This window comes from Molothrus ater, chromosome 32, assembly GCF_012460135.2.
Source record: "Molothrus ater isolate BHLD 08-10-18 breed brown headed cowbird chromosome 32, BPBGC_Mater_1.1, whole genome shotgun sequence".
Taxonomy (NCBI): domain Eukaryota; kingdom Metazoa; phylum Chordata; class Aves; order Passeriformes; family Icteridae; genus Molothrus; species Molothrus ater.
Window position 1 is genome coordinate 523305 of NC_071659.1, and position 134600 is coordinate 657904.

Below are 134600 nucleotides of genomic sequence, written 5' to 3' on the forward strand. Positions count from 1 at the left end.
TATAATAATATATAAATATTATGTATAATATTTATATATTATATAATTTATTATATCTAATATTTGTAAAATATATCATATATAAATATTATCTATTTAATTTATTTTATTTAATTAATTCCCCTGCAAATTTAATTAATGCAGGGGAAAATCAATGTTTAGTTGAAGATGCTACTCCCTATAACAGTAAATTCAAAAATCAGACTTCATGGTGCAACCATACTTCTTTAGTTCAGCCTACATTTGATATTCCCCTCCAGTTACCACATAGAATATGTGGTAATAACAAAATAAATAAAATCGCAGAATGTTTTTAATTAGTGGAGATGAGGTTTGGCCTGCTCTCCCAGCACACATCACAGCTGTGCCTTTCACTGGGGGCTCTCCCTGCCCTTGCAGCAGTGACTCCACCCTCAGGATAGCCACCAGCTGTTTGCACAGGTCCCAGGGAAGTGCTGGAATGAGATAAGAGCCACCACCTGCAGGAGAATGTCACCTTCTGCTCCCACTCTGCTGTGTCAAAACAGCAAAAACCAGTCAAAAACCAGTCAAAAACCAGTCAAAAACCAGTCAAAACCCCTGAAGGGGCTTAAGGGCCCTGTGGATGTGGCACTGGGGACTTGGGGCACTGGTGGCCTTGGCAATTGGGGGAACAAGTGGACTCGATGGTCTGAGGGATTTCCCAACCCCAACAATTCCAGGATTGCCTCTCTCCTCTCACCCCCCTGTCTCATGTCTGCTTTTCCTCTTTGTGTTTTCCCCTGAAGCAGAGGAAGAAGACGAAGAAGAAACAGAGAAGCTGCAGAACGGGAAGGACCGAGGTGAGGGGACAAACGTGTCTCAGAGCTCTGCAGCGTTTTCTGATCACTCCTCTGGGGCTTCACTGACTCCCTTTGCACCCCACGGGGGCCTCTGGGTGCAGGTGGATGGCCCTGGGTGCAGGTGGCTCTGGATGCAGGTGGCTCTGGGTGCAGGTGGATGTCCCCAGGTGCAGGTGGATGGACCCAGGTGCAGGTGGATGGCCCTGGGTGCAGGGGGATGGCCCCGGGTGCAGGTGGATGGACCCAGGTGCAGGTGGATGGCCCTGGGTGCAGGGGGATGGCCCTGGGTGCAGGTGGATGGAACCAGGTGCAGGTGGATGGCTCTGGGTGCAGGGGGATGGCCCCGGGTGCAGGTGGATGGACCCAGGTGCAGGTGGATGGCCCTGGGTGCAGGGGGATGGCCCTGGGTGCAGGTGGATGGAACCAGGTGCAGGTGGATGGCTCTGGGTGCAGGGGGATGGCCCCGGGTGCAGGTGGATGGACCCAGGTACAGGTGGATGGCCCTGGGTGCAGGGGGATGGCCCTGGGTGCAGGTGGATGGAACCAGGTGCAGGTGGATGGAACCAGGTGCAGGTGGATGGCCCTGGGTGCAGGTGGATGTTCCCAGGTGCAGGTGGGTGGCCCTGGGTGCAGGTGGATGGACCGAGGTGCAGGTGGATGGCCCTGGGTGCAGGTGGATGGCTCTGGGTGCAGGTGGATGGACCGAGGTGCAGGTGGATGGCCCTGGGTGCAGGTGGATGGCTCTGGGTGCAGGTGGATGGACCCAGGTGCAGGTGGATGGCTCTGGGTGCAGGTGGCTCTGGGTGCAGGTGGATGGCTCTGGATGCAGGTGGATGTTCCCAGGTGCAGGTGGATGGCCCTGGGTGCAGGTGGATGGCCCTGGGTGCAGGTGGATGGCTCTGGGTGCAGGTGGATGGCCCTGGGTGCAGGTGGCTCTGGATCAGGTGGGTGGCTCTGGGTGCAGGTGGGTGGCTCTGGGTGCAGGTGGATGTCCCTGGATCAGGTGGATGTCCCCAGGTGCAGGTGGGTGGCTCTGGTGGAGCAGGTGGATGGTTCTGGGGGCAGGTGGATGTCCCTGGATCAGGTGGGTGGCTCTGGGTGCAGGTGGGTGGCTCTGGGTGCAGGTGGATGTCCCTGGATCAGGTGGATGTCCCCAGGTGCAGGTGGGTGGCTCTGGTGGAGCAGGTGGCTCCCGGTGCAGGTGGCTCTGGGTGCAGGTGGCTCTGGGTGCAGGTGGCTCTGCGTGCAGGTGGGTGGCTCTGGATCAGGTGGATGGCTCTGGGTGCAGGTGGCTCTGGCAGAGCAGCCCCCTGGCAGGTGCTGTGGCACCTGTCACATGTCACCTCCCAGCCCCAGTCCCTGTGCCCAGCAGCTGCCATGGGCCAGTGTTACACAGAAATGTGAGAGAGGAGGAGGAGGAGGAGGAGCTGCTCCAGAGGCTGCGAGAAATCACAGGGCTGGCTCAGACAGAGTGTGGCACTCACCAGGACAGACCCTGAGCACTGGCACTGTCACCTGCCCAGTCCCTGCCCATGGTGACTTTGGCTGGACAAGTGTCCCTGTGCCAGTGGGGATCCATCCCATGGTGACCTTGGCTGGACAAGTGTCCCTGTGCCAGTGGGGATCCATCCCATGGTGGCCTTGGCTGGACAAGTGTCCCTGTGCCAGTGGGGATCCATCCCAGAGTGACCTTGGCTGGACAAGTGTCCCTGTGCCAGTGGGGATCCATCCCATGGTGACCTTGGCTGGACAAGTGTCCCTGTGCTGATGGAGATCCCATGGTGACCTTGGCTGGACAAGTGTCCCTGTGCTGATGGGGATCCATCCCAGAGTGACCTTGGCTGGACAAGTGTCCCTGTGCCAGTGGGGATCCATCCCATGGTGACCTTGGCTGGACAAGTGTCCCTGTGCCAGTGGGGATCATCCCACGGTGACCTTGGCTGGACAAGTGTCCCTGTGCCAATGGGGATCCATCCCACGGTGACCTTGGCTGGACAAGTGTCCCTGTGCCAATGGGGATCCCATGGTGACCTTGGCTGGACAAGTGTCCCTGTGCCAGTGGGGATCCATCCCAGAGTGACCTTGGCTGGACAAGTGTCCCTGTGCCAATGGGGATCCCATGGTGACCTTGGCTGGACAAGTGTCCCTGTGCCAATGGATCCATCCCACGGTGACCTTGGCTGGACAAGTGTCCCTGTGCCAATGGGGATCCCATGGTGGCCTTGGCTGGACAAGTGTCCCTGTGCCAGTGGGGATCCATCCCAGAGTGACCTTGGCTGGACAAGTGTCCCTGTGCCAATGGGGATCCCATGGTGACCTTGGCTGGACAAGTGTCCCTGTGCCAGTGGGGATCCATCCCATGGTGGCCTTGGCTGGACAAGTGTCCCTGTGCCAATGGGGATCCATCCCATGGTGACCTTGGCTGGACAAGTGTCCCTGTGCCAGTGGGGATCCATCCCATGGTGGCCTTGGCTGGACAAGTGTCCCTGTGCCAGTGGGGATCCCACAGTGACCTTGGCTGGACAAGTGTCCCTGTGCTGATGGGGATCCCATGGTGACCTTGGCTGGACAAGTGTCCCTGTGCCAGTGGGGATCCCACAGTGACCTTGGCTGGACAAGTGTCCCTGTGCCAGTGGGGATCCCACGGTGACCTTGGCTGGACAAGTGTCCCTGTGCCAGTGGGGATCCCACGGTGACCTTGGCTGGACAAGTGTCCCTGTGCCAGTGGGGATCCATCCCAGAGTGACCTTGGCTGGACAAGTGTCCCTGTGCCAGTGGGGATCCATCCCATGGTGGCCTTGGCTGGACAAGTGTCCCTGTGCCAATGGGGATCCATCCCATGGTGACCTTGGCTGGACAAGTGTCCCTGTGCCAGTGGGGATCCATCCCATGGTGGCCTTGGCTGGACAAGTGTCCCTGTGCCAGTGGGGATCCCATGGTGACCTTGGCTGGACAAGTGTCCCTGTGCCAGTGGGGATCCCACGGTGACCTTGGCTGGACAAGTGTCCCTGTGCCAGTGGGGATCCCACGGTGACCTTGGCTGGACAAGTGTCCCTGTGCCAGTGGGGATCCCACAGTGACCTTGGCTGGACAAGTGTCCCTGTGCCAATGGGGATCGATCCATCCCATGGTGACCTTGGCTGGACAAGTGTCCCTGTGCCAATGGGGATCCCACAGTGACCTTGGCTGGACAAGTGTCCCTGTGCCAGTGGGGATCCCACAGGCAGTGCCACCCCTGTCACAGGAGGTCCCTGCCTTTCAGCCCTGTGTCCCTGGTGTCCCAGGCTTTCCCCCTGTGCTGAGGAACCCGTGGCCCATCCCAGGCGTTATCCCAGAGCTGGGAGGGATCCTCGTGGCCTCAGGGTTTTCAGGGCAGCCCGAGGGAGGGAAGGCCGGGATCTGCTCCTCTCCTCGCACTCCAGGAGCCACCAGGAAGCTCCTCCCAGGGACAGGACCTCCCTCAGGGCTCTCTTGGCTTCTGCTCTGGATGTTCCAAACCCAAACAGAGGAACAGCCTTGGCCGGGTCTGAATCAGCCCCGGCATTTGTCTCGCTTGAGCCAAAGCCCAGTCCAGCATCAACAAAGCAGCACTTTGGAGCCTGCTTTTGTTACACACACATTTCCTGCTGGCTCAGCTGCTGCAGCACTTCTCCCAGAAGAGCTCATTGCCCTGAGCTTTCCCATCCCCTGCCTTGTGCAGAGCACCCAGGTGTTTGGAACCGCTCTGTTCCTCTGCCCACCCGCGGCTGAGCGCGGTGGGGAGCTCGATTTTGGCTGAAACAGGAGATTTTCAGAGCAGAACCGAGTCTCAGGACCCTCTCTGCCCCAGAACATTCCTCATCACTGGAATATTTGAGATGCTTAGCAGATGATCCGCGCGGCTTTTTCCAAATATGCATTGTGTCTGGCATGGGAAACGGGACAGGGGGAGGCTGAGGCATGGCAGATGGTGGATGGAGCAGAGATGGAACACTAACTCTCCCCAATTACTCCAGCCCAGACGTGTCCAAGGGCAGAGCTGGGTCCAAGAGCCTCGGTGTGGAATGTAAATACTGTCCCTGCCAGGGAAAAAAGCACTTTATTGCAGTCCCAGAGCTGGTGAGGTCAGCCTCTGGCAGGGAGATCGAGGAATGATCAATACGGAGCTGCAGGGGCTGGGGGAGCTGCTGCAGACCCTGTGGCGAGGGGACAGCAGGGAGGGGTGACACCACAGCCAGGGAGCTGTGGCCAGGGTGCTGCAGGGGGGGAGCCCAGGTTCAGCTCTGGCAGCAGCCCTGGCCCAGCAGCATTCTCCTTTTGGGATGAACCAGAGGAAAAAGCAGCTCAGGGGGTCCCCAGCCCCTGCACCCCACCCAGGCCAAGGGAGGGGTTGGTCCTCACGGCCACGGATTTAGAGAATCATCCCAGAGTGGGTGGCTTGGGAAAGGGAGCTCAGAGCCCCTCCAGTGCCACCCCTGCCATGCCAGGGACACCTTCCCCTGTCCCAGCTGCTCCCAGCCCTGCCCAGCCTGGCCTTGGGCACTGCCAGGGATCCAGGGGCACTTCTCTGGGCACCCGGGGCCTGCCCACCCTCCCAGGGAACAATTCCTGCCCAATATCCATTCCTAATCCACCTTCTTTTCATTGAATGCCACTCTGAGGGACAGCATCATCCTTGGGCTTCCTCACAAGTTTCTTCCTGTGGTTATTTCCTATTTCCCTGCTGTGTTTTTATCTTATTCCCAGTGAATGAACCCCAGCCCTCCCTCCCTGCTGGAGAGGCTGACCTTCGATGGAGCAGGGCTGGATTTGGGGGATGAAATCTCGGGGATTTGTTACACACACATTTCCTGCTTTGATTCCTGTAACAAATGCCACTCAGCTTCATCCCCCGTGGCTGGGACTGCAGAGCAGTGTCCCCAGAGGTGTCCCCGCGGTCTCCAGGCTCTGGGGGCACAGCTGGGAGCTGGCAGAGCCTCCTCCATCCCATCCTGGGGTGACACACCCAGCTCAGCCTTGCTGCTGCTCCCTGTGCTCCCCCTGTGGATGCTGGCTCTGTGCATCCACACCTTCCCCCTGCCAGGGCTCACCAGGGGTGGGAGCAGCTCTGCCAGGAGCTGGCCAAGTGCTGCTGCTTCTCCCCCAGGCTCTGTGCTCCTCTTTGGGCCAAGACATGGACCCATGACAGTGTCACCTCAGACTCACCACGTCCTTGTCCCTTCCTTACTGCCCATTTGGGTTCTGTAACCCTGCAACCACTGCAAGGGGGACCAAACACCTGGGATCTGCTGGGTGGGAACTGGTGGGAACAGCAGAGTTTTCTGGCCCATTACATTTCCTGGACAAAAATATCCCAGTTTGAAATTCCAGCACTGGCACAGGGTGCCCAGCCTGGATCCCTGGCAGTGCCCAAGGCCAGGCTGGACACTGGCACACCCTGGCACAGGGGGAGGTGTCCCTGCCATGGCAGGGCTGGCACTGGGGGGGCTCTGAGCTCCCACCCAAACCAGTCTGGGATTCCCTGGAATGCCCCTGCCCATCTGGGCAAAGCTGAGCTCCTGCATCCCCCTGTCCCCAGAGGACACTCCAGGTTTGGGGTGACACCGAGCTGGCAGCTCAGCAGGGACAGGGCCAAGCCCTGGGAAGGTGCCCAGGTGCCAGGACAGGCTGGGGCCACCCCCACACAGAGCAGGGACAGCCTGGCACGGGGACACCGAGGTGACCCCGCAGCAGTGACGTGTCCTTGTCGGGGTCTGTGGCTCCTGTGGCATCCCTGGCAAGGAGGGGACAGCCCTGCCCCTGTGCCTGGCACCAGAGAGGCCACCCTGGGCCCAGCTGAGCTGCCCAGGACAGCAGGGACAGGGAGGGACCATGGCAGCCAGGGAGGTGACACCTGGAAGGGCAGAGGGCACTGGGATCAAAGCCCAGCGTGGGAATAACTGCTGGGGGGGACTCAGGGAAACTGAGGCAGGGTCTTCTCTGGGGTGCCTGGGTGTGGTGGTGTTCCCAGGGGTCCCAGGATGAGGGAAGAGAATCTGACTCCATGTTTCAGAAGGCTGATTTATTATTTTATGATATATATTATATTAAAACCATACTAAAAGAATAGAAGAAAGGATTTCATCAGAAGGCCGGCTGAGAATAGAAAAGGAATGGAATGATAACAAAGGCTTGTGACTGACCAGAGAGTCTGAGACAGCTGGGCTGTGATTGGCCATTAATTACAAACAACCACATGGGACCAATCCCAGACCCACCTGCTGCATCCCACAGCAGCAGATAACCATTGGTTGCATTTTGTTCCTGTTGCATCCCACAGCAGCAGATAACCATTGGTTATTTACATTTTGTTCCTGAGGCCTCTCAGCTTCTCAGGAGGAAAAATCCTAAGGAAAGGATTTCTGATAAAACGTGTCTGTGACACAGGGGGGGAAGAAAAGGCACAGGAACAAAGGGAATTCTGTCCCCCTGCAGCAGTAAGAGCTGGGGGCAGATCCTCATTTCGTGGGACAGGAAATGCTCCCCGTGCTAACCTGCTCTTCCCTCTTTGCAGGTTAGGAGGGACCACAGGCTGGACAGCAGCTCAGGTAAGGATGGACACCTGTCCCACCTCCAGCAGCTCCTGGGGCTCCTGTCACCTCCTGAGCTCCTGTCACCTCCTGCTCTTGTCCTGTTTCTGCACCAGGAAGGTCCCACCTGCCCATCCCTCCCCTCAAAAGGATGTTTTCCTCAGAATTATGGAATGGGTTGGGTGGGAAGGGATCCTAAAACTCACCCTACCCCATCCAGTGCCATGGCAGGGACACCTCCCAGTGTGCCAGGGTGTGCCAGTGTCCAGCCTGGCCTTGGGCACTGCCAGGGATCCAGGCTGGGCACCCTGTGCCAGGGCACAATTCCCAATTCCCAAGATCCCATCCAGCCCTGCCCTGTGGCACTGGGAGCCATTCCCTGGCTCCTGTCCCTCCAGGCCTTGTCCCCAGTCCCTCTGCAGCTCTCCTGGAGCCCCTTCAGGGGCTCTGAGCTCTCCCCAGGGTGGGCAAACACCATCACCCCAGCCCTGCCAGCCTTGTCTCCCATTTTATTGTCCCTTCTCCCCTTTTATGGTCCCTTCAGTAAGGAGAGGAAACAGGAGCCCGTGGTGATGGACCCTGTCCAGACAGACCAAAAATACATTGTCTGCCCCTGAGAAAGGCAGGGCTCCGAGTTAATAAGCAGGCACAACAGATGGACAGACAGACAGGTGCAGGGAGAGCAGGAGGGGCAGGGCTGGAGCCTGCAGTGTCTCCGGGGAGATCCTTATCTCCCCCACCTGAAAAGCTGCGAGGAGCAGGCTCGGGTTTCCACAGCCTCTGGAAGTTTGCCACAATGCCCATCAGCACTCCCCGCGGGCAGGAGGCAGAAACTCCAGCCATGGGTGCAGCAGAGGGGACAGCAGGGCATGGGGACAGCAGGGACCTTCCTCTGGGACCTCCTCCCTCTCCCTGCTGATGGCAGGCACCGGGCAGGGGAAAGCCTTGGAGACCTTTCCCTGATCCCCCAGGGCCAGGAGGATCCAGAGCAGGATTTTGTGGGATGATCCCAGCACCAGCTCCCACCAAACATCCTCTGCAAAGTGCAAAAAGGGGATTTGCCCTTTTCCCCACCTCCCAGCAGTGCAAGGAGAGAGCCCCAGAGAGGCTCAGGAGCCTTTCTGGCAGTTTTTGCATTAGAAATTCAAGTCCTGCCTGATCTGGGAAACAATCTGGTAACTCAAGAAGGAGTGAAATTGCAGCGTTGGAGGGGGAGGCACCACGGGCAGCCACAGAGTGAGGCTTTCCCTCACCCCCTGAAAGGCTTTGGAGACAGGGACATGAGTGACCCTGCCACCCCCAGGGCTGGGGGGGACAGGAGGAGCCCCAATTTCCCCTTCCCCAGAGCCCAGAGGGGCCTCCAGCACACGAGAGAATGAGGGTGAATGAGAGACCCCTGAGAAATGAGGGAGAGGAACCAGCCAGGCTCCTGGATCCTACATTAAAAATGGGAAAGGACAAAAGAAAAGCAAAAATAACCCTTTACACCGTGGTGGCTCTGCCAGCAGGGAGAATTTCCCCATGGAAAGGGGGTCAGGCCTTGGCAGGGGCTGCCCAGGGAGGTTTGGAGGCGTCACTCAGGGGACAAGGTGGGGACAAGGTGGGGATTGCACTTGCTGACCCCAGAGGTCTTTCCTAACCTCAGGGGTTCTGAGTTCCTCCTGTGTGTGGTGCCAGGACCAGAGGGTGCTCCTGAGCCTGCTGCTGGAGGGGCTGTCCCCAGCCCTGACCTCACCTGGGCCGGCAGAGTCACCCTGGGGACCTGCCCTGGCCTCAGGAGCTGGAGGTTCCTGGCCCCTGCCCCGAGGGCAGCAGTTCTGGGCCCAGCTGGACGCTCTGGTGGTGCCACACTCGGGTTTGGCCAGGGGGCTCAGGGGTCACTGGGGCTGGAAAAGCTGGAAAAGCTCTCTGGGACACTGAGCCCAGCCACCCCCAGCACTGCCCAGGCCACCACTGTCCCCTGTCCCCAGGTGCCACAGCCACAGGGCTCTGAAACCCTCCAGGGATGGGCACTGCAAACCTCCAGGAGCAGTTCCAAGGCCTGAGCACCCTTTCCATGGGGAAAGTCCTCCTGGTGTCCAACAGCTTCCCTGAGCTTCCACAGGGATGCAGAACAGTTCCAGCCACTCAAAGCTTTAACCAGCAAGGAAAGGAGAATGATCAGAGCTTGGTCTCCTTGTCCAGAGCCATCCCTGCCTCAGCCTTGGGTATGGGAAAGCCAAAGCCAGGCCCTGGCAGAGGTGAAACCAAGGCCCTGAGAGCTCAGCCCAGCACAAACCATGAACAAGGATTTTACATTCAATACCCACACAGAAAGTGCCCAAGTGCCACATCCACACAGCTGCTAAAGCCCTGCAGGGATGGGCACCCCAAACCTCCCTGGGCAGCCCCTGCCAAGGCCTGAGCCCCCTTTCCATGCAGAAATTCCTGCTGGTGTCCACCCTGAGCCTGCCCTGGCCCAGCCTGAGGCCATTTCCCCTTGTCCTGTCCCTGTTCCCTGGGAGCAGAGCCCGACCCCCCCTGGCTGTGCCCTCCTGGCAGGGACTTGTGCAGAGCCACAAGGGCCCCCTGAGCCTCCTTTGCTCCAGGCTGAGCCCCTGCCCAGCTCCCTCAGCCCCTGCTGGGGCTCCATTCCCTGCCCAGCTCCCAGCACTGGTGGTTCCAGGGCCAGGCGGGATCTCTGTGGGATTTCTATGGGATTTCTGCAGGATTTCTGCAGGATCTCTGTGGGATTTCTTCAGGATTTCTGCGGGATGGAGTCTCTGTGGGATCTCTGTGGAATCTCTGTGGTATCACTGCGGGATCTCTGTGGGGTTTCTGTGGGATCTCTACAGGGTCTCTGTGAGATCACTGTGGGGCCTCTGCAGGATTTTTGTGGGATCTCTGTGGGGTTTCTGTGGGATCTCTGCAGGATTTCTGCAGGGTCTCTGGGATCCCTGCAGGGTCTCAGCAGGATTTGTGTGGGGTCTCTGCAGGGTCTCAGCGGGATTTCTGTGGGATCTCAGTGGGATTTCTGTGGGATCTCTGCAGGATTTCTGTGGGGTCTCTGCAGGATTTCTGTGGGGTCTCTGCAGGATTTCTGTGGGATCGCTGCAGGATTTCTGCAGGGTCTCTGGGATCCCTGCAGGGTCTCAGCGGGATTTCTGTGGGATCTCTGCAGGATTTCTGTGGGGTCTCTGCAGGGTCTCTGTGGGGTCTCTGCAGGATTTCTGTGGGATCTCAGTGGGATTTCTGTGGGATCTCTGCAGGATTTCTGTGGGGTCTCTGCAGGATTTCTGTGGGGTCTCTGCAGGATCCCTGCAGACCCTGACGGGTTTCCCGGTGCCACAGGCTCGGAGGTTGCTCCTGCGATCGAGGGACGTCTTCCCCCCTCAGAAGAGGCGGTTCCAGCCCATCCATCACCATCGTGCAACTGTGACCGATCTCCACCACCTGCAGCCGCCGGGAGCCAGCACCGGGAGCTGTCCCGAGGCCTCTCCTGCCCCTCAGGCATTGCATGCACCCTCGGTGTGTTCCCACCCGGCTCAGCCGCTCAGGCAGGCTTAAAAAACAAAAATAACACCTGAAAGGACACTGCTGCTGCCTCCGTGTGCTGCTCCCTTCCCGGCTCCCCCAAGAGCGCCACTGTCACCCCCACGGGGTCACTGCTCCTGCCTCTGTCCCTCCCTGGGCATGGAACACAGGGGAGCAGCCCCCAGGGTCACCCCTGCACAGAACCCGGGGGGTTCAGCCTTTAAAACACACCTGGAGCTCCTGTAATGGAGATTCAGCCTTTACAAACACACCTGGAGCTCCTGCAATGGGGATTCAGCCTTTAAAACACACCTGGAGCTCCTGCAGTGGGGATTCAGCCTTTAAAACACACCTGGAGCTCCTGTAATGGAGATTCAGCCTTTAAAACACACCTGGAGCTCCTGCAGTGGGGATTCAGCCTTTAAAACACACCTGGAGCTCCTGTAATGGAGATTCAGCCTTTAAAACACACCTGGAGCTCCTGCAGTGGGGATTCAGCCTTTAAAACACACCTGGAGCTCCTGCAGTGGGGATTCAGCCTTTAAAACACACCTGGAGCTCCTGCAGTGGGGATTCAGCCTTTAAAACACACCTGGAGCTCCTGCAATGGGGATTCAGCCTTTACAAACACACCTGGAGCTCCTGCAGTGGGGATTCAGCCTTTAAAACACACCTGGAGCTCCTGCAATGGGGATTCAGCCTTTAAAACACACCTGGAGCTCCTGCAGTGGGGATTCAGCCTTTACAAACACACCTGGAGCTCCTGCAGTGGGGATTCAGCCTTTAAAACACACCTGGAGCTCCTGTAATGGAGATTCAGCCTTTAAAACACACCTGGAGCTCCTGTAATGGAGAGTCAGCCTTTACAAACACACCTGGAGCTCCTGCAGTGGGGATTCAGCCTTTAAAACACACCTGGAGCTCCTGTAATGGAGAGTCAGCCTTTAAAACACACCTGGAGCTCCTGCAGTGGGGATTCAGCCTTTACAAACACACCTGGAGCTCCTGCAGTGGGGATTCAGGATTTGGCCTTTACAAACACACCTGGAGCTCCTGCAGGCACCTGGGGGTTCAGCCTTTAAAACACACCTGGAGCTCCTGCAGTGGGGATTCAGCCTTTAAAACACACCTGGAGCTCCTGCAGTGGGGATTCAGGATTCGGCCTTTACAAACCCACCTGGAGCTCCTGCAGGCACCTGGGGGGGTTCAGCCTTTACCTGGAGCCAGGTGTGAGGCCACAGCCTCCCAGGTGGGTGGTGGGATGCAGGGCTGGGGCTGTCACCGACCTCTGGTGGTCCCATCCCAAGCAGGGATGGAGGGAGGAGCAGGGCCAGGCCTAGAGGAGCAGCAGCATCAGGAGCTGGGCTCAGTTTGGGTGGAATTCAGGGAAATAAGGGAGCAGGGATGGCAGAGACCCCCAGCACCCCCAGCTCTGCCCCCTCCCTGCAGCAGGGACAGGGACAGGGGCAATGAACACCCTGGTGGCCAGGGACAGGGAGAGGGACAATGAACACCCTGGTGGCCAGGGACAGGGACAATGAACACCCTGGTGGCCAGGGATAGGGATAGGGACAGGGACAATGAACACCCTGGTGGCCAGGGACAGGGAGAGGGACAGGGACAATGAACACCCTGGTGACTAGGGACAGGGATAGGGACAATGAACACCCTGGGGGACAGGGACAGGGAGAGGGAGAGGGGCAATGAACACCCTGGTGACCAGGGACAGGGACAGGGACAATGAACACCCTGGTGGCCAGGGATAGGGATAGGGACAGGGACAATGAACACCCTGGTGGCCAGGGACAGGGAGAGGGACAATGAACACCCTGGTGACCAGGGACAGGGAGAGGGACAGGGACAATGAACACCCTGGGGGACAGGGAGAGGGACAGGGACAATGAACACCCTGGGGGACAGGGACAGGGACAGGGATAGGGACAATGAACACCCTGGGGGACAGGGACAGGGACAAGGACAGGGACAATGAACACCCTGGTGGCCAGGGACAGGGGCAAGGACAGGGAGAGGGACAATGAACACCCTGGTGGCCAGGGACAGGGACAGGGACAATGAACACCCTGGTGGCCGCAGCCTGGCCTGGTGTAAGTGTTGGGAAGGAGCTGCAAGGGCAGCCAGGAGAACCTGGAGGGAAGAGCAGCTCCAGCTGGGAAAGGGGACAGGGATGGGGACAGGAATGGGGACAAGGACAGAGATAGGGAGAGGAATGGGGAATGGGAGTGAGACAGGAATGGGGATAAGGACAGGGATGGGAATGGGAGCCAGGACAGGGATGGGGAGAAGGATGGGAAATGGAGATGGGAATGGGGATAAAGACAAGGATGGGAATGGGGACAAGGAGAGGGATGGGAGAGAGACAGAGATGGAGAGAGGGATGGGAATGGGGATAAGAACAGGGATGGGGACAGGGACAAGGAGAGGGATGGGAGAGAGACAGGGATGGGGAGAAGGATGGGAATGGGGATAAGAACAGGGATGGGGACAGGGACAAGGAGAGGGATGGGGATGGGAGCGAGGATAGGGATGGGGAGAGAGATGGGAGATGGAGATGGGAATGGGGATGCAGACAGGAATGGGGATGCAGACAGGAATGGGGATGCAGACAGGAATGGGGATGGAGATGGGGATGAGAATGGAGAGATGGGGAGCAGGACAGAGGCAGGGACCACTTCCCGTGGGTTTTCAGCTGAATTTGCTGCAGTTGGGCGTGCGGCGCCTTTGGCTGTGCTGTGGGCCCAACACACAAAGTGGGGATGTTTTCCTGATGGCCCGGCTGGGGTGGGGACAGCACCAGGAGCTGCATGGGGGTCAGGGTCTGTGCCCTGGGGCTGGGAGGGGCTGGGGGGTCTCCCATCACCTCCTGTGGGCAGGAGGCTGGGGCTGCCCACCCGGGGCACTGCAGGGCGGGGATGGTGGCACAGCAGAGCTGGGGCACCTGGGCTCGTGGGGAAAGCCCGGTGGGATCCATCAGGACTGGGGAGATGGGAGGGGGAGGCTGCAGGGCCTCCCCAGCACCCCTGACACCGAGGAGAGCAGGACTGGGGTGCCCCGGGCCCTGTTGTGAGATGTCACCCTAGGGTGTCACTGAGGGAGGTAATTAAACCCTTTTTAATTGACCCCTGGGCTGGGGCAGGGACATGGGGCTCACAGCAGCTGCACCCTCCTGATCAGGATTGCCATTTGCAGTTCCCTGGGGCAAAAACAACCCAAGGAAAATGCACCTGAAAAAAAAACAAACCAATCCAAGGAAAATGCTCCTGAATAAAAACAACCCAATCCAAGGAAAATGCACCTGACAAAAAAACAACCCAAGGAAAATGCACCTGACAAAAACCAACCCAAGGAAAATGCACCTGAATAAAAACCAACCCAAGGAAAATGCTCCTGAATAAAAACAAACCAACCCAAAGAAAATGCTCCTGAATAAAACCAAACCAACCCAAGGAAAATGCACCTGACAAAAACCAAGCAACCCAAGGAAAATGCTCCTGAATAAAACCAAACCAACCCAAGGAAAATGCACCTGACAAAAACCAACCTGACTCAAGGAAAATGTACCTGGAAAAAACCAAACCAACCCAAGGAAAATGCCCCTGGAAGTGTTTACCCATGGGCAGCCCCGGGGCAGAGCTGTGTCCCTGTCCCTGTGCTGGCACCCCTGGGTCAATGCCAGGACAGGGACATCCCAAATGCCATGGGGACAGGAATGGGGACAGGTCAATGCCAGGTCAGGGACATCCCCATTGCCATGGGGACAGGAATGGGGACAGGTCAATGCCAGGACAGGACAGGGACATCCCAAATGCCACGGGGACAGGAATGGGGACAGGTTAATGCCAGGACAGGGACATGCCAATTGCCATGGGGACAGGAATGGGGACAGGTTAATGCCAGGTCGGGGACATCCCCATTGCCACAGGGACAGGAATGGGGACAGGTCAATGCCAGGACAGGACAGGGACATCCCAAATGCCACGGGGACAGGAATGGGGACAGGTTAATGCCAGGACAGTGACATCCCCATTGCCATGGGGACAGGGAATGGGGACAGGTCAATGCCAGGTCGGGAACATCCCCATTGCCACGGGGCACAGAATGGGGACAGGAGCCATGTCCCACCCGGCTGCTCTGTGGGTGACACACACAAGGACAGGGGTGGCCGTGGCCACTCCTGGCTCCCCAAGCCTTGGCAGTGCCCACACAGCCGGGGTGTCCCTGGGGGTGACACCAAGCTCCGCTGCCATTCCCTATTCCTGCAGGCACAGGGAGTGTGGGACTGTCCCCAAAGCAGGGCTGTACCCATGAGCAGGGCTGTCCCCAGAGCAGGGCTGTCCCCAAAGCAGGGCTGTACCCACAAGCAGGGCTGTCCCCAAAGCAGGGCTGTCCCCAGAGTAGGGCTGTACCCACGAGCAGGGCTGTCCCCAGAGCAGGATTGTCCCCGGGAGCCCCAGGAGTAGGATTGTCCCCAGGATTGGGACTGTCCCCAAGATCGGGACTGTCCCCGGGATCAAGACTGTCCCCAGGATCAGCATTGTCCCCAGGATCAAGACTGTCCCCAGGATCAGGACTGTCCCCAGCATCGGCACTGTCCCCAGCATCAGGACTGTCCCCAGCATCAGGACTGTCCCCGGGACCAGGACTGTCCCCAGCATCAGGACTGTCCCCGGGACCAGGATTGTCCCCATGAGCGGCTGGCGAGCCGCAGCCGATGCCGTAATCGCGGGGAACGATTCCAGCAGCAGCAGCAGCAGCAGCCCGTGAGCAGGGAGCCGCGTTCTGTCATCCGCCAAATATTCAATAACTCCATCTCCTCCCTGCGGGGTGCCTTGTCCCCTGGCCATGTGGCAGAGGCGGGGATTTGATGGCGAAAGGGCAGCGAGGTTTCCCTGGGAAGCGCTGCTCGGGGCCGGCAGCAGCTGCGGGAGCCGGAGATCCCGCATTGGTCATGGCCGCGGTCACCGCACAGAGCGCGCAGTGTTCGGGCCCGGCACAGCTGCCAGATGTGCTCCCCCCTCCCCCCGCACAGCCGCACATCTGGCCGGGGAGAGCGGCCTCGGGGACATCAAGGGGGTGACAGAACCGCCAGCACAGCCCGGGCCTGGGGACATCAGGGTGGTGACAGAATCCCCAGTGCCTGCGGGGACACCCTGGCCTCGGGGACATCAGGATGGTGACAGAGCCTCCAGCACTCCTCCCGGGCTCGGTGTCACCGCCGCCGCCCCGGACACGGAGCCGCTGCTGAGCCCCACCCGGCCCGGCCCGGGCCGCAGACGGGTCCCAGCCGGTACCGGCTCCACGGGTGATGCCCGGCACCCCCCGGCAGCCCCAGCCGGTACCGGCTCCACGGGTGATGCCGGGCACCCCCCGGCAGCCCCAGCCGGTACCGGCTCCACGGGTGATGCCCGGCACCCCCCGCAGCCCCAGCCGGTACCGGCTCCACGGGTGATGCCGGGCACCCCCCGGCAGCCCCAGCCGGTACCGGCTCCACGGGTGATGCCCGGCACCCCCCGCAGCCCCAGCCGGTACCGGCTCCACGGGTGATGCCCGGCACCCCCCGGCAGTCCCAGCCGGTACCGCTCCACGGGTGATGCCCGGCACCCCCCGGCAGCCCCACCGGTACCGGCTCCACGGGTGATGCCCGGCACCCCCCGCAGCCCCAGCAGCCGTGCCCGACACCGGAGCCTCCCCCAGCGCTCCCGCATCCCGGCAGGAGCCGCATCCCTGGGAACCCGCGGGGGCACGGGGGCGTCCCCTGGTTTGGCACGGCCCTGCGCCCTGCCCGGAGCTCCTTTGGTTTTTTGGGTTAAACATCCTGGGGGGAAGATCCCGAGCCCTCCCGGGCCGGGCCGGGCCGGGCAGTGCCCGCGGGCTGAGCGCTGTCTGTACCCGGCTCTGCCGCCGTGGCAGCCCCGGGACACCGCCACGCCTCCCACCCGTGCCCACCCGTGCCAGCACCGCGCTGGGGGCCGCCTGCCCTGTCCCCTCTGTCCCCAGCCCAGCCGGCTCCCTGCCAGGCTCCCTTTGGGGACACGAAGCCACCGCGATGCCGGAGGGGTCCGGGTGGGCACGGCCCCAGCCCGGGGCCCCCTCGCACGGTCAGGGTCTCGCACGGGGCCGGGGGGGCTGTGCAGGCTCGGCCAGGCCCGGTGTCCCCGCCCGGTGTCCCTGCCCGCTGCTCATCCCGCAGGCCGTAACCCTTTCACACCTCATTAGAGCCGTAATTAATCCCGATTATTCCCAGCTGCAGGGGGAGGGGCGGCTCCTGCTCAGCCCCGCGGAGACCCCAGGAGCCCCACGGAGACCCCAGGAACCCCATGGAGACCCCAGGAGCCCCGCGGAGACCCCAGGAGCCCCACGGAGACCCCAGGAACCCCATGGAGACCCCAGGAGCCCCACGGAGACCCCAGGAACCCCATGGAGACCCCTGGAGCCCCATGGACACCCCAGGGTCTGATGCACCCCTAGGAGGCTGCAGGAACCCCACAGAGACCCTGAAGACCCCAAGTGCCCCATGGAGAGCCCCAAAAGCTCAAGCACTCCAGGGAGACCACGGGCACCCCAAACACCCCATGGAGACCCCAGGATCTCTGTGCACCCCGAAGCGTCCTCAGGGACCCCCTGTGCACCCGGTGTCCCCCTACACGGGGCCGGGGGCTCGGGCCAGCGCCAGATCCCGGGGCTGCTCCCTGCGCCCCCCGGATCGATCCCTTCATTGCTGACCCCCCTGCCCTTCATCCCAGCCCCCTCCTCCTCCTCCTCCTCCTCCTCCTGCCCACGGGTGTGGCGGGTGAGGCCGCAGGTGCGGGAGCCCCAGGCTGTGCCCGCCCCTGCCCGCACCGCAGCTCCGAGTGACACTCGCCGTGTCCCCAAGGACAGGGCACCGCCCGCCACCTGCCCCCGGTGCCGCCAGCAGCGCTCCCACAGCCAGGGGTGGCACCAGCCCCGGTGGCACCTGGGGACACTGAGCCCCTTCGGGATGCCCGCGGTGCCCGGGATGGCCGCGGCCATCTCTGCCGGGAGGAACCGGCCGCGGTTGCATAACCGGGAGCGCTCGGAGCTGGAAACCAGGTCAGGCGGGGGGGACAGCGGGGACAGCGGGGACAGCGGGGACAGCGGGGACAGCGGGCACCGCCGCAGCTGCTCAGCCTCCCCGGGCACAGGCAGCGGCAGCAGCACGCCGGGAGTGGCACCGGGACAGGGCACCGGGAGTGGGACCGGGACAGGGCACCGGGACAGGGAACCGGGACAGGGCACCGGGAGTGGGACCGGGACAGGGCACTGGGACATGGAACCGGGAATGGTAGCGGGACAGGGCACTGGGACATGGAACCGGGAGTGGCACCGGGACAGGGAACCGGGACAGGGCACCAGGACATGGAATCAGGAGTGGCACCGGGACACAGCACCAGGACATGGAACCGGGAGTGGCACTGGGATTGGCACTGGGACATGGCACCAGGACACGGCACCAGGAGTGGCACCAGGACAGGGCAGTGGGACAGGGCACCGTGACCTCACCCAGCAGTGGCAGTGCCAGCAGCTCGGGGGCCCTGTGGCCACGATGCCACCACAGCTGCGTCTCTCGGGATCCCTCTGGCCATGGGACCGTCACAGCCGTGTCCCTTGGTCACCGGAGCCATGGTGGCACCAAGCCTGTGTCCCTGTGGGGTCCCTCGGGCCGTGGTGGCACCACTCCTGCATCCCTCGGGGTCACTGTCCCTTGGCCACCAGCACTGCCACCCTCACTGCCCCATGGCACTGCTCAGCTTGGCAGCCGTGTCCCCACAGCCGTGACCTCAGCGCCTGGCACAGGTGGCCAGGTCACCCCCACCCTGGCACAGAAGTGCCGCCCTGGCACACAGTGGCACTGCCTGGCACACGGTGCCACCCTGGCACACAGTGGCACTGCCTGGCACACGGTGACATCCTGGCACACAGTGACACTGCCCAGCACACAGTGACACTGCCTGGCACACGGTGCCACCCTGGCACACAGTGGCACTGCCAGCACATGGTGCCACCTTGGCACACAGTGACATTGCCAGCACACGGTGACACTGCCTGGCACACAGTGACACTGCCCAGCACATGGTGCCACCTTGGCACACAGTGACACTGCCCAGCACACGGTGACATCCTGGCACACAGTGACATTGCCAGCACACGGTGACACTGCCTGGCACACAGTGACATTGCCAGCACACGGTGACACCCTGGCACACGGTGCCACCCTGGCACACAGTGACACTGCCCAGCACACGGTGCCACCCTGGCACACGGTGACACTGCCTGGCACACGGTGACACCCTGGCACACGGTGACACTGCCAGCACATGGTGCCACCCTGGCACACAGTGACACTGCCCAGCACATGGTGCCACCTTGGCACACAGTGACACTGCCCAGCACACGGTGCCACCCTGGCAAACAGTGACACTGCCAGCACACGGTGACATCCTGGCACACAGTGACACTGCCTGGCACACAGTGACACTGCCCAGCACACGGTGACATCCTGGCACACAGTGGCACTGCCAGCACATGGTGCCACCTTGGCACACAGTGACACTGCCAGCACACGGTGACACCCTGGCACACGGTGCCACCCTGGCACACAGTGACACTGCCCAGCACACTGTGCCACCCTGGCACACAGTGACACTGCCCAGCACATGGTGCCACCTTGGCACACAGTGGCACTGCCAGCACATGGTGCCACCTTGGCACACAGTGACACTGCCCAGCACACGGTGACATCCTGGCACACAGTGACACTGCCTGGCACACGGTGACACCCTGGCACAAGGTGCCACCCTGGCACACAGTGACACTGCCAGCACACGGTGACACCCTGGCACACAGTGACACTGCCCAGCACACAGTGACATCCTGGCACACAGTGACACTGCCAGCACATGGTGCCACCTGGCACACAGTGACATTGCCAACACACGGTGACACTGCCTGGCACACAGTGACACTGCCCAGCACACGGTGCCACCCTGGCACACAGTGACATTGCCAGCACACGGTGACACCCTGGCACACGGTGACACTGCCTGGCACACAGTGACACTGCCCAGCACACGGTGACACTGCCCAGCACACGGTGCCACCCTGGCACACAGTGACACTGCCAGCACACGGTGACACTGCCTGGCACACAGTGACACTGCCTGGCACACAGTGACACTGCCAGCACACAGTGACACCCTGGCACACGGTGACACTGCCCAGCACACGGTGACACCCTGGCACACAGTGACATTGCCAGCACACAGTGACACTGCCAGCACACGGTGACACTGCCCAGCACACGGTGCCACCCTGGCACACGGTGCCACCCTGGCACACAGTGACACCCTGGCACACGGTGACACCCTGGCACACAGTGACACTGCCAGCACACAGTGACACTGCCTGGCACACGGTGCCACTGCCCAGCACACAGTGACACTGCCAGCACACAGTGACACTGCCTGGCACACGGTGCCACTGCCCAGCACACGGTGCCACCCTGGCACACGGTGCCACCCTGGCACACAGTGACACCCTGGCACACAGTGACAGCACCACACGGTGCCCCCAGCTCTCCCCAGCTGCTCCCAGGCCGTGTCACCAGCCCGGTTTAATTTGGAGCCGCCCTCCAGCCATGATTAATTAATCCTTAATTAATCCCATCCCGCCCCAGGGCCCCGCCCTGCAGCTGTCACCGTGTCACCGTGGTGCAGTGACAGGGCTGGGCTGGGGGCGTCCCAGTGAGGGGGACCCCAGGGACACCCCGGGGTGGGGGTGGCAGCAGCGGTGGCAGGGGACACTGCCTGGGGACAGCAGGGGACACGTCCTGCACGGGCAGGGTGACAGCGCTGGGGCTGAGCTGCTCAGGGGGCACGGTGGCTCTGGGGACATGGGGACACCATGGGGACACAATGGGGACACCTTGGGGACACCATGGGGACACCTTGGGGACACCATGGGGACACAATGGGGACACCTTGGGGACACCATGGGGACACCACGGGGACACCATGGGGACACCATGGGGACACCTTGGGGACACCCTGGGGACACCATGGGGACACCATGGGGACACCTTGGGGACACCTTGGGGACACCATGGGGACACCTTGGGGACACCATGGGGACATCATGGGGACACCTTGGGGACACCATGGGGACACCATGGGGACACCTTGGGGACACCTTGGGGACACAATGGGGACACCATGGGGACACCATGGGGACACCATGGGGACACCTTGGGGACACAATGGGGACACAATGGGGACACCCTGGGGACACCATGGGGACACAATGGGGACACCATGGGGACACCACGGGGACACCATGGGGACACCATGGGGACACCCTGGGGACACAATGGGGACACCATGGGGACACAATGGGGACACCTTGGGGACACCACGGGGGCACCTTGGGGACACAATGGGGACACAATAGGGACACCACGGGGACACCACGGGGACACCTTGGGGACACAATGGGGACACCTTGGGGACACCTTGGGGACACCATGGGGACACAATGGGGACACCTTGGGGACACCTTGGGGACACAATGGGGACACCTTGGGGACACCTTGGGGACACCATGGGGCTCCTCAGCCTGCAGGGGATGGAGCTGCCACCCCTATGGGGCAGGGTGGCTCTGGGGACATGGGGACACTGTGGGGACACCGTGGGGACAGCAGGGCCTGCTGGGGAAGGTGGATGAGCCATGGGCATCCTCCTCCCCCTCCTCCTCCTCCTCTTCCTCCTCCTCCTCCTCCTCCTCTGCCCAGCCCAGCCCAGTGTGGGGCTGTTCCCCAGCCCATGGGATTTGGGGTAAATCCCAATCCCTGCCCATGGGATTTGAGGGCTCAATCCCAATCCCAGCACACCAGGACTCATCCATGGGATCTGGGGGTAAATCCCAATCCCTGCCCATGGGATTTGAGGGCTCAGTGCTAACCCCAGCCCACCAGGACTCGCCCATGGGCTCCGGGGGTCAATCCCAGTCCCTGCCCAGCAGGACCCAGCCTGTGTGACTGGGGATCAATGCCAGGGCTCTGCCCCTTCCCAGCCGGGATCCCCAGCAGGGCCCGTCCCGGCAGGGACCCGCTGCCGTTAATTAGCATTGTTAATTAATGCGCTATTCCGCAGTGCCCCCCTGTGCCCCAGGAGCCTTCCAGCACGGAGGGAGGGCCAGGGCAGCCCTGCCCAGGGGCCCCTCTCGGGGCTGCACTCGCTCCTGGCACAGCCCAGCCCCTGCCAGGCTCTGTGGCACAGCCTGGCAGCCCCAGCGGTGCCCAGGGGGTGCCCAGGGGGTGCTGGGCGCTCTGAGAGTCCCCCCAAAGTCCCCCCATCCTCAGCACCTGCCGGGCCTGGATCAAACCCAGGCTTTTGGGGACTGAAACAACACCTGTGCCAGGTGCTGGGAGCGGCAGCAGCAGCTGCCCACGGCTCCTCTGGGGCCTCTGGAGCTCCCCAGGCCCAGCCCTGAGCCCCCTGAGCCCCCACAGTCTGCAGAGCTCCCCAAGGCCAACCCTGAGCCCCCTGAGCTGCCTGAGCTCCCCAAGCCCAGCCCTGAACCCCCCCTCCTCCAAAGCTCCCCAAGCCCAGCCCTGACCTCCATGAGCCCCCTGAGCCCCCCCGGCTCCTCTGGGCTCCCTGGAGTTCCCCAGGCCCAGCCCTGAGCCCCCTGAGCCCCCAGTCCTATCCCTGAGCTCCCCAATCCCAGTAATCCCAGTCTTTAGCCCTCTGAGCCCCCCGAGCCCCCCACTCCTCCAGAGCTCCCCAAGTCCAGCCCTGAGTCCCCTGCTCCGAGCCCAGCTGGGCTCTCCAGGCAGTGCCCAGCTGGGTTCCCCTGGCAGTGCCCAGCTCTCCTGGCAGTGCCCAGCTGGGTTCCCTGGCAATGCCCAGCTGGGTTCCCCTGGCAGTGCCCATTTGGGCTCTCCTGGCAGTGCCAGCTCTCCAGGCAGTGCCCAGCTGGGTTCCCTGGCAGTGCCCAGCTGGGTTCCCTGGCAGTGCCCAGTTAGGCTCTCCTGGCAGTGCCCATTTGGGCTCTCCTGGCAGTGCCAGCTCTCCAGGCAGTGCCCAGCTGGGTTCCCTGGCAGTGCCCATCTCTCGGAGCCCAGCCCTGCTCCTGCTGCTCCCCAGCCCCCCCAGGCCCATCAGAGGGAACTGAAACCCCTCCCCAGAGAGCCCCTGTGCCCCCCCAGCTCTGGGTGCTGCTGTGGATCCCTGTGGATCCCTGTGGATCCCTGTGGATCTGGAATCCCGGGGTCTCTGTGGATCTGGAATCCGGGGGTCTCTGTGGATCTGGAATCCCGGGGTCTCTGTGGATCTGGAATCCCGGGGTCTCTGTGCCCCCCAGCCCTGGGTGCTGCTGTGGGTCTGTGCCCACTGGAACCCCCAGGGCTCTGTGCCCCCCACCCACCCCTGAGGGCCCCCAGGGTCACTCTGGGGTCCCCCCCAGCCTCCCCTGCCCGGGCAGGACCCAGGGGTCCCTGCAGCCCCCGGGGTGGGGCAGAGCCCCCAGGATGTCCTGGCAGTGCCAGGGGTGCTGCTGGCACCGGGGACACGGCTGGCACCGCTGTGGGGACAAGGGACTGGCGAGAAGGGATGGCCTGGCTTGGCCTGGCCTGGCCTGGCCTGGCTTGGCTTGGATTGGATTGGATTCAATTAGATTCAATTGGATTGGTTTGGCATGGCACGGCCCGGCTTGGCCTGGCTCGGCTTGGCTTGGCCTGGCTTGGCTTGGCTTGGCCTGGCTTGGCATGCCTTGGTACTGAACAGCTCTTGACCACACTTGGCTTGGCACAGTACAGCTTGGCTTGGCTTGGCACTGCACAGCCCTTGACTCTGCTTGGCTTGGCTCAGACCAGCCGGGCCTGGCCTGGCACAGCTCAGCTTGGCACAGCTTGGCTTGACCCGGCACAGCCCTTGGCCCCACTTGGCTCGGCCCGGCCTGGCCTGGCACAGCACGGAATGCCTTGGCATGGCCTGGCCCAGCAAGGCTCGGTTTGGCACAGCACAGCTTGGCACGGCACGCCTTGTGTTAGCACCGGGCTCTGTCCCTGCCCCGGTGCAGCAGCTCAGCTCTGTGCCGTGCTAAGGCATTCCATGCTGTGCCAAGCCAGGCCGTGCTGTGCTGTGCCATGCCAAGGCATTCTGTGCTGTGCCAGGCCGAGCCAAGTGGGACCAAGGGCTGTGCTGGGTCAAGCCAAGCTGTGCCATGCCATGCCATGCCATGCCATGCCATGCCATGCCATGCCATGCCATGCCATGCCATGCCATGCCATGCCATGCCATCCCCCGAGCTGTGCCCGTGCCGTGCCGTGCCCGTGCTGTTCCCGTTCCAAGCCGTGCCGTGCTGTGCCATGTCCAGAGCCGTGCCCGTGCCGTGCCGTTCCCGTTCCGAGCCGTGCCATGCCCTGAGCCATGCCCGTGCCGTGCCCGTTCCCGTGTCCGTGCCGTGCCGAGCCGCTCCGAGCCGTGCCCGTGCCCGTGCCCGTGCCGGTGCGCGCTGCCGGCGGGCTCTAGGACCGCGCGGCGGGCTCGGTGCTGCAGTGGAGGCGGCGGCGCTGCGGGAGGAGGCCTGGCCGGGCAGCGCAGCGGCGGCGGCGGCTCGGCGGGGCTCGGCACGGCTCGGCGGGGCTCGGCGGGGCTCTGCGCCGGGCCCGCAGCGGCCCAGGTAACCGGGACAGCGGGACAGCGGGACAGCGGGACAGCGGCACCGGCACCGCCGGCCCGGCCCGGCTCCGCTCGGGCGCGCTCGCGTCCGCTCGGCTGCGTTCGGTTCAGTTCGGCTGATGCGTTCGGCGCGGTTCGGCTCCGCTCGGCTCGGTCCAGCCCCGTCCGGTTCTGTTCGGGTGGTGCCTTCGGAAGGGCTCGGGCCCGTCCGGAGGGGGTTCGGCTTCCTCCGCGGGGGTTCGGGTCCCTGCGGCTGAGGTTCGGGTCCCCACGGCCGAGGTTCGGCTCCCCCCGGCGCACTTCGGCTCCCTCCGGCAGGGCTCGGCGGGGCTCGGCCCGGCCCGGCGCGGCCCCGGTGTGACCGCCGTCCCGGGCCCGCGGCAGGAAAACGCGGCAGGGCCGGGCCCGCCGGGCCCCCCCGGCCCCGCGCCGCCCCCGCCCGGCCCGGCCCCGCTCGGCCCGGCCGTGCGAGCGGGGGTGGCCGCGCGGCCCGGCCGGCCCGGCCCCCGCGGCGCCGCCGTGTCCTTGAGCGCGGCGCGGGCGGCTGAAGGGCAGCGGGGCCCGGTGGCACCGCCGGCTGTCCCCCCGGTCCCCTCCCGGCCCGCGGTGTCACCGCCGTGTGCCCCCCGGGGGGACGCGGGGCCGCGGCCGCCCGTGCCCTGCCCGCGGCGGGGCCCCCGGGGGAGCGGCCGAGCCGGGCCGGCCTTGCCCTAACTTGGGGGATTTTGCACCAAAATTCCCCCCCGGGGGAGGCGCAGCGCCGCGGGGCCCGCGGGCGGGGGCGGCCGGGCCGGGCCTGCCGGGGCTGGGGGTGCTCGGCCTGCCCGCTCTGCTCCCCGCGCTGGGCCCGGCTCCTTCCCCTTCCCTCTCCCTGCACCCTCTCCCCTTCCCTGTTCCTTCTCCCCCTTCCCTCTCCCTTTCCCTCTCCCTTTCCCTCTCCCTCTGCCCTTCCCACTCACTGCCCACTTCCTCATCACTTCCCCCTCCCTGCTCATTTTCCATCTCTCGCTTTCCCCTTCCTGTTCATTTTCCCCTTCCCTTTCCCTCTCACTTCCCCCTTCCTGTTCATTTTCCCTCTCACTTACCCCTTCCTGTTAGTTTTCCCCTTCCCTCTCCCTCTCACTTCCCCCTTCCTGCTCATTTTCTCTTTCACTTCCCCCTTCCTGCTCACTTCCCACTCCCCTCTCCCTCTCACTTCCCCCTTCCTCCTTATTTTCCCCTTCCCTTTCCCTCTCACTTCCCCCTTCCTGCTCACTTCCCACTCCCCTCTCACTCCCCTGCCCCTCTGGCTTCCCATCTCTCTCTTCCTTCCCCCTTCCCCATCATTTCCCTTTCCTTTCTGCTTTTCCCTTCCCTTTTTGCTTTTCCCTTCCTTCTTGCTCCTCGCCCATCCCACTCACTTCCCCCTCCCCACTTCCCTTCCCACTCCCTCCCCACTTCCCTTCCCACTTCCCCGCTGTCTCCCTTCCCCCTCACTTCCCCTCTCTCTCCCTCCTCCTTCCCCCTCTCCCTTTCCCTCCCACCGCCGTTTCCTCCCCCCGCTTTGCTTTCCGGGGTGTTTCGCCTGCGCAAACCTGCGGCCAAATGAGATTTTCCTCCTCCCCCGGTTCCTCTTTCTGCCCTTTGTGTGACGTCGCCGGTGTCACCGCGGGACCGGCCGAGTTCCGTGCTGGCTGCCACACCAGCGGCCACATCCCGTGGTGGCAGTGACCCCCGGGAGCCCCCCGGGAGCCCCGGGTTGGGGTGGGACCGGCCCCGCTGCTCCGGCAGCTCTGGCAGCTCCGGCCCCCTGTGCTGAGTCAGCTCCAAACTTCCCAGGGGAGCAGTTCTGTGACATGGAGCAGCTTTGGTGACACCGAGCTGCTTTGGTGACAAGGAGCAGCTTCTGCTCCCTTGAGGAACAGCACCATGCTGGTGCCTGCTGGCAGGCCTGGTGTGTCCCAGTGCATTCTGGTGCATCCTGGTGTGTCCCAGTGCATCCCAGTGTGTCCCAGTGGATCCCACTGTGTCCCGATGTGTCCTGGTGCATCCCGGTGGGTCCCGGTGGGTCCCAGTGCATCCCGGTGTGTCCTGGTGTGTCCCAGTGCATCCCAGTGTGTCCTGGTGTCTCCTGGTTCATCCTGGTGGGTCCCAGTGCAGTGCGGTGTGTCCCGGAGTGTCCCAGTGCCTCCTGGTGTGTCCTGGTGTGTCCCCAGTGCATCCCAGTGAGTCCCGGTGCATCCCGGTGCATCCTAGTGTGTCCTGGTGCATCCCGGTGTGTCCTGGTGTGTCCCATTGTGTCCCAGTGCATCCCGGTGCATCCTGTTGTGTCCTGGTGTGTCCCAGTGTGTTCTGGTGTCTCCTGGTGCATCCCGGTGCATCCTGGTGTGTCCCGGTGCATCCCAGTGTGTCCCAGTGTGTCCTGGTGTGTTCCAGTGCATCCAGTGTGTCCTGGTGTGTCCTGGTGAGTCCTGGTGCATCCCGGTGCATCTTGGTGTGTCCTGGTGCATCCCAGTGTGTGCCCTGGTGCATCCTGGTGTGCCCTGGTGTGTCCCAGTGCATCCCAGTGTGTGCCCTGGTGCATCCTGGTGTGTCCTGGTGTATCAGTGTATCCCAGTGTGTGCCCTGGTGCATCCTGGTGTGTCCCAGTGTATCAGTGTATCCCAGTGTGTGTCCTGGTGTGTCCCGGTGTGTCCTGGTGCATCCTGGTGTCCCCCGATGACCCTGGCTATCCATGTCCCTGCAATCCGGTGGCAGCCACGGCTGTGCCCCCAGCCCCGTGCCATGCTGTGCCATGCTGTGCCACTCTGCACTGTGCTACGCCGCGCCGTGCCAGGCCAGCCACTCGCAGACCCTCAGGCAGTGGATTTTGTGCAGGAAGTTTTATTTTGGCCCATCCCAGTTTTATTTTGGCCCATCCCAGTTTTCTTTTGGCACATCCCAGTTTTCTCTTGGCGCACCCCTTCCCACAGCAGGGCGCGGTGCCCCGGGGCAGCGCGTGGGCTGGCAGGTGCCACGGGAGCGTGCCAGGCACGCGTGTGCCACGGCATGGCACGGCACGGCTTGGGTGTGCTGGGGTGGCTCCGGGGCATGGGATGGGTTTGAGTTTGGGTTTAGTGGGATGGCTCCAGGGCCTGCAATGGGTTTGGGTTTAGTGGGATGGCTCCAGGGCTTGCAATGGGTTTGGGTTTAGGTTTGGGTTTGCTGGGATGTCTCCAGGCCCTGTGATGGGTTTGGTGGGATGGCTCCAGGCCTTAGATTGAGTTTGAGTTTGGCTTTGGGTTTGCTGGAATGGCTCCAGGCCCTGTGATGGGTTTGAGTTTAGTGGGACGGCTCCAGGCCCTGTGATGGGTTTGGGTTTGCTGGGATGGCTCCAGGCCCTGCAATGGGTTTGGGTTTGCTGGGATGGCTCCAGGCCCTGCGATGGGTTTGGGGTTGGTGGGATGGCTCCAGGCCCTGGCAGGGTTTGGGTTTGGGTTTGGTGGGATGGCTCCAGGGTTTGCTGGGATAGGTTTGGTGGGATGGCTCCAGGCCCTGGCAGGGTTTGAGTTTGGGTTTGTGTTTGGTGGGATGGCTCCAGGGCCTAGTTTGGGTTTGGTGGGATGGCTCCACGCCTTGGAATGGGTTTGGGTTTGCTGGGATGGCTCCAGGCCCCGCTTAGTTTCCCTCCCAGCCCAGGAGGAACCCTTGGCAGGCTCCACTCCCCCAGCACTGCCCCATCCCTCTGCCCCGGTGCTGGGCTGGGCCGGTCCTTGCAGTGTCAGGCCTGTCCCCGCGGTGTCGGGCCGGTCCGCACAGTGTCAGGCCTGTCCCCTCGGTGTCGGGCCTGTACCCGCAGTGTCAGGCCTGTCCCCGCGGTGTCGGGCCGGTCCTTGCAGTGTCAGGCCTGTCCCCTCGGTGTCGGGCCGGTCCTTGCAGTGTCAGGCCTGTCCCCGCGGTGTCGGGCCGGTCCGCACAGTGTCAGGCCTGTCCCCTCGGTGTCGGGCCTGTACCCGCAGTGTCAGGCCTGTCCCCACGGTGTCGGGCCTGTACCTGCAGTGTCAGGCCTGTCCCCGCGGTGTCGGGCCTGTCCCCACAGTGTCAGGCCTGTCCCCACGGTGTCGGGCTGGTCCTTGCAGTGTCAGGCCTGTCCCCGCGGTGTCGGGCCGGTCCTTGCAGTGTCAGGCCTGTCCCCTCGGTGTCGGGCCGGTCCTTGCTGTGTCAGGCCTGTCCCCGCGGTGTCGGGCCTGTCCCCGCGGTGTCGGGCCGGTCCTTGCAGTGTCAGGCCTGTCCCCACGGTGTCGGGCCGGTCCGCACAGTGTCAGGCCTGTCCCCGCGGTGTCGGGCCGGTCCTTGCAGTGTCGGGCCTGTCCCCACAGTGTCGGGCCTGTCCCCGCGGTGTCGGGCCTGTACCTGCGGTGTCGGGCCTGTACCCACGGTGTCAGACCTGTCCCCGCGGTGTCGGGCCTGTCCCCACGGTGTCGGGCCTGTACCCACGGTGTCGGGCCTGTCCCCACAGTGTCAGACCTGTCCCTGCAGTGTCGGACCTGTCCCCGCGGTGTCGGGCCTGTCCTTGCAGTGTCGGGCCTGTCCCCTCGGTGTCGGGCCGGTCCTTGCAGTGTCGGGCCTGTCCCCACGGTGTCAGACCTGTACCCACGGTGTCGGGCCTGTCCCCACGGTGTCGGGCCTGTCCCTGCGGTGTTGGGGCTGTACCCACGGTGTCGGGCCTGTCCCCACAGTGTCAGACCTGTCCCTGCAGTGTCGGACCTGTCCCCGCGGTGTCGGGCCTGTCCCCACGGTGTCGGGCCTGTACCCACGGTGTCGGGCCTGTCCCCTCGGTGTCGGGCCTGTCCCCATGGTGTCAGGCCTGTCCCCGCGGTGTCGGGCCTGTCCCCGCGGTGTCGGGCCTGTCCCCACGGTGTCGGGCCTGTCCCTGAAGTGTCGGGCCTGTCCCCGCGGTGTCGGGCCTGTCCCCACGGTGTCAGACCTGTCCCTGCGGTGTCGGGCCTGTCCTGCTGAGCACGGCTCCAGCTCAGCTCCAGCCCTGCCCCAGGCTCTGCCCACCGGGATCAGGTCATCTCCCGGGTTTTCTCCCTGGTAACAGAGGGTAACAGAGCACGGGGCGTTCCCGGTGCTGCAGCAGCCCCTGCGGGATCCCCTGGCCCCATCCACCCTGTCCCACCTGCAGGGCTGGCCACAGCCTGCCACGGGGGTGCCACACACCTCACTGTCCCATCCCACCCCAGAACACCCCAGAACACCCCAGAACACTGCATAACACCCTATAACAACCCATAACACCCCATAACACTGTATAAAACCCCATAACAACCCATCCCACCCCATAACACCCTATAACAACCCATAACACTCTATAACACCACATAACAACCCATAACACCCCAGAACACCCTATAACAACCCATCCCACCCCATAACACCCTATAACACCCCATAACACCCTATAACAACCCATAACACTCTATAACACCACATAACAACCCAGAACACCCCAGAACACCCTATAACAACCCATAACACCCTATAACACCCTATAACACCCCATAACAACCCATTCCACCCCATAACACCCTATAACAACCCATAACACCCTATAACACCACATAACAACCCATAACACCCCATAACACCCCATAATACCCCATAACACCACATAACACCCCAGAACATCCCATCCCATCCCATCCCACCTCATAACAACCCATCCCACCACATCCCACCCCATAACACCGCATAAAATCCCCTCCCACCACATAATATCCCACCCCATCCCACCCCATCCCATTATCCCCGCCCATGCCCTGGGCAGGTTGGTGCTGCTCTGGCTGTGGGGCTGTGCCTGCCCTCGGCTGTGATGTGGAGCAGGGCAGGGCCTGGTCCTGGGGTGCCATGGGGTGCTGGGATTGTTCATGGGGTGCTGGGATTGACTCTGTGGGGTGCTGGGATTGTCCATGGGGTGCTGGGATTGTTCCTGGGGTGCTGGGATTGACTCTGTGGGGTGCTGGGATTGACTCTGTGGGGTGCTGGGATTGTTCATGGGGTGCTGGGATTGACTCTGTGGGTGCTGGGATTGTTCATGGGGTGCTGGGATTGACTCTTTGGAGTGCTGGCATTGACTCTTTGGAGTGCTGTGGTGCCCTGGAGTGCAGGAGATCACTCCCTGGGGTGCCATGGGGTGCAGTGAATCACACCCTGGGGTGCCATGGGATGCAGTGAATCACACCCTGGGGTGCTTTGGGGTGCAGTGAATCACACCCTGGGGTGCTTTGAGGTGCTGGAATCACTCCCTGGGGTGCTATAGGGTGCAGGGGTGCCATGGGGCGCACTGAATCACTCCCAGGGGTGCTATGGGTGCAGTGACTCCATCCTTGGGGTGCCATGGGGTGCAGTGAATCACTCCCTGGGGTGCTGTGGGGTGCAGGAATCACACCCTGAGGTGTCAGGGGGTGCCATGGGGTACAGTGACTCCATCCCTGGGGTGCCATGGGGTGCAGTGACTCCATCCTTGGGGTGCCATGGGGTGCAGGAATCACTCCCTGGGGTGCTGTGGGATGTAGGGGTGCCATGGGTGCAGTGACTCCATCCTTGGGGTGCTGTGGGGTGCAGTGACTCCATCCTTGGGGTGCCCTGGGTGCAGTGACTCCATCCTTGGGGTGCTGTGGGGTGCAGTGACTCCATCCTTAGGGTGCCCTGCGTGCAGTGACTCCATCCTTGGGGTGCTGTGGGGTGCAGTGACTCCATCCTTGGGGTGCCCTGGGTGCAGTGACTCCATCCTTGGGGTGCTGTGGGGTGCAGTGACTCCATCCTTGGGGTGCACCACAGGGTTTGCTCAGTGCTGCTGAGCGCCCCAGGGGTCCCCTCCAGGCCAGGTGTATTTTTAGTATTTTTAGGATCACCCCAGCTCTCACTGGCACTTCACCCCACGAGTCCCCCGGGTACCGGCGGCTCCCAGAGCTGTGGCACGCGTGTCCAGGCCCCCCTCCCGCAGGGGCCAAATATTTCACCCCTAAATTTAAGCCCCGGAGACGAGGTCAAGGCCACGGCGCTTTGGGCACAGCCATCTGTCGGAGGCCAAATTGCGTAGCCCGGGGACGCCCACCCTGATCCTGCCCGCCCCGGCAGCAGCACCCACGCCGAGGGGGGCTCGGGGGTGACTCAGGGGTTTGGGGGGCGCAGAGGCTGGGGGTGACTCACGGCCGCCGCTCCTGTCCCCTCTCTGAGTCAATCCCGGAGCCGTTCCGTGCTGCTGGCAAGGGGGAGGAGGAGGAGGAGGAGGAGGAGGAGGAGGAGGAGGAGGAGGAGGAGGAGGAGCGCGGCGGTGGCAGTGACTCAAAGTGACAACAACAATAATAATACGCTGCGGCACTTGTCACGGGAGAGGCGCTTGGCCGGGGTCCCTCGTGCGTCCCCACGGCCGCCGGCGCACGGGGGACCCCGGCCAAGGCGGGGGTGTCACCGCGGCTCGCGGGGTCACCTCGGGACGGGGCGGGCCGGGGGGGGGACACTGCGGTGACGGTGTCCCACCGGCACGGGGGGCTGCGGGGGGGACCCCGCTCGCCGTCACCTAAAATGGCCGGTTAGGTCCCTGCAGGCTCCCGGCTGCGGCACGGCACCGCCGAGGTCCCGAAATATATATTAAAAAAAAAAAAAAAAAAAAAGAAAAGAAAAAAAGGGGAAAAAAAAAAAAGAAAAGAAAAAAGGCGGGATTTCGGGTGGGTTTTCCATTTTCGTGCCGGTGGCTGCCGCGTGTCTCGCCCAGCCGGCGCAGGTAACCTACTTCGGAACGCCTCTGCCGCCGCGCCGAGCGTGACTCGCCGCTCCTGCCGTGCGGCAGCGGCACCGCCGGGGCCCCCGGGCAGCGCCGCCGCCACCGGGGACACACCGGCCGCCCACGGGGGCCGCCGGCCGCTGCCGGAGCACCGGAGCACCGGGCGGGCTCCGTGACCGCGGCCGGGGGATGCCGCCGAGGCCGGTGCCGGCGGCCTGAGCCGAGGGCACGGTGCCGCCGAGCCCCCCGGGCCATCCCGTGCCGTCCCGTGCCGTCCCGGGCGAGCGCAGCCGGTAAGAGCGCGGGGAGCGGGGCCGGGTCCCGCCGGGCCCCTCCGGGATGGGGCGGGCAGCGGGAGGCGGCCGGGCCGCGGCGGTTCCCGGCTTTGTTCGGCGGCCGGGGCTCGCTGCCTGCCGCGGGGTTTGTGCGCACAACAACTATTTTTAGAGCGTTCGGAGACCATGTTGGCTGGAAGCGAATCAAAGCCGCCAGCAGCGCCGAGCGGGCTCGGCCGGGGAGGGGGGGCTCGGCCGGTCCCCGGGGCTGCCGGAGGGTCCGCGCTGCTCTGGGGGACCGGGGGCTGCACGGCGGAGACCCCCGGCTCGGGACCCCCCCCGAGCGCGGCCGGGGATCCCCCGAGGTGCCCGGTGCAGCCGCGGTGTCCCCGGTGCTTCCCGCTGCACGTGTCCGGCCGTGCCGTGCCGTGCCGTGCCGTGCCGTGCCGTGCCGTGCCGTGCCGTGCCGTGCCGTGCCGTGCCGCTGGCTGGTGGCACCGCCGCTGACAGGGGGCAGTAGCGGTGGTCTGGGGGTGCGGGGGGTGCCAGCCCCGGCCCCTCACCGGGGGGCGGCATCCCGGTGCCCAGGGGCAAATTCCGGGCCGAGCGTGCCCGCGGGGCGCTGGCGTGGGCTGGCAGCGCTGTGTCACCAAGGGGACCGCGGCTTCCCCGGGGGCTCCCCGGGCTGAGGAGGGAAGGGGCCGGGGAGTCCCCGCAGCGCCCGCCGGGCTTGGGGAGCAGCGTGCACCCCGCAGCCTCAACCCTGCACCCCCAGGTCCCGCACCCCAACCCTCCACCCCCAGCCTGCGCCCACCACCCACTCCCCCTGCCCTCCTCCTCCTCCTCCTCCCCCCAGCCCAGCCCAGCCCAGCCCGCGGGAGGGGCCGTTCAGGGGGCACTGGGGCAGGGGGGATGAGCTCCCCCATCTATCCCCCAGCGCCCCAAATCCCGGAGGGCTGTCTCGGGGGGCGGCTGCAGCCCCCCGGCCCCCCCTGCAGCCCCCCAGCAGCTCCGGCCGCGGGCCGGGGGGATGCCCTGGGCTGGGAGCGGTGCCGAGAGCGGCGCCCTGCCCGCCCCGGCCCCCCCGAGCCCCCGCCCGAGCCCCCCGCCCGCCGCTGGGAACGGCTGCGGCTGGAAAGCTCTAGAAACAAATTGCAGCTCCGGTGCCAAAGGCAACAGCAGCCCCGGCCATGGCGAATGCAGCGTTTGCCATAGCAACAGGTGCCGGCTGGCGCCTCCCCCCCGGCCCCCCGCATGCGGCCCCCGGACCCCGCAGGCAGCACCGCGCACCCGGGACCCCGCACCCCGCACCCCGCACCCCGTCCCGCACAGCCGGCACCCCCCGGAGCCCGCAGCCAGCGTCCGTCCCCCTGCAGCCGGCACCCACACCCTGCATCCCCCCTGCGCCCCCAGGCAGCGCTGGGCCCCCCGTCCGCACCCTTGGCACCCCAGAACCCTGCAGGTGATGGCACCGCCAGCACCCCGCACATCCTGCACCGTGCAGACCCTGTGCCTGGTACCCCACAGTGTGCACCCTGCACCCCAAACCCTGCCCTGTGCCCCTGCAGTGTGTCCTGCACCCCACACACCCTGCACCCCAAACCCTGCCCTGTGCCCCTGCAGTGTGTCCTGCACCCCACAGTGTGCACCCTGCACCCCAAACCCTGCCCTGTGCCCCTGCAGTGTGTCCTGCACCCCACACACCCTGCACCCCAAACCCTGCCCTGTGCCCCCACAGCGTGTCCTGCACCCCACACACCCTGCACCCCAAACCCTGCCCTGTGCCCCCACAGCGCGTCCTGCACCCCACAGTGTGCACCCTGCACCCCAAACCCTGCCCTGTGCCCCCACAGCGTGTCCTGCACCCCACAGTGTGCACCCTGCACCCCAAACCCTGCCCTGTGCCCCCACAGCGCGTCCTGCACCCCACACACCCTGCACCCCAAACCCTGCCCTGTGCCCCTGCAGTGTGTCCTGCACCCCACACACCCTGCACCCCAAACCCTGCCCTGTGCCCCTGCAGTGTGTCCTGCACCCCACACACCCTGCACCCCAAACCCTGCCCTGTGCCCCCACAGCGCGTCCTGCACCCCACACACCCTGCACCCCAAACTCTGCCCTGTGCCCCTGCAGTGTGTCCTGCACCCCACACACCCTGCACCCCAAACCCTGCCCTGTGCCCCTGCAGTGTGTCCTGCACCCCACAGTGTGCACCCTGCACCCCAAACCCTGCCCTGTGCCCCTGCAGTGTGTCCTGCACCCCACACACCCTGCACCCCAAACCCTGCCCTGTGCCCCTGCAGTGTGTCCTGCACCCCACACACCCTGCACCCCAAACCCTGCCCTGTGCCTCTGCAGTGTGTCCTGCACCCCACACACCCTGCACCCCAAACCCTGCCCTGTGCCCCCACAGCGCGTCCTGCACCCCACACACCCTGCACCCCTTGTACCCCACACTGCTCACAAGGTGCACAATGCACTCCAAAACATGCACTGGGCACCCCATGCTGTGCAAAGGGCACCCCACACTGAGCATCGGGTGCTGGGTGCCCTGCACCACACACTATGCACCCTGTGCCCTGCACCCCGGACCCACAGCTGCACCCCACACCATGGGCCCTGTGCCCCAGAACTGCGCCCCATACCCTGCACCCCACACCATGGGCCCTGTGCCCTAGAGCTGCACCCCACACCATGGGCACTGTGCCCCACACCATGGGCACTGTGCTCCACATACTGCACCCCATGCCATGGGCACTGTGCCCCAGAGCTGCACCCCACACCCTGTGCCCCACACTGTGTACACTGTGCCCCACAGCTGTACCCCATGCCATGGGCCCAGCACTCCACACCATGGGCACTGTGCCCCAGAGCTGCACCCCACACCATGGACACTGTGCCCCACAGCTGCATCCCTGTGTGCTCCCCACACCTCACACCGTGCCCCCTGTGCCACACGCTGCACCCCATGCTGTGCACCCCTCACCCCACACTCCTCACCCCGCACCCACATTGTGCATCCCGCATCCTTGACCCTCACCCTGCACCCCCTGTTCCCCCCTGACCCTCACCCTGCACCCCTGACCCACACTGTGCACCCCTGACCCTAACCCTCACCCTGCACCCCCTGTTCCCCCCCTGACCCACACTGTGCACCCCTCACCCTGACCCTCACCCTGCACCCCCTGTTCCCCCCCTGACCCACACTGTGCACCCCTCACCCTGACCCTCACCCCACACCCTCTGTGCCCCTCTCACCCAGCACCCCTGACCCTCACCCTGCATCCCCTGTTCCCCCTGTACCCCTGACCCTCACCCCGCAGCCCTGGCCGGGCCGGGCTGTTCTCGGGCACCGTGCGGGGCACTGGCGGGGCAGGAGCCCAGCCCGGCCGAGTCAAGGCTGTGGCACGTTAATAATTGCCGGGGCTGGGGCCGGGCCGGGGGCGGCGGGGCGGGAGCAGCCCCTGACCCGCGTCCCTCCGCTCTCCCCGCAGGGCCAGCAGCATCCAGGCAGCGGCGGGGGACGGCTGCGGGACCGTCCGAGCGCAGCGGGCTCCGCTCCGGTGCTGACAGGCGGCGGCCCCCGGCCCCACCATGCCGTCCAGCGGGAGCCTGGACACCGGCAGCCCCGCGCCCAGCCGCGAGGCGCTCGACACGCACAAGGTACGGCCCGGTCCCGCTCGCTACGGCCCGGTCCCGCTCCGGGGCTGCGGGGGCTCGGCACATCCCGGGGGAGCGCGGCCCGGGGGCTCCGGGGCTGGGCTGCTTCCCGGCCCGGGGGCTCCGGGGCTCGGCTCCTTCCCGGCCCGGGGGCTCCGGGGCTGGGCTCCTTCCCGGCCCGGGGGCTCCGCGGCTCGGCTCCTTCCCGGCTCGGGGGCTCCGGGGCTGGGCTCCTTCCCGGCCCGGGGGCTCCGGGGCTGGGCTCCTTCCCGGCCCTGGGGTTCCGGGGCTCGGCTCCTTCCCGGCCCAGGGGCTCCGGGGCTGGGCTCCTTCCCGGCCCTGGGGTTCCGGGGCTCGGCTCCTTCCCGGCCCAGGGGCTCCGGGGCTCGGCTCCATCCCGGTCCGGGGGCTCCGGGGCTCGGCTCCTTCCCGGCCCTGGGGTTCCGGGGCTCGGCTCCTTCCCGGTCCGGGGGCTCCGGGGCTCGGCTCCTTCCCGGTCCGGGGGCTCCGGGGCTGGGCTGCTTCCCGGCCCGGGGGCTTCGGGGCTGGGCTCCATCCTGGCCGGGGGCTCCGGGGCTGGGCTGCTTCCCGGCCCGGGGGCTCCGGGGCTGGGCTCCTTCCCGGCCCGGGGGCTCCGGGGCTCGGCTCCTTCCCGGTCCGGGGTCTCCGGGGCTGGGCTGCTTCCCGGCCCGGGGGCTCCCGGGCTCGGCTCCTTCCCGGCCGGCAGGAGAAGGGGGCGCGGGGCCCCCGGTGCCGCAGGGCGGAGGGGAACGGGGGAAGCGGGAGAGGCCTGAGCCACGGGCGGGCGGGATTAGCGCGGATTGAGCTATTCCTGGCGCTGGCAGCGCGGGGAGGGGATGGGGACACAGACCTGCTGTCACCTCCCGGCTGTGGGGAGAGCTGGGGCAAGGCGGCTGGCAGGGCGGGGGTGTCCCCAGGATGGGGGTGTCCCCAGGATGGGGGTGTCCCCAGGATGGAGGGTGTCCCCAGCAGGGCTGTGTCCCCAGGATGGAGGTGTCCCCAGGATTGGGGGTGTCCCCAGCAGGGCTGTGTCCCCAGGATGGGGGTGTCCCCAGGATGGGGGTGTCCCCAGGATGGAGGTGTCCCCAGCAGGGCTGTGTCCCCAGCAGGGCTGTGTCCCCAGGATGGGGGGTGTCCCCAGCAGGGCTGTGTCCCCAGCAGGGCTGTGTCCCCAGGATGGGGGATGTCCCCAGGATGGGGGGTGTCCCCAGCAGGGCTGTGTCCCCAGCAGGGCTGTGTCCTCAGGATGGAGGTGTCCCCAGGATGGGGGTGTCCCCAGCAGGGCTGTGTCCCCAGGATGGGGGGTGTCCTGGCCCCGGAGTGTGTGCTGGGTTCATGCCCTGTGCCAGGCAGGATGCATGGTGGCCTGTAAGCCTGGTGCCAGCCCTGCTCCCCCCTCGGGGGGTCCCGCCTGTTCCGGGGGTCCCTGCACCTCCTCCATGTGTGACACCAGGCTCAGGAGGGACACCAAGTACGTGCTGGGCCTGGCTGGCCACTCCCAGTGCCAGGGCTGGCAAGGCCGTGGCTCTTCCTGTGGGGCAGTGTCCAGCAGAGCAGGGCAGGGCTGGGCAGGGCGTGGGCACCGGGGCTGCGGCCAGCTGGACACCTGGACACCATCCCACTGAGGGCACGGCCAGGTCAGGGTCACATCCCGGTTCCTGTGACCGTCCCACTGAGGGCACGGCCAGGCCAGGGTCACATCCCGGTTCCTGTGACCGTCCCACTGAGGGCACGGCCAGGCCAGGGTCACATCCCGGTTCCTGTGACCGTCCCACTGTGGGCACGGCCAGGCCAGGGTCACATCCCGGTTCCTGTGACCGTCCCACTGAGGGCACGGCCAGGCCAGGGTCACATCCCGGTTCCTGTGACCGTCCCACTGAGGGCACGGCCAGGCCAGGGTCACATCCCGGTTCCTGTGACCGTCCCACTGAGGGCACGGCCAGGCCAGGGTCACATCCCAGTTCCTGTGACCACCTGGGTCACGCTGTGTCACACAGTGCTGCTCCCCATCCTGCAGTCATTGGTCCCGGTGGCCCGAGGGGCTGGGCCATGTGTGACCCATGGGATGTGGCTGTGTGTCCGTGTGTCCCCTGGGGTGTGTCCGTGTGTCTGCTGGGATGTGTCTGTGTGTTCCCTGGGATGCGTCCATGAGTCCCCTGGGACGTGCCCGTGTGTCCCCTGGGATGTGTCTGTGTGCCCCTGGGATGTCCCCGTGTGTCCCTGGGATGTGCCCAACCTGTTCTTGGCACAGCTGTGGGCAGGGGTACCCCAGGGTCAGTCGTGCCCTGCAGTGCTGCTGGCAGGAGCTGGGAGCGGGGTGGATGCGCAGCCCCTGTGCTTTGGGGTGGTTCTGGGGGCACGGGGGGCACAGGGCAGAGCTGGGACAGTGCCCGCTGCAGCCCGGTACCCATGGGCACAGGGCAGAGCTGGGGCAGTGCCCACTGCAGCCTGGTACCCATGGGCACAGGGGAGAGCCAGGGCAGTGCCCGCTGCAGCCCAGTGCACCTGGGAGCAGGGCAGAGCTGGTGCAGTGCCTGCTGCAGCCCGGTGCCCCCGGGATCAGGGCAGTGCCCGCTGCAGCCCGGTGCCCCCGGGATCAGGGCCGTGCCTGCTGCAGCCCGGTGCCCCCGGGATCAGGGCCGTGCCCGCTGCAGCCCGGTGCCCCCGGTCCATGGCAGTGCCCGCTGCAGCCCGGTGCCCCCGGTCCATGGCAGTGCCCGCTGCAGCCCGGTGCCCCCGGTCCATGGCAGTGCCCGGCGCTGGCAGCAGCGCTCGGCCGGGCGCTGTCCCGGGCTGACCCCGCGGGATGCGGCGCCGCCTCCCCCGCGGGCACACGCCGAGGTCACGGTGCCGAGGCCATCGCTGCCCGCGGGGCCGGCGCGGCCGAGCCTCCCCCGGCGCCTCCGGTCGGGCCCGTGCCGGTGGCTCCCGGCGGGGCCCAGCCCCGCTCCCGGCCGGGGCAGCTCTGCACAGCCGGGTCCGCCCGGGGCCGCGGGCCGGGCTGTGCTCCGGTACCGGGGAGGGGGGCTGTGCTCCGGTACTGGGGAACGGGGCTGTGCTGGCGGTACCGGGGAGCAGGGCTGGTACCGCAGATTGGGGCTGTGCTCGTGCTGCCCGGATCGGGGCTGTGCTGGCGGTACCGGGGGGCAGGGCCGGTACCGGAGAGCGGGGCCGGTACCGCGGGCCAGGCTGTGCTCTGGTACCGGGGGGCAGGGCCAGTACCGCGGATCGGGGCTGTGCTGGCGGTACCGGGGAGCGGGGCCGGTACCACAGATTGGAGCTGTGCTGTCGGTACCGGGGGGCAGGGCCGGTACCGGAGAGCGGGGCCGGTACCACGGATTGGGGCTGTGCTGTCGGTACCGGGGAGCGGGGCCAGTACCGGAGAGCGGGGCCGGTACCGGGGAGCAGAGCTGGAAGCTCACTCAGCACTGCGTCATGCCGCAGCCCGGCCGCCGTTCCCCCCGGGCTGTTGCTTGGCAGCGGAGCAGGAGCGGCACCGGGACGTGCCCGGAGCCCCGCGCCCCGGGGACGGGCACGGTGATGGATGGGCCGGGATGACTCAGCTGCCGCCGGCATGAGGCGGGCACCGAGGGGCTGCGGCGCCGGCCCCGCTGCCAGCCTGGGGGACAGAGCCCCCTGTGCCAGCCCTGGGCTGCACCCCCACTCCTGCCCTGCTTTTGGGGTCCCTGCTGTGCCCCCAGGAGGGTTCCTGGTTCTGACAGGTGCTGGGGGCATCTCCCTGGTTCCACAGCAGGGACCCTGCTGTCCCCACACCACGGCAGCCCTCGAGCCAGCTCTGCCCCTGCAGCTTTTCACCCTGGAGCCCCCCTGGCCTCTCTGGGTGCCCCCCAGCTGCATCCTCTCCTGGCCACGGGAGCCCTGGCACCCCCAAATCTTTCATGTACATCCACTAAATGCTGCCAGGACCTGGATGAGGCCAGGGAGGGACAGCTGGCTGGGGCAGTGCCAGCAGCCAGGGTAGCACTGGGGCACAGGGACAGGTGCCAGGGGCTCCCCAGGGCTGCCCTGCACCCCTGGGTGCTGCCCTGCACCCCTGGGTGCTGCCCTGGCCTCGCAGCACAATGAGGCAAAGAGGGGACGGTGGGGCAGGGACCCCCAGAATCCCCTCAGGCACTTCTGCACCGGATGCTGCTGGATCTGGGATCCTGACACGGTCCTTGGAGCCGTCCCAAAACCTTCCAGCAGGATGCCATGTGCAGTGGGGCCCGGCCCTGGCTGAGGTTCTGCGTGCTGCGGTGTCTCCTGTCCTCATTCAGTGCTGGCAGTGCCAGCAGGTGCCAGGGCTGGGGGGTCCCTGCACAGGGCTGGGGGTCCCTGCACAGGGCTGGGGGGTCCCTGCACAGGGCTGGGGGTCCCTGCAGGGCTGGGGGGTCCCTGCACAGGGCTGGGGGTCCCTGCACAGGGCTGGGTGTCCCTGCAGGGCTGGGTGTCCCTGCAGGGCTGGGGGGTCCCTGTGCAGGGCTGGGGGGTCCCTGCAGGGCTGGGGGTCCCTGCACAGGGCTGGGGGGTTCCTGCACAGGGCTGGGGATCCCTGCAGGGCTGGGTGTCCCTGCAGGGCTGGGGGGGTCCCTGTGCAGGGCTGGGGGTCCCTGCAGGGCTGGGGGTCCCTGCACAGGGCTGGGGGGTCCCTGCACAGGCCTGGGGGTCCCTGCACAGGGCTGGGGGTCCCTGCAGGGCTGGGGGTCCCTGCAGGGCTGGGGGGTCCCTGCGCAGGGCTGGGGGTCCCTGCAGGGCTGGGGGTCCCTGCACAGGGCTGGGGGGTCCCTGCACAGGCCTGGGGGTCCCTGCACAGGGCTGGGGGTCCCTGCAGGGCTGGGGGTCCCTGCAGGGCTGGGGGTCCCTGCACAGGGCTGGGTGTCCCTGCAGGGCTGGGGATCCCTGCAGGGCTGGGGGGTCCCTGTGCAGGGCTGGGGGTCCCTGCGCAGGGCTGGGGATCCCTGCAGGGCTGGGGGTCCCTGCAGGGCTGGGGGATCCCTGCGCAGGGCTGGGGGTCCCTGCAGGGCTGCAGGAGGGGTCTGTGCAGGGCTGGGGGTCCCTGCAGGGCTGCAGGAGGGGTCTGTGCAGGGCCTGGAGGCTGCTCAGCCCCACAGGCAGGTGAGCAGGGCTGGGACAAGCACGGTTCTGGAGGGACACCGTGGGCCTGGGACAGAGCTGCACGTGGCTCCCGTGCATCCCACAGGCACCAGGACCAGGCAGGGCAGCAATGGGCACGGGGCGGGCAGCTGAGTGTGGGGAGGGTGGCACAGAGGAGGCTGGTTTGGGGACCATGGCTGGGGGCACCAGAGCCACGGGGCACCAGAGCCATGGGGCACCATGGCCGTGGGGCACAGTGTGTCCCAGTGCCCTGGGATTTTTGTGCAGGACCCCCAGGGATGTTCCAGCTGCATCCCAAGGGCACAGCTGCCCAGCACTGGGGGCACAGGGCAGGAATGTGGCAGTGCTAGGGGCACAGGGCAGCACTGGGGGCACAGGGCAGTGTTGGGGGCACACAGCAGGAATGGGGCAGTATTAGGGTCACACAGCAGCGCTGTGGCAGTGTTGGGGTCACACAGCAGCAGTATGGCAGTGTTGGGGTCACACAGCAGGGATGGGGCAGTATTAGGGTCACACAGCAGCACTGTGGCAGTGTTGGGGTCACACAGCAGGGATGGGGCAGTATTAGGGTCACACAGCAGGGATGGGGCAGTGTTGGGGTCACACAGCAGCGCTGTGGCAGTGTTGGGGTCACACAGCAGCGCTGTGGCAGTATTAGGGTCACACAGCAGCACTGTGGCACTATTGGGGTCACACAGCAGCACTGTGGCAGTATTAGGGTCACACAGCAGCGCTGTGGCAGTATTAGGGTCACACAGCAGCACTATGGCAGTATTAGGGTCACACAGCAGCACTGTGGCAGTATTAGGGTCACACAGCAGCACTGTGGCAGTGTTGGGGTCACACAGCAGCGCTGTGGCAGTATTAGGGTCACACAGCAGCGCTGTGGCAGTATTAGGGTCACACAGCAGCACTATGGCAGTATTAGGGTCACACAGCAGCACTGGGGCAGTGTTGGGGTCACACAGCAGCAGTATGGCAGTATTAGGGTCACACAGCAGCACTGTGGCAGTGTTGGGGTCACACAGCAGCGCTGTGGCAGTATTAGGGTCACACAGCAGCACTATGGCAGTATTAGGGTCACACAGCAGCACTGGGGCAGTGTTGGGGTCACACAGCAGCACTATGGCAGTGTTGGGGTCACACAGCAGCACTATGGCAGTATTAGGGTCACTCAGCAGCGCTGTGGCAGTGTTGGGGTCACACAGCAGCACTGTGGCAGTATTAGGGTCACACAGCAGCACTATGGCAGTATTAGGGTCACACAGCAGCACTGGGGCAGTGTTGGGGTCACACAGCAGCGCTGTGGCAGTATTAGGGTCACACAGCAGCACTATGGCAGTATTAGGGTCACACAGCAGCACTGGGGCAGTGTTGGGGTCACACAGCAGCACTATGGCAGTGTTGGGGTCACACAGCAGCACTATGGCAGTATTAGGGTCACTCAGCAGCACTGTGGCAGTACTAGGGTCACACAGCAGCAGTATGGCAGTATTAGGGTCACACAGCAGCGCTGTGGCAGTGTTGGGGTCACACAGCAGCACTATGGCAGTGTTGGGGTCACACAGCAGCACTGTGGCAGTATTAGGGTCACACAGCAGTGCTGTGGCAGTATTAGGGTCACACAGCAGCACTGTGGCACTATTAGGGTCACACAGCAGCGCTGGGGCAGTGTTGGGGTCACACAGCAGCACTGTGGCAGTATTAGGGTCACACAGCAGCACTGTGGCAGTGTTGGGGTCACACAGCAGCACTGTGGCAGTATTAGGGTCACACAGCAGCACTGTGGCAGTGTTGGGGTCACACAGCAGCGCTGTGGCAGTGTTGGGGTCACACAGCAGCACTGTGGCAGTGTTGGGGTCACACAGCAGCAGTATGGCAGTATTAGGGTCACACAGCAGTGCTGTGGCAGTATTAGGGTCACACAGCAGCACTGTGGCAGTGTTGGGGTCACACAGCAGCAGTATGGCAGTATTAGGGTCACACAGCAGCACTGTGGCAGTGTTGGGGTCACACAGCAGCACTGTGGCAGTGTTGGGGTCACACAGCAGCGCTGTGGCAGTGTTGGGGTCACACAGCAGCGCTGTGGCAGTGTTGGGGTCACACAGCAGCACTGTGGCAGTGTTGGGGTCACACAGCAGCGCTGTGGCAGTATTAGGGTCACACAGCAGCACTGTGGCAGTGTTGGGGTCACACAGCAGCGCTGTGGCAGTATTAGGGTCACACAGCAGCGCTGTGGCAGTATTAGGGTCACACAGCAGTGCTGTGGCAGTATTAGGGTCACACAGCAGTGCTGTGGCAGTATTAGGGTCACACAGCAGTGCTGTGGCAGTATTAGGGTCACACAGCAGCACTGTGGCAGTGTTGGGGTCACACAGCAGCGCTGTGGCAGTATTAGGGTCACACAGCAGCACTGTGGCAGTGTTGGGGTCACACAGCAGCGCTGTGGCAGTGTTGGGGTCACACAGCAGCACTGTGGCAGTATTAGGGTCACACAGCAGCACTGTGGCAGTTTTAGGGTCACACAGCAGCGCTGTGGCAGCCCCAGCATGCTGGGCCGTGCTCCTGCCGGCGCTCTCTGCCTGCCAGCCCCATCCCCTCCCTGGCCTCTCCCTCAGCAGCCCCTGCCGGCCTCTCCTCCTTCCCCCGCTCCCCCTCCGCGGCCTCTTCCTGCTCGGCTGCTGCCGCCGCCGGGATCCGCTGGGGCTCAGGTGAATCCCAGCCCGTGCCGGGGCCTGGCCCCCCGTGCCCGCCGTGTGCCCGCGGTGCCCAGAGCGGGTACAGGCCCCGGTGCTGGTGGCTGTGGGGGCACAGGGGCAGGGTCACTTCCCAGGCCCGTTCCTGCCGCGCCGCCATGCTGGCACATGCGTGCTGCCGGCACCAGGCTGGGCCACGGTGCCAGGGACAGGGCATGGGGCCCTGCCAGCTGCTCCTCTGGGGCACGGCAGGGTCCCCAAGGCAGGCACTGCCCGCTCCAGGCGTGCCCAGCTCCTGCTGCTGGGCCTGGTCCCCGGGGAGACTCATGGCTGCCCTCAGGCCCGTGCTGTGGGGTGCCCACAGGGCCCTGCTGCGTTCCGTGGTGCAGGGTTTGGTGGGTGGCAGCAGTGGCACGTGTCCCGAGCCAGCCGTGGCATGGTGGCACAGGGCAGGAGGGTCACCTGCTGGGGCTGTGCCACAGCCCAAGCATGGCAGGAGCCACTGTCACCCTCCCGAGTGCCCTGGTGCTGCTGGATCAGCCACTGTCACCCTCCTGAATGCCCTGGTGCTGCAGGATGAGCCACTGTCACCCTCCTGAGTGCCCTGGTGCTGCAGGATGAGCCACTGTCACCCTCCCGAGTGCCCTGGTGCTGCTGGATCAGCCACTGTCACCCTCCCGAGTGCCCTGGTGCTGCAGGATGAGCCACTGTCACCTTCCTGAATGCCCTGGTGCTGCTGGATCAGCCACTGTCACCCTCCTGAATGCCCTGGTGCTGCTGGTGCAGCCACTGTCACCCTCCCGAGTGCCCTGGTGCCGCCAGCCTGGCAATGCCACGATGCTCCCACCTGGGCAGGTGCCCATCCCCAGCTGTGCCCGCGGTGCCCCCGTGCCCTGCCCAGGGGTGTGACCATCCTGTCTGTGTCTGGCCCACAGGGGGAAGAGGAGCCCGAGGAGAACCCGAGCAAGGAGGAGAAGCAGGAGCCAGGCACGCCCATGAGGAAGGCCGGGCGGCCCGGGAGGAAGCGCAAGCATGCCCAGGTGAGCCATGGGCACGGTGCCAGCTGGGGGCACTGGGTGTCCCCAGAGGGCTGCATTGGTGACGGACAGCTCCTGCCATGCCATGGGCTGCCCCGTGTGCCAGGGTGCCGAGGCTGGGGAGGAGCCCCCAGGGCTGTCCCTCCCCTCCTGTGCCCTCCTGTGCCCTCCTGTGCCCGGGGGCACCGTCCTGCCCCGTGTGGCTCTGCTCCACCGGGCATTCACTCCCTGCCCGGGTGGCTCTGACCCTGGCCCCCCACCCTGGCAGCAGAGCCCCCCGAGGGTCTCCCCGGCTCCTGCCCATGGGTGATGCCCACCCAGCCCTCCAGGCTCGCTCAGCCCTCGCTGGGCCACGGGCACCGTGCCCCCTGGGGTCAGCTGGGAGCCACAGGGTGTGCTGGGACAGGCCCCAGGGCTGAGGACACTCGTGGCTCGTCCCTGCCAGGCCATGGTGTGTCCCAGTGGCACTGGGGAGCCGCCTCCCTGCAGGATGCCCGGGTGGCACCTGGCTGCTGCCACGATGAATTCAGCGTGAGAGGAGGAGCAGCTCCTCTGCTGCTGAGGGCTCAGAGGGAAGGAGCCCTTGGTCTCCAGGCCTAGACAGTGTCCCCAGTCCTCATTCCCACAGGAGGGGACAGGGGGGTGACAAACAGGCCCAGGGTGATGAGTGGGCAAGGGGAACGAGCAGGGCCTGGGGGACAAACAGAGCTGAGGCACCTCCATCCTTAGAAGGCTGCAAATCCTTTTTGGAGAAGTTTCTGGCAGCTGAAAGGGTTCATCCTGTGCTGGGACATTTCAGGTCTGAGCTGCCTGTCCCGATGGTCCCTGATCCCTGATCCCTGGTCCCTGATCCCTGCCATGCCTGATCCCTGATCCCTGATCCCTGGTCCCTGATCCCTGCCATGCCTGTCCCTGATCCCTGATCCCTGACCCCTGTTCCCTGATCCCTGACCCCTGATCCCTGACCCCTGATCCCTGATCCCTGACCCCTGACCCCGGACCCCTGACCCCTGATCCCTGATCCCTGCCATGCCTGTCCCTGATCCCTGATCCCTGATCCCTGGTCCCTGATCCCTGACCCCTGATCCCTGATCCCTGATCCCTGATCCCTGATCCCTGATCCCTGCCATGCCTGATCCCTGACCCCTGATCCCTGGTCCCTGATCCCTGATCCCTGGTCCCTGGTCCCTGGTCCCTGATCCCTGCCATGCCGGTGCCAGGGTCACAGCCATGTGTCACAGTGTCACCCAGGGCAGTGTCAGTGTCAGTGTCAGTGTCACCGGGGCAGTGTCAGTGTCCCCAGGGCAGTGTCAGTGTCACCGGGGCAGTGTCAGTGTCACACCTGGGGCAGGGGCAGTGTCCGTGTCACCGGGGCAGTGTCAGTGTCACTGGGGCAGTGTCAGTGTCAATGTCACCGGGGCAGTGTCAGTGTCAATGTCAGTGTCACACCCAGGGCAGTGTCAGTGTCACCGGGGCAGTGTCAGGGTCCCCCGGGGCAGTGTCAGTGTCACTGGGGCAGTGTCAGTGTCAATGTCAGTGTCACCGGGGCAGTGTCAGTGTCACCGGGGCAGTGTCAGGGGCAGTGTCAGTGTCAGTGTCCCCCGGGGCAGTGTCAGTGTCACACCCGGGGCAGTGTCAGTGTCACCGGGGCAGTGTCAGTGTCAGTGTCAGTGTCACCGGGGCAGTGTCAGGGGCAGTGTCAGGGGCAGTGTCAGTGTCACACCCGGGGCAGTGTCAGTGTCACCGGGGCAGTGTCAGTGTCAGTGTCAGTGTCACCGGGGCAGTGTCAGGGGCAGTGTCAGTGTCAGTGTCACCAGGGCAGTGTCAGTGTCACCGGGGCAGTGTCAGGGGCAGTGTCAGGGGCAGTGTCACCCGGGGCAGTGTCAGGGGCAGTGTCAGTGTCACCGGGGCAGTGTCAGTGTCACACCCGGGGCAGTGTCAGTGTCAGTGTCAGTGTCACCGGGGCAGTGTCAGTGTCACACCCGGGGCAGTGTCAGTGTCACTGGGGCAGTGTCAGTGTCAATGTCAGTGTCACCGGGGCAGTGTCAGTGTCACCGGGGCAGTGTCAGGGGCAGTGTCAGTGTCAGTGTCCCCCGGGGCAGTGTCAGTGTCAGTGTCACACCCGGGGCAGTGTCAGTGTCACCGGGGCAGTGTCAGTGTCAGTGTCAGTGTCAGTGTCAGTGTCAGTGTCACCGGGGCAGTGTCAGTGTCACACCCGGGGCAGTGTCAGTGTCACCGGGGCAGTGTCAGTGTCAGTGTCAGGGGCAGTGTCAGTGTCACCGGGGCAGTGTCAGTGTCAGTGTCACACCCGGGGCAGTGTCAGTGTCACCCGGGGCAGTGTCAGGGGCAGTGTCACACCCGGGGCAGTGTCAGTGTCACCGGGGCAGTGTCAATGTCAGTGTCAGGGGCAGTGTCAGTGTCACCGGGGCAGTGTCAGTGTCAGTGTCACACCCGGGGCAGTGTCAGTGTCACCCGGGGCAGTGTCAGGGGCAGTGTCACACCCGGGGCAGTGTCAGTGTCACCGGGGCAGTGTCAATGTCAGTGTCAGGGGCAGTGTCAGTGTCACCGGGGCAGTGTCAGTGTCAGTGTCACCGGGGCAGTGTCAGGGGCAGTGTCAGTGTCAGTGTCACACCCGGGGCAGTGTCAGTGTCTCCCGGGGCAGTGTCAGGGGCAGTGTCACCGGAGCAGTGTCAGTGTCAGTGTCCCCGGGGCAGTGTCAGTGTCACCGGGGCAGTGTCAGTGTCACCGGGGCAGTGTCAGGGCAGTGTCAGTGTCACCGGGGCAGTGTCAGTGTCAGTGTCACCGGGGCAGTGTCAGGGGCAGTGTCAGTGTCAGTGTCACACCCGGGGCAGTGTCAGTGTCCCCGGGGCAGTGTCAGTGTCACCGGGGCAGTGTCAGTGTCACCGGGGCAGTGTCAGGGCAGTGTCAGTGTCACCGGGGCAGTGTCAGTGTCACACCCGGGGCAGTGTCAGTGTCAGTGTCAGTGTCACCGGGGCAGTGTCAGTGTCACACCCGGGGCAGTGTCAGTGTCACCGGGGCAGTGTCAGGGGCAGTGTCAGTGTCACCGGGGCAGTGTCAGTGTCACCGGGGCAGTGTCAGGGGCAGTGTCAGTGTCACACCCGGGGCAGTGTCAGTGTCACACCCGGGGCAGTGTCAGGGGCAGTGTCAGTGTCAGTGTCACACCCGGGGCAGTGTCAGTGTCAGTGTCACCGGGGCGGGGCTGTGCTGGCCGGGTCACCGCGGGCCGGGAGGAGCGTGCGGGGCGGGGCAGCCGCTGCTGGGAGAACAAGGCTGGCCCGGGAGCTGCGGGCTCCGGTGTGACACCTGCAGGGAGGGCCCGGCACCCCGGCACCGTGGGGGGACGGCAGCAGTGCCAGGGCAGCGGGCACATCCTGCCCAGAGCCAGGCTGAGTGCCCGTCCCTGTGTGCTCTGACAGTGCCCAGCTGTGCCAGGGCTGGGGCTGGGGCTGGTGCCAGGGCTGGGGCTGGTGCCAGGGCTGGGGCTGGTGCCAGAGCTGTGCCAGTGCTGGGGCTGGTGCCAGGGCTGGGGCTGGTGCCAGAGCTGTGCCAGGGCTGGGGCTGGTGCTGGGGCTGGTGCCAGAGCTGTGCCAGAGCTGGGGCTGGTGCTGGGGCTGGTGCCAGAGCTGTGCCAGAGCTGGTGCCAACATTGACCTTTTGTCCAGCAGCTCCCAGTGCCAGCAGAGCAGAGCTGGTGCTGGTGCCAGTGCTGGTGCCAGACCTGTGCCAGAGCTGGTGCCCTTTGTCCAGCAGCTCCTGGTGCCAGCAGAGCAGAGCTGGCATGGCCAGCCCCAGGCAGTGCCAGGGCAGCCCCTGCGGACGTGAGCCACTAAAAATCTCCTTCCTGAGGAGAGCCCGCTGTGCCAGGGGCACCGGGGCAGGCTGAGGGCAGCTGGCACTGCCATGGGCACAGCCAGGCCCTGGGGGTGCCCAGCACCCATACCCAGGTGGGCAGGCAGTGCCCGCTGTGCCAGGGGCACCGGGACAGGCCGGGGGCAGCTGGCACTGCCATGGGCACAGCCTGGCCCTGGGGGTGCCCAGCACCCATACCCAGGTGGGCAGGCAGTGCCCGCTGTGCAGGGGCACCGGGACAGGCTGGGGGCAGCTGGCACTGCCATGGGCACAGCCAGGCCCTGGGGGTGCCCAGCACCCATACCCAGGTGGGCAGGCAGTGCCTGAGGGGCCTTGCCCTGGTCAGTGCTGTGAGAGGGCACTGGGGGCTGGCAGGGGGCTGGCTGGGCACAGCCCCGTGGGGATGGGTGTCACAGTGTGGGTGAGCTGTGCCAGGCCGTGCTGGGCTGTGCCAGGCTGTGCCAGGCTGTCCTGTGCTGCGCCGAGCCATGCAGTGCCATGCTGTGCCATGCTGTGCCATGCTGTGCCATGCAGTGCCATGCAGTGCCATGCTGTGCCATGCTGTGCCATGCTGTGCCATGCTGTGCCATGCAGTGCCATGCTGTGCCATGCTCAGCCATGCAGTGCCATGCTTTGCCATGCAGTGCCATGCTCAGCCATGCAGTGCCATGCAGTGCCATGCTGTGCCATGCTGTGCCATGCTGTGCCATGCAGTGCCATGCTGTGCCATGCTGTGCCATGCTCAGCCATGCTGTGCCATGCTGTGCCATGCAGTGCCATGCAGTGCCATGCTGTGCCATGCAGTGCCATGCTGTGCCATGATCAGCCATGCTGTGCCATGTTGTGCCACGCAGTGCCATGCTGTGCCATGCTGTGCCATGCTGTGCCATGCAGTGCCATGCTGTGCCATGATCAGCCATGCTGTGCCATGTTGTGCCATGCAGTACCAAGCCATGCCATGGCTCCTGGACCAGCATCCCCAGTGCCAGCTGTGCCTGGCAGAGGGACACCCCTGTGGGTGACAGGGGCACCTTCCTTGGGCTGGGATGGGCACGAGAGTCCCCAACCCCAAGTGCCACCCCCGTCATGGCCTTGGGGAGTGTCCCCAGTGTCACTTGGTGTCCCCAGGGCAGCGGGCAGGGCTCAGGGAGTGTCCCCAGTGTCACTTGGTGTCCCCAGGGCAGCGGGCAGGGCTCAGGCCGTGCAGAGCAGCCTCCTTGGCAGGGGCCCAGCCCAGGGGAGGGAGCAGCAGAAAGGCAGAGCTGGTTCCCAGGGCCTGGAGCTGCAGGAAGCTCCGGCTGGGTGGGCAGGAAGGGACAGCAGGGCCGGGAGGGGGACAGGGACAGGGACAGGGACAGGGACAGGGACAGGGACAGGGACAGGGACAGGGACAGCAGGGCCAGGAGGGGGACAGGGGCAGGGATAGGGACAGGGGCAGGGACAGGGACAGGGATAGGGACAGCAGGGCCAGGAAGGGGACAGGGACAGGGACAGGGATAGGGACAGCAGGGCCAGGAAGGGGACGGGGACAGGGACAGGGATAGGGACAGCAGGGCCAGGAAGGGGACAGGGACAGGGACAGCAGGGCCAGGAGGGGAACAGGCCACCACGGGTGGCTCCTGGTGAGCTGGGCTCCGGTCCTGGCACAGACAGGGTGCTGAGGTGCCAGGGCAGCCAGGGCAGCTGTGCAGGGCTGGCAGTGGTGTTGGCAGCGTGGCACGGATGGGGCCGTGCAGGGTGGGACATGTGTCCCTGTCCTGGCAGGGGACACGGTGACTGTCCTGCCCCAGCGCGCCAGGACCCCCTGCCCAGCACGGCTCCTATTGTCCACCCAGTGCCGGTGCCCAACGCCTGGCAGCACCCGGGGGAGCCTGTGCCAGGTGTGCCCAGCACCGCACAGAGCCTGAGACCCCGGGCCTGTGCCAGCGAGGGGCTGGGCTGAGCTCCCACAGCCCCCCTGAGCCCCACAGCATCCCTGAGCCCCACAGCATCCCCAAACCCCACAGCTCCCTGAGCCCCACAGCCTCCCCAAACCCCACAGCACCCCAAACCCCACAGCCTCCCCAAACCCCACAGCATCCCCAAACCCCACAGCCTCCCCAAACCCCACAGCATCCCCAAACCCCACAGCATCCCAAACCCCACAGCATCCCCAAACCCCACAGCCTCCCCAAACCCCCCAGCTCCCCCAGAGCCCAGAGCCACCCCGCGTGTCCCAAACTCCACTCCTGCCCTGGAGCACAGCTCCGGCGTTCCCGTTCCCGTTTCCTGCCGTTTCCTCCCCACGGCCCCTGCGATTGTTCTCGGCACGGATGCGGCCCCGGCAGAGGCGGGAGCGGGGCCAGGGCTGCCGGGTCCCCTCAGCTGCACGGGGAGTGACACCCGGGACCCCTCAGCTGCACCCAGAGTGACACCAGGGACCCCTCAGCTGCACGGGGAGTGGCACCGGGACCCCTCAGCTGCACCCAGAGTGACACCGGGGACCCCTCAGCTGCACGGGGAGTGACACCCGGGACCCCTCAGCTGCAGGGGAATGACACCCGGGGACCCCTCAGCTGCACGGGGAGTGACACCGGGTCCCCTCAGCTGCACCCAGAGTGACACCCGGGACCCCTCAGCTGCACCCAGAGTGACACCAGGGACCCCTCAGCTGCACGGGGAGTGGCACCGGGACCCCTCAGCTGCACCCAGAGTGACACCGGGGACCCCTCAGCTGCACGGGGAGTGACACCGGGGACCCCTCAGCTGCACGGGGAGTGACACCGGGGACCCTTCAGCTGCACGGGGAGTGTCACCCGGACCCCTCAGCTGTACCCAGAGTGACACCCGGACCCCTCAGCTGTACCCAGAGTGACACCCGGACCCCTCAGGGACAAGGGGTGCAGCAGTGTCCAGGTTTGGGACTTGTCCTGGTTTGGGACCTGTCCTGGTCTGGGATCCATCCTGGTCTGGGACCCATCCTGGTTTGGGACCCGTCCTGGTTTGGGACCCGTCCTGGTTTAGGACCCATTCTGTCTGGGACCCATCCTGGTTTGGGACCTGTCCTGGTTTAGGACCCATTCTGTCTGGGACCCATCCTGGTTTGGGACCCATCCTGGTTTAGGACCCATTCTGTCTGGGACCCATCCTGGTTTGGGACCTGTCCTGGTTTAGGACCCATTCTGTCTGGGACCCATCCTGGTTTGGGACCTGTTGTGGTTGAGGACCCATCCTGGTCTGAGACCCAACCCAGTTTAGGACCCATCCTGGTTTAGGACCTGTCCTGGTTTGGGGCCCATCCTGGTCTGGGACCTGTCCTGGGACCCATCCTGGTCTGGGACCCATCCCAGGCAGTGCACAGAGGGACAGGGCAGGGGGACAGGGCAGGGGGACAGGGCAGGGGGGACAGGGCAGGGGGACAGGCCAGGGGGACAGGGCAGGGGGGGACAGGGCAGGGGGGGACAGGCCAGGGGGGGACAGGGCAGGGGGACAGGCCAGGGGGACAGGGCAGGGGGACAGGGCAGGGGGACAGGGCAGGGGGGGACAGGGCAGGGGGACAGGGCAGGGGGACAGGGCAGGGAGTCCCGTGCCCTGTGGCACCAGTCAGGGCCCTCAGGGAGGAAGCAGTGCCTGTCACCTGCCATCCCCCTGCAGCTCGTGCCCCAGTGCCAGCGGCCCCTGGCAGTGGGCAGCACTGTGGGCTCACACCAAGGCCCCCAGCTGGACCCTGTCCCCCCCTGGGCTGTCACCAAACGGGACACCATGGCACCTGTACTTCACTGGGGACAGGCAGGAAGGGTTCCCTGCCCACCGTGCCACCCTGGCATCACCCTGTGCCGCCCTGGCATCACCCTGTGCTGTGGGACAGCACCAGGGCCACCAGGAGGGAGTGGCAGCAGCTCCAGGGTCTGTCTGGGGTGCTCAGGGCTGGGCTGGGCTGGGCTGGGCTGTGCCTGTCACACGCACACACACTTGTCCTATATACCTGGCACACACACACCTGGCACACACACACACCTGTCACACACACACACCTGGCACACACACACCTGTCACACACACACACCTGGCACACACACACACCTCTGTTACACACACACACACCTGTCACACACATCCCTGTCACACACACACCTGTCACACACACACACCTGTCACACACACACCTGGCACACACACACACACACCTGGCACACACACACACCTGGCACACACACACACACACACCTGTCACACACACACACACACACACACACACACACCTGGCACACACACACACCTGTCACACACACACACACCTGTCACACACACACACACACACACACACACACACCTGTCACACACACACACACACACACACACACACACCTGTCACACACACACACCTGGCACACACACACACACACACCTGTCACACACACACACACACCTGGCACACACACACACCTGTCACACACACACACACCTGTCTCACACACATCTGTCACACACACACACCTGTCACACACACACACACCTGTCACACACACACCTGTCACACACACACACACACACCTGTCACACACACACACACACACACACACACCTGGCACACACACACCTGGCACACACACACACACACACCTGTCACACACACACACACACACACACACACCTGGCACACACACACCTGGCACACACACACACACACACACACACACCTGTCACACACACACACACCTGTCACACACACACACACCTGGCACACACACACACACCTGGCACACACACACCTGGCACACACCTGTCAAACACACAGGGATGTGTGTGAGAGATGTGACAGGTGTGTGTGTGTGACAGGGGTGTGTGTGAGAGAGACAGGTGTGTGTGACAGGTGTGTGACACACGTGTGTATGTGACAGGTGTGTATGTGACAGAGGTGTATGTGAGAAATGTGTGTGTGTTTGACAGGTGTGTGTGTGCCAGGTGTGTGTGTGTGCCAGGTGTGTGTGTGTGCCAGGTGTGTGTGTGCCAGGTGTGTGTATGTGACAGATGTGTGTGAGTGACAGGTGTGTGTGTGTGTGACAGGTGTGTGTGTGTGTGTGTGCCAGGTGTGTGTGAGTGACAGGTGTGTGTTTGACAGGTGTGTGTGTGTGTGACAGGTGTGTGTGTGTGTGTGTGTGTGTGTGTGTGTGTGCCAGGTGTGTGTGTGTGCCAGGTGTGTGTGTGCCAGGTGTGTGTGTGTGCCAGGTGTGTGTGTGTGCCAGGTGTGTGTGTGTGTGTGACAGGTGTGTGTGTGACAGGTGTGTGTGTGTGTGCCAGGTGTGTGTGTGTGTGTGCCAGGTGTGTGTGTGACAGGTGTGTGTGTGTGCCAGGTGTGTGTGTGTGTGTGCCAGGTGTGTGTGTGTGTGCCAGGTGTGTGTGTGTGACAGGTGTGTGTGTGCCAGGTGTGTGTGTGTGACAGGTGTGTGTGTGCCAGGTGTGTGTGTGTGTGACAGGTGTGTGTGTGTGACAGATGTGTGTGTGTGTGCCAGGTGTGTGTGTGTGAGAGGCCCTCCTGAGAGTGCCATGGTGGGATGTGCTGGTCCTCAGGGTGGCACAGCAGCATGAGGCTGTCACACCCAGGTGTCCTGGCCCTGGGGCTGCTGTCCTGCTCATGAGGACATGGTCATGACACACCCACGTGTCCTGGCTGCTGTGACACCGTGTCCTGGTCCAGGGTCGCTTTGGCAGGCAGCACCTGGCACACCTGGCATGGAGGAGGTGGGGCTGGGTGTCCCGGTGCCAGCAGCAGCACCTGGCACACCTGGCACACCCGAGGTGGGGCTGGGTGTCCTGGTGCCAGCAGCAGCACCTGGCACACCTGGCACACCCGAGGTGGGGCTGGGTGTCCTGGTGCCAGCAGCAGCACCTGGCACACCTGGCATGGAGGAGGTGGGGCTGGGTGTCCCGGTGCCAGCAGCAGCACCTGGCACACCTGGCACACCCGAGGTGGGGCTGGGTGTCCTGGTGCCAGCAGCAGCACCTGGCACACCTGGCATGGAGGAGGTGGGACTGGGTGTCCCGGTGCCAGCAGCAGCACCTGGCACACCTGGCACACCCGAGGTGGGGCTGGGTGTCCTGGTGCCAGCAGCAGCACCTGGCACACCTGGCATGGAGGAGGTGGGACTGGGTGTCCCGGTGCCAGCAGCAGCACCTGGCACACCTGGCACACCCGAGGTGGGGCTGGGTGTCCTGGTGCCAGCAGCAGCACCTGGCACACCTGGCATGGAGGAGGTGGGGCTGGGTGTCCCGGTGCCAGCAGCAGCACTTGGCACACCTGGCACACCCGAGGTGGGGCTGGGTGTCCTGGTGCCAGCAGCAGCACCTGGCACACCTGGCACACCCGAGGTGGGGCTGGGTGTCCCGGTGCCAGCAGCAGCACCTGGCACACCTGGCACACCCGAGGTGGGGCTGGGTGTCCCGGTGCCAGCAGCAGCACCTGTCACACCTGGCACGGAGGAGGTGGGGCTGGGTGTCCCGGTGCCAGCAGCAGCACCTGGCACACCTGGCACACAGGAGGTGGGGCTGGGTGTCCCGGTGCCAGCAGCAGCACCTGGCACACCTGGCATGGAGGAGGTGGGGCTGGGTGTCCCGGTGCCAGCAGCAGCACCTGGCACACCTGGCACACAGGAGGTGGGGCTGGGTGTCCCGGTGCCAGCAGCAGCACCTGGCACACCTGGCACACCCGAGGTGGGGCTGGGTGTCCCGGTGCCAGCAGCAGCACCTGGCACACCTGGCACACCCGAGGTGGGGCTGGGTGTCCCGGTGCCAGCAGCAGCACCTGGCACACCTGGCACACCCGAGCTGGGGCTGGCCCTTTTCAGCCCCATGTGCTGCTGTCCCGCCCCGTGCCATCACCAAGCGCAGCTCTTCCCCCCTCCCAGCAGGCGGAGAGCAGTGACACCCCCAAGGACACGGCGGCCGTCCCCAAGTGCCCCCCGGCGTGCCCCGAGGCCAGCCCCGCCGAGCCGCTGCCCAACGGGGACGTGGAGGGCGATGCCGAGGAGGCCGGGGGCAGCCCCAAGGGCGGCCGGCCCGAGGAGGACGAGGCGGAGAGCCCGGCGGACGGGGAGGCGGGGCGGGCGCTGGAGAACGGCCGCTGCACGCCCAAGGAGGGGCTGGACGCGCCCGCCGACGAGGGCGACATGGCCCCCTCCGACCCCCAGAAGAAACGCGGCAGGAGGAAACTCCTGGAGGGAGCGGAGAAAGGTGAGAGCGACGCCCCGGGGGCTCCCTGCTCTCCAGGGTGCGGCCCCCGGGGACACCAGAGACCCCCAGAGACCCCCAGAGATCCCCAGAGACCCCCAGAGACCCCCAGAGACCCCCAGAGATCCCCAGCTCCACAGGGACCCCAGGGACCCCCAGAGACCCCCAGAGATCCCCAGAGACCCCCAGAGATCCCCAGAGACCCCCAGCTCCACAGGGACCCCAGAGACCCCCAGAGATCCCCAGAGATCCCCAGAGAACCCCAGAGATCCCCAGAGATCCCCAGAGACCCCCAGCTCCACAGGGACCCCCAGAGATTCCCAGAGATTCCCAGCTCCACAGGGACCCCCAGAGACCCTCAGGGCCCTCCAGGGACCCGAGGGACCCTCAACCCCTCAGGGACCCCCAGCCCCACAGAGACCCCCAGCCCCCAGGGACCTCCAGCCTCTCAGGTACCCCCAGCCCCACAGAGACCCCCAGCCCTTAGGGACTCCCGGCCCCACAGGAACCCTCAGCCCCCCAAGGACCCCCAGAGCCCCCCAGCCCCTCAGGGACCCCCAGCCCTGGTGTGACACCTGCAGGGAGGGCCGTGCAGGTGAGTCCCAGTGTGACACCTGCAGGGAGGGCTCTGACACCTGCAGGGAGGGCTGTGCAGGTGAGTCCCAGTGTGACACCTGCAGGGAGGGCCGTGCAGGTGAGCCCGGGGACAGGAGCACAGGTCAAAGCACAGGCTGGACCCAGGTGGTCCCTCTGGACCCCAGGACAGCCTTCTCAGCATTCCCAGCTCTGGCACTGGGGCCTTCCTGACTGGAATCATCACAGACTGACCGGCCATGCTGAGCCAGGGAGGGCCCGGATGGACAGGGAGCTGGGATGGAGCTGGAAGAGGCTGGGATGGAGCTGGAAGAGGCTGGGATGGAGCTGGGACATCCCAGGATGGAGCTCAAGAGGCTGGCATGGCTGGGGCGGGCAGGGATGGGGCTGGAAGAGTCAGGGATGGAGCTGAAATAGGCTGGGACGGAACTGGGGCAGGCAGGGATGGCTGAGCCCAGCTGGGATGGAGCTGGAAGAGGCAGGGATGGAGCTGGGACAGGCAGGGATGGAGCTGGGACAGGCTGGGATGGAGCTGGGACAGGCTGGGATGGAGCTGGAAGAGGCAGAGATGGCTGGAACACACTGGGATGGCCGGGACAGGCAGGGATGGAGCCGGCAGAGGCAGGGATGGCTGGGACAGGCAGGGATGGAGCTGGAACAGGCTGGGATGGCTGGGACAGGCTGGGATGGCCGGGATAGGCTGGGATGGCTGGGACAGGCAGGGATGGAGCTGGGACAGGCAGGGATGGCCGGGACAGGCTGGGATGGCTGGGACAGGCTGGGATGCAGCCGGGACAGGCTGGGATGGCTGGGACAGGCAGGGATGGAGCTGGGACAGGCAGGGATGGCCGGGACAGGCTGGGATGGCTGGGACAGGCAGGGATGGAGCTGGGACAGGCAGGGATGGCCGAGACAGGCTGGGATGGCCGGGATAGGCTGGGATGGCCGGGACAGGGATGCAGCCGGGACAGGCTGGGATGGCCGGGACAGGCTGGGATGGAGCCGGCAGAGGCTGGGATGGCTGGGACAGGCTGGGATGGCTGGGACAGGCTGGGATGGCTGGGACAGGCAGGGATGCAGCCGGCAGAGGCAGGGATGGCCGGGACAGGCTGGGATGCAGCCGGCAGAGGCTGGGATGGCTGGGACAGGCTGGGATGGCCGGGACAGGCTGGGATGGCCGGGACAGGCTGGGATGCAGCCGGCAGAGGCAGGGATGGCCGGGACAGGCTGGGATGGCCGGGACAGGCTGGGATGGCCGGGACAGGCTGGGATGCAGCCGGCAGAGGCAGGGATGGCCGGGACAGGCTGGGATGGCTGGGACAGGCTGGGATGGCCGGGATAGGCTGGGATGGCTGGGACAGGCAGGGATGGAGCTGGGACAGGCAGGGATGGCCGGGACAGGCTGGGATGGCTGGGACAGGCTGGGATGCAGCCGGGACAGGCTGGGATGGCTGGGACAGGCAGGGATGGAGCTGGGACAGGCAGGGATGGCCGGGACAGGCTGGGATGGCTGGGACAGGCAGGGATGGAGCTGGGACAGGCAGGGATGGCCGGGACAGGCTGGGATGGCCGGGACAGGCTGGGATGGCCGGGACAGGCTGGGATGGCTGGGACAGGCAGGGATGGCTGGGACAGGCTGGGATGGCCAGGACAGGCTGGGATGCAGCCGGCAGAGGCAGGGATGGCTGGGACAGGCTGGGATGGCTGGGACAGGCAGGGATGGCCGGGACAGGCTGGGATGGCCGGGACAGGCAGGGATGCAGCCGGCAGAGGCAGGGCTGGCTGGATGCATGCACGGATGAGCCGCACGCTGCAGATGCTGCCGCAGTCACGAGGCGCAGCCGCAGCCGCACTCGGGGGGAGCGGGGGCGGCCCCGGGCAGCCCCGGGGCAAACGGACCCGGCCGAGGCTGCGGGAACGGGGGTGGGTGTGCGAGCGATGCCGGGACCCGGGCAGAGCTTGAGGCTGCCGGGAGAGAGCTCCATCCATCCCTCCATCCGTCCCTCCATCCCTCCCTGCCTCCATCCCTCCCTGCCTCCGTCCCTCCATCCCTGCCTCCATCCATCCCTGCCTCCATCCATCCCTCCATCCCTCCCTGCCTCCCTCCATCCATCCCTCCATCCCTCCCTGCCTCCCTGCCTCCCTCCATCCCTCCATCCCTGCCTCCATCCCTCCCTCCATCCCTGCCTCCATTCCTCCCTGCCTCCCTCCATCCATCCCTGCCTCCCTCCCTCCCTCCCTCCCTCCCTCCCTCCCTCCCTCCCTCCCTCCCTCCCTCCCTCCCTCCCTCCCTCCCTCCCTCCCTCCCTCCCTCCCTCCCTCCCTCCCTCCATCCCTGCCTCCCTCCCTCCCTCCATCCCTGCCTCCCTCCCTGCCTCCATCCCTCCCTCCATCCATCCCAGTGTCACACTGTGCCACCCCAGGGTCTGTGCCAGCTGCAGGGCACCATCCCAATGTCACACAGGGCCACCCCAAGGGTCTGCAGGGCACCATCCCAATGTCACACAGGGTCTGTGCCAGCTGCAGGGCACCATCCCAGTGTCACCCTGTGCCACCCCAGTGCCCGTTCCAGCTGCAGGGCACCATCCCAGTGTCACCCTGTGCCACCCCAGTGCCCATGCCCACTGTAGGGCACCATCCCAGTGTCACCCTGTGCCACCCCAGTGCCTGTTCCAGCTGCAGGGCACCATCCCAGTGTCACCCTGTGCCACCCCAGTGCCCGTTCCAGCTGCAGGGCACCATCCCAGTGTCACCCTGTGCCACCCCAGTGCCCATGCCAGCCTGTGGGGCACCATCCCAGTGTCACCCTGTGCCACCCCAGTGCCCGTTCCAGCCTATGGGGCACCATCCCAGTGTCACCCTGTGCCACCCCAGTGCCCGTGCCAGCCTATGGGGCACCATCCCAGTGTCACCCTGTGCCACCCCCGTGCCCGTGCCAGCCTATGGGGCACCATCCCAGTGTCACCCTGTGCCACCCCCGTGCCCGTGCCAGCCTATGGGGCACCATCCCAGTGTCACCCTGTGCCACCCCCGTGCCCGTGCCAGCCTATGGGGCACCATCCCAGTGTCACCCTGTGCCACCCCCGTGCCCGTGCCAGCCTATGGGGCACCATCCCAGTGTCACCCTGTGCCACCCCCGTGCCCGTGCCAGCCTATGGGGCACCATCCCAGTGTCACCCTGTGCCACCCCCGTGCCCGTGCCAGCCTATAGGGCACCATCCCAGTGTCACCCTGTGCCACCCCAGTGCCCATGCCAGCCTATGGGGCACCATCCCAGTGTCACCCTGTGCCACCCCAGTGCCCATGCCCACTGTAGGGCACCATCCCAGTGTCACCCTGTGCCACCCCAGTGCCCATGCCAGCCTATGGGGCACCATCCCAGTGTCACACTGTGCCACCCCCGTGCCCATGCCAGCCTATGGGGCACCATCCCAGTGTCACCCTGTGCCACCCCCGTGCCCGTGCCAGCCTGTGGGGTGCCAGCAGTGGGTGTGAGCCCCCCTGTCGCCGCCGCCCCCGCTCCCCGGCGGTTCTCAGCCCCGGAAGCCTCGGGGTTTGTTTGTAGCCGCTTTCCTGGCAGCGCTCTCTCGCTCTCTCGGCGGAGCCGCGGCGCGGATGTGCCGAGCACAGGAAGCAGCAGCGGGGCTGCGCCGCTTCCCCTTCCCGCGGGGGGGGTCCCTGCCCCGGACCCCCAAACCCGCCGGGGCAGCGGCTGCACCCACCCGGGAGCGACCCCCGCCCGGCCTGGGGGGATCTGGGGGGCTCTGGGCGGGCTGGGGGGACCCCTCTCCCCCCCTGGAGTCCCGGGTGGGGGTCCCATCTGCCCCTGGAGTCCCGGGTGGGGGTCCCATCGCCCCGTGTGGGTCCCGGGTGGGGGTCCCAGCCCCACACCGACACTGACGGTCGCTCTCTGTTCCGTGGGCAGGCAAGGACGAGAAGGAGGAAAACAACAACTTCGACAGCCTGAAAATGGAGGCAAGTACGGCCTGGGGCTGCTCCCTGCAAGGATGGGCACAGGAGATGGGCACAGCACATCCCAGATGGGCACAGCACACCCAGGAGATGGGCACAGGGACCCAGGGGCTGGGCACAGCCCCACAGCCATCCCAGGAGCTGGGCACAGCCCCACAGCCACCCCAGGAGCTGGGCACAGCCCCACAGCCCATCCCTGGAGGTGGCACAGCCCCACAGCCCATCCCTGGAGGTGGGCACAGCCCCACAGCCCAGCAGGCAGTGTGGGGCTCCTCTGCCCACGGGCACCATCTCCCCCTGCTCCCTCAGCCCCAGGCAGATTCGTGCCTGGATGGTGCCAGTGGTGCCCACCGAGGTGCAGCTGTGATGCCATGGCCTCCAGGTCATGTGCTGTGCCCCCTGTGCCATGTCCCCTGTGCTGTCCCATGTACTGTGTCCCCTGTGCTGTCCCCAAGCTCAGCCCCTGTCAGGTCCCAGCAGTGCCCTCACCCCTCTCTCTCTGCCCTGGCAGCGCCCTCAGCCCTGGCAGTGCCCTGGCAGTGCCCTCAGCCCTGGCGGTGCCCTGGCAGTGCCCTCACCCCTCTCTCTCTGCCCTGGCAGTGCCCTCAGCCCTGGCGGTGCCCTGGCAGTGCCCTCACCCCTCTCTCTCTCTCTGCCCTGGCAGTGCCCTCAGCCCTGGCGGTGCCCTGGCAGTGCCCTCACCCCTCTCTCTCTCTCTGCCCTGGCAGTGCCCTCACCCCTAGCAGTGCCCTCACCCCTCTCTCTCTCTCTGCCCTGGCAGTGCCCTCAGCCCTGGCAGTGCCCTGGCAGTGCCCTCAGCCCTCTCTCTCCCCCTGGCAGTGCCCTGGCAGTGCCCTCACCCCTCTCTCTCTGCCCTGGCAGCGCCCTCAGCCCTGGCAGTGCCCTGGCAGTGCCCTGGCGGTGCCCTGGCAGTGCCCTCAGCCCTCTCTCTCCCCCTGGCAGTGCCCTCAGCCCTGGCAGTGCCCTGGCAGTGCCCTCACCCCTCTCTCTCCCCCTGGCAGTGCCCTCAGCCCTGGCAGTGCCCTGGCAGTGCCCTCACCCCTCTCTCTCCCCCTGGCAGTGCCCTCAGCCCTGGCAGTGCCCTGGCAGTGCCCTCACCCCTCTCTCTCTCTCTGCCCTGGCAGTGCCCTCAGCCCTGGCGGTGCCCTGGCAGTGCCCTCAGCCCTGGCAGTGCCCTGGCAGTGCCCTCAGCCCCGTCTCTCCCGCAGGGCTCTCGGGGGCGGCTCCGGGGCGGGCTGGGCTGGGAGTCGAGCCTGCGGCAGCGGCCGATGCAGCGGCACACCTTCCAGGCAGGGGACCCCTACTACATCAGCAAGAGGAAACGCGACGAGTGGCTGGCACGCTGGAAGAGGGAGGTGAGGGCTGGCACCGCCAGGGTGGGCACCGCGGGCTCACTGAGCCCTGGGGCTGCCGCGGCGCCACCGGGGTGGGCACCGAGCCCCAAGGGTCCCATGGCACCAGAGGAGGGGGCACTGAGCCTCGGGGCTGCCATGGCACCACATGGGTGGGCACCAAGCTCCGAGGGTCCCACGGGACCAGCGGGGTGGCACACGGGGACACCGAGCCCAGAGGGTCTCTCAGCACCAGCGGGGTGGGCACTGAGCCCTGGGGCTGCCATGGCACCACATGGGTGGGCACACAGGGCCACCGAGCCCTGAGGCTGCCACGGGACCAGCGGGGTGGGCACATGGAGCCATCGAGCCCTGAGGGTCTCTCAGCAACAGTGGGGTGGGCACTGAGCCCTGGGGCTGCCATGGCACCACCAGGGTGGGCACACGGGGCCACCAAGCCCTGAGGGTCCCATGGCATCAGCGGGGTGGGTACATGGGCACAGTGAGCCCCCAGGGTCCTTTGATGTCGGTGGCACAGAGCCTGGGCCAGGACTGGGGATGGTGGCACAGAGCCCAGGCCGGAGCTGGCCGGGCACACAGGGGACAGCGGGCACACACAGGAAGCTCAGGTGGGCACACGGGGCTGGTGGAAGGGGTGCTCCGTGCTGCCGGTGGTGTTGCTGCCCCACTGGCACCTGAGCCTGGCCCCCGGCTCTGTTCCTCACCCCTGTGCCCCTGGGGCTGCCCTCTCTTGGCAGCCGTGGGCAGCGGACCCGTCCTGCTCCCAGGGAATGTGCCAGCCGTCCCTTTCCTGCCCGTGGGATGTGCCCCCTGTTCCTGCCCCCAGGATGTGCCCCCAGGATGTGCCCCCCGTTCCTGCCCCGGGATGTGCCCCCCATTCCTGCCCCCGGGATGTGCCCCCCATTCCTGCCCCCGGGATGTGCCCCCTGTTCCTGCCCGCAGGGTGGGATGTGCCCCCCATTCCTGCCCGCAGGATGTGCCCCCCGTTCCTGCCCCGGGATGTGCCCCCTGTTCCTGCCCCCGGGATGTGCCCCCCGTTCCTGCCCCGGGATGTGCCCCCCGTTCCTGCCCCCAGGATGTGCCCCCTGTTTCTGCCCCCGGGATGTGCCCCCTGTTCCTGCCCCGGGATGTGCCCCCCGTTGCTGCCCGCAGGGTGGGATGTGCCCCCCGTTGCTGCCCCCGGGATGTGCCCCCCGTTCCTGCCCATGGGATGTGCCCCCCGTTGCTGCCCGCAGGGTGGGATGTGCCCCCCGTTCCTGCCCCCGGGATGTGCCCCCCGTTGCTGCCCGCAGGGTGGGATGTGCCCCCCGTTCCTGCCCCCGGGATGTGCCCCCCGTTGCTGCCCGCAGGGTGGGATGTGCCCCCTGTTCCTGCCCCGGGATGTGCCCCCCGTTGCTGCCCGCAGGGTGGGATGTGCCCCCCGTTGCTGCCCCCGGGATGTGCCCCCCGTTCCTGCCCCCGGGATGTGCCCCCCGTTGCTGCCCGCAGGGTGGGATGTGCCCCCCGTTCCTGCCCGTTTCCTGGGGAAGCGGCGTGTGCCACAGCCAGGCTCGTGGCAGGAGCCTGGCACAGGCAGGGGGCAGCCATGGTGCTGGCAGCTGCTCGTGGGCAGCAGGGACAGGGGCTCTGCAGGTGCCCCGGGGTCCCCATCACACCCCTCAGCCCGTTCTCAGCATTGTCCCCACTGCCACCGGGTCTCCCTGGCAGTGTGTCTGTGCCCTTGTGCCACCTCCTTGGCACTGTTTGTAGCCCTGCTGCCAAGCACCCTCCTGTTGGCACCCACAGGGATGGTGGCACAGCCACGGTGTCCCACTGGGCATGGCTGACATGGCCAGGCCATGCCATGGGCACAGGGCATGGCTGACACAGCCACGGTGTCCCTACGGGACACGGCACAGCTGGCATGGCCACAGTGTCCCCACGGGACACAGGGCACAGCTGGTACATTCACAGTGTCCCCATGGGGCACAGGGCACAGCTGGCACGGCCACGGTGTCCCCACGGGGCACAGGGCACAGCTGGTACATTCACAGTGTCCCCATGGGGCACAGGGCATGGCTGACACAGCCATGGTGTCCCCACGGGACACAGGGCACAGCTGGTACATTCACAGTGTCCCCATGGGGCACAGGGCACAGCTGGCATGGCCACACACAGGATGTGCCCCCTTCCCTCCTCCTGCAGGGGTCCCAGGACAGCCCCCCTGCCCTGCCCCATCTGTGAGTTCCTCTCCATGGAGCCCCCAAACCACGAGGGCCTCCAGAGCTGCCACTGGTCACTCCTGGACCCTGATTTTGGGGAGCAGAGCTGGCTGGTGGCCCAGTGACAATTCACAGCTGCTGGGGTCACCCCCTCTGTGCCACCACCGCCCGTGTCCCACTTTGGGGACAGTCCCCACTCTCTGTCTCAGCTGGGGTCACCGACCCTGCTACCGTGGGCACAGGGACAACCCAGCCCCCTCCAGCCTGGCCTCCTCTTCCTCACCCCTCAGCCCCTGAGGGTGCAGCTGGCATGGGGACAGGGACACCCAGGGTCAGTGCAGGTACAGGGACACGGGGACAGGGACACCCAGGGTCAGTGCAGTGACACCGACACCTCACCTGGGCACAGTGTGGGGACAGGGTCAGTGCAGGGACACAGACACAGGGACAGGGACACAGGGACAGCCAGGGCAGGCGCTGTCCCTCTCGTGTCCATGCTGGACCCCTCAGGCTGGGACCCCCCCACCCCGTGCCCGCTGTGGAGATGGGGACAGAGGTGGGACCGTGGGGTTGGGATGAAGGGGGTGGGGCAAGGGATGAAGGTGGGGATGGAATGGAATGGAATGGAATGGAATGGAATGGAGAGGGGATGGGAATGGGAGAAAGAGGGGGATGAGAATGGGGCTGGGGCAAGGACAGGGAATGGGGTGAGATGGGGATAGGGGTGGAAGGGGGATGGGAATTGGGGCAGGGAATGGAATGGAATGGAGAGGGGATGGGGATGGGGATGAGGGTGACAATGCAGGTGGAATGAAGGTGGAGATTAGGGTGGGGGTGAAGCAAGGACAGGGATTGGGGATGGAGATGAGGATGAGGATGAGGATGGGGGTGGACAGGGCTGCCAGCGCTGCCGGTGGCCCCAGGGCAGAGATCGCTTGGGACAATTGTCCAGCGGGGATATGCAGACGATGTCCCTTAACGACCGGCGATGGGACATTTCCTGTCCCCCCCGGGCAGAGCGGGGCCCGGTGGGATCGGCACTGAGGGGAGGACACCAGGTCCTGCTGTGACCCTGCCCCGGGACACTCCGGGTGGCACCCACCCCGTGTCCTTTGACCCAGGGCCACTCGTGTCCCCAAACATGCCAGGTCCCCAAAGCCCGAGCTGGGGGTGGCAGGGCAGGGGTCCCGCTGCCACCCCGGGGTGACACCACCCCCCCTTGGCACACAGAGGGGTCCCGGGGACGCCGGGGCTGGCAGGGCATGTCCTGGGCTGCAGGGACCCGAGCGTGGCCCGTCCATACCGGGCCGAACCGGGACAGTGGGGCGGTGCCAGCCCCGTGCCAGTGACTGTACTGGGCTGAACTGGGCAGTGTGACCGCAGACCAGTGACTGTACTGGGCTGAACTGGGACGAACTGGGCTGAACTGGGCAGTGTGACCGCAGACCACTGACTGTACTGGGCTGAACTGGGCTGAACTGGGCAGTGTGACCACAGACTGCACTGGGCCGAACTGGGCAGTGTGACCCCAGACCAGTGACTACACTGGGCTGAACTGGGACGAACTGGGCTGAACCGGGCAGAGTGACCCCAGACCGGTGTCCATCCCGGGCTGAACCGGGCTGACCGGTGTCCATCCCGGGCTGAACCGGGCAGAGTGAACCCAGACCGGTGTCCATCCCGGGCTGAACCGGGCAGTGACCGGTGTCCATCCCGGGCTGAACCGGGCAGAGTGACCGGTGTCCATCCTGCCGGTGCAGCCAGACCGGTGCCGCCCCCCCCCCCCCAGTCCCGAACTGGTGCCACTGGTGCGGGGGGCGGGGGCGGCTCCCGCCGTGCGGGGCGAGGCCCCCGGGGCGCCGCCGCCCCCGCCCCGTCCCGGCGCTCCGCACAAAGGCCGGGGGGCCGCGGCCCCGGGACAAAAGGCGGCGGGAGCGGCCCCGCGGCGTGCGGCGCAGCCAGCCCGGAGCGGAGCACGGCCCGTGAGTACCGGGAGGGACGGGCCGGCACCGGGGCACCGGCGGGACAGCGGGGCCGGGGCGAGGAGTACCGCCACGGGGACTGGGGTCAGCCCGGGAGGACACCGGGACAGCGGGACCGGGACCGGAGAGCTCGCGGCCGTTCGGCTCCGTCCGGTTCCGTGCCGGGACTCCTCTCGGCTTCGTTCGGTTCTGCTCGGAACCGTTCGGTTCTGCTCGGGACCGTTCGGATCCGTCCCGGAGACCGCTCGGCTGTCTCCGTTCTGCTCGGCTTCGCTCGGCTCCGCTCGGTTCGTCCCGAACCTTTCGGTTCTGCCCGGTCCCTTCGGTTTCGCTCGGTTCCCTTCGGGTCCGGCCCGAGCGCCGTTCGGGTCTCTTCGGCTCCTCTCGGTCACTCCGGTTCCGCTCGGCTCTTTTCGGTTCCGCTCGGTTCCACTCGGGCCCTTTCGGTTCCCCTTCGGTTCCGGTCCGGCCCGTGCCCCCCGCGCGCCCCCCCCCCGCCCCCCAGCGCAGCCAACCAGCCGGGCCGGGAGGCACCACGTGACCCGGAGCCCAGACAAAGGGCCGCCGGGCTGACCCGCACCGGCCCGGCCGGCTCCGCGCGTTCCGGCTCCGCGCGTTCCGCCCCGGCCCGGGCCCGGCCGTTCCCGCGGGTACGTGAGCGGCACCGGCACCGGCACTGGCAGCACCGCGGGCCGGGCCGCACGGGGAGATCCCGCCGGGGCCGGGGAGCTCGAGGGGGAGCACCCGGAGAGGGTGAAATAGACCGGGATGCGCTGCGAGGGTGCCGGGATAAGCACAGAGGGTACCGGGATGGGCCCAGGGGTCACGGGATGGGCTCGGGGGTACCGGAATAAGAACAGACGGTACCGGGACGGGCTCCGGGGCTCCCGGGACAAACACAGAAGGTACCGGGATAAGCACAGAGGGTACCGGGATGGGCTCGGGGGGTCGCGGGATGAGCATAGAGGGTACCGGGATGCGTGTGGGAGTCACGGGAGAAGCACAGAGGGTACCGGGATGGGTTCGGGGGGTACCGGGATAATCACCGAGGGTACCGGGATGGCCCCGGGGGTACCGGGATATGCACAGAGGGTACCAGGATGGGCCCCGGGGCTCCCAGGATAAGCTCCAACGGTACCGGGATGGGCTCGGGGGTACCGGGATAAGAACAGAGGGTACCGGGATGGGCTCGGGGATCCTGGCATGGGCCCCGGGGTAAGTTCTGGGGGTCCCGGGGGTCAGCGGGGGAAACTGAGGCACGGGCGCTGGCCGCCATCCCCGCGGCGGGCTCCCCGGGGCCCCGGTGCCGTGCCGTGCCGAGCCATGCCGTGCCATGCCGTCCCCCAGGCCGAGAAGAAGGCCAAGGTGATCGCCGTGATGAACGTGGTGGAGGAGCCGGCGCGGGCCGAGGCGCAGAAGGAGGAGGAGGCCAGCCCCCCGCCCGGGCCGCAGCAGCCCACCGACCCCGCCTCGCCCAGCGTGGCCACCACGCCCGAGCCCGCCGTGGCCGAGGCCGGCGACAAGAACGCCTCCAAGTCGGCCGACGACGAGCCCGAGTACGAGGTGAGGGCCGGGCCGGGCCATGGGGACACTGCCGAGCTGTGGGGGGACACTGCCGAGCCAGGACTGACACTGCCAGGACAGCAGGGACACTGCCGAGCCATGGGGAACACTGCCGAGCCAGGGTGACACCACCGAGGCAGCAGCGACACTGCCAAGCCACAGGGGGACACCGCTGAGCCATGGGGACACTGCCGGGCCATGGGGACACTGCCGAGCCATGGGTGGACACTGCCAGGACAGCAGGGACACTGCCAAGCTGTGGGGTGACGCTGCCAAGGCAGGGGGGGGACACTGCTGAGCCATGGGGACACTGCAGAGACAGCAGGAACACTGCCGAACCATGGGGGGGGACACTGCCGGGCCATGGGGACACTGCCGAGCCATGGGGACATCCCAGGACACTCCTCCACCTCTAGCAGCAGCAGCTGCCTCTCCAGCCTGCCAGGACCCGGCCCTGCCTCCCCTCCCGCCCCACCTGGAGGCACCAGCCGGGCCGGGTGGCACCGTGCTGACCCTGCCCTGTCCCCTGCCCTGTCCCCTGTCCTGTCCCCTGTCCCCGCCCGCAGGACGGGCGTGGTTTCGGCATCGGCGAGCTGGTGTGGGGCAAGCTGCGCGGCTTCTCCTGGTGGCCCGGGCGCATCGTGTCCTGGTGGATGACCGGCCGCTCCCGCGCCGCCGAGGGCACCCGCTGGGTCATGTGGTTCGGGGACGGCAAGTTCTCCGTGGTAAGTGACACCCCGTGGGGTGGGTGACACCCTGCGGGGGTAGGTGACACCCCTCAGGGGCAAGTGGCACCCCTCGGGGGTAAGGGGCACCCCAGGGTGACAGTGGGTGACGCTGGTGTCCCCACGGCTGTCTCCTGTCCCTCCCCAGGTGTGTGTGGAGAAGCTGCTGCCCCTGAGCTCCTTCGCCAGCGCCTTCCACCAGGCCACCTACAACAAGCAGCCCATGTACCGCAAGGCCATCTACGAGGTGCTGCAGGTGAGGGGACACTGCCGAGCCCTGGAGACACTGCCAAGGCAGCAGGGACACTGCTGAGCCATGGGGGGACACTTGCTGAGCCATGGGGGGACACTGCCAAGGCAGCAGGGACACTGCTGAGCCATGGGGGGACACTTGCTGAGCCATGGGGGGACACTGCCAAGCTTGGGGTGGGGACACTGCCAAGGCAGCAGGGACACTGCTGAGCCTGGGGGGTGACACTGCCAAGCCATGGGGACATGCCAGGGCACCAGCTCCACCTGTAGAAGCAGCAGCTGCCTCTCCACCCTGCCAGGACCCGGCCCTGCCTCCCCTCCTGCCCCACCTGGAGTCTCTTAGGGGGTGTGGAGACCCCCTAAGGACATGTGTGCTCCCTAAGGGGGCTTTGGGGTGTCTGGGAGTCAGACAGGCAGACAGAATCAGCTGTCCCACACTGGGGGGACCCTGGCTTTGGGGCTCCTGTGCGAGAGCAGCCTGGGGGACCCCCAAGGATGGGCTGGTGACACCTGCACACCCCACAGGTGGCCAGCAGCCGGGCCGGGAAGATCTTCCCAGCCTGCCCCGAGAACGACGAGAGCGACACGTCCAAGGTGGTGGAGATCCAGAACAAGCAGATGATCGAGTGGGCCCTGGGTGGCTTCCAGCCCTCGGGCCCCAAGGGGCTGGAGCCCCCCGAAGGTCAGCACGGACTGGGGACACTCCCAGGGTGGCACTGGCCTGGGCTGGGAGGTACCAGGGGGCTGGGGGACACACCTGGTGATGTGACCCGATGGGGGGCCACCACTGATGGCCCCACTGGTGACCCACAGAGGAGAGGAACCCCTACAAAGAAGTTTACACGGAGATGTGGGTGGAGCCCGAAGCAGCCGCCTACGCACCGCCCCCGCCCGCCAAAAAACCCCGCAAAAGCACAACCCAGGAGAAGCCCAAGGTCAAGGAGATCATCGACGAGCGCACCCGAGGTACCCCCGTGCCCACCCTCCTCCTCTCTGGGGGCTGCTCCCCCTTGTCCCCCCTGGCCGGGGCAGCCCCTGAGTGTCCCCTGTTCCCCCAGAGCGGCTGGTGTACGAGGTGCGGCAGAAATGCAGGAACATCGAGGGTGAGTGTGGGGCTGGGCACGCCCTGCACCAGGGGATGGCCTGGGGGCTGTCCCTGCCTCTCTGGCTGAGGGGGCTGTCCCTGCCTCTCTGGGCTGGGGGGGCTGTCCCTGCCTCTCTGGGCTGGGGAGGGGCTGTCCCTGCCTGCCTGGGCATGTCCTGCACCAGGGGATGGGCTTGGGGGACTGTCCCTGCCTCTCTGGCTGAGGGGGCTGTCCCTGCCTCTCTGGGCTGGGGGGGCTGTCCCTGCCTCTCTGGGCTGGGGAGGGGCTGTCCCTGCCTGCCTGGGCACGCCCTGCACCAGGGGATGGCCTGAGGGCTGTCCCTGCCTCTCTGGGCTGGGGGGGCTGTCCCTGCCTGCCTGGGCACGCCCTGCACCAGGGGATGGCCTGGGGGCTGTCCCTGTCTCTCTGGGCTGGGAGGCTGGGGGTTGGAGGGGTCTGTCCCTGCCTGGGCACGTCCTGCACACAGGGATGGGCTGGCGGGTCTGTCCCTGCCTGCCTGGGCACCTCAGGGCACAGGGGATGGGCTGGGGGTGTCTGTCCTTGCCAGCCTGGGCTAGAGGGGCTGTCCCTGCCAGCCCGGGCACCTCAGGGCACAGGGGGCACGCAGGGGTGTGGGGCAGCTCAGGGGAGGAAGGCCGGGCTTGTCCCACCCTCAGCCTGACTGGCAGAGGGACAGCAGCTGTGAGGTGGCAGTGGCCAGCCCTGGGTGGTGGCAGGGACCCCCAGGATGGTGGCAGGGACCCCCAGGATGGTGGCAGGGACCCCCCCGGGGCTGTTGGGGTCTGGGGTGGCACTGGAGGGCACTGGGGGTCCTGCCAGCTGCTGCCAGGGCTGGTCCCCAGCTCTGCTGTGACGCCAGCATGGGGTGAGCGTGTCCTGGGGACTGCAGGACAAGGGATGAGGGTGTCCCCAAGCTGGGGTGGGGTGCCAGGGCAATAGCTCGGAGTGTCCCCATGCCAGTCTGGGGTGCCAGGGTGGTGGCTCAGGGTGTCCCCATGCTGGGGTTGGGATGTCCCCACCATGCTGGGGTGGGGTGCCAGGGTGATGGCTCAGGGTGTCCCCATTCTGGGGTGGGGTGCCAGGCAATGGCTCAGGGTGTCCCCACCATGCTGGCATGGGTTGCCAGGGCAATGGCTTAGGATGTCCCCATGCCAATGTTGGGTGCCAGGGCAATGGCTCGGGGTGTCCTCATGCTGGGTTGGGTGCCAGGGTGATCAGTCAGGGTGTCCCCATGCCAATTTGGGGTGCCAGGGTGATGGGTCAGGGTGTCCCCACACTGGGTGAGGTGCTCGGGGTGTCCCCACGCTGGTGTGGGGTGCCAGGGCGATGGTTTGGGGTGTCCCCATGCTGGTGTGGGGTGCCAGGGCAATGGTTTGGGGTGTCCCCATGCCAGTCTGCGGTGCCAGGGCGATGGTTTGGGGTGTCCCCACGCTGGTGTGGGGTGCCAGGGCGATGGTTTGGGGTGTCCCCATGCTGGTGTGGGGTTCCAGGGCGATGGTTTGGGGTGTCCCCACCACGCTGGTGTGGGGTGCCAGGGCGATGGTTTGGGGTGTCCCCATTCTGGTGTGTGGTGCCAGGGCGATGGTTTGGGGTGTCCCCACCATGCTGGTGTGGGGTGCCAGGGCGATGGTTTGGAGTGTCCCCATACTGGTGTGGGGTGCCAGGGCGATGGTTTGGGGTGTCTCCACCACGCTGGTGTGGGGTGCCAGGGCGATGGTTTGGGGTGTCCCCATTCTGGTGTGGGGTGCCAGGGCGATGGTTTGGGGTGTCCCCATGCCAGTCTGCGGTGCCAGGGCGATGGTTTGGGGTGTCCCCATACTGGTGTGGGGTGCCAGGGCGATGGTTTGGGGTGTCCCCATGCCAGTCTGCGGTGCCAGGGCGATGTTTTGGGGTGTCCCCACCATGCTGGTGTGGGGTGCCAGGGCGATGTTTTGGGGTGTCCCCACCACGCTGGTGTGGGGTGCCAGGGCGATGGTTTGGGGTGTCCCCACCATGCTGGTGTGGGGTGCCAGGGCAGTGTCTCCCCTTCTCCCCCAGATATCTGCATCTCCTGCGGGAGCCTCAACGTGACCCTGGAGCACCCTCTGTTCATCGGGGGGATGTGCCAAAACTGCAAGGTACGCTGTGGGGCACGGCCTGGGGGGCTCACGGGGTGTACCCCACCCCGAGGGGGGGCCCCAGTGTCCCCAGGCCCACGGTGACACCCCGGCTGTCCCCAGAACTGCTTCCTGGAGTGTGCGTACCAGTACGACGACGACGGCTACCAGTCCTACTGCACCATCTGCTGCGGTGGCCGTGAGGTCCTCATGTGTGGCAACAACAACTGCTGCAGGTGCCAGGGGCTGCCTGGGGGTGCCAGGGGCTGCCTGGGGGTGCCACGGGGCTGGGCTGGAACCAGGCAGCTCCCACTGGGGCCCCACTCCTGTCTGCCGTGAGGCTGGGCCAGTTTGGTGTTGCCACATTCCTGCCACGTGCCTTTGGTGGTGCCAGTCCTGGTGTGGCACTGGGGGGGTTTGGTGATGTCCCAAACCCTGGGAAGGTTTGGTGGTGCCAGAGTCTTGGCATAGTTTGGGGCTGGGATGTTTTGGCAGTGCTGCGGTCTGTGGCACAGGAGCAGGTGGGTGTGGTGGTGCCAGGGAGGTCCTGGTGGTGCCACTGTCCCCGTGGACATCAGGCTTTGGTGTCCCAGTCTGGGTAGGATATGGTGATGCCACAGTCCCACCATGGTCAGTGATGCCAGTCCTGGGGGAGGTTCTGGTGATGCCAAGTCCTGGTGTGGGAATTCAGTGATGTCATTAGGAAATGTGTGGGAATTCAGTGATGTCATTAGGAAATGTGTGGGAATTCAGTGATGTCATGAAGGAAATGTGTAGAAATTCAGTGATGTCATTAGGAAATGTGTGGGAATTCAGTGATGTCAATATGGAAATATGTGGGAATTCGGTGAAGTCAATAAGGAAATGAGTGGAAATTGGGTGATGTCATGAAGGAAATGAGTGGAAATTGGGTGATGTCATGAAGGAAATGAGTGGAAATTGGGTGATGTCAATAAGGAAATGTGTGGAAATTGGGTGATGTCATGAAGGAAATGTGTGGAAAGTTGGTGATGTCAATAAGGAAATGTGTGGGAATTCGGTGATGTCATGAGGGAAATGTGTGGAAAGTTGGTGATGTCAATAAGGAAATGTGTGGGAATTCGGTGATGCCATGAGGGAAATGTCCCAGTCTGAGCATTCCTGAGCCTCCTGGGCTGTCACACTGCCAGTGCCAGGGACTGTCCTGCTGTGGCCAGAGCCCTGTGGCTGCAGATGGCACCACCCCACACACAGACCCTGTTTCCCCCCTGGCTCCAGCCCACTTTGCCAATGGCAGTCTCAGACGTCTCATTCCCTAAAGCCATTTATTTGTGGCACAGAAACACAAACACAGCTGAGCTGATGCCTCTGAGGAGGGATCCCCACTGAAGGACCCCTGGCTTTTGTCCCCTCAGTGCCCCCCTCTCCAAGTCCCTCCAGAGTCCTCAGCTCTGTGCACCCACCTGGCTGGCAGGCAGCTCTTTATCTCCTTGCTTGTGTTACCTGGACTCCTGCTGGGCCTCTGTGTCCATCCACAGGCTGGGTCACCCTTCCTCATCCTCTTTGTTATTCCAAAGCTCAGCAGCTCAAGCTGGGGCTCCACCCAGAGCTCAACCTCTGCAGCTCAATCTGCATTTCAGACCCATACCTGGACCGGATTTATTCACCTCAGCACCAAAGCTGGGATATTTTGTGATAGGCATTATAAAATATCCTAATATCCAGTCCTGATGTGGAGCTAGAGAGGTTCTGGTAGTGCCACAGACCTGGCATGGAAATCAGGTGCTGCCAGTCAGTCCTGCTCTGGGGCTTGGCAGGGTTTTGGTGATGCCACAGCCCCAGCACGAGAAATTCTGGTGATGCTTCAGTGCTGCTGTAGGATTTCAGTGGTGCCAGTCCTGCTCTGGGGCTGGGATGTTTTAATCATGCCACAGTCCCCCTGTGTAGGGTCCTGCTGTAGGATTTCAGTGGTGCCAGTCCTGCTCTGGGGCTGGGAGGATTTCTGATGTCCCAGTGCAAGAATGGAAGGATTTTCATGGTGCCACATTCCTGCCCTGGGCTGTTGATGATGCCAGTCCTGCTTTGGGATGTTTAAATGCTGCCACACTCCCCCTGTGTAGGGTTGGGAGGTTTTGGCAATGTCCTGGTCCAGGTGTGGGACTGTGGGAGTTTTGGCAATGCCCTGGTCCTGCCTGGGTAGAGCTGGGGAGGTTCTGGTGATGCCACAGCCCTGCTTGTGGGGTTTTGGGTGATGCCAGTTCTGGTTTGGGGCTGAGGAGGTTCTGATGATGCCACAGCCCTGCCATGGGGTTCTGGGTGATGCCACTTCTGGTTTGGGGCTGAGGAGGTTCTGGTGATGCCGCAGCCCTGCCATGGGGTTTTGGGTGGTGCCGGGTCTGGTTTGGGGCTGAGGAGGTTCTGGTGATGCTGCAGCCCTGCCATGGGGTTCTGGGTGATGCCAGGTCTGGTTTGGGGCTGAGGAGGTTCTGATGCCACAGCCCTGCTTGTGGGGTTTTGGGTGGTGCCAGGTCTGGTTTGGGGCTGAGGAGGTTCTGATGCCACAGCCCTGCTTGTGGGGTTTTGGGTGGTGCCAGTTCTGGTTTGGGGCTGAGGAGGTTCTGGTGATGCCACAGCCCTGCTTGTGGGGTTTTGGGTGGTGCCAGGTCTGGTTTGGGGTTGAGGTTTTTGGTGATGCCCCAGTCCTGCTGTGGGGTTCTGGGTGATGCCAGTCCAGCTGTGGGGCTTTGGAGGTTTTGGCAATGATGAGATCCTGCAGGGCTGGGGAAGGTTCTGGCCAGGCTCCAGTGCTGCTGTGGAGCTCAGGAGCTCCACTGATGGCCCAGGTCTGGGGTGGGGCTGGGGCTTTTGGTGATGCCACGGTCCTGCCATGGGGTTTTGGGTGATGCCAGTTCTGGTTTGGGACTGGGGAGGTTTTTGGTGATGCCACAGCCCTGCCATGGGGTTTTGGGTGATGCCAGGTCTGATTTGGGACTGGGGAGGTTTTTGGTGATGCCACAGCCCTGCCATGGGGTTTTGGGTGGTGCCAGGTCTGGTTTGGGGCTGGGCCAGGCTTTGGCAATGCCCGGTCCCAGCGTGGAGCTGGGTCTCACACCAGGGCTGGCAGTGGGCAGCTCTGAGGGACCCCAGCGGGCATTGCCCAGTCGTGCCCTGGAGCTGCCCAGCTCCCGGTGGTGCCCGCCCTGGCAGGAGCCGACCCTGGGTGCCCCCCGTGCCAGGTGCTTCTGCGTGGAGTGCGTGGACCTGCTGGTGGGCCCGGGGGCGGCGCAGGCGGCCATCAAGGAGGACCCCTGGAACTGCTACATGTGCGGCCACAAGGGCGTCTACGGGCTGCTGCGGCGGCGCGAGGACTGGCCCTCCCGCCTGCAGATGTTCTTCGCCAACAACCACGACCAGGAGTTTGTGAGTGCCCCTCCCCAGCGACCCCCGGACCCTCCCTGCTGACCCCCAGCCCCTCCTCTCCCCACTGACCCCCCCAGCCCCTCCCTTCCCTGCTGACCCCCAGCCCAGCCCCTCCCCTTCCTACTGACCCCCCAGCACTGCCCTGCTGACCCCCAAGCTCCTCCCCTCTGACCCCCAGGTCCCTCCCCTCTGACGCCCCCTCCCCTCCCCGCTGACCCCCAGGTCCCCCTCACTGACTCTCCAGCCCCTCTCCACTGACCCTCAGGTCCCCACCCGCTGACCCCGCAGCCCCTCCCCGCTGACACCCAAGCTCTTCCCTGCTGACCCCCCCCAGCCCCTCCCCACTGACCTCTGCCCCACTGACCCCCAGCCCCTCCCCTCCCTGCTGAACCCCCCCAAGCCCCTTCCTGCTGACCCCCAATCCCTGACCTCCCAGCCCCTCCCTGCCCTACTGACCCCCATCCCCTGCCCCACTGACCCCCCAGCCCCTCCCTGCCCTACTGACCCCCAGCCCTGCCCCACTGACCCCCCAGCCCCTCCCCTCCCTGCTGACCCCCAGCCCTGCCCCACTGACCCCCCAGCCCCTCCCAGCCATGCTGACCCCCATCCCCTGCCCCACTGACCCCCCCAGCCCCTCCCTGCCCTACTGACCCCCATCCCCTGCCCCACTGACCCCCCAGCCCCTCCCTGCCCTACTGACCCCCAGCCCTGCCCCACTGACCCCCCAGCCCCTCCCTGCCCTACTGACCCCCATCCCCTGCCCCACTGACCCCCCCCAGCCCCTCCCAGCCATGCTGACCCTCCCAGGCTCTCCCTTCTGACCCCCAGCCCCTCTGCATCAGCCCCCCCAGCCAGTGACCCCCTGCCCCTCCCCACTGACCCCCCCAAGCCCTGCCCCACTGACCCCCCCATCCCCTGGTGCAGGACCCCCCCAAGGTGTACCCGCCGGTGCCCGCTGAGAAGAGGAAGCCCATCCGGGTGCTCTCGCTCTTCGATGGCATCGCCACAGGTGGGTGCGGGTCCCTGCCCCCATGGCCCGTGCAGGGCCCCCCCAGGGCATGTGGGGGGTTGGAGCAGCTGGGGTGGGAGCAGCTGGTGGTCTCAGGCCACGGGGTGTGGAGAGGTCTGTGGGTGTTCCCATGGACAGGTGTGTGGGTGTTCCTGTGGATGTTCTGGGGACAGGTGTGTGGGTGTTCTGGGGACAGGTGTGTGGGTGTGCCCATGGACAGGTGTGTGGATGTTCTGGGGACAGGTGTGTGGGTGTGCCCATGGACAGGTGTGTGGCTGTTCCTGTGGATGTTCTGGGGACAGGTGTGTGGGTGTTCCCATGGACAGGTGTGTGGCTGTTCCTGAGGACACATCTGTGGGTGTTCCCATGGACAGGTGTGTGGCTGTTCCCATGGACAGGTGTGTGGGTGTTCCTGTGGGTGTTCTGGGGACAGGTGTGTGGGTGTTCTGGGGACAGGTGTGTGGGTGTTCCCATGGACAGGTGTGTGGGTGTTCTGGGGACAGGTGTGTGGGTGTTCCCATGGACAGGTGTGTGGGTGTTCCTGTGGGTGTTCCCATGGACAGGTGTGTGGATGTTCTGGGGACAGGTGTGTGGCTGTTCCCATGGACAGGTGTGTGGGTGTTCTGGGGACAGGTGTGTGGGTGTTCCCATGGACAGGTGTGTGGGTGTTCCTGTGGGTGTTCCCATGGACAGGTGTGTGGATGTTCTGGGGACAGGTGTGTGGCTGTTCCCATGGACAGGTGTGTGGGTGTTCCCATGGGCAGCCTGCCCTGTCTGCTCCACCCCAGGGCTCACACCAGAGGGGAGAGCAGGAAGGGCTCAGCCCTGGGTTGTGGGACAGCTGGGGACGGGCCTGTGGACCCTCAAACCGTGCATGGCCCACTCCCCATGGCTCCCCACAGGGCTGCTGGTGCTGAAGGACCTGGGCATCCAGGTGGACAGGTACATCGCCTCCGAGGTGTGCGAGGACTCCATCACCGTGGGCATGGTGAGGCACCAGGGCAAGATCATGTACGTCGGGGACGTCCGCAATGTCACCCAGAAACACGTAGGTGCCTTCCTGACCCCCTCCCTGCCAGCACCAGGACACCCCAGAGCCTTGGGGCAGCCCTCAATGTCACCCAGAAACACGTAGGTGCCTTCCTGACCCCCTCCCTGCCAGCACCAGGACACCCCAGAGCCTTGGGGCAGCCCTCGGGCCCAGGGTGGGGGTGTCAGGGTGTCCTGAGTGGGACCCCATGGTCCTGGTGGGTCCCTTCCCACTGGGGAGCTCAGCCACTGTAGCTGCTCTGTGAGGGCCCCAAGGAAGGAGGAATATGAGGAGAGCTCCATCTTATCACAAGGCTAATTAATTAATTTATACTGTTACTACTACTATTACTATACTATTACTTTATTACTATATTATTCTATATATCTAAAACTGAACCTGCTAAGCACTCAACCCTGCACAGAACTGCTCTGAATCACACACACACCTGGCCCTGAGAGGCCAAGGAAACCAAACCCCATCACTCTGGGCAAACAATCCCCATATTGCTTTCCACTTTTGCACAACACAGGCACAGCAAATGAAATAAGAATATTCTTGGGAAGAATTGTGCCTTGCTTTTCCCTGTGAAGAGAGATATGGGGCTACACACTTGGCCCTGATAGGCCAAGGAACCCAAACACCATCACTTTGGGTAAACAATCTCCATATTGTTCATCATGGGTAGACAGGGAAGCAGACCTGGGATTTTTTTATTGGCTTTTTTTTCTTCTTTTTTAAACACCTTGATGGATCTTGGGAAATTTTGCTTTGTTTGGGGCACCATGCCTGCAGGAGTATAGCAGTGCTGTAAGGGCCCCAACAAGGGGAGAGGAATGATGCATCTGATTCCATGGATATCAGAAGGCTAATTAATGACTTTATTATACTGTATTGTTCTATACATCTAAAACTGAACCTGCCAAGCACTCCACCCTGCTCACACCGCTCTGAATCTCGTGTCTGTGCCGTGACAGTCTGACACACACACACACACACCTGGCCCTGACAGGCCAAGGAACCAAAACACCATCACTGTGGGTAAACAATCTCCACGTTGCATTCTGCTTCTGCACAAACACAGGCACAGCAAGTGATAAGGATTGTTTCCTTTCTCTGGGGTTCAGGCAATGTGAATCCCAGAAATATTCTTGGGAAGAATTGTGCCTGGCTTTTCTCTGTGAGAAGAGGACGGTGGGGCGCAGGCCCCCATCGTGGCTGCGGCAGCACCTGGCTCACCTGGGCTCTCCTTGCTTTCCCTCTTGCAGATACAGGAGTGGGGCCCCTTTGATCTGGTCATTGGGGGCAGCCCCTGCAACGACCTGTCCATCGTCAACCCGGCCAGGAAGGGTCTCTATGGTAGGAGAGGGCTGGGGCTGCACAGGGCTGACAGAGGGCTGGCAGAGACCCCCAGCCCTTAGCCCAGCCCCTCCTCTCTTCTCCCCGCAGAGGGCACGGGGCGCCTCTTCTTCGAGTTCTACCGCCTGCTGCACGAAGCCCGGCCCAAGGAGGGCGACGACCGGCCCTTCTTCTGGCTCTTTGAGAACGTGGTGGCCATGGGAGTGAGTGACAAGAGGGACATCTCGCGCTTCCTGGAGGTCAGTGCCCGCCTGAGGCCACCCCCCTGCAGCCCTGGGACCCGCAGGTCCCAGCCCCACGGTGTTTGGAAAGACGGGAGGCTGCCGAGGAAGGCAGGAGCCTCCCCTGAAATGGAGAATGTAAACCCTCCCCACCCCTCTGAATTGCTGTAAATTTTAAATTAAAGGGGCTCTCAGGTAAAAAATATGGGAGCAGGAAATAACAGTTCTTTAATAGGGAAAAGAAAAAAAAATCTTCCTGTTTCTGGCACTCATTTGTTGTCTTTTCCCTTTCGGGATACCAGCAAGATCGTGTCACAAATGCTACAGAAAGCATGGAAAGAAACCAAAGTTCCTCTTTTATTACACACACCTATGTCAACAGCCACTGGTATAACCCATCCAAATTAAGAACCTGTAGGCAAAACAGAGAAAATTCTTGGATTACAAGAAACTTGGGAAAAAGTGGTGATAGATTTGGAATTGAATGTCCAAAAGGAGAAAGATGGACTTGTTTTACATTTAATCTTAAAGATACAGTTCAGGATTCGATAAAAAAAACAAATAGTAAACAAAAAGGTGTAAAACCAGCACAGCAATCTAACTCTGTATTGACCCCAAGTTAAAGGATAAAATCAACAATGCAGTGCACTAGAACAGCACTGCCAGAGTCAGAACCCAGCCTGACACTCTGTGGGTCAGGCTGTTGGCACAGTCCCATTGGAATTGTGGCTCAGCCCTCCTGCAGTGCCAGGGCTGGCTCTGCTGGAGCAAGGGGGATCTGTAGAGAAGGATGGATTCTGCCTCTGAGGATCCAGTGGGAGGAGAGGCAGCTGCTGTTCCTCTGGGGAATCCCGTGGGGAAAGCCGTGCTGGTGTCTCCAAACCCCTGGATTATATCCAGGTAGGAATGCTTGGCTCCTCCCTCTGGGCTCACATCTCCCAATGGGATGTTATAGTTCTTATCAGCCATGCAGGGACATTCCATAGCTGTTATCAGCAGTGTCCCCTCCCTAGGGAGGTGTGATTGTGGTCACTCAGAGAGAGAGATAAAGCAAACTAATAGGTAATAGAAAACATCTTGCATTGCCATGTGGAACACACAGCTACCCAGCCCCACTGGCCTACCCCCAGGACAGGTCTGACCCTTCTCCCTGCCTCCCTCCCTCAGTCCAACCCCGTCATGATCGATGCCAAAGAAGTGTCTGCAGCACACCGGGCACGCTACTTCTGGGGGAACCTGCCCGGCATGAACAGGTGAGCAGGCAGAGCTGAGCCCTGGCTGGCCCTGGCAGGGTGGGCTGTGCTCCTGGACAGCGCTGGGAGGGTGGGCTGTGCTCCTGGGTGGTGCCTCTGGGAGGGTGGGCTGCGCTCCTGGACAGCTCTGGCAGGGTGGGCTGCACTCCTGGACAGCTCTGGGAGGGTGGGCTATGCTCCTGGACAGCTCTGGCAGGGTGGGCTGCGCTCCTGGACAGCTCTGGCAGGGTGGGCTGCACTCCTGGACAGCTCTGGGAAGGTGGGCTGTGCTCCTGGACAGCTCTGGCAGGGTGGGCTGTGCTCCTGGGTGGTGCCTCTGGCAGGGTGGGCTGCACTCCTGGACAGCTCTGGCAGGGTGGGCTGTGCTCCTGGACAGCTCTGGGAGGGTGGGCTGTGCTCCTGGACAGCTCTGGCAGGGTGGGCTGCACTCCTGGACAGCTCTGGGAGGGTGGGCTGTGCTCCTGGACAGCTCTGGCAGGGTGGGCTGCACTCCTGGACAGCTCTGGCAGGGTGGGCTGTGCTCCTGGACAGCTCTGGGAGGGTGGGCTGTGCTCCTGGACAGCTCTGGGAGGGTGGGCTGTGCTCCTGGACAGCTCTGGCAGGGTGGGCTGCACTCCTGGGTGGTGCCTCTGGCAGGGTGGGCTGCACTCCTGGACAGCTCTGGCAGGGTGGGCTGTGCTCCTGGACAGCTCTGGGAGGGTGGGCTGCACTCCTGGACAGCTCTGGGAGGGTGGGCTGTGCTCCTGGACAGCTCTGGGAGGGTGGGCTGCACTCCTGGACAGCTCTGGCAGGGTGGGCTGTGCTCCTGGGTGGTGCCTCTGGGAGGGTGGGCTGTGCTCCTGGACAGCTCTGGGAGGGTGGGCTGTGCTCCTGGGCCCTCCCTCAGCTCAGGTGTGGCTCTGGGGGTCCCCTGACCCTAGTCAGGGCTGGGCAAGAGCAGGAGTCTGACAAAGGTGATGGCACAGCCTAAAAACCTACAGTGGTTCTCCCATGGGGGTGGCTGGTCCTGTCCCAGCTCTCTTGTGCTGCAGGGGTGGCACTAGGCTGTCCTTTGTGTCCTTTGTGTCCCTCTTGGATGTTGGCTGTGTAGTGGCCACAGATGGGCTCCCACAGGAATTGCCTCTTGCCCATTACTGCCACACACCCCCAAAACGGCCATGGCCACCTTGTGACCCCCACAAACCCCAGCTGGAGACCTGCCCTGTGGCCACGGTGGGGAGGGGACAGCATGGGGACACAGTGCTGCCACCCCCTGCCCACCATCTCTCCCCCAGGCCGCTCGCATCCACCGTCAATGATAAGCTGGAGCTGCAGGAGTGCCTGGAGCACGGCAGGATAGCAAAGGTCAGCCTGGGCTGGGGGTGAGGGGGGCCTCAGGGGGCAGGGTGGGGTCCCAGTGCTGTCAGCAGCAGTCCCAGGGTCATTGGGGCACAGGGTGGGGGTCCCAGTGCTGTCAGCAGCAGTCCCAGGCCCATGGGGTGTAGGATGGGGGTCCCAGTGCTGTCAGCAGCAGTCCCAGGATCTCTGGGGTGCAGGATGGGGGTCCCAGTGCTGTCAGCAGCAGTCCCAGGATCTCTGGGGTGCAGGATGGGGGTCCCAGTGCTGTCAGCAGCAGTCCCAGGATCTCTGGGGTGCAGGATGGGGGTCCCAGTGCTGTCAGCAGCAGTCCCAGGATCTCTGGGGTGCAGGATGGGGGTCCCAGTGCTGTCAGCAGCAGTCCCAGGCCCATGGGGTGCAGGATGGGGGTCCCAGTGCTGTCAGCAGCAGTGCCAGGATCTCTGGGGTGCAGGATGGGGGTCCCAGTGCTGTCAGCAGCAGTCCCAGGGTGTCTGGGGTGCAGGAGGGGGACACAGTGCTGTCAGCAGCAGTCCCAGGGTCATTGGGGCACAGGATGGGGGTCCCAGTGCTGTCAGCAGCAGTCCCAGGATCTCTGGGGTGCAGGAGGGGGTCCCAGTGCTGTCAGCAGCAGTCCCAGGCCCATGGGGTGCAGGATGGGGGTCCCAGTGCTGTCAGCAGCAGTGCCAGGATCTCTGGGGTGCAGGATGGGGGTCCCAGTGCTGTCAGCAGCAGTCCCAGGATCTCTGGGGTGCAGGATGGGGGTCCCAGTGCTGTCAGCAGCAGTGCCAGGGTCATTGGGGCACAGGGTGGGGGTCCCAGTGCTGTCAGCAGCAGTGCCAGGCCCATGGGGCACAGGATGGGGGTTCCAGGAGGGATCAGTGGTGGCTCCCAGGGTGGGATTTGCTCCATCCCAGCCCAGCCTGACCAGCCCGTGCCTCTTGCAGTTCAGCAAAGTGAGAACCATCACCACCCGCTCCAACTCCATCAAGCAGGGCAAGGACCAGCACTTCCCCGTGTTCATGAACGAGAAGGAGGACATCCTGTGGTGCACGGAGATGGAGAGGTAGGGGACAAGGACATCCTGTGGTGCATGGAGATGGAGAGGTAGGGGACAAGGACATCCTGTGGTGCACGGAGATGGAGAGGTAGGGGACAAGGACATCCTGTGGTGCATGGAGATGGAGAGGTAGGGGACAAGGAATGAGGACAGCCTGTGGTGCACGGAGATGGAGAGGTAGGGGACAAGGAATGAGGACATCCTGTGGTGCATGGAGATGGAGAGGTAGGGGACAAGGACAGCCTGTGGTGCACAGAGATGGAGAGGTAGGGGACAAGGAATGAGGACATCCTGTGGTGCACAGAGATGGAGAGGTAGGGGACAAGGACATCCTGTGGTGCACAGAGATGGAAAGGTAGGGTGGGTTGGCCCTGGGGCACACACCCCGACCCTGATTTAATGTGACCTTCTGCTGGGTTCAGGGTGTCCCCAGCAGGCTGCAGGGGTCCCAGATAGTGCAGTCCTGTTTGGGACAGACTGTCCAAGCTCCCAAGCAGTTCTTAGCCACAGGCCACCTTAGCAAGCTTAAGTGATATCAGCTCTTTAGTGATTATCAGCTCGTTGTGATTTCAGCCCTTCAGCTTGCTAGGTGCCTTGGGCAGACGCTGGGAGAGAGAGGAGAAGGCTGTGTGGGGTTCCACAGCGATGTCTGTATTGATTCTTCCTTGAAGGGTCCCAGTGACAGCTCTTCTGTGAGAGCTGGGCAGCACCAGCTCTTTATATAGGGTACAGGGGTTTCAGAAATTGTCCAATAGCAAGGGTTGAAGGAAAGTGACCTACAGGGTTACAGAGAGATAAACAGGGGTTAAGGAAAGGGATCTATAGGGTTACAGAGAGATAAACCCTTTAAGGAAAGGGATCTATAGGGTTACAGAGAGATAAACCGGGGTTAAGGAAAGGGATCTATAGGGTTACAGAGAGATAAACCCTTTAAGGAAAGGGATCTATAGGGTTACAGAGAGATAAATAAGGGTTAAGGAAAGGGATCTATAGGGTTACAGAGAGATAAACAGGGGTTAAGGAAAGGGATCTATAGGATTACAGAGAGATAAACCCTTTAAGGAAAGGGATCTACAGGGTTACAGAGAGATAAACAAGGGTTAAAGGAAAGGGATCTATAGGGTTACAGAGAGATAAGGGTTAAGGAAAGGGATCTATAGGGTTACAGAGAGATAAACCCTTTGAGGAAAGGGATCTACAGGGTTACAGAGAGATAAGCAGGCGTTAAAGGAAGGGGATCTATAGGGTTACAGAGAGATAAACAAGGGTTAAAGGAAGGGGATCTATAGGGTTACAAAGAGATAAACAGGGGTTAAGGAAAGTGATCTATAGGGTTACAGAGAGATAAACCCTTTAAGGAAAGGGATCTATAGGGTTACAGAGAGATAAACAGGGGTTAAAGGAAAGGGATCTATAGGGTTACAGAGAGATAAACCCTTTAAGGAAAGGGATCTACAGGGTTACAGAGAGATAAGCAGGGGTTAAAGGAAGGGGATCTATAGGGTTACAGAGAGATAAACAGGGGTTAAAGGAAGGGGATCTATAGGGTTACAGAGAGATAAACAGGGGTTAAAGGAAAGGGATCTATAGGGTTACAGAGAGATAAACAGGGGTTAAAGGAAGGGGATCTATAGGGTTACAGAGAGATAAGCAGGGGTTAAAGGAAGGGGATCTATAGGGTTACAGAGATAAATAAGGGTTAAGGAAAGGGATCTATAGGGTTACAGAGAGATAAACAGGGGTTAAAGGAAGAGGATCTATAGGGTTACAGAGAGATAAGCAGGGCTCCAAGAGGGGCTTCTAGCCCCTTCACCATGACTTGGCATTCCCTGCCTTGGGCTGCTAAGGCCAGGGAGGCGCTGCAGGAGCTGTGCCTGCCACGCTGACCCCTCCCTGTCCCCGTGTCCCGCAGGGTGTTTGGCTTCCCCGTGCACTACACGGACGTGTCCAACATGAGCCGCCTGGCCCGGCAGAGACTGCTCGGCAGGTCCTGGAGCGTGCCGGTGATCCGCCACCTCTTCGCGCCCCTGAAGGAATACTTTGCCTGCGTTTAGAGATGGGCAGGGACTGGCCACACTCACGGAGCGAGTCGGTAACAAACCCATCCACGCCAAGAGAAGTGAACACACGGAATGAGAGAAGAGTCAGCACCCAGAAGAGAGACGGGATTTCGCAGCCCGACGGGAACCCAGCACACGTCTCCCCGAGCGAAAGGGGTCGGTGTCCTCTCCGGAATTTCCCAGGATCAGCTTTAGCTATTTAAAAACAAAAAGAACCACAAGAAGCAAACAAAAGAAAAAAAAAAAACGAAGATGGCGAAAGCAAACAAACGACGACGAAACGGAAGAAAAAAAAAAAAAAAGAAGAAGAAAAGAAACCAAAACCTTTTTTTTTTTTTTTTGGGGTAACCTTTTAATTTTCCGCTCTTTTCTGGCTGGGTTTTCCTGTCGGTTTGGTTTCCACTTCTCGGAGCAGCGGGCGAGACGAGACGCCAGCGCCGCTCTCGGAGAGGGGGAAACGGCAGCGGGAAAGCCCAGCGGGGAGGGAGGCGGAGGAGGCAAAGGAGACCCTGCTCTGCTCCGAGACCGCTCCGAGACCGCTCCGAGACCGCTCCGCTCCGTCCGCGCCAGCAGCGCCCGGCCGGCCCGGCCCCGGCCCCGGCGGCTGAGCCTCGCTCTGTTCCACCAGCACCGCTCTCCGGTGACATGGAGCCAACCCGGCGGGGAGGCCGGGAACACACACACCACACACACACCTTTTCTACAGTATTTTGGGTGCCTACCACACGGGAAACCTTGAAGAGAGCAGATCCTAGAAGCCGCTGTTACCTCTTGTTTACAGTTTATATATATATGATAGATATGAGATATAGATATATATATATATAAAAGGTACTGTTACTACTGTACAACCTGACTTCATAATGGTGCTTTACACAGCGGGGTGAGTCGAGACATCAGCTTCCACGTTGCCTTACGTGCCGGGCCTTTCCGAGCGAGCGGCAGGGCCGGGGCGGCCGGGCGGAAGCGTCTCCATCCCGAGTCATGCAATAACCTTTTTCTGTCCCGAACGGAAGCGTCTCGGCGGTGCCCCCCTGCCCCGCCGGCGCCACCCCACAGCGTACTGGTGCTCTTCTGCGTACGTGGTGTCCGCCAGGGCCCGTGCCGGCCGTGCCCCGCCGCTGCACGGGGTGGCACCGGGGCGCGGCGCCGCGCACGGGCTCCGGCCGAGGGCGGCGGCGGGGACGCCGGCGGGGCAGGGGGGACGCAGCGGCGCCCGTGCCGGAGCGCGGCCGGGGCGCTTCGGGCATGGCGCGGGGATGGCCGCGGCTCCCGGACCCTGGTGCTACATCCGCGGGGCCGGGCTGGCGGCAGGAGGGCGATGCCCCGGCGAGCCGGGAACGGGACCCCGGCGGCGTCGCCGCGGCCGCCGGGCCATCGCTCCCCTGCCCGCGCGCGGTTCGGAGCGAGCGCGTCCCCTCGGTGCCCGCCGGGGTGACGGGGCGCGGCGGCAGCGTCGGTGCTGGCGGCCGGGAGCCGCGGTGTGAGCGGAGCAGGTGCTGGCAGTGCTGCGGTGGATGGTGCTATGCTCCGGCGGGCAGGGACTGGTGCTAGGGCGCGGGGAGGCTCCCGGGGGCCCGGGCCCGCCGCCGTCTCTTCTCTAACTGTGAAAGGTGCGGGCCCGGGGCCGCGCTCGCTGCGGGGTGCTGGCTAATGGCAGCGAGCCGCGGCCCGAGCGCCCCGAGGTGCTGGGACCGATGGCGGCGAGGGGCCCCCAGCTCCCCTCCCTCCTGGTGCTACCGGGGGCTCGGGGGCCCCTCTGGGTGCGGGGGGCACGGGGAGCTGAGCTGGCACAGGCGGCCGCGGTGGGGGCACCGCGGGGCCTGGCTGTGCCGGGGAGTGAGGGTGGCAGGCGGGGGGCACCGGCCCCGGGCTCTGGGCTCCTGCTCGCTCCCGGGGCCGGGTGGCACAGGGTGGCACAGGGTGGCACAGCATGGCACAGGACCGCTGCACCGGGCACAGGTCCTGCCTGCCTGCTGCTGTCCGAGCCCTTGAGCCCGTCTGTGGGGCTGGCATGGCCACGGGTGTCCTGTGTGGGGCACGGTGGGCACTGCGGGTCCTGCATGGCCCTGCAGCACTGCTGCAGGTCCTGCATGGATCCATGCCCCTGGCTGCGGGTCCTGCATGGATCCACTGCACTGCCTGTGGGTCCTGCATGGATCCATGCCCCTGGCTGCAGGTCCTGCATGGATCCATGCCCCTGGCTGCGGGTCCTGCATGGATCCATGCCCCTGGCTGCGGGTCCTGCATGGATCCACTGCACTGCCTGTGGGTCCTGCATGGATCCACTGCACTGCCTGTGGGTCCTGCACAGTCCCACAGGCCTGGGTGCTAGTGCTGCATGGCCCTGCAGCACTGATTGCAGGCCCTGCGTGGCCTCGCCATGGCAAATGCAGGGCCTGCACGGCCCTGTGTCACTGGGTGCTGATCCTGCATGGCCTTGAGGTGCTGGGTGCTGGTCCTGTACGGCCCTGCGACGTTGTTGGCAGGTCCTGCACGGCTCTGTGGCACTGGGTGCTGACCCTGCGTGGCCCTGCAGCTCCGGGTGCCGGTGCTGCCCGGTGCTGCGGCGCTGCCGGTGGGTTCTGCACGGCCACGCGCTGGGTTTGGGGGTCCCGGCGGACCCCCGGGGCCGCCCCAGCTCAGCCCAACCCTGCAGCTCTTCCTGGGACCCCCCTGGCCCTGCTGCACCTTTGAGGGCTGGGTCCCAGCAGGTGCTGCGGCGCGGCGTTGGCGCGGCCGGTGCCGGTTCCGGTGCCAGTTCTGGTGCTGGTTCCGGTGCCGGTTCCGGTGCCGTGGGAAGCAGGTTCCTGCTGGGAGCAGGTGCCGGCGGCGGTGGGGACTGTGGGGATGCCTGGGGCAAGAGTTCAGTTTTTAACGTACCCGACTCACGTCTTTTTTTAAACAAAAACAACCAGACAAATTCTGTTGCACAGCCCTAGATGAAAACTCAAAACAACACAGCAAGGCCTGAATTCCTTAAGATCCGCCGAGGGAGTGGGGACAAACACGGTGCTAAAACATTTTATTAAAAATATATATTGTTAAATTAAGTCTGCTGTCTGGACAATGACTGTTTTGTTTCTCGTAGTGGAGTTTCAAAGAGCACTATTATTTTACTCTTATATATTATTATTAAAAAAAAAAAACAAAAAAAGAAAAAGGCATTTTAACTTTGTACTTGAAAACTAAATGAGAGATTTCATGTGTTTTAGCCTAGACATTGAAGTAGCTGACGCTTAACTATTTGTGGGAATCATGTACTCATCATCCCGAGGAATACGCTGTAGAGCTGGTACCCTCCTTCCTCCCTCCCTCCCTCCTTCCTCCCTTTTCCCTCCCTTTGATTTGGCTCCGCCGCCACATTCCCGGCGCCGCCGCGGCCGCCCCGGCTGCTCTGCCTCCCCTTCTCCCACCCCCCAGGTTTATTTTCTACTTCTCTCTCGGTTCGTTGCCCCTGTTTTTTTGTTGGTTTGTTTTTTTAGGGTCGCTTCTCTATTTATTGCCGCTGAACTGTGCATTTCACGGCCGGAGGTGCCGCGGGCGCCCGGCGCTGTTGTATCTGTGTGAGTATTGCTCGTGACATAGCTGTTCTGAACTAATAAAGGTCAATGCGTGCAGCAGATGTAGAAAGTCTGTCCGTCCCGCTTCCATCCCATCCTCCTTTTCTTTTTTCTTTGGTGCCCAGAAGAGTATAATACAGACGAGCTCCTTTCTAATGTACTTGTGCTGGAGAACACTTGAATAAATGTCCTGTTTTGTGCAAAAAAAAAAAAAAAAAGAGAAAAAAAGAGGAAAAAAAAAAAAGAGAGGAAAAAAAAAAACACCTGTGTGGTTGTGTGGTCTGTCTGTCGTGGCATGGGTCGTGGTGGGTGGGGAGATCCAGGTGCTGAAGGGGTCCTGGTGCCTTTGGGGTCTGGGGGGACAGTGGGGTCCTGGCAGGTCCTGGTGCCTTTGGGGTCTGGGGGGACAGTGGGGTCCTGGCAGGTCCTGGTGCCTTTGGGGTCTGGGGGGACAGTGGGGTCCTGGCAGGTGCTGGTGCCTTTGGGGTCTGGGGGGACAGTGGGGTCCTGGCAGGTCCTGGTGCCTTTGGGGTCTGGGGGGACAGTGGGGTCCCAGTGCAGGTGCTGAGATGCAAAGGTGTGGTGGAGTCACGGGGTGTGGGGAGTCCCAGCAGCAGTGGTGGTGGAGCTCTGGGAGGAGGTGGGATTGGTGTGATTGTGGAGCCCTGGGGAGCCCTCGTCCCTGGGAGGAGGTGGGATTTGGGGTGATTGTGGAGCCCCAGAGAGCCCTGGCAGGGGATGGGATTGGGGTGATTGTGGAGCCCTGGAGGGCCCTGGCAGGAGGTGGGAATTCTGGAGGGCCCTGGCAGGAGGTGGGAATTGGGTGACTGTGGAGTCCTGGAGGGCCCTGGCAGGGGATGGGATTGAGGTGATTGTGGAGTCCTGGAGGGCCCTGGCAGGGGATGGGATTGGGGTGATTGTGGAGCCCTGGAGGGCCCTGGCAGGGGATGGGATTGGGGTGATTGTGGAGTCCTGGAGGGCCCTGGCAGGAGGTGGGAATTGGGTGACTGTGGAGCCCTGGAGGGCCCTGGCAGGAGGTGGGAATTGGGTGATTGTGGAGTCCTGGAGGGCCCTGGCAGGAGGTGGGAATTGGGTGATTGTGGAGTCCTGGAGGGCCCTGGCAGGGGCCCTGTGGGTGGGTGGGGGTCCCAGAGCAGTGGGGTCCCAGCCCTGAGGTGGTTGTGTTGTGTTCCCAATGAGTAAAGGTCTCCCAGGGGGTCTCAGTGCCCAGTGAGGGGCTCTGGGTTGTGCCCAGCTCCCCTGGGCACTGGGGGCATTGGCTGGCGCAGCCCTGGGGTGCAGAGCCCCCAGCAGAGTGGGAACCCCCATTTCTGCCCGTGAGCTGTGGGTCTGGAAACTGCCCCGTGCAGCTCCTGCCTCAGTTTCCCCTCCAGCTGAGGCTCCTGGGGCCTGCCCCAGTGCCAGCCCCAAGGTGGTGGGGCCTGGAGCAGGGTCCAGGCGGTGAAGGACGTGGGGTGGGCAAGCAGTGGCTGTGACAGGAGTGACGGGAGTGACAGCCTGGGGACCTGTGCTGCGCCAGGGGTGCTGGCACGGGGCACTGCCAGGCTCTCCAGGGCTGTGGCAAAGCACAAAAGCACAAAAAGACCCAGTGCTGGTGCTGGGCTGGGGCGTGGAGGGATTCAAGAGCAGCCCTGGGAGAAGATGTGGGAAGTGGATTTACAGAAAACGTTCAAAATTTGATGGAAGGTTCACATAGTGTGTATTTGGATGTAAACTTTGAGATCCAAAATGTTAACTTAAAAATGTTATGGAATAAGACAGACATTGTTGAGAGAGAAATTGAGCTAGAAATGAGTTTTAAAGGATGGTCTTGTAAATAAGATTAGATACTTTAGAGAAATAGAACCATGAAAGATGCATTGTAGTAAGATCCATGAGGGGTAATTTTAGATTTCTAGTTTTAAGGTGTTTACAGTGTGGTGTGGGCTAAAGCTGATAGACCAAGAAATGCTTACAGTTTAATTAGGAAATTGTTGCTGCACTGCCAGGGCCACAGAAGGGAGGGAATTATGTCAGGAAGGTTCCAGGCCTGGGAGAGGCAAGGTCTGCTGGGCCCACCCTGGTTCAATGTGTGTGGGCAGCGTTTCCCCACTGCGGGGAGCAGCAGCTGCTCCTGCACGAGGCACAGACACCAGCCCAGGGACTGCAGGCAGCTGTGGCTGCCCCAAATGGGCCTTGGGGTACCTGAACTGGGGCTGGGCACACTGGGTGCTGCTGCTGCCCAGCCGTGAGGAAGGTAAATTCAGTAGTGTCTCACCTGGGGTGGGCTAACAAAGCCTGGGAGGAGAGATGTGACACTGGCAGAAGCCCCAAAATGAGGAAGAAATTGATAAAAGCAGCTGGAGAACTGTGCAGAATCAGCTCCTGCAGGGGCAGGTTGCCACCACTGACCCCTGGCCCAGAGACCCGAGAAGATCCAAAGGAAGAGTAGCACTGAGCATGGCACTAATTAGCACAAGAAGCAAAGGACAAATTTAACCAATGGAAGGTAGATTGCTAATTAATAAGAGAACTGTGCAACTCACATTTATTGTTAAGTAAAATCCACGTTGTTGGCTTTGGTCTCATTTGCAGCTTCATTCAGGCAGAGGCTTCTCTCACTAATTGGATTTTAACAGAGCCAAACATCAGCAGCACGTGGAGCTGCTGGAGAGCCCAGAGGAGCCCTGGAGCCAGGCTGGGAGAGCTGGGGGTGCTCACCTGGAGAGGAGAAGGATCCAGGGAGAGCTCAGAGCCCCTGGCAGGGCCTGAAGGGGCTCCAGGAGAGCTGCAGAGGGACTGGGGACAAGGCCTGGAGGGACAGGAGCCAGGGAATGGCTCCCAGTGCCACAGGGCAGGGCTGGATGGGAAATTGGGAATGGGGAATTGTGCCCTGGCAGGGTGGGCAGGCCCTGGCACAGGGTGCCCATGATGCCTCAGGTTTGGCTTTTCTATTTTTCACATTCTGTGCTGCTTTAGTGTGGGGTCTGGATTTCATATCAGGGGATCCTCAGCTCTGTGCACAGAGCAGGGAGACAAAACAATTCCTGCTCCAGCTGGGCACCAAGGACAAATGATCCAAATCTCAGCCCAGGAGCACAAACAGAAGAGAGAAAAACGAGCAGGGTGGGACTGCAGGGGCTAAAGCTGGAACTGGACCATGAACTGCAAGATGCAAATGGAGCAGAACTGATCCCAGTGACAGAGCCCGGGACTGGGTGTCCATTTTGGGACCATTTGGGTTCATCTTGGGCTCATTTTGGGACCATTTTGGTTCATTTTGGGACCATTTTGGTTCATCTTGGGTTCATTTTGGGACCATTTGGGTTCATCTTGGGTTCATTTTGGGGCCATTTTGGTTCATCTTGGGTGCAGCCCTGGCTGGGCTCTTGTGCTGCCCAAGGTGGATCCATGCAGGAGATCCTTTCAATAAATTCCTGCTTTATTCTGTAGCTCTGGCCAGCCTCTGCTCCAGCTCAGCCTGCCCAAGGCATCACCCAGAGCAGCTGGGGCTGCCCCTGGATCCCTGGCAGTGCCCAGGCCAGGCTGGACATTGGGACACCTTGGCACAGTGGGAGGTGTCGCTGCCATGGCAAGGGTGGCACTGGGTGGCATTTGGGGTCCCTTCCCACCCAGATCTGTGCCTGTGGTCACCAGACCTGTGCAGACCTGTCCCTGTGCCCAAGGGCAGCAGGACCCAGCCTGGCTGGAGGAGGCACCAACAGGGACAAATGACAGGGACAGGGACAAATGCCACCCGCTGCCCTGGGGAGGGAGAGCTCCTGGCAGTGACAGGGGCTGGGGTGGCTCTGGAAGGACCTGGGGGTCCTGGCAGGGACAGAATGGACGTTTGTCCCTGGTGTCCCTAATATAGGGGTGACAGCAAAGGCCCAGAGACACCAACGGGCTCAGGGGGTGCCCAGGACAGGACTGGCAGAGCCAGGCAGTGCCCGAGGACAGGGTGGCACAACTGGGGTGGGATAATGGGATAATGGGATGGGATGGGATGGGATGGGATGGGATCAATGGGATGGGATCAATGGGATGGGATGGGATGGGGTGATGAGATGGGATGGGATGGGATGGGATGGGATGGGATGGGATCAATGGGGTGGGATGGGATGGGATCAATGGGATGGGATGGGATGGGATGGGATCAATGGGATGGGATGGGATGGGGTGATGGGATGGGATGGGATGGGGTGATGGGATGGGATGGGATGGGATGGGATGGGATGGGATGGGATCAATGGGATGGGATGGGATCAATGGGATGGGATGGGATGGGGTGATGGGATGGGATGGGATGGGATCAATGGGATGGGATGGGATCAATGGGATGGGATGGGATGGGGTGCTGGTATGGGATGGGATGACATGGGATAATGGGATGGGATATTGGGATAATGGGATGGGACAGGAAGTGGACATTAGGATGGGGATGAAGCAGGAGGTCCCCCCAGCCCCATGACCCAGCCCCGTGTCCCCACTGCTGCCCTACAAGCCAAGGGCCACATTTGTCACTCCGGGTGTCCAGTGCCACCAGCAGTGTCCCAGGCTGCTCACAGGGCGGGATGGGGACAGCACCACTGTCCTGTCACCACACCTCAGAACCTGAGGCCACTGAGATGGGCCGTGCCAGGAGCTCCTGGGCACCACCAGGATGGCCCAGGACTGGCAGCTGATGGGGTGTACTGGGCTGGGCTGGGCTGGACTGGGCACCACTGGGTATTTCCGGGCACTGCTGGGGGTCCAGGGGTGTCACGGGGGGGTCCAGGGATGTGCCGGGGGTGTCACGGGGGATCCAGGGGTGTCCTGGGGATGTCCCAGGGATGTCCCGGGGGTGTCCAGAGGGACTCCCAGGGGTGTCCAGGGGATGTCATGGGGGTGTCCCGGGGGATCCAGGGGTGTCCTGGGGGTGTCCCGGGGGTGTCCCGGGGGTGTCCCGGGGGTGTCCCGGGGGTGTCCCAGGGGTTCGCAGGGGTGTCCCGGGGGTGTCTCGGGGATGTCCCGGGGGTGTCCCGGGAATGTCCCAGGGGTGCCCTGGGGGTGTCCCAGGATTGTCCCGGGGGTGCCCCGGGGGTGTCCCGGGGGTGTCACGGGGGTGTCCCGGGGGTGTCCCAGGGGTGCCCTGGGGGTGTCCCAGGATTGTCCCGGGGGTGCCCTGGGGTTGTCCCGGGGGTGTCACGGGGGGCGCCGGGGTCACCGGGGGTCTCCGCGCGCGCTCCGTCACCACGGCAACAGCGCGTGCCAGTGGTGGGGGGGCGGGGCCCCGCGCCCTGGCCCCGCCCCCTCCGCCTGTCAGTCAGGCCGCGCGCAGCCCACCCTGCTGGGGGCTCGGCCCCGCCCCCCGGCGCCAGAGCGGGCGGTGATTGGTGCAGGCGCGGCCAGGCCCCGCCCCCGCGGCGCAGGTTCGGGTGAGAGGCGATCGCGGCCGGAGCGGCACCGGGAGCGGCACCGGAGCGGGAGGTACCGGCGGGGCCGGGCGGGGCTCAGCGGGGCCGGATCCGACAGAACCGGATCGGACCGGGCCGGACCGGGCTGGGTTGGGTTGGGCTGGGCTGGGTTGGGTTGAGGTGAGCCGAGCCGAGCCGAGCCGGGCTGGGCTGAGCCGGGCCGGGCCGGGCCGCGCCGGACCGTGCTTGGCTTTTCCTTTCCCGCTCCTGCGGACCTGGCTCGTTATCGCGACGGGCTGGACAATCGCGACAGGTGCGTGTGTCTCGACAGGCGCGAGTGAATGGACCGGCGAGGATGGAGGGGAGCGCCCCGCCATCCCCGCCCGGGGCGCTTCGCGGGCTATCGCCGCGCAGAAAAGCTGTGTGCGGCCGCCGCCCACCCATGGCGACACACCTGTCGCGACAGGCGATGGTGTCGCGACAGCGCGAGGGGTTCGCCTCGGCACGGTGTAATGCCGGAGACGGCTGCTGCTGCTCCATCCAGGGCCCGGCTCCCTCTCGGCGCCCTGTCGCGATCGGCGGCGGAGCGGCAGGTGCGCGGGGCGCGGCGGAGCGGGGACCCCGGGCGGCGGGGGGCGAGGGGCGGCGGGGGTCCCGCCGGGCCCGGCTCATTGTTCCGCCGGGTCTCCCGGGCGGCCCCGCCCCGGCTCCGAGCATCCTTTGTGCTGGGCGGCCCCGGGCTTTGTCTGCGGAGCCGCTCCGGGCCGGCGAGACCGGGACCCCCCGCGCCTCCGGACCCCGCACGGGGACCCCCCGCCAGCCCCGCATCGCGCTCCGGGCACCCACGGCAGCGGCACCGCCCCCGAGCCTCGCCCGGGCCCGGCCCAGCCCAGCGCCCCGCACCGGGGCCGGCCCGGCTCTCGGGGGGACCCCCGGCCCGCCCCCCCGTCCGGCCGCGGCCCGGTTTCGGTGCCCGCCGCTCCGGCCTCCTGCCGCAGTGCCCTGGGGGTCAGCGCCGGGGGGTGACGGGGCCCCGGGAGCGGCAATGGGACCCCCCCGTGTCCCCGCAGCCTGCACCGGGACCTTCCGCAGCGCCCCGCGCCCGGTCGGGCGTGGCCGCGCAGCGCCCGTTCCGTTCCGTGCCCGTTCCGTGCCCGTTCCGTGCCCGGGCCGGGCCAAGGTGCCCGCGGGGACGAGGAGCGCCCGCAGCATCCCGGCTTGGCGGCGGCAGCTCTGACGGAGCATCCTCCTCCTCCTCCTCCTCCCGCCATGCCCGCTCCTTGCCGGGGCGGTGGCTCGGTGACACCGCAGCTCCTCCTGGCCGGGGGGACCCCGCACCGGGACAGCGACACCGGCCCGGCCGTGGCCGGATCGGAGCGGGGCAGGGCTGGGGCCGTGCGGAGTGACCCCCCCGCCGGGGCAGCGCTCCGGAGCGGTGCCCACCCAGCCGCCGCCTCTGGCCAGCCACGAGCAGCGGTCGCGGCCGGTGCCAGCGGTGCGGCGGTCACCGGGGCCAGCCTGACAAAGGGGAGCCCCCGGTGGGCGCAGGGTGGGGTCGGGCACGGTGGGTGCCGCGGTCTCGGCGGCGCAGACAAAAGCGGGGGGCGGCGAGGGCCCCCCGGGCTCGGCGCGCCGCACAATGCGGCAGCCCCGGCACAAAGGCCGGGCCCGGCGGCCGCCCCGACCCCAACAGGTGCCCCCGGCAGCCCCGCCGGGCCCGGGGTCCCTTTGTCCTGCCGGGGTCACAGCTGTCCTGGCGGCAGCCGGCGGGGCCGGGGGGGCTGCGAGCCCCCGCTTTGTGCGCCACCCCCGCCGGGCCGGGGGCTGCGCCCGGGCTGGGCGGGGGTCCCCGGGCTGCCCCCGGTGCCCCCCCGGCGCTGACGCTGCGGTTCTGCCCCGCTCGGAGCCCGCTGTGCCACCGCCGCAGCGCTGGCTGGAACGCGGGACGCGGCCCCGCTGCCACCAGGGCCGGTGCCGTGCTGGCACTGCGGCCCGGGCCGGAGGACAGAGGGACAGGGACCCTGGGCATGCTCGGTCTGAGCTTGGGGGTCACTGCTGTGAGCTGGGGGGACTGACTGGGAGCACTGGGTGTGACCCGGGGACGGTGAGGGTGAAACGGGAGCCCTGGTGTGCCAGACGGGCCGCTGTGGGCACGGGCCTGGCGGCGTGGGGACATCAGGGCAGCGCCGGCGTGGCTGGGACAGGGTGGCAAAGGTGCCCGGAGCAGCGGCACGAGGGCAGCGGGGCGGCAGCAGCGTGGGTGGCTCCGCGCCGGCCGCGGGCAGCGTGTGCGGCTGCCAGCTCCGCTCTGTGCACCGTGTTCAGCCCACGCTCGTGCCCCGGCCGTGCCCTGTCCCCTCGGCAGCCCCGCACCGCCCGTGCCGTGCCCACGCCGCTCGTGCCCTCCCCGTGCCGGGGGTGTCACGGTGCCCGGTGCTGCAGCACCGCTGGCAGTCGCTCTCTGTGCTCCAGATCCGTCAGCACAGCTCTGCTTTCATCTCGGGCTGCCACGTGCTGCCTCCTCCATCCCCCTCTGCACCGTGCCACCCCTCCCTGCACCCTCCCTGCACCCCCTGCCCTGCCCTGGGCTCCCAGGGGCTCGCAGTGCCAGCGTGCCCTGCGGTGCCACCCTGGGCACGGCTCGTCCCCTCTGCTCTCACCCCTCCCAGGCCGATCTCTGGCCCTGTGTCGTGTCCCCGGTGTCGGTGTGGGGACTCAGAGTGGGTGGGGTGACCCCTTGTTGCTGTCACCCCCTCGTCCCCCCCAGTGCAGCTCTGGGCCCAGGTGTCCCCCTGGCACAGCCCTCAGGTGGGGCAGCAGCTTCCCCGTGTGCCTGAGGCGGAGCTGGGGGCAGCTGTGGGCACTGGAGCGGTGCCCAGCGTGCCACAGTGGCCTGGCACGCCGCGCAGGGTCAGTGCCACCCTGCCCTGGTCTCCGGGGGGCTCCCGAGCGGTGTCACAGCCGTGCATGCCGGTGACATTCCCGGGGGGGGCCGCCCGCCGGACCCTGCAGCTGCTGCTGCCGCTCTGTGCAGGGCGAGGGCACCGGGACGAGGCCCCCGCTGGCACCGGGATCACCCAGGGCCGGGAGCCGCCCATGAGGGGCTGCTGGTCCCTCCCCGGTGCAGCCTGGTCCCTGGGAGCCCCTCCTGTCCCCACCCTGCAGCTGTGGCAGCCCGGGAATGCCCAGCTGCCGGCCCAGCCCCACGGCCCCCCTGCCAGCCTCAGGAGCCAGCTGTGCCCAGCAGGTGCTGCCGAGCCCTGGCACGGCTCAGCACGGTCCCTCCAGAGCCCTGTCCCGGTCCCAGCACCCTCCTGAGGGGCTGTGGCAGCACCAGACAGCCCCTGGCACCAGGGCCCTGCCCCAGCAGCAGCAGCAGCAGCAGCAGCCTGTGCCCCTGGCTCAGTTCTGGCTCCAGCGGGGCTGTGCCAGGGGCTGGGTGGGCAGCAGGGGCCGTTCCCACAGCACTGCCCGGTGCCAGCACCGTGCCAGGGTGCCCCACGCTGCCCCTGTGGGTGCCTGGGGCTCTGTCTGGTGCAGGGGTCCCTGGTGGCCCCTGCAGTGGGCACAGAGGGGCAGGGGTCTCTCTGTGGGTCTCTCCGTGGGTCTCTGCAGTGAGGTCCCTGCTCTGGAGGGGTCCCAGCCCACCTGATGCCCCTCGGGTGGGCACAGCTGGCACGTGCTGTCCCTGCTCTGGGGGGGTCGATGGTGTTTGACCTTCAGCAAAGGATTTATTGAATTTATTGATCGTGTCTGGGGGTGCCCCTCGCTGCCGGGGGCTCAGGCTCTGCTGAGGCAGCGTGGGGGTCTCTGGCCAAGCTGGCACCTCATGGGGCAGTGGCAGCACCCCCAGCGAGTGATGCCAGCCCTGGTCACTCACAGGGACACGGTGGGCAGCCTGCCCTGGGTGTGGGGACACCCAGCAGTGCCCCCATGGCACAGGTGGCACTGGCAGGGCAGGGTGGCAGGGATGGGCAGCCCCGCTCAGGTGCTGCAGGGGGGTGGCACTGGCAGGGTGGCAGGGATGGGCAGCCCCGCTCAGGTGCTGCAGGGGGGTGGCACTGGCAGTACAGGGGGTGGCACTGGCAGGGCAGGGTGGCACTGGCAGGGTGGCAGGGATGGGCAGCCCCGCTCAGGTGCTCCAGGGGGTTGGCACTGGCAGTGCAGGGGGTGGCACTGGCACCAGCAGGGTGGGTGGCACTGGCGAGGTGCAGGGTGGCAGGGATGGGCAGCCCCGCTCAGGTGCTGCAGGGGGGTGGCACTGGCAGGGTGGCAGGGATGGGCAGCCCCGCTCAGGTGCTCCAGGGGAGTGGCACTGGCGAGGTGCAGCCCGGAGTCCCTGGAGCGGGGCTCTGGGCAGGGAGGCAGCCCCAGCCCCGTGCCAGCCCCTCCTCTGCGCGGATTTCCCGGGATAATCCATCCCCACGGCCCGTGCGGCTGCGGGGCTCAGCCCTGCCCACCCCGGGGGCGCCTCGGGGCAGGGTGGGCAGCGCGGTGCCCCCGTTCCCGGCGCGGGGGCTCCCGGCGCTCACCCCGCGCCCCTGTGCCCCGCAGCACCATGATGGCCAACGCGGCCACCATGCGGATCCTCATCAAGGGGGGCAAGGTGGTCAACGACGACTGCACGCTGGAGGCCGACGTGTACATCGAGAACGGCATCATCCAGCAGGTGGGCCGGGAGCTGATGATCCCCGGCGGCGCCAAGGTCATCGACGCCACCGGCAAGCTCGTGATCCCGGGCGGCATCGACACCAGCACCCACTTCCACCAGACCTTCATGAACGCCACCTGTGTCGATGACTTCTACCACGGCACCAAGGTAGCCCCGAGCCCTGCCCTGCCCTGCGGGGGCTGCTCCGGAAGGGCCATCGTGGCGTTGTGTCCCCGTGTCCCCTCCTCCATCACGTCCCCTCCTCCCGCGCCGGGGCCGTGGCACCCTGTGCCAGCTCGGCCACCTCCCCGTGCCGGTGTCACCGTGCACCGAGTGTCGCTGCCTGGGCCAGCCCAGGATTGTCCCCGCAGCTTGTCCCAGTGTCCCCAGCGCCCACACAGAGCAGCAATTGTGCCGGGCCAGCGCTGGCCGTGCCTGTCCCCAGGCTGTGCCCGTGCTGTGCCCAGGCTGTGCCCAGGCTGTGCCCAGGCTGTGCCCAGGCTGTGCCCAGGCTGTGCTCGGTGTCCCTGGGCAGGGGGCTCAGCACTGTGCTGGTGGTGTTATAGGTAAAAGTTAAGTTATGTTAAATTAGGGTATAGTTCAATTATATTGTATTAATTATGTTGTATTAATTGCATTACGTTAAGAGTGGGGGGGCGTTATTAGAATGTTCTAGAAGGGTCCAGTTTGGTGCAAGGGACCCCGTGCAATGCCCACGGGCGCCTCATGCCAGCCCTGCTCCGTGTCACTGTCACCCTCCTCGTGGCAGCCCCAGGCCGGCAGCTCCTCCCGAGCGGGCCGATGGGCAAAGGAGCTTTGGGGATTAGCGGGGCGGGGTGAGCCGGGGACAGCGGCGGAGCCACCGCGCCTGCCCTGCCGCCCACGCTGCCGGGGAACGGGGGGGCTCCCCGCGGCCCCAGCGCACCCGGGGCTCTGTGCCGGGGCTCCCTCAGCACCCCAAACCCACCCGGGGTCCCTCAGCACCCCAAACCCGCCCGGGGCTCTGTGCCGGGGCTCCCTCAGCACCCCAAACCCACCCGGGCTCCCTCAGCACCCCAAACCCACCCGGGGTCCCTCAGCACCCCAAACCCACCCGGGGCTCTGTGCCGGGGCTCCCTCAGCACCCCAAACCCGCCCGGGGCTCTGTGCCGGGGCTCCCTCAGCACCCCAAACGCACCCGGGGCTCCCTCAGCACCCCAAACCCACCCGGGGTCCCTCAGCACCCCAAACCCAGTGCTCGGGCCGGGGGCGCAGTGGGTGCCCTGGCAGAGGCGGGATGGGCTCTCCAGATGTGCCGTGCTCCCAGATGTGCTGCTGCGCAGGGGCAGCCGTTGGCCGGGCCGGGGGGATGCGGGGGTCCCTCCCTGCAGCCAGGACCCCCGCAGGGCTGCGGGCAATGCCCGAACGCGTCCCGGGAGCACCTGGGAGCTCACCTGGCTGCGGGCAGGGCAGGGCAGGGCAGGGGAATGAGCCCTGAGCCCCCCTCCGCGGTGCCTGTGCCCCCCCGTGCAGGCAGCGCTGGTGGGGGGCACGACGATGATCATCGGGCACGTCCTGCCCGACAAGGAGACGTCGCTGCTGGACGCCTACGAGAAGTGCCGCAGCCTGGCCGACCCCAAGGTGTGCTGCGACTACGCCCTGCACATGGGCATCACCTGGTGGGCGCCCAAGGTGAGTGGGGCACGGCTCCGGGAGCAGCTGCCGGGGCTAATTCCCAGCCCCGCTGATCCCATTAGCCGCCCGGGGGGTGGGCCGAGCCCCCAGGATGCCTTTTGAGCTGCCCTGAGCCGGGCTCAGCGGGGCAGGGGCTCAGGGGTGCCCCGGGACAAGGGGGTCCCTGTGGGGCCGAGCCCTTGCTGGGGCAGGGGAGGCGCTGCTGCTGCTCCGTGCAGGGGAGCGGGGTGCCCAGCCTGGGGGGACCCCACAGCAGGACCCCCGTGGGGGTGGCAGGCAGGGCTGGCCCCTGAGCAGACCCCATCCCACGGCACTGCAGCCCCTGCAATCCCCTCAAAGCTGCTGCAGGGGGATCAGACCCGGCTCCCGGCTGTGCTGCAGGGAGACCCCGGCCCTGACCCCCCTCCAGCAGAGCAGGGGTCCCCCCCCGGGGCAGGAAAATCCCTTCTGCTCCCCCCCCAGCATCTGTCACTCCCCGTGTCACCCCCAAATCCCCATCCCCTGTCCCCAGGGGGTGGCCAAGGCCCCTCGAGGGGTGAGGCCTCACCCTGACCCTGCTGCCCTGCAGGTGAAGGCAGAGATGGAGACGCTGGTGCGGGAGAAGGGCGTGAACTCCTTCCAGATGTTCATGACCTACAAGGACCTGTACATGCTGCGGGACAGCGAGCTGTACCAGGTGCTGCGCGCCTGCCGCGACATCGGCGCCATCGCCCGCGTGCACGCCGAGAACGGCGAGCTGGTGGCCGAGGTGAGGGGGCACGGGGGCAGCGGGCACCCAGCCGGGCAGCGGGGCCTCCACCCTGAGCCCCTGCTCCGCCCTGACCCCCCCAAATCCCCAGGGAGCCAAGGAGGCGCTGGACCTGGGCATCACGGGGCCGGAGGGCATCGAGATCAGCCGGCCTGAGGAGGTGGGTGATGGCACCGTGCCGCCGGGGTGGGGCTGGCACGGGCCGGGGCAGCCGTGCAGCTGCCGCCGCCCGTCCCCGCGGTGCCACCAGCGTGTGTCACGTTTGTCACCGCCGGCTCTCCCTGCAGCTGGAGGCCGAGGCCACGCACCGCGTCATCACCATCGCCAACCGGGTGAGTGTCCCCAGCGTGGGGGGGCTGTCCCTGTGCTGTGGGGGTCCCTGTGCCCCCCAGGGGGCTGGGGCACCACGGGGACACCCCCCTGACCCCCTCTGTGCAGACCCACTGCCCCGTGTACCTGGTGAACGTGTCCAGCATGTCCGCGGGGGACGTCATCGCCGCTGCCAAGATGCAGGGTAGGGGACACGGGGGGACGTGGGGGGGACACGGGGGGGATCTCCCTCCCCAGCACAGCCGTGGGCAAGGGGCACCCATGGGGCGACAGGAAAACCCCACGGACACGGCTCACACCTGGGCTGGGGGGAGATGGAGTGTGTGTGGGGCTGCGGGCAGGCAGAGACACCAGCACGGACAGACACACGGACAGACACACGGACAGACACATGGACATGGCCACAGACAGACACACGGAGAGATATGGGCACGGGCAGACATAGAGGCACAGACACGGGCATGGACAGACACACAGAGCACACATGAGCATGGACAGACACATGGACATGGGCACAGACTGACACATGGGCATGGACAGACACACAGAGACACACGGGCATGGACAGACACATGGACAGATATGGGCACGGACAGACACACAGACACAAACAGACATATAGGCAGACACACAGGCACGGACAGACACACGGACACAGGCACAGACAGACAGATATGGGCACAGGCAGACACACAGACAGACGTGGGCACAGACAGACACATGGACACGGACACACACAGGCACAGACACACAGGGGCACCCACAGACACAGATACGGACAGACACATGGACACAGACACACAGGGGCACCCACAGACACAGATACGGACAGACACATGGACACAGACACACATGGGCACCCACAGACACAGATACGGACAGACACATGGACACAGACACACATGGGCACCCACAGACACAGATACGGACAGACACATGGACACAGACACACATGGGCACCCACAGACACAGATACGGACAGACACATGGGCACGAACATGGACAGACACACGGACAGATATGAGTATGGACGGACACGTGGGCACAGGCAGACACACGGACACGGGCACAGACACAAACACAGGCACGGACAGACACACAGACACCCACAGGCATGGGCACAGCTAGACACACAAACATGGACAGACACACGGACACAGGAACTCGGGTGTGCCTGTGGGGCCGTGCCCTCCCACAGGTGAGCACACCTGGGCCCCCAGCTCTGCTCGTACACAGGGGGGACACGCAGGGGACACGCAGGGGACACACACAGGAGACACACCTGAGCACAGGGGACACACAGGGGGGACACGCAGGGGACACACAGGTGACACACGTGAGCACACACAGGTCACACAGGGGACATATAGCACACACACCTGAGCACCCAGGGCTCCTGCCCCGCGGGTGGCACGGGCACCGTGCCCCTGGCACCGCCAGCCGTGCCCACGCGTGCCTCCCCGCAGGGAAGGTGGTGTACGCAGAGACCACCACGGCGCACGCCACGCTCACCGGGCTGCACTACTACCACCAGGACTGGTTCCACGCCGCCGCCTACGTCACCGTGCCGCCGCTGCGCCTCGACACCAACACCTCTGCCTACCTCATGAGCCTGCTCGCCAAGTGAGCCCTGCCCCGGGTGCCCCGACCTGCCCCGGGTGTGCCAACCTGCCCCGGGTGCCCCAACCTGCCCCGGGTGCCCTGACCTGTCCCGGGTGCCCCAACCTGCCCCGGGTGCCCCAACCTGCCCCGGGTGCCCCGACCTGCCCCGGGTGTGCCAACCTGCCCTGGATACCCCAACCTGCCCCGGGTGTGCCAACCTGCCCTGGATACCCCAACCTGCCCCGGGTGTGCCAACCTGCCCTGGATACCCCAACCTGCCCCAGGCTCCCCTCCCTGCCCTGGGCACCCCATCACTGCCCTGGGTGTCCCACCCTGCCCCGAGCACCCCTCCCTGACCCAGCCACGCCTCCCTGGCCCGGGCACCTCTCCCTGCCTTGGGCACCCATGGTGTGGGTACCCCATTCCCTGGGTACCCCATTCCCTGGGTACCCCATTCCCTGGACATCTTGCTCCCTGTGTGCCCTGTTCTCCAAGCACCCCATGGTGTGGATACCCCATTCCCCAGGCACTGAGCTCCCTGGGCACCCCATGGCAGGGGTACCCCATTCCCTGGGCACCCCATGGCAGGGGTTTCCCATTCCCCATGTCCTGAGCTCCCCGGGCACCCCATGGCAGGGGTACCCCATTCCCTGAGCCCCGGGCTGTCCAGGCACCCCATGGCAGGGGTACCCCATTCCCTGGGCACCCCATGGCAGGGGTACCCCATTCCCCATGTCCTGAGCTCCCCGGCGCCCCATGGCAGGGGTACCCCATTCCCCAGGCACCCCATGGCAGGGGTACCCCATTCCCCAAGTCCCGGGCTCCCCAGGCACCCCAAGCAGCCCTGGCAGTGCCACCCCCCAGCCTGCTGTGCCCCCACAGTGACACGTTGAACATCGTGGCCTCGGACCACCGGCCCTTCAGCACCAAGCAGAAGGCCATGGGCAAGGAGGACTTCACCAAGATCCCCCATGGCGTCAGCGGGGTGCAGGACCGCATGAACATCATCTGGGAGCGTGGCGTGGTAGGGCTGGGCACAGGGCAGGTGCTGGGGCTCACAGGGACCCTGCTCGATGGGACATCCCACCATGGGCTCTTCCCAAGGAGCTGCCCAGAGCTGGCCTGGGCATGGGGCTGGTGCTGGGGGCCCACAGGGACCCTGCTCGATGGGACATCCCACCATGGGCTCTTCCCAAGGAGCTGCCCAGAGCTGGCCTGGGCACGGGGCTGGTGCTGGGGGCCCACAGGGACCCTGCTGGATGGGACATCCCACCATGGGCTCTTCCCAAGGAGCTGCCCAGAGCTGGCCTGGGCACAGGGCAGGTGCTGGGGCTCACAGGGACCCTGCTCGATGGGACATCCCACCATGGGCTCTTCCCAAGGAGCTGCCCAGAGCTGCCCTGGGCACGGGGCTGGGGCTCCCTGCTGGATGGGACATCCCACCATGGGCTGTTCCCCCCTGGCATGAGGGTGGTGGGTAAGGAACTGCCCAGAGCTGGCCTGGGCACGGGGCTGGGGCTGGGGGCCCACAGGGACCCTGCTGGATGGGACATCCCACCATGGGCTGTTCCCCCCTGGCATGAGGGCAGCGGGCAAGGAGCTGCCCAGAGCTGGCCTGGTGAGGATCCTGACCCTGCAGCACACCTGGGATTTTTGGGGGCACTGGGGGTGACAGGGAGGCCCACGGCCCCCACATCCTGACCCCCCTGCGGTGTCAGGTCGGGGGCAAGATGGACGAGAACCGCTTCGTGGCCGTGACCAGCTCCAACGCCGCCAAGATCCACAACCTGTACCCCCGCAAGGGCCGCATCATCCCCGGCGCCGACGCCGACGTCGTGGTCTGGGACCCCGAGGCCACCAAGTAGGTGCAGCCTGTCACACATCCCGGCTGGAGGGTGACACTGGGGGGGTGACAGTGCCCCTTTCGGGGCTCCACAGAACCCCAGCTGCCACTGGAGGCACAACGTGGAACAAAGAGGCGACAGCAGCAGCTCGGGCCTGGCGCTGGGTTCCTTTATTTGATGTCACACTCCCCGAGTCTCGGGGTGCCGGGCAATGAGCAGCTTATAAAGGGGGGCAGGTCTCAGGGGAGGATGCAATGTTCAGTGATCAGGAGAACTGGGGGTGGAACACGAGGGCAAGGGATACAAGGGAGGAAAACTGCTCGGGACAGGAGGGGTTAACAACTGGATGTGGGAGGAAGGGGTTTGAAGCCTGGCAGAAAAGTAGCAAAGAGATAAACCACACCCGGCGGCTCAATTGAATAACAAAGACAGGTCTGTGTCACTCCAAAAGCAGGGGGGAAAGCCCAGATAACTACCGAACGACAAATCGAACAATAACCCGTAAAATGAAAACACGCTGCAACAGCAGCCCGGGCTGGGGCGGGGCTGGGGCGGCTCCCGCGCCCCCCGCGCAGGCGGTGACAGCCCTGTCCCTGTGCCCAGGACGGTGTCTGCCAGCACGCAGGTGCAGGGCGGCGACATCAACCTGTACGAGAACATGCGGTGCCACGGCGTGCCCCTGGTCACCATCAGCCGCGGGCGCGTGGTCTACGAGAACGGCGTCTTCATGTGCGCCGAGGGCACGGGCAAGTTCTGCCCGCTGCGCTCCTTCCCCGACGTGGCCTACAAGAAACTGGTGCAGCGCGAGAAGGTACGGGCGGGGCAGCGCTGCCCGGGACGGGGCCGTGCCAGAACGGGGCTGTGCCAGAACGGTGCCGTGCCAGGGCCGTGCCAGGGCTGTGCCGTGCCAGGGCTGTGCCAGGGCCATGCCAGGGCTGTGCAGTGCCAGGGCCGTGCCAGGGCTGTGCCGTGCCAGGGCCGTGCCAGGGCTGTGCCAGAACGGTGCTGTGCCAGGGCCGTGCCAGGGCTGTGCCAGGGCTGTGCCAGAACGGTGCTGTGCCAGGGCCATGCCAGGGCTGTGCAGTGCCAGGGCTGTGCCAGGGCTGTGCCGTGCCAGGGCTGTGCCAGAACGGTGCTGTGCCAGGGCCGTGCCAGGGCTGTGCCAGAACGGGGCTGTGCCAGAACAGTGCTGTGCCAGGGCCGTGCCAGGGCTGTGCCAGAACGGGGCCGTGCCAGAACAGTGCTGTGCCAGGGCCGTGCCAGGGCTGTGCCAGAACGGTGCCGTGCCAGGGCCGTGCCAGGGCTGTGCCGTGCCAGGGCCGTGCCAGAACGGTGCTGTGCCAGGGCCGTGCCAGGGCTGTGCCGTGCCAGGGCCGTGCCAGAACGGTGCTGTGCCAGAGCCATGCCGTGGCTGTGCCAGAGCAGTGCCATGGCTGTACCTTGGCCGTGCCAGAGCAGTGCCGTGACCATGCCATGGCTGTGCCATAGCAATGCAGTGGCTGTGCCATGGCTGTGCCAGAGCCGTGCTATGGCTGTGCCAGAGCCGTGCCATGGCTGTTCCCATGCCAGAATGGTGCCTTGGCTGTGCCAGAGTGGTGCCAGAGCAGTGTCGTGGCCATGCCAGAACAGTGCCATGGTTGTGCCCTTGCTGTGCCAGGGCAGTGCCAGGGCTGTACCAGGGCCATGCCAGAGCAATGCCGTGGCTGTGCCGTGGATGTGCCATAGCAGTGCCAGGGCTGTGCCATGGCCGTGCTGGAGCAATGCCATGGTGAGGGACAGGGCTGCACCGTGCTGGCTGCTGGAGGGGACAGTGGCAGTGCCAGAGGAGGCTCTGTGCCAGGCGGGTGCCACGCTGTGCCAGGAGCACAGAGCAGGGTGCCTGCGGGTCACTGTGTGACACAGGACACTGCCCTGGTCCCTGCCAGCACAGTGGCACTGCAGAGGACACTTGTCCCCACCCGTGCGTGGCCCGTGGCCGTTCCAAGGCACATGTTGGCCAACAGGGCTCACCGTGCCCCTGCCCAGGCCGTGCCCTTTGCTGGCTGTGCCAGGGCAGCCCCACAGCGACACCGGGACAGGGACACGCGTCCCTGGGGCTGCCCTTGGTGACACCCGGGAGCTCTGGCCCCCCCTGTGCCCGCGCTGTGGCTGTGGGGGACAGGCTGGGGACAGCGTGGGGTGATGCTGCCAGGGAAGGGGGCAGCTCACAGGAAGGCTTGGCCAGCGCTGGGGCGTTTCTCGGGAGCTCTGGGTGGCTGGGGGGGCACAGGGCATTGCATGGGCTTGGCTTGGCTTCATTTGGCTCGGCTTGGCTCGGCTCGGCTCGGCTCCGCCGGGGGAAGGGGGGCGAGGGGCTGCTCTGCCAGGGCCACCCACCCCTCCCAGCCCCTGCCCTGCTCTGCTTTGCACCGGGAGCCCCCCAGCCCGCCCAGCGCCTCTCCGAGCCCCCCTCCCCATCCGCAGCCCCTTCCCCAGCCCCAGCATGGCCCGGCCCGAGCCGCCCGCCCCGCCTGGCCGATCCGCACCCGCTGCAGGGCCCCGGCACCCCGCACCCGGCACCCGGGACCCCGCAGCCCGGGCGCGGCTGACGCTCTCTCCGCTCTCTCCGCTCTCTCCGCTCTCTCCTCTCGCTCCCGGCAGAGTTTGAAGCTGCGGGCTGTGGACCGCACCCCGTATCTGGGGGATGTGGCCGTGGTCGTGCATGCCGGCAAAAAAGAGACGGGGACGCCCCTGGCCGATACGCCCACCCGGCCGGCCACGCGACACGGGGGCATGAGGGACCTGCACGAGTCCAGCTTCAGCCTGTCCGGTAAGAGCGGGCCCGGCCCCGGGGCCGGTCCGCAGCCCCCAGCCGGTGCCTCGGGCCGCCAGCCGGGCGCTTGTCACCCCCCCGGGTGTCCCCATCGCCCCCCGCCACCCCCCGGTGCCACCGCAGGTGTCCCCGCCGTCCCTCCCTAGGGCTGTCCTGTCCCCCCCTCCTCCTCCAGGCTGTCCCCGTCCCCCTGCAGGGCGCTCCCAGGGTACCCCAACACCCCCAGGCCCCCTCCCCAAACGCAGCCCCCGGGCAGGGGCCGTGGCAGAGCAGGGAGGTGCCCCCAGCCCCGCAGCTGCAGCCCCCAGCCCGCGCCCCGCTCCGGGCTCCGTCCGTCGTGTGGCTGCGCTGGGGGGGCTTGGGGGGCGGGCCGGGGGCTGTGCCGGCCGGGGGGACCGGGGGGGAACCGGGGAGCACCGGGGCTGTGCCAGCCGGAGATACCGGGGCTGTGTGGGAAGGACGGAGCCCCTGCTGCCCCCGGGCAGCCCCCTCCCCGCTGGCACCGGCGGCTCTGGCGTGGGCACAGGGGGGTCCTGAATGCCAGCACTGGTCACTGCTGGTCAGCTCTGGTCAGCTCTGGTCAGTTCTGGTCAGTTCTGGTCAGTATTGGTCAGTGCTGGTCAGTTTTGGTCAGTTCTGGTCAGTATTGGTCAGTATTGGTCAGTATTGTTCAGTGCTGGTCAGTATTGGTCAGTTCTGGTCAATATTGGTCAGTGCTGGTCAGTATTGGTCAGTGCTGGTCAGTGCTGGTCAGTATTGGTCAGTGCTGGTCAGTGTTGGTCAGTGCTGGTCAGTATTGGTCAGTATTGTTCAGTGCTGGTCAGTGTTGGTCAGTGCTGGTCAGCACTGGTCAGTATTGGTCAGTGCTGGTCAGCACTGGTCAGTATTGATCAGTGCTGGTCAGCGCTGGTCAGTATTGGTCAGTGCTGGTCAGTGCTGGTCAGTATTGGTCAGTGCTGGTCAGTTCTGGTCAGTGCTGGTCAGTGCTGGTCAGTGCTGGTCAGTATTGGTCAGTGCTGGTCAGTTCTGGTCAGTATTGGTCAGTGCTGGTCAGTATTGGTCAGTGCTGGTCAGTATTGGTCAGTATTGGTCAGTATTGGTCAGTATTGGTCAGTTCTGGTCAGTATTGGTCAGTTCTGGTCAGTTCTGGTCAGTGCTGGTCAGTGTTGGTCAGTTCTGGTCAGTGCTGGTCAGTGTTGGTCAGTGTTGGTCAGTGCTGGTCAGTATTGGTCAGTGCTGGTCAGTATTGGTCAGTATTGGTCAGTGCTGGTCAGTATTGGTCAGTGTTGGTCAGTATTGGTCAGTATTGGTCAGTGCTGGTCAGTATTGGTCAGTATTGGTCAGTGCTGGTCAGTGCTGGTCAGTATTGGTCAGTTCTGGTCAGTTCTGGTCAGTGCTGGTCAGTATTGGTCAGTATTGGTCAGTATTGGTCAGTGCTGGTCAGTGCTGGTCAGTATTGGTCAGTTCTGGTCAGTGCTGGTCAGTTCTGGTCAGTGCTGGTCAGTATTGGTCAGTATTGGTCAGTGCTGGTCAGTATTGGTCAGTGTTGGTCAGTATTGGTCAGTTCTGGTCAGTATTGGTCAGTTCTGGTCAGTTCTGGTCAGTGCTGGTCAGTCCCACATGCAGCACAGCCGTGGTGGGAGGGGAGGGCACGGAGCCTCCCCAGTCCCGGGGTGCCGGGGGTCACACGGAGCCCCCCCAGTCCCGGGGTGCCGGGGGTCACAGGGAGCCCCCATTCCCAGTCCCAGGGTGCCGGGGGTCACAGGGAGCCCCCATTCCCAGTCCCAGGGTGCCGGGGGTCACAGGGAGCCCCCATTCCCGGTCCCAGGGTGCCGGGGGTCACAGGGAGCCCCCATTCCCAGTCCCGGGGTGCCGGGGGTCACACGGAGCCCCCATTCCCAGTCCCGGGGTGCCGGGGGTCACAGGGAGCCCCCATTCCCGGTCCCAGGGTGCCGGGGGTCACACGGAGCCCCCATTCCCGGTCCCAGGGTGCCGGGGGTCACAGGGAGACCCCATTCCCGGTCCCGGGGGGTCACGGGGCTGTTCCCAGCCGCCCCCGGGGCCCCCTGTCCGACCGTCCGTGTGTCCGGCAGGTTCTCAGATCGATGACCACGTTCCAAAACGAGCCTCGGCCCGGATTCTCGCTCCCCCCGGGGGCCGGTCAAGCGGCATCTGGTAGAGCCGGGGACGTGTCCCCCAAGTGAGCACCGGGCGCCGCCGCCAGCGCCCCCGGGCCCGGCTCCGGTGCGGCGGGGCTGCCCGGCCGCGGGCCCCGCGCTGCCGCTGCCGGCGGGGCCGTGCCGGGGCGGGGCCGTGCGCGGGGGCCGCCGAGGGCCGGGGGCACTGGGTGCCCCCCCCGGCCCTTTTCTGTTTGCACGTTGGATTTGGATCAGTGAATTTTTGACTTGTTTGTGCATCACGTGGAAATACTCTGAAGTGGTTTGTGTCACTAGCGTAGGGGAGACGCAGGGACCCCCCCTTCCTGCCCCAGCCCCGAACCCCAGCCCCGAGCCAGGACCCCATCCTGATCCCATCAGAACCCATCCTGATCCCATCGGAACCCATCCTGATCCCATATGAACCCATCCTGATCCCATCAGAGCCCCATCCTGATCCAAACTTAACCCCATCCTGATCCCATCAGAACCCATCCTGATCCCATCGGAACCCATCCTGATCCCATCAGAACCCATCCTGATCCCATCGGAACCCATCCTGATCCCAACAGAACCCCATCCTGATATCATCGGAACCCATCCTGATATCATCGGAACCCATCCTGATCCCATCAGAACCCATCCTGATCCCAACATAACCCCATCCTGATATCATCGGAACCCCATCCTGATATCATCGGAACCCATCCTGATCCCATCAGAACCCATCCTGATATCATCGGAACCCATCCTGATCCCATCAGAACCCATCCTGATCCCAACATAACCCCATCCTGATCCCATCGGAACCCATCCTGATCCCAACAGAACCCCATCCTGATCCAAACTTAACCCCATCCTGATCCCATCGTAACCCATCCTGATCCCATCAGAACCCATCCTGATCCCATCAGAGCCCCATCCTGATCCCGTTCCTGCCTCCCGTCTGCATCCCGACCCCATCTCCCCAGCCCCCCCATTCCCATCTGTTCTCCCCCATCCCTGATCCCCCATCTCCATCCTGACCCCATCCCAACCCCAGCCCCCCATTCCCATCTCTCTGACCCTTGTCCCAGCCCCCCTCCCTGACCCCCCCCATCTGCACCCCCATTTCTGCCCCCTCAAGACCCCAAAGCTCTGTCCCTGTCCCCATCTCTATCCTTGACCCCATTCCCGTCTCTCTGTCCCCCATCCCTGACGCCCCATCTCCATCCTGACCCCCAACCTCAGCCCCTGACCCCCATTTCTGCCCCCCCCAAAGCTCTGTCCCTGCCCCCATGCCCATCCCTGCCCCTCCCCATCCCCACACAGGTCCCCTCCCAGGTCACTGCTCCCTGCCAGGTGAGCTCCCATGTCCCCTCCCGGGTCACCCCCGCCATCTCCCCAGCCCTGTCCCCGGGTCCCTGTCCCGCGGTGCTGCGGGGGTGTCACAGCCCCTGCCCCCCGTGTCCCCTGTCCCCCCGGTCCCTGTCCCTGCGGGGGTGTCGCCCCGTGTCCCCTGCCCCCCCCGGGTCCCTGTCCCTGCGGGGGTGTCACAGCCCCTGCCCCCCGTGTCCCCTGTCCCCCCCGGTCCCTGTCCCTGCGGGGGTGTCCCCCCGTGTCCCCTGTGCCCCCGTAGGTCCCTGTCCCTGCGGGGGTGTCCCCCCGTGTCCCCTGTGCCCCCGTAGGTCCCTGTAGGTGTTCGGGGCGGTGGCCCCGGGGGGGTCCCGTGTCCCCGCGGTGCCACACGGCCGATGTAGGAACCGTTGTGTGCTCATTAAAGACCGTTCACAGCCCTGCCTGCGCCTCTGGGGACAGGGACAGGGACAGGGGACAGCGGGAGGGACACCACGGACACTGCCCTGGGGGTGAGGGACCCCCACTCTGCACTGGGGACAGGAAGAGACCGGACATGGGGACACGGGGGGACACAGGGACACGGGGGAGACAGGGGGACATGGGGAGGGACAGAGGAACACGGGGACACGGGGAGGCACGGGGAAATGGGGACACGGGGACATGGGGCAGACATGGGGACACTGAGGGGATCATGGGGGGACATGGGGGAGAGAGAGGAACACAGAGGGGACAATGGGGACACAGGGACATGGGGGACAGGGGATGGGGGGACACGGGGGGACATGCAGAGACATGGGGGGAGACAGGGACATTGGGGAATATGGGGGGACACAGGGACACAGAGGGGGCCATGGGGACACAGGGAGGACACGCGTGGGGACAGGCGTGGAGATGGAACACAAGGGGACACGGGACATGCGTGAAGGTTTGGGGACACGTGTGGGCACACGGGGACACACATGGGGACATGGCGGGAGACAAGGGGGGGGTCACAGAGCTGGCCCTGAGTCAGGGGCACCAACACGGGGGGTGCAGGGGGTGGGGGGCGCTGGGGGTGTGGAGTGGGATCTGGGGGCTCTGGGTGTGCCACAGGGGTGTCACAGGGACACTTGGGGATCTGGGGGCTCTGGGGGTGTCACGGGGGTGTCACAGGGACAATTGGGGATCTGGGGGCTCTGGGTGTGCCACAGGGGTGTCATAGGGACAATTGGGGATCTGGGGGCTCTGGGGGTGCCACAGAGGTGTCACAGGGACACTTGGGGCTCTGGGGGCTCTGGGGGTGTCAGGGGGTGGGTCCCACAGGTCCCAGGGTCTTAGAGGGGTCTTGGGGGGCTCCAGGTGGGGGCCCCAGGAAGAGAGTCCTGAAGGGTCACAGAACGGTCCTGAGGGTCCCCGAGGGCTCTGGGGGTGTTTAGGGGGGTCTGGGGGTGTATAAGGGGGGTCGGGGGGCGGTTTTGAGGGTTTTTGGGGGTGTTTAGGGGGATCTGGGGAGGTCTGGGGGTGTTTAAGGGGTGTTTAGGGGGCCTGGGGGTGTTTGGGGAGTCCCCGAGGGCTCTGGGGGTGTTTAGGGGGGCCTAGGGGTGTTTGAGGGGTGTTTAGGGGGGTCTGAGGGTGTTTGAGGGCGTCTGGGGGTGTTTAGGAGGTGTTTAGGGGGACTCTGGTGGTATTTAGGAGGTGTTTAAGGGGTGTTTGGGGGTTCTGGGGGTATCTGGGGGTGTTTAGGGGGTCTGGGGGTGTTTGGGGTGTCCCCGAGGACTCTGGGGGCGTTTAGGGGGTGTTTGGCGGGTCTTGGGGGGTTTGGGGGGTCTGGGAGTGTTTCGGGGGGTATTCAGGGGAGCTCTGGGGGTGTTTAGGGGGTGTTTAGGGGGGTCAAGGGGTGATCAGGGAGAGGTCTGGGGGTGTTTATGGGGGTCTGGAGGTGTTCAGGGGGTGTTTAGGGGATCTGGGGGTGTTCAGGGAGGGGTCTGGGGGTGTTTAGTGGGTGTTTAGGGGGTCTGGGGATGTTTAGGGGGCTCTGGTGGGGATTGGGGGTCTGGGGGTGTCGGGGGGGTCCCCGCGGGCTCTGGGGGTGCAGAAGTCGCCTCCCGCCACCAGGGGGCGCTGGTCGGGCCCGTTGCCATGGCGACAGGGGCGCGGCCATGTCTGTTGTCATGGCGGAGGGGGCGTGGCCATGCGCGTTGCCATGGCAGCAAAGAGAGGCGTGACCGGGCCCGTTGCGACGCCAAATGGGGCGTGGCCAACCCATTTCAACGCGGAGAGTGGGCGTGGCTTTGCCCGTTGCCATGGCAGCGGGGGCGGAACGGGGCCGTTGGCACCGCCCGCGGGGGGGGCGGCGCAGGCGCGGTCGGTCCGTGCGGTTCCGGCCCGGTCCCGGTCCCGGTCCCGGAGCGGCGGAGCGGGGGCAACGGAGCGGCGGCGGCCGCGGCCGAGCGGTGAGTGCAGCGGGGCCGCCCTGGGGCAAGGAGGGGAGCGGGCGGCGCTGCTGCCATCCGCCGCATCCCCGCACCGGCCGCCGCCGCCCGGCAGCACCGGCCGGGGGGGCCGCGGGGCCTTGGGGATGGAGCGGCGGGGCCGGGCCGGGAACGGGGCTGGAGGAGCGAGGCCAGAGGGGCGAGGGGCCATGGAGCGTGCCGAGGTGAGGGGGGCGGTTCGTGCGGTAACGCCGGGGATGGAGCGGTTGGAGCCGGGCCGCGAACGGGTCCGGGCCGAGCGGCGGGGCCGAGCGGTCCCGCGGGGTCGGTGGCGGCCGGGCCCGGCCTGACTCAGCGGCGGCCGCTCCTGCGTCCCGGCCGCGGCTCCCGCGGGCCCGCGGGCACGTCACGGAACGGCCCCAGCACGGCACGGCACTGCACCGGTACGGCACGCCGGGAGCTGCAGCGTCTGCCCCGAGCAGCAGCGGGCATCGCTGCCGGTACCGGGCATCACCCGGAGACCTGCGGGACGCGGGCCGCCGCCGCTCGGGCGCTGCCGGTGCCGCCGGTCCCGTCCCGCGGGCGATGCTGCCGTGGCGGTCCGGAGCGGCAGGTGGCTGTCACCGTGACACACCGAGCGTGACACACCGAGCGTGACACACCGAGCGTGACACACCGAGCGTGACGCGCTCCCGGTCCTCGCACTCATGGCGGCCCGGCACCGGTACGGCGGTGTCCCCGGTGAGGTGACGCTGTCAGGGACGCGCGCGTGTCGGGATGGGCCCGGTGCCCTTCTCTGCGCTCCCCCGCCACTCCCGGGATATCCAGGCCCATCTCTCGCCGGGATCTTCCCGAGCGGCTCCTCCCGCCGGGCCGGGCCCGCAGCCCCGGTCTCTGACACCCCGCAGGGTCCCGGGACTCCCGGGGATGTCCTGAGCGCGCACGGTGCGGTCCCTTTGGGGACACTTTGGGGACAGCCCTGCCCGGCGGCGTGTCCCGGGCACGCTGTCCCGGCCGGGGATGCCAGCGTGTTCCCGGCTCGGCTCGCCTCGGCTCGGCCCGGCCCGGTCCGGCTCGGCTCGGCTCGGCTCGGCTCGGCTCGGCCCGGCCCGGCTCGGCTCAGCTCGGCTCGGCTCGGCTCGGCTCGGCTCGGCTCGGCTCGGCTCGGCTCGGCTCGGCCCGGCTCGGCTCGGCCCGGCCCGGCTCAGCTCGGCTCGGCTCGGCTCATCCCGCGGCATTAATATTTCAGGAGCGGGGGGAGGGCCGCGCTCTGCACATGCTCCCGCCGCCGCCGTACCGAGTTATTTAGGTTAGCGGGAGCCGAGCGCGGCGGGGGGATTGGGGCGGGCGGGCATCGCCGCCGGGAGCCGCCAGGCAGCTCCCGGTGCCTGAACGGCCGCCGTGCCTCGCCGCGAGCCGGGACGGGCGCTGCCGCCGCCGGGAACCGGGGAAGGGTGCCGGGGCCGGAGCCGGTACGGAGCTGGGGATGGAGCCGGAGCGGAGCTGGGCGCTGCCGGCCCCCGGCCAACCCAGCCGTGCCCACCGGAGCGCGGGGATGCTCCGCTCGGGGTGGGGGGAAGCGGCTCCGGGGGGCTCCCGGGGGGCACGTGGGCGACCATCGCCCGGGCCACCGTGCCCGCTGCCAGCCCCGCACGGCGCTCGGCCCCCGCCGGGCTGTCTGCCACCCCCCTGGCGTGTTTGTCACTTGAGAAGCCACCGGGACGGCTCCCAAAATAGAAGCCGCCAGTCGCAGCAGCCCAGTTCGCACCGGCAGTACCGCGGTGCCGCTCAGCTCCCGGTGCCCGCCGCCGGTGCCGCCCTCGGCCTCACTCTGCTCCCGTTTGTTTGGGCAGAGCGGCCGCGGGGGCTGCGCCGTGGGACCGGGCCCGGACGACCTCTGCGTGCGCCCCGGCAGCGCCGCGGGACGGGCACGGACGCACGCCCGGGGCTTCGGCGGCCGTCGGGCCGTGATTAGCGGCTCCCGCCCGGACAATTAAAATGCAGCGGTAAGCGTCCCCCGCCCGGCCGGGCGCCCGGCACCAACCGACCCCTCTCCTCTCGGCCCGCCGGGAATCCGGCCTCAATTCTTATTTTTCATTCGGTTTTTTTTTGGCAAGAGCCGGCGGCAAACCGGCCGGGCCGGAGGCTCCCGGCCCTGGGCGCGTCCATCCCCGGCGTCGGGGCGGCAGCGGGTCGGAGGGTGCCGCGGGCACCGGCTGCCCTGTCGTTACACCGGGGCGGGCTCCGCGCTGCGCCCGGGGCTCGGAAGGCGGCGGGGACGGGCTGGGTGGCACCGGGCTGTGTCCCCGCTCCGCCTCGGGACGCGCCGGTGCCTGGCGGGGTCACGGTGCTCCCGGCGGGATCACGGTTCCCTCCGCGTGTCAGAGTGCTCGGTGTGGAGCAGGGCTCTCGGTGGGGATCAGGGTGCTCCCCCCGTGTCACGGTGCTCGGTGGGAGCTCCCCCCGTGTCACGGTGCTCGGTGGGAGCTCCCCCCGTGTCACGGTGCTCGGTGGGGATCACGGTGCTCCCCCCGTGTCAGGGTTCGCCCCCGCGCTCTCACGTGTGCCGGCGTGTGCGGGACTCGAGGTGCGGCTGGCGCGGTGACACCCCCGCTTCATCCCGGCGGGGAGCCTGCGGGTCCCTGCCCCGTTCCCCAGCACGGGCGATGCCGCAGAGCCCCGGCGGCCGCGCCGGTCCCGCGGGCATCCCCCGCCCGGCCCGGGCGATGCTTCGGCTGCTGCCCCGTTATTTGGGGAAGGGCCGGCGATGGCAGGGGGGTGTCAGCTGCTCCTCACCGTGCGGGCAGGCAGCCCCAGCCCCAGCCCCGTGCCCCGCCGCCGCCCCCGCCGCAGCCCCGGTACCGGCAGCCGCGGCACCGCAGTGCGCGTGGCTCTGGCTCAGCGCCGCGCATGACTCAGCTCCGCCGCCGGAGCCAGGGGATGGGGGCGCGATGGGGGCGGCCCCGGGGGGACCCCTGCCCGCGCCCCGCTGCCGCCACGCCGCCAAACGGGCGCGGGACGGGCCGCGGCTCTCGCCGGTACCGGGAGCGGGCCGGTGCGCACCTCGCCGTGCGGGGGCGGCGGCGGCGCGGGGGCCTCGGTTCCAGCCGCTGCGGCGGCGGCTAAAAATACCGACCCCCCCCACGGCGGGTGCGTGCGGTAACACGGGGGGCTCGGGGGTCCCGGATGGGCTCAGCCGCCGGGGGGTTCAACCGGCTGCGGCATCGCCGGTGCTGAGTCACCGCGGTGCTCTACCGGCCACGGGGGCACTGCGGCCACCGGGACCTTCCGCCCCCCAAACGGGCCCGGGGGCGGCAGCGCCCCGCAGGCCCCGGCGCCGCAGCCCCAGGGCGCAGATGCGCGCTGCTGCTGCTGCTGCTGCTGTCCCCCCCGCATTCCCCTGGGATGTGGCACTGGAGGGGGGTCTGGGGGCTGCACTCCCCCCCTGCCCCCGCCTGGCAGCTGGCCCGGCCCGCGGCCCCCCTCGCCGCGGAGGGAAGCGGATTAACGGCGCCGCTGCCGCCGCTGCCGGGCGGGGGGGCGCGGGAGCACCGGGACCCCCGCTCCGGGAAGGGGCGGCTCCGCGGGGGCTGCAGCGGAGCGTTTGTGCGGGACCGTGACCGTGGGGCTCCGCGCCCCCCACTCTGCTGCGGCGCCCCGAGCCCTGCCGGGCTGGCGCTGCAGCCGGGGGGTCCCGCAGCCCCCGGCCATCTGGGCGGAGGCCGCCTGCCGGCAGATGTTGCCCCTCTAAGCCCTGCTCTAATGGACCCCGATCCCGGCCCCGGCAGATTAGGCAGCACCGGGGGCCGGAGATGGGGGCCCTAAGCTGCTTATGGGCAGCAGCCCCCAGGAGCCCCTGGGCTCACCCAGGGCAGCAGCCCCCGGGCACAGGGGCAGTGCCCTGGGCAGGGCTGGCATCCCCTCGGCAGTGCCTGCGTCCTGGGACCCCTGCCCCCTATGTTGGAGTCTGGGTGGGATGGGCACCCCAGGTCCCAGTGCCCCTGGCGTTGGAGCACAGTTGGGATGGATGCCCCGGGTCCCAGTGCCTCTGGTGCTGGAGTCTGGGTGGGATGGATGCCCTGGGTCCCAGTGCCCCTGGTATTGGAGTCTGGGTGGGATGGATGCCCCGGATCCCAGTGCCTCTGGTGCTGGAGCACAGCTGGGATGGGCACCCCAGGTCCCAGTGCCCCTGGTGCTGGAGCACAGCTGGGATGGATGCCCCAGGTCCCAGTGCCCCTGGTGCTGGAGCACAGCTGGGATGGGCACCCCAGGTCCCAGTGCCCCTGGTGCTGGAGCACAGCTGGGATGGATGCCCTGGGTCCCAGTGCCGCTGGTGTTGGAGTCTGGGTGGGATGGGCACCCCAGGTCCCAGTGCCCCTGGTGCTGGAGCACAGCTGGGATGGATGCCCCGGGTCCCAGTGCCCCTGGAGTGGGGTTGGGGTGCCCGGGGTGCCAGTGTGCCCCCATCTCTTGGCAGCTGGGGCATGGCCGTCAATGTGTACTCCACGTCGGTGACCAGCGAGAACCTGAGCCGCCATGACATGCTGGCCTGGGTCAATGACTCCCTGCAGCTCAACTACACCAAGATCGAGCAGCTCTGCTCAGGTGGGCTTGTGGGGGACACGGGGGGCACTGCCAGGGTGCCCCCAGCTCCCCGTGACCGTGGCTGGGCCCGGCGCAGGGGCTGCCTATTGCCAGTTCATGGACATGCTGTTCCCCGGCTGCGTGCACCTGCGCAAGGTGAAGTTCCAGGCCAAGCTGGAGCACGAGTACATCCACAACTTCAAGGTGCTGCAGGCCGCCTTCAAGAAGATGGGAGTGGACAAAGTAGGTGCATGGGGAGAGCGGGGGCTGTCACCCCGTGGGAGGCTGGCGTCCCTGTGCCAGCGTCCCCGCTGAGCCCCCGTGTGCCCCCAGATCATCGCCGTGGAGCGGCTGGTGAAGGGCAAGTTCCAGGACAATTTTGAGTTCATCCAGTGGTTCAAGAAGTTCTTTGATGCCAACTACGACGGGAAGGAGTACAACCCGCTGCTGGCGCGGCAGGGCCAGGACGTGGCGCCCCCCCCTAACCCAGGTGATCACATCTACAACAAACCCAAGAAACCCATTGGCACTGCAGGTAATGTCCGGGGCTGTCCCTCAGCGAGTGCTGCTCCCTGCCCTCTGCACCCCTGGTCACAGCCAGGCGTCCCCCTGCCCCTGCCTGTGCCCTGCTCTGCTGCCTGCCCTGCCCTGCCCTGCCCTGCCCTGCCCTGCCCTGCCTGCCTGCCTGCCTGCCACGGGGGGGCTGCAGGACACCCAGACTGCAGAGCACAGGGATCCTGGCTGCTCCACCTGCCTGCTCAGCCCAGCCCGGGCTGGTTTGTCACCCCTGGCTGCCATCCCCCCTGTGCCATGCAGCTCCCATGGGCACTGGGGGCTCCCTGTGCTGGCCCAGTGGGAGCTGTCAAGGTTTGAGGCCTCCTCAGCCCCCATGCCGAACCCCAAACAAGCCATGAGCACCTTTGGAGGGCTGGGGGTGAGATTTACCGGGGGAAGGAAGCTGAGGCAGGCGGGAGGCTGAAGGTGGGAGAGCCTGGATCTGCGGCTCTGCACAGCCTGCCCTGGCTGCTGCCCCCCACTCAATGCACGGGGGGTGGTCCCTGCTGGCAGCCCCCCCCAGCCAGCATTAACCCATTGGTCCCCGTGTGCTGTCAAGTGCCCCAGAGGACCTCGCCCACGGGCCCCAAGAACAGCCCGAACCCAGCCCGCCTCGGCAACGCGCCCAGCGGGATCCTACGGAAAAACTCGCCCGCCGCCCGCAACGGCGGCACCGAGGCTGACGCGCAGATCCTGGAGCTCAACCAGCAGGTAGGGAGGGCAGGGTCCCTGCCCGCGGCTGGGGGGCACCCTGGGGCTGGGGGCTGAAGGTTTTGAACGTTTCCCCCTCGCACAGCTGATGGACCTGAAGCTGACAGTGGACGGGCTGGAGAAGGAGCGGGATTTCTACTTCAGCAAACTGCGGGACATCGAGCTCATCTGCCAGGAGCACGAGAACGAGAACAGCCCCATCATCACCGGCATCGTCAGCGTGCTCTATGCCACGGAGGTGAGGGGTGGGCTGGAGCCCATGTCCCTGTCCTGATCCCGGGAATTCCCTGGGCAGGGAGGGACTCCCTTCCCCCCCGAGCCGTCCTTGTTCACTCTGTGGGGTGCCAGGGCTTTGCCAAGCCGGGTGGAGGTCGGTGTGCCCACCCGTGCCACCCCTGCTCCCCCCAGGAGGGCTTTGCCCCACCGGAGGATGACGAGCTGGAGGAGCAGCCGCCAGAGGAGCAGGACGAGTACTAGCCCCGGCCCGCGCCCCCTGCGCCCCCCGCGCCGCCCCCCCCCACAGACATCGAGCTCCGAGCCCGCGCCCCGTCAGTCACACGCCACGGGCAGCTCCGGGGTGGGGAAGCACCATCTCCATAAGCAGCCGACATCCCCGGGCGAGGAGCGCGGCTGCGCCGGGGCTGGGGCTGGGGACGGGCTCTGGCCCCGGCCGGGGCCTGCCCGTGCCACCCCCTCCCCGTATTTATTTCTGTTGTCCCCCCGGTGTGAGCGAGCGCCACGTCCTGCCCCGGTGAGAGTGAGAAGGGAGGCCCGGTCCTGGGGGCTGCTCACCTTGCTGGGACCCTCCGGGCCCCAGGACCCCCGTGGCAGAGCGAGTGCCAACCTGCTGGAGTGGGAGGCCACGGAGCAAAGGAGAGAGAAGTGGGTTCAGCTTCCTGGGAAGGGGAAAAGCAGAGCCCAGCCCAGCGCGGCCACGGCAGCCACGGGGGTCCCGGAGAGGGGGCTGTGCTCAGCACGGCACGGAACGGCAGCGGGCCCTCTCCTCTCGCCGGTGGCCCCCGGGAGCCGGGGCTGGGCTGGGTCACCGCCAGGGCTCGCAGCGCCCGCCCGCCCCGGCTGCCACGTCCCTGTCGCATCGCTTGTCTGGTCCATCACTCCGGTCGCAACGCTGCATCTGTGTTCGGTTTTATTTAAATAAACTCGTGTGGTAACACTGCGTGCTGGGGGTCGCTGCAGGGTCCTGCACTCGCTGCCTGCCCTGGGGGTTCCTCTGTGCTGACAGACCCGCGGCAGGACGGTGGGAAGCGGGAGTGCACCCGAGTGGAGGCTCTGGGACCACTCCGTGTGAGGAGAGCAGGGTTGAGAAATTGGATGACCAGTTTAGAGATCAATTGGGCTGTAAAAGCCCGGAGCGACCGTAGCAGCTGCTCCTGCCTCGGCCCGGGCGGGGATCTGCGGGGTACAGAATTTAGGGGGTAGGAACTGATCTTGGAAGGGGCAAAGCCAGGCCGGACCAAGGAACTGCGGTGATTAGAAAAGCTCAGCAGAGGTCGAGTGTTTTCAATCTGTTTTTTGCCACATGACCAGGGGAGAGCGCGAACGCAGTCCCCCACTACCACAAATTATGCAGTCGAGTTTCCCGCATTTGGGGAAATCGCAGGGGTCAGCACACCCGGAGTGCAAGGGATGAGCCTCGCCCTGGGAAAACCACCTGCCTGATCATGGTGTCTCCCCTGCCAGGTAAGTATGCCCGAACTCCCCCACCGCCCGCCTGCCCCGCCCGCCGCACGCCCGCCCAGCACACGCCCGGACCCGCCCCGGCCCCGGCGCCGCCCGGCCCCGCGCTGCGCCCCGGCCCGCACGGCCCGGCCCGGCCCGGCCCGCGCCGAGCCCGCGGACGCGCCAGGACAGCGCGGGCTCGGCGCGGGCTCGGGCCCGGCATGCACCGCGCGGCGGGGACAAATCTGCATGGACACGCCCACAAGTCCACACTGCACCGTCCCCTGCCCCGCCGTTATTTGCATGGCCACGCCCCCTCGCCAAACCACGCCTCGTGACTCGCTCTCGTGTTGGCGCCCCCTGGCGGCGCGGCGGAGCGCCCCCCGCCCGGCCCGGGCGCGTCCGGATCCTCCCGAAGGGAAGCGGACCAGGAACGGAGCCGGATCCCGAACGGAGCCGGATCCCGAACAGAACCAGATTCCAAAAGGATCCACGACCCGGACAGATACAGACCCCAAACAGAACTGGATCCCGAACGGACCCAGACCCCAAACAGAACCAGATCACGATCAGATCCCAAACGGAAGCAGGCCCCGAACATATCCCGATCCAGAACAGAACCAGTCCCCAAACGGCCCCAGGCCCGGCACGGGAAGCAGGCACGGCGCTGTCTCGCACGGTGCTGCTCGCACTCCGTGCCGGGTCTGGGATGGGAACTCCGGGAAGGACGCGGGGCAGAGAGGATGGGGATTGCCCAGGGAGTGCCCGCAGCCACGGGAGGGAGCACAAGGGGAGGAGAAGAGCCACAAGAAATGCCCAAATCTGTGCCAGGGGCAGAAATGACCAAATCTGTGCTAGGGACAGAAATGCGCAAATCTGTGTCAGGGGCAGAAATGACCAAATCTGTGTCAGGGGCAGAAATGACCAAATCTGTGCCAGGGGCAGAAATGCCCAAATCTGTGTCAGGGGCAGAAATGCCCAAATCTGTGCCAGGGGCAGAAATGACCAAATCTGTGTCAGGGGCAGAAATGACCAAATTCTGAGTCAGGGGCAGAAATGCCCAAATCTGTGCCAGGGACAGAAATGACCAAATCTGTGCCAGGGGCAGAAATGCCCAAATCTGTGCCAGGGGCAGAAATGACCAAATCGGTGCCAGGGACAGAAATGACCAAATCTATGCCAGGGGCAGAAATGCCCAAATCTGTGCCAGGGGCAGAAATGACCAAATCTGTGTCAGGGGCAGAAATGCCCAAATCTGTGCCAGGGACAGAAATGACCAAATCTCTATCAGGGACAGAAATGCCCAAATCTCTATCAGGGACAGAAATGCCCAAATCTGTGCCAGGGCAGCGCAGGGGCAGAAGGCGAGGCCTGAGCAAGGGCAGCTCCTGAGCTGGGATTGACACCTCCAAAATATCGCGGTGTGGGCTGCAGGCAGGACGGGCTGAGCACAGACACGAGGGAAAAGCACAAGAGGAAGAAGCTGGGCTGGGCTGAAGGGGACTGCAGGCATCTCCTGTCTCCCTGAATCCTTTGGGCCCACTTGAGCCGGGAATGGAGCCGTGGATTTTCCAGTGGACAGAACTGGAATATCCTGTTCTGTCCTTACTGGCTGTGAGGGATCTTGGAGTAAAAGGTTGGTGTTGTTCCTGCAGCAGCAGGAAATCCCCCAGGGCAGGAAATCCTCAGAGTAGGAAATCCCCCAGGGCAGGAAATCCTCAGAGTAGGAAATCCCCCAGGGCAGGAAATCCTCAGAGTAGGAAATCCCCCAGCGCAGGAAATCCTCAGAGTAGGAAATGCCCCAGGGCAGGAAATCCCTCGGACATCCCATGGAATTCGGGTCTGGGAACGCAGAATGAGCCCATCGCTTTCTCCACGTGCCCGAGTGCCCTTTGCCACTGCTGGGGCAGGGTTTGCTGTGCAAGGTAAATGCACAATTAACTTTTCCAAGGTAAAATGCACAATTAACTTTTCCAAATGACTCTGGGCAGTTTGCATATTCCCTGGAAAAGGCACAGAAAGTGCAGCTCTGCCCATTTACCCAGGGAAAGTTTTAGGGTTTGTCTTTGAGCGAGGTCCTAGGAGCTCTCAGAATTGATTACACCTGAGATAGCTCAGCTACCCCGAATGGCATCAAATCAGCAGGATGGCTTCTGAGGTAGCGTTGGAAACGGGAAAAGGTTTAATAAAAAGCAAAATAACAAAGCTCTTACAGAGAAAAACCAAGCCAGGGGCAAGATGTCCTTACTCCTACTAGAACACCCCACAAAATGATTATTTCCTTTGTTCTTTTCTTGTTCTCCTGAATTACCTAAATGAGACTTTTTAGCCTGTGTCTAATTAGGTAACCTCGGGTTTGAGGTGAAGTCTTAAAGGTCCTCTGAGGTGCCTGTTTACCAAACTGGGGAGAGAAACTCGTGGGCTCCTTGCCTTTTTAAACAGACAAAGAATAATTTAATCCCTGCCTCAACAGAGAGCACGTTCCTACATTTGGGTGCCCTCACAGCTCCGGTTTGGGCTTTGGGGACCCTGGGGCAAGAGAGAAACGTGGGACCCCAAAGGCTGAGCTGAAGCCGGGAGTCCAAGGGTGAGAAAAGACCAACCCCGATGGAATGAGAGCCCCGGCGAGGGGCTCTGGGCCTGGTCTCGGGCTCTCTGTGCTCACTCTGACCCCGAGATGTGCTCAAAGTCTCTGTTCCCAGCCCGGCGCTTGAAGAAGGAGCCAGAGCTCTTCATTTCTCGGTCTCAAGGTGTAGTAAACCCCATAGATTTAGGAAAAGCACCATGGAGGATATGAACAATAGGAATGCTGAAACAGCAAAAGAAAATTCCTGTTTTCTTGTCCTCCACCCCTTAACCTACCTCTGTAACCCTATAAGGCAATGTCGTGTTAACCCCTTACCCATTGGTCAAGCTTGGATCCTTTCCAACCCTATAAAAGAAGCATACTGTACCCCATTAGGGGAGAAAGAAGAAGAGCAGAGACCCTTCATGGACCTCCCCAAATAAAGCCATCTTCGTGGAACAGCCTGCGCCTTCTCCTCTCTCTCCGTCTGCTGCAGCCTCAAGCCCAGGGCACCACTACCTAGCAAGCAGAGCTGAAATCCTGAGAGCTTGCAATCACTATAGAGCTGATAATCACCATGCTTGCTAGATGGTAGCCCTGCGGTCTTGGCATGAGCGAGCTAGCTTCGGGCACCCGGTCCCTGCCCAGGGACTGAGCTCCTGAGCCCTAGTGCTCTGCTTTATGATAAGGCCAAATAAGAGGCTTTATTATCAAGGGTGTTTATTGTTCCTTATCTATCAAATTCCTTCTCCTGCCCTGCCGAGGTCCGTCCAGCAGGACAGTCCAGGCACTCTGCCTGCCCCCAGGGCAGGGTTATGTCTTTATACTAAAAACTACCTGTACAATGTTTACAATAACTTCCCAATACCCATCACCTGTGTTAGACAGTGAGCTTCTACTCTAAACCAGTCCAAAAGTGCCACCATCACAGCAGAAGATGGAGGCCAAGAAGAAGAAGAAGCAGAAAGGCTGGACACGCCCAGATTCCTCCATCTTGCCCCCTGAACCCCCATTCTAAAACCCCAAAATCTATTTTTCACCCTGTGATAAATTCACTATCATTCTACTTAAACTGGCATGGCTTGTAATCCTTCATACAAGGTTGGGAATTGTTTTTGCCAAGGGCTCAATCAAAGGCCCAGGGGGCTTGGGCTCCGTGCCAGGGTCCCTGAGCCCCCTGGGCAGGGGCTGGAGCCCTCCAGGGCAGCCAGAGGAATTTCCTGGGCTCCCACAGCCTGGCACTGTGAAAAGGCTCTTTTGTGCAGTTTGGGGTATTGCCAGCTCCAATTTACCCTCCAATCCCCCCAGCAGCAGCCTGAGCTGTCGGGATGGACGGGGCAGAGCACGGGATGGTCACAGCTTGGCCCTGAGAGGAACGGGGGGTTTGTCTTTACAAACAAACCCTGGGTCTGCAGGGAGCTAAAACCAGCACTGGGGGATAAAAGAAACACTGGCAAGGATTGCACTGACTGGTGAATGGAAACAGAGATTTGATTTTACAAATAAACTCTGGGTTTGCTGATGAGAAAATCGCTAATCAATTGGTTTTAACATTTTAAAAGTTTAATAGCAATAAAATGGTTATAAAAATAGCAATACAATCAGAGTAATAATAATTTGGACAATTTGAATTAGGACAATACGAGACAATAAAAACAGAGTTAAGGACAGTCCGGGTACCTTTCCTGGGCAAAATAAGCCCGAAAAAGGCCCCACATTAACAGAGGATTAACCCTTAAAAGCAACAGCCTGTTGCATATTCATACAGCTCATCCATGATGCATAAATTCCATTCAAACACAGGATTCTGGCTGGGCAGTGTCAGCTTCTTCCTCTGAATCCTGACTGCATCTCCAGGGCTGAGGAGGCAGGAAGAAGTTCGTTTGTTCTGATAAGGGAGCAATAAATTCTTTTTCTCTGAAAGATTTCGGTGTCCTGTGGCTGCTATCTCGGTGTGAGTCCTTTCTTTAAAACAAGTATCTGACATAGCATAGTTTCTATTTTAACATTATGTTTTAACCTAAAACCATATTTAACACACTACTTAAGAAAATTAATACAGCATAACTTTCTAACATAACACATATAATATTCATTTGAACGTTTGCGAAAAGCCAACCATAAAATAGGCATTTTTGGCATCCCGAACGCCGCAGGCCCGGCCGAGCGTGGCCGAGGGCAAAGAGAGCCCCGGGAGGAGCCGCGGTGCGGAGCGGAGGCCCCGGGAGGGGCGCGGCAGCAGCGGGCGGTGCCCGGGGAGCGGCAGCTCCGGCAGCGGGAGATGGCGGCACCGAGCCCCGGGCCCCGGCGGGAGCAGAGCCCGGCCCGAGCCCGGCCCGGGGCTGCGGCTCCGCGGCTCTCGGGGCTCCCGGCGGGGCCCGGGCGGGGCGGGAGCGGCGGGGCCGGCCCGGAGGGGGCGGGGAGAGGAGGAGAGGGGGCGTGTCCATGCAGATTTGTCCCCGCCGCGCGGTGCATGCCGGGCCCGAGCCCGCGCCGAGCCCGCGCTGTCCTGGCGCGTCCGCGGGCTCGGCGCGGGCCGGGCCGGGCCGGGCCGTGCGGGCCGGGGCGCAGCGCGGGGCCGGGCGGCGCCGGGGCCGGGGCGGGTCCGGGCGTGTGCTGGGCGGGCGTGCGGCGGGCGGGGCAGGCGGGCGGTGGGGGAGTTCGGGCATACTTACCTGGCAGGGGAGACACCATGATCAGGCAGGTGGTTTTCCCAGGGCGAGGCTCATCCCTTGCACTCCGGGTGTGCTGACCCCTGCGATTTCCCCAAATGCGGGAAACTCGACTGCATAATTTGTGGTAGTGGGGGACTGCGTTCGCGCTCTCCCCTGGTGCTCTCGGTTAACAATAGATATAAAGCATAGAATAATCACTCTGACGCTGCTTTGATATCTCTCATCGTCCCCGCCGGCGGAGCCCTCCCGACTCCTGTTCGAGTTCCCCGCGGCTGCACCGGTGACCGTGGGCGCGCAGCTCCCGGTGCGGACGCTCCTCCCGCTCCCCCCCGTTCTGGCCCGAGCCCCGAGCGCGCAGCCAGCGCGGGGACGGTGCTGTGAAACACAGGTTCACTCTCCCATGAACATTTCTGAAGTGTAATAAAGGCCAATGGGAGCTGTATACCATAAAGCAAAGGTTATTACAGCCGGGTGCATTGTGGCACTCAGCCAAGACCACGCTGTTACCTTCGGGGATACCCCTTCAATATCTTCCAATTACTTCAGCCCTTTGCATATTCATAGACCCTATGCATATCCAAAAACTAGTTTACATTTTCCAGGAACTGTTTTACATGGCCCCTCCTTTGATCTGCCTTTTTAGAGCACGGGTGTTTCTCGGCTGTGGTTTTGGCTCCTTCTCCTTATCCCTTTCAGTCTGGGCTTTGGTCCATGATGTCCTCAGACGGTAAGGTCACCATGGGCCATGATGCTGATGGTTGGCAGATCTGTACAGGTGTGCTCATCCTGTGTTCATTGGATGCCATCCCATCCCAGCAGGCATTTTAACACAACCACATTGATATCAGCTATTTCACTACTATGTCTTAGTTTAATTATTAACAGAAGTCAAACCTGCCTTTATAACAAAGTAACTTTAACGCTACCCATAAAAACTCATTTTAATATTTGCGAAAAGCCAACATTAAAATCTGTATCTATAGCAGTGGGAATGTGCACAGCCCCCCTCCCGTGGGTTCCACCCCACACCCGCCCTTCCCCCGGGAAGGGAGCAGACGGACACACAGCGAGGACCCGCAGCTTTATTGGAGCCCAGAGCCCCCAGCCCCGGCACGGCGCCCTGCCCTGCTCAGGGGCTCTTGGCCTTCCTCCGCTGGGTGCCCCACAGCAGCAGGGACAGGGACACGGTGGCGGTGCCCAGGATTCCTCCGAAGAGAAGCATCGGGAACGTGCCCTGCCAGGACAGGAGTGAGCACCAGGGCAGCCCCTGCTGCTGCAGGGGCAGGGGGAGTCCCACTGCACCCACCTCACGCAGGCACCTGTAGCCATGGAAGGGACCCTCGCAGAGGCACTGGACGAGGCCGGGGCCGTCGGGGGCACACACAGAGTTTTCAGGGCATGGCCAGGCTGGCAGAGCAGAGCAGGGGCTCAGGGCCAAGGCCAGACCCCAGTGCCAGCCCCACACACCCAGTGCCCGTCCCGCACCGTACCGAGCTGCTGGGAGCTGTTGCAGGGGTTCCTCTGTCCCTGGCACAGCCGGCTGCTCCTGTCCACTGTCACATCCTGCCAGGCATCGCTCCCGCCTGGACACTCCAGCGCCAGCGGCACTGCGCTGTGGGCACAGCTCAGCATGGGCACAGCTCAGCATGGGCACAGCTCAGCATGGGGCACTGTGCTGCGGGCACAGCTCAGCATGGGCACAGCTCAGCATGGGGCACTGTGCTGCGGGCACAGCTCAGCATGGGCACAGCTCAGCATGGGCACAGCTCAGCACAGGCACTGCACTGTGGGCACAGCTCAGCATGGGCACAGCTCAGCATGGGCACTGCGCTGCGGGCACAGCTCAGCATGGGCACAGCTCAGCATGGGGCACTGTGCTGCGGGCACAGCTCAGCATGGGCACAGCTCAGCATGGGCACAGCTCAGCACAGGCACTGCACTGTGGGCACAGCTCAGCATGGGCACAGCTCAGCATGGGCACAGCTCAGCACGGGCACTGTGCTGCAGTCACAGCTCAGCACGGGCACAGCTCAGCACGGGCACAGCTCAGCACGGGCACTGCACTGTGGGCACAGCTCAGCATGGGCACAGCTCAGCACGGGCACTGTGCTGCGGTCACAGCTCAGCACGGGCACTGCGCTGTGGGCACAGCTCAGCATGGGCACAGCTCAGCACGGGCACTGTGCTGCGGTCACAGCTCAGCACGGGCACTGCACTGTGGGCACAGCTCAGCATGGGCACAGCTCAGCACGGGCACTGTGCTGCGGTCACAGCTCAGCATGGGCACTGCGCTGTGGGCACAGCTCAGCATGGGCACAGCTCAGCACGGGCACTGCGCTGTGGGCACAGCTCAGCATGGGCACAGCTCAGCACGGGCACTGTGCTGCAGTCACAGCTCAGCACGGGCACAGCTCAGCACGGGCACTGCACTGTGGGCACAGCTCAGCACGGGCACAGCTCAGCACGGGCACAGCTCAGCACGGGCACTGCGCTGTGGGCACAGCTCAGCAGGGGCACCACGGTGACCCCCAGCCCCGCTCCCCCAGCACTCACAGGCTCTGCAGGTCGGTGAAGCCCCGGAAGGAAGCACTGGGGACAGCTGGCAGCGGGTTCTCAGTCAGGTCCCTGCGAGCACACGGAGCTTCAGTGCCATCCTGCACCCCGGCCTGGCAGGCACCGGGGGCATCTCGCTGAACTCAGGTGGAACCCATGCCCCCAGCACCCCCTGCCCGCCCGAGGCCCTGGGGGTGCAGCCCTGCAGGGCTCAAAGGTCTCTGCAGAGCTGCTGAGGGAGCGCTTGGTCATTAACAAAATCACTGATAAGCTGAGGTGTCACGGTGCTTGCTCATTAACAAAAACACTGACAAGCTGAGGTGTCACGGTGACCTGAGGGCCAGCACGGCTCACTGGGCACATCTGACCCTGAGCCCTGAGCCCTGGACGTGGCAGCTCCCTGACTCCCGTCTCCCCAACCCGGGGATGAGGACACCGTGGGACTGTGGCAAAAGCCAAGATGTGACCATGTGGCTCATGTCTCCTGTGCCAGCACAGGCCCCCACTGGCTGTGCTGTGACAATGTGCACCATGACAGCTCCAGAAGGATTTGTCCCCTGCTCCCGCTAAGGCTGCCTGGGCAGAGAGGTCCCAGGGCTCCCCATTCAAAAACGGGGGTGGTTTCTGTTTGGTCGCACCCTGTGGACTGCCACTGGCAGCCACGAGGGCAGGGAGCAGCCAGCGCCCCCGGGACCAGCAGGGCACGGCTGTGCTGGGCTGGGCCCGCGGGAATGTCCCACCAAACCTGCCCCAAGCCCCTGTGCTGGCCTGGGCCCTCGGGAATGTCCCACCAAACCTGCCCCAAGCCCCTGTGCTGGGCTGGGCCCTCGGGAATGTCCCACCAAACCTGCCCCAAGCCCCTGTGCTGGGCTGAGCCCTCGGGAATGTCCCACCAAACCTGCCCCAAGCCCCTGTGCCAGCCCAGCCCAGCTCCTTGCAGGGGCAGGAGGAACTCACAGGACGATGGCAGCGGTGGCCTCGGCCAGTCCCGGGGGAACGCTCTGCAGGGAGCAGTTGCTCAGGTCCAGCCTGGGAAGGGGCAGTGCTTGGGGACACAGCAGCAATGCCTGTCCCCCACACTTTCCCCTGCGGCCCTTGTGACCCCCAGCACCCATCTCAGCCCCGGACTGTACCCGATCCCCCCGCACCACCACGCAGGATGCTCCACCCGGCATTCCCCAGCCCCGCCACTCCCCGGCACCGCTGCGAGCCCCGAACCCATCCCGGCACCCTCCATCCCCCGAGCACCCCCTTCACGCGGCCCCCGACCTCCCTGCACCCCGGATCCGGCCCCCGCCTGTGCATCCCCGTCCTCCCCCGGGCCCCCCGTACCCCAGAAGCCGCCCCGGGGACGGGCCCCGCTCCCGGCAGCAGCGCCCGTCGCTCTCGGTGTCCCGCCGGGACTCACAGAAGCGGGCCACGATGGAGCCGTTCCGCGGCGGCCCCGGGCAGAGCCCGCACACCTGGGGAGGCCGAGGGGGCACGGGCAGCATCCCCGGGGTCCAGGGGGCACGGGCAGCATCCCCGGGGTCCAGGGGGCACGGGCAGCATCCCCCGGGGTCCAGGGGGCACGGGCAGCATCCCCCGGGGTCGAGAGGGCTTCGACAGCATCCCCGGGGTCCAGGGGGCACGGGCAGCATCCCCCGGGTCCAGGGGGCATGGGCAGCATTCCCGGGATCGAGGGGGCACGGGCAGCATCCCCCGGGTCCAGAGGGCATGGGCAGCATTCCCGGGATCGAGGGGGCACGGGCAGCATCCCCCGGGTCCAGAGGGCATGGGCAGCATCCCCCGAGTCCAGAGGGCACGGGCAGCATCCCCGGGGTCCAGAGGGCATGGGCAGCATCCCCGGGATCGAGGGGGCACGGGCAGCATCCCCCGGGGTCCAGGGGGCACGGGCAGCATCCCCGGGATCGAGGGGGCACGGGCAGCATCCCCGGGGTCCAGGGGGCACGGGCAGCATCCCCGGGATCGAGGGGGCATGGGCAGCATCCCCCGGGTCCAGGGGGCACGGGCAGCATCCCCGGGATCGAGGGGGCACGGGCAGCATCCCCGGGGTCCAGGGGGCATGGGCAGCATCCCCGGGATCGAGGGGGCACGGGCAGCATCCCCGGGGTCCAGGGGGCACGGGCAGCATCCCCGGGATCGAGGGGGCATGGGCAGCATCCCCGGGGTCCAGGGGGGCACGGGCAGCATCCCCCGGGGTCCAGGGGGCATGGGCAGCATCCCCGGGATCGAGGGGGCACGGGCAGCATCCCCCGGGTCCAGAGGGCACGGGCAGCATCCCCGGGGTCCAGGGGGCACGGGCAGCATCCCCCGGGTCCAGAGGGCACGGGCAGCATCCCCGGGGTCCAGGGGGCACGGGCAGCTCCGGCACAGGGGCACCCCCCGACTCCCGAGCATCCCCGACCCCCGGGCGTGACCGGACCCCCGGTACCGGCGCTCCCGGGACAAGGAGAACCTCCCCGGCCTTAGGGCAACCCACGGCTTCCCCGACGCCCGGGCACCTCCAAGCCGGGCACCCCCGGCCTCAGGTCAGCCCCGACCGGGGACCCACCGACCCTCGGTTCCCCCCGGGACCTCCCGAACCGGGCACTCCCTGACCTCTGGGCACCCCTGACCCGTGACATCCTGTGCCCACCGGCGCCCCCCGTTTCCGACCCTCCCCTGGTTTCCGTGGCCCCGTTCCCCGTGCTCACCGCGGCCCCGCGGGCGGCCCGGGGCAGCAGCAGCGGCAGCAGCAGCAGCGCGAACCCGCGCACGGTCCCGCTCATCCCCGCGCACCGGGGACCCCGAGCGGGCGGCGGCGGCGGCTCCGTGCCCGTTCCCCCCCCGCCCGCACGGCCCGGGCGCCCTCTGGACCCGAGCCAGGCCCCTGAGGGCCCCGGCAGCGCGGGCACCGGGGCGCGGTGACCGCCGGGGGCGGAGCCGGGCCGGGATGGGGATGGGGACCGGGACCGGGACCGGAGCCCCGCGCGGCCCCCGGTGATGCCGTCAGCGGCGGGCGGGCGGAAGCGGCGGCGGGAGCGGCCCCGCCCGCCCCGGCGTCATCCCGGCGCGCCCCGGCTGCGGCGGCACGTGGGGAGAGTGCTGCCGCCGCCGGTGAGTGTCGCACCGGGGCCGCCGGGACAAGGTCACCGCCGCCTCCCGCCACCGGGAACGGGCGCCCTGCGGGCGGCGGGGACTGGGGCTCGCGGGGTGAGGGCGCTGGCGACGCCGGGGACGGGGAGCGGAACCCCGGGATGGGGACACCGGGGACGGGGAGCAGAGCCCCGGGTTGGGAGCACTGGAGGCAAGGAGCAGAGCCCCCGGCTGCGGCCACTGGCGCCACCGGGAACGGGGAGCAGAGCCCCGGGATGGGGGCACCGAGGACGGGAAGCAGAGCCTTGGCTGGGGACAGCGGGGACAGGGAGCGGAGCCCCGTGTTAGGGACACCGCGGACACCGGGGACACCAGGGACACCGGGGAAGGCGAGTAGAGCCCCAGAGAGCCCCGGGATGAGGGCACCGGGGACAGCTCCGGGTCCCCGAGGGCACGGGGTGACGGGAAGGCTGTGATGGAGCGTGAGGAGCGGGGCACCGGGGCAGGCGGGCTGGGCACGGCGGGGACGGGGCAGCGGGCTCACCACGGGGACACCCTGGGGACACCCTGGGGACACCCTGGGGACACCCCGGGGCCGGGAGAGCGGGGCCTGGGGCTGGCGCTGCTGCGCTCTGTGGGGCACACTCTGGGACCGGCTGGGCGAGGGGGCAGCAGGCACTCGGAGGGGGGACGGGGCCGGCTGGGCTGGGGGCACCAGGGGAGGGCGTGTGGGGGCACCGGGGCCGCAGGCAGCACCGGCACCGAGGGGTCTGTGGGGCACGGGAGCCTCGGGCCAGGGCCGTGCAGGGCGCTGGGGCTGTGCTGTGCCCGCCGGGGACGCCCTGTGACCTCCCTCCCATGTTTAGTCTGCACGGGGGAATGCGGGGAGTGACCTTGGACCCTGGCCATGAGCTGCCACACGTGGGGCCCGTCCTGGTCAGGGACAGGCCAGGGCTGGTGGCGGCACAGACGCTGCCCTCTCACCCCATTCCCCACCCTGGTGCTCAGAGCCCCGTGCCAGCTCCGCTGCCCCCGGCCCTGTGGGGTGGGCAGGCCCGGGCAGGCTGTGCCAGGGCTGCCAGGAGGGGCTCAGCCTAATCCCAGCAAGCATTCCCAGGCAAGCATTCCTCCAGGGATCACCGTGGCACCACGGTGGGCACCGTGCCACTCCCTGGCTGCTGCCCCCGCTCCAGACTCGTCCTCCCTGTGCTCCTAAGGCTGCCCTGCTGGGACAGAGGGTCCCCACAGCCTGCACCCCCTCCCAGGCCAGAACGGGGGGTACCCACAGCCCTGTGGCACCTGCTGCTCCCAGGTGCCTGCTGCCACAGCCCTCTGGGTGTCCTCTGGGTGTCCTCTGGGTGTGGGGGCAGGCAGGGACAGCAGTGTACCCAGCTGTCCCCTCCTGTTCCTCGGGAGCCAGGCCGGGGGCAGAGCACGGGGGGCTCTGGGGGATGGATGCCTGTCAGCAGGGTCAGGGTGGACTCTCAGGTGTGTGCCCCCCCTGGCTGCTGCCCCGAGGCTGCCAGCTGCCCCCTGTCCGTGCCTCTGCGCCGGGGCAGCTCTGGCAGGGCGCTGCTGGAGTGGTTGGGCCGGGTTGCCTTTGCTGCCGGTGGGACCGGTGCTGCCGGGTTTGGTGCAGGGCTGGGGTGGTTGGGCCGGGCTGGGTTTGGCTCGGTGGGAGCGGCACTGCGGGCTCCAGGCTGCTCAGCTCCGGGGGTGGTCGTGTTGGCTTTGGCTCGGCTGGGACCGGGGCTGTCCCGCACCGGAGGCGGCTGTGTTGAGCTTGGCCCGTTCCGCCGGGACTGGCGGTGCCGGTGCTGCGGGGGGCCCGGGTGGGGCTGTTTTTGCAGCCATTGTCTCGGGGCTCTTTGAAGACTCTCCAGTTTCCTTCAGCGGGGCAGGTGGGGTGGCCCGGGGGGGACAAGCCCGGCCCAGAGGGAGGAGGAGGAGGAGGAGGAGGAGGAGGAGGAGGGACGGGCGTTTTGCCCCGCTCTGGCTCCCCGGGGCTCAGCAGAGCGAGCGAAGGTCCCCGCAGCACTGACACGTCGCTCCCGCAGCTGGCAGGGCCGGGCCGGTGCCGCTCGGGACGCGCTGCGGGCTCCGGTGCGCCCATGAGGCCGGCGGGACAGCGGCGGGGCGGCGGCGGCGGGGGCGCAGCGGGGACACGCTCGGCATGGAGTTCACGGCCATCGACTACAGCATCTTCGCGCTGCTCCTCGTGCTCTCCTCCGCCATCGGGCTCTTCTACGCGCTGAGCGGCGACCGGCAGCGCACGGTGCAGGAGTTCCTGCTGGCCAACCGTGACATGGGCTGCCTGCCCGTGGCCCTGTCCCTGCTCGCCTCCTTCCAGTCGGCCGTGGCCATCCTGGGCGTGCCCGCAGAGATCTTTCGCTTCGGCACCGAGTACTGGTTCCTGGGCTGCTCCTACTTCCTGGGGCTGCTCATCCCCGCGCACATCTTCATCCCCGTCTTCTACCGCCTGCGCATCACCAGCACCTACGAGGTGGGCAGGGACACGGGGGGGACACAGGGAGGGCACGGGGGGGACACAGGGAGGGCAGGGGGCTGCTCATCCCCGCGCACATCTTCATCCCCGTCTTCTAGCAGAGGGGACACAGGAGGGCACAGAGGCCGGGGGGGACATGGGGAGGCAGAGGGGACGCAGGAGGGCACAGGGGACACGGGAGAGCACAGGGGACACGGGGAGAGCACAGGGGACATGGGGAGGGAACAGGGGGCAGTGGGGAAGCAGAGGGGACGCAGGAGGGCAGAGGGGACACAGGGAAGGCAGAGGGGACAAAGGGAGAGCAGAGGGACACAGGGAGGGCAGGGGGGACACAGGAGGGCAGAGGGGACATG

General features: G+C 65.3%; 6 protein-coding genes and 2 non-coding genes across 24 annotated transcripts in view; 6 read left to right on the forward strand and 2 right to left on the reverse strand.

Annotated features, from left to right (window-relative positions):
* The window catches only part of DTNB (dystrobrevin beta), a 177199-nt gene extending 166254 nt beyond the window's left edge, over window positions 1-10945 (forward strand). For 4 of the 6 annotated variants that reach the window (XM_036405161.2, XM_054518078.1, XM_036405165.2 and 1 more), the window contains 3 exons: window positions 768-821; window positions 7354-7387; window positions 10700-10945. In XM_036405161.2, coding sequence (XP_036261054.1) covers window positions 768-821; window positions 7354-7358 — 59 coding nt within the window. In that variant the 3' untranslated portion in view covers window positions 7359-7387; window positions 10700-10945. Of the gene's footprint in view, window positions 1-767; window positions 822-7353; window positions 7388-10661 lie in introns of all 6 variants that reach the window. The other 2 variants (XM_036405162.2, XM_036405163.2) reach the window with 2 other exon arrangements.
* Window positions 10946-24514: 13569 nt separating this feature from the next.
* DNMT3A (DNA methyltransferase 3 alpha) lies at window positions 24515-88439 on the forward strand. Of its 4 annotated transcripts, XR_008509003.1 has the most exons (24): window positions 24515-24598; window positions 36114-36282; window positions 45047-45151; window positions 55903-56227; window positions 60744-60793; window positions 62020-62166; window positions 67694-67909; window positions 68476-68634; window positions 68783-68890; window positions 69412-69568; window positions 69700-69852; window positions 69945-69989; window positions 72030-72109; window positions 72212-72324; window positions 75304-75487; window positions 76412-76496; window positions 77399-77544; window positions 78795-78885; window positions 78976-79124; window positions 80274-80359; window positions 81634-81703; window positions 82642-82760; window positions 84667-86900; window positions 86994-88439. XR_008509003.1 is itself a non-coding variant. In XM_036405145.2 (23 exons), the coding sequence occupies exons 2-23, from the start codon at window positions 36214-36216 to the stop codon at window positions 84806-84808; spliced, it is 2799 nt and encodes a 932-aa protein (XP_036261038.1). In that variant the 5' UTR covers window positions 24515-24598; window positions 36114-36213; the 3' UTR covers window positions 84809-88439. The 4 variants fall into 4 exon arrangements, 3 of the variants coding, with proteins under 3 accessions (XP_036261038.1, XP_036261041.1, XP_036261039.1); XM_036405145.2 differs by having other exon boundaries at window positions 84667-88439; XM_036405148.2 differs by having other exon boundaries at window positions 55906-56227; window positions 84667-88439.
* A 5343-nt stretch (window positions 88440-93782) lies between these two features.
* Window positions 93783-111368, forward strand: DPYSL5 (dihydropyrimidinase like 5). 3 transcript variants are annotated; one of them, XM_036405233.2, is made up of 13 exons: window positions 93783-93846; window positions 98328-98592; window positions 99937-100095; window positions 100667-100846; window positions 100938-101006; window positions 101134-101178; window positions 101285-101360; window positions 102643-102799; window positions 103661-103802; window positions 104497-104639; window positions 105226-105433; window positions 107263-107431; window positions 109528-111368. In XM_036405233.2, exons 2-13 carry the CDS (start codon window positions 98332-98334, stop codon window positions 109611-109613), a joined length of 1695 nt encoding a protein of 564 aa, XP_036261126.1. In that variant the 5' UTR covers window positions 93783-93846; window positions 98328-98331; the 3' UTR covers window positions 109614-111368. The 3 variants fall into 3 exon arrangements, with proteins under 3 accessions (XP_036261126.1, XP_036261127.1, XP_054374061.1); XM_036405234.2 differs by lacking the exon at window positions 93783-93846 and adding an exon at window positions 93987-94086; XM_054518086.1 differs by lacking the exons at window positions 93783-93846; window positions 107263-107431.
* A 1884-nt stretch (window positions 111369-113252) lies between these two features.
* MAPRE3 (microtubule associated protein RP/EB family member 3) lies at window positions 113253-120366 on the forward strand. Of its 4 annotated transcripts, none has more exons than XM_054518087.1 (8): window positions 113317-113360; window positions 115193-115345; window positions 117817-117944; window positions 118021-118166; window positions 118257-118458; window positions 119038-119189; window positions 119275-119427; window positions 119598-120366. In XM_054518087.1, exons 2-8 carry the CDS (start codon window positions 115338-115340, stop codon window positions 119664-119666), a joined length of 858 nt encoding a protein of 285 aa, XP_054374062.1. In that variant the 5' UTR covers window positions 113317-113360; window positions 115193-115337; the 3' UTR covers window positions 119667-120366. The 4 variants fall into 4 exon arrangements, with proteins under 4 accessions (XP_036261138.1, XP_054374062.1, XP_036261137.1 ...); XM_036405244.2 differs by lacking the exon at window positions 113317-113360 and adding an exon at window positions 114686-114811; XM_036405246.2 differs by lacking the exon at window positions 113317-113360 and adding an exon at window positions 114686-114811 and having other exon boundaries at window positions 118257-118413.
* Window positions 120367-120734: 368 nt separating this feature from the next.
* Window positions 120735-120898, reverse strand: LOC118700664 (U1 spliceosomal RNA). The gene has a single exon (XR_004982319.1). It is a non-coding gene; the product is annotated as a U1 spliceosomal RNA (small nuclear RNA).
* A 5204-nt stretch (window positions 120899-126102) lies between these two features.
* On the forward strand, window positions 126103-126266 carry LOC118700671 (U1 spliceosomal RNA). Its single transcript, XR_004982326.1, has one exon. It is a non-coding gene; the product is annotated as a U1 spliceosomal RNA (small nuclear RNA).
* Window positions 126267-126952: 686 nt separating this feature from the next.
* On the reverse strand, window positions 126953-131670 carry ATRAID (all-trans retinoic acid induced differentiation factor). 4 transcript variants are annotated; one of them, XM_036405240.1, is made up of 7 exons: window positions 131360-131670; window positions 129996-130126; window positions 129621-129692; window positions 128664-128735; window positions 127601-127722; window positions 127417-127517; window positions 126953-127344 (listed from the first exon to the last, which is right to left on the reverse strand). In XM_036405240.1, the coding sequence occupies exons 1-7, from the start codon at window positions 131432-131434 to the stop codon at window positions 127240-127242; spliced, it is 678 nt and encodes a 225-aa protein (XP_036261133.1). In that variant the 5' UTR covers window positions 131435-131670; the 3' UTR covers window positions 126953-127239. The 4 variants fall into 4 exon arrangements, with proteins under 4 accessions (XP_036261133.1, XP_036261130.2, XP_054374055.1 ...); XM_036405237.2 differs by lacking the exon at window positions 131360-131670 and having other exon boundaries at window positions 129996-131299; XM_054518080.1 differs by lacking the exons at window positions 128664-128735; window positions 131360-131670 and having other exon boundaries at window positions 129996-131304.
* Window positions 131671-131754: 84 nt separating this feature from the next.
* SLC5A6 (solute carrier family 5 member 6) overlaps window positions 131755-134600 on the forward strand; it is a 7869-nt gene continuing 5023 nt past the window's right edge. The window contains exons 1-2 of the mRNA XM_036405236.2: window positions 131755-131858; window positions 133799-134244. Of these exons, the coding sequence (XP_036261129.1) occupies window positions 133915-134244 (330 nt within the window). The 5' untranslated portion in view covers window positions 131755-131858; window positions 133799-133914. The remainder of the gene's footprint in view (window positions 131859-133798; window positions 134245-134600) is intronic.

What these genes read in the sequence shown, in the direction of transcription:
- DNMT3A (XM_036405145.2), top strand. Translation starts at nt 36,214, where the DNA reads ATGCCGTCCAGCGGGAGCCTGGACACCGGCAGCCCCGCGCCCAGCCGC. An exon ending in CCATCTACGAGGTGCTGCAG is followed by an intron (nt 68,891 to 69,411) that starts GTGAGGGGACAC and finishes CACACCCCACAG; the next exon opens with GTGGCCAGCAGCCGGGCCGG. An exon ending in CATCGACGAGCGCACCCGAG is followed by an intron (nt 69,853 to 69,944) that starts GTACCCCCGTGC and finishes CTGTTCCCCCAG; the next exon opens with AGCGGCTGGTGTACGAGGTG.
- DPYSL5 (XM_036405233.2), top strand. Translation starts at nt 98,332, where the DNA reads ATGATGGCCAACGCGGCCACCATGCGGATCCTCATCAAGGGGGGCAAG. An exon ending in TCACCTGGTGGGCGCCCAAG is followed by an intron (nt 100,096 to 100,666) that starts GTGAGTGGGGCA and finishes GCTGCCCTGCAG; the next exon opens with GTGAAGGCAGAGATGGAGAC. An exon ending in AACTGGTGCAGCGCGAGAAG is followed by an intron (nt 105,434 to 107,262) that starts GTACGGGCGGGG and finishes CGCTCCCGGCAG; the next exon opens with AGTTTGAAGCTGCGGGCTGT.
- MAPRE3 (XM_054518087.1), top strand. An exon ending in GAAACCCATTGGCACTGCAG is followed by an intron (nt 118,459 to 119,037) that starts GTAATGTCCGGG and finishes TGTGCTGTCAAG; the next exon opens with TGCCCCAGAGGACCTCGCCC. An exon ending in TCCTGGAGCTCAACCAGCAG is followed by an intron (nt 119,190 to 119,274) that starts GTAGGGAGGGCA and finishes CCCCTCGCACAG; the next exon opens with CTGATGGACCTGAAGCTGAC.
- ATRAID (XM_036405237.2), bottom strand. Translation starts at nt 131,002, where the DNA reads ATGCTGCCCGTGCCCTCTGGACCCGGGGGATGCTGCCCGTGCCCCCTG. An exon ending in GCCACCGCTGCCATCGTCCT is followed by an intron (nt 128,736 to 129,620) that starts GTGAGTTCCTCC and finishes GTGTGCTCGCAG; the next exon opens with GGACCTGACTGAGAACCCGC. An exon ending in CAACAGCTCCCAGCAGCTCG is followed by an intron (nt 127,518 to 127,600) that starts GTACGGTGCGGG and finishes CTGCTCTGCCAG; the next exon opens with CCTGGCCATGCCCTGAAAAC.